Source organism: Dromiciops gliroides, chromosome 6 (assembly GCF_019393635.1).
Source record: "Dromiciops gliroides isolate mDroGli1 chromosome 6, mDroGli1.pri, whole genome shotgun sequence".
NCBI classification, from domain to species: domain Eukaryota; kingdom Metazoa; phylum Chordata; class Mammalia; order Microbiotheria; family Microbiotheriidae; genus Dromiciops; species Dromiciops gliroides.
The window spans coordinates 152,602,881-152,747,059 of record NC_057866.1 but is presented as its reverse complement, the minus strand read 5'-3'; the positions used below and the strand labels follow the sequence as shown (position 1 = coordinate 152,747,059).

The following is a 144,179-nucleotide window of genomic DNA, read 5'->3' as shown; positions in this document are numbered from 1 at the left end:
GAACCAGCTCACTGTAGTTTTAATAAACTATTTCACTCCCCATTCCTTATTTCATTTGTCAGGAACCCTACACCAGACTACTCCTCTCTTTTCAGTCCTCTCTTTTCTTAGTATTAGGAGACACCTTGTTTTCCAGAACTAAGGCCCAGCAAGCAAACTGTGCCCTGAGCTTGGCGTAAGAACAACCCTTTGCACTCACCCTCTGGATGAACTGTGCTGCTGCTACATCACAACATTGGCTGAAACCAGGCCCAGGTAGTCCCTAAGCTCGGACAAGCACCTGTAGGAACGATTTTGGTCATGAAACTCTGCTATGAATAGACTTCTGTCTCATTGTTGCTGTTATATCTTATTGCCAATTGTTTAATTGTTACATCTTATTGCTGTGGTTACACCTCACTGCTTGGTTCTTTGTCTAGCCACAACTAGGTGTATCAAGGCTTAGCTTTTCTGCCTTGGGTCTGCTCAGTGTGTCTAGTTGTTTCCCTCATCCAATGGAATAAAGAAGGCTTTTTGCCTATAACCTTTGTGAACTCTGGTTTTATTTTACTTTATTTTTCAGAGTTAATATTTGATGTATAACCTCTGTGGCTCTCAGGTAATTAATTTTATTTTTCAGAGTTAACAGTTGGCATACAATTTCTGTGAGCTTATTGGTATTTTCAGAGTTAACAGTTGGTGTATAACCTCTATATGGCTCTTTTCTTTTTTATCATAAAATTATTGTATTATTTTCTAGTTACATATAATGATAGTATTCAACATTTTTTTTTCTTTTTGTGGGTTAATAAGGGTAAAGGACTTGCTCAGGGTCACACAGCTAGTAAGTGTCAAGTGTCTGAGGCTGGATTTGAATTCAGGTCCTCCTGAATCCAGGACTGATGTTTTATCCACTGTGCCACCTAACTACCCCCTCAACATTTGTTTTTATAAGATTTCTAATTTCAAATTTTTCTCCCCACCCCCATCCCTCCCCAAGACAGCAAGAAATCTGATATAGGTTATATATGTACAATCACATTAAACATATCTCTGCATTAGTCATGCTGTGAAAAAAGAATCAGAACAAAAGGGAAAAAACTCAAAAAAGAAAAACAAAAAAAGTAGAAACAGTATGGTTCAATCTGCATCTAGATTCCACAGTTCTTTTTTCTGGATTTGGAGAGCATTTTCCATCATGAATCCTTTGGAGTTATCTTGGACCATTTTATTGCTGAGAAGAGTCAAGTCTATCACAGTTGATCAATACATAATGTTGTTGATACTGTGTGCAATGTTCTCCTGGTTCTGCTCATCTCACTCAGCATCAGTTCATATATAAGTCCTTCCAGGTTCCCCTGAAATCTGCCTGCTCATCATTTCTTATAGCACAATAGTATTCTGTTACATTCACATGCCACAACTTGTTCAGCCATTTCCCAATTGATGGACATCCCTTCAACTTCCAATTCCTTGCCACCACAAAAAGACCAGCTATAAATGTTTGTACATGTGGGTCCTTTCCCCCTTTTTTTTTTTTTAAAGTGAGGCAACTGGGGTTAAGTGACTTGCCCAGGGTCACACAGCTAGTAAGTGTTAAGTATCTGAGGCCAGATTTGAACTCAGGTCCTCCTGACTCCAGGGCCAGTGCTCTATCCACTGCGCCACCTAGCTGCCCCCTTTTCCCTTTTTTATGATCTCTTTGGGATACAGACCTAGTAGAGCCCCATAGCCCTTTGGGAATAGTTCCAAATTGCTCTCCAGAATGGTCGGATCAGGGGCAGCTAGGTGGTGAAGTGGATAGAGCACCAGCCCTGGAGTCAGGAGGACCTGAGTTCAAATCCAGCCTCAGACACTTAACACTGACTAGCTGTGTGACCCTGGGCAAGTCACTTGACCCCAAATGCCTCACCAAAAAAAACCCAAAACAGAATGGTTGGATCAGCTAGTGATTTATTTTCAAGGTTGACACATTTAATATACCTGGAGCACATTCATGCTACCTTCTTAATAAGCTGGCAATACATTATTTTCATGTTTTCAAGTAATTAAGTTGATGAAAAGGTACATATCTATTCACATATCTATTATTTATCATGTACCAGGTACATATGCGTATACACACATACAATATACATGTATGTTTCCACTCATACATATATGTATATATAAGGGTGTATGTATGTGTGTGTGTCTCTATCTATATATATTTTTAGTCCCTCTACAGATACATACACCCTCTAATTTGGTCCTCCTCTAGCCTCACAGTCCAGAGGAAGACCTCTTTTCAGGCAATATGGCATAATAAATAGAGTATTGGACTTGGAGCTGGGAAGATGTAGATTCAAACCTTGCCTTGTCACTTAGAAAATGTGTGATTATGGGCAAACCATGTAGCTATGTAGTGCTTGAAAGTTTGCAAAGAACTTTAAAAATATCATCACATTTGCTCTTCCCAACAACCTTGGGAGGCAATTGCTATTATTATCTTCATTTTACACATGAGGAAACTAAGGAAGACATGGACGACTTTCTCAGGATCACACAGCCAGTAATTGTCTGAAGCAGTCTTTGAACCAGGACCTTCCTAACTTCAGGTTCAATACTATAACCACTACCCCTCCTAGATGAGCCTCAGGCAACTTTTTTTTTTTTTTTTGCGGGGCAATTGGGGTTAAGTGACTTGCCCAGGGTCACACAGCTAGTAAGTGTCAAGTGTCTGAGGCCGGATTTGAACTCAGGTACTCCTGAATCCAGGGCCGGTGCTTTATCCACTGCGCCACCTAGCTGCCCCCCTTAGGCAACTTTTTAAAAAACTTTTTTCTAAATTGTCTATGGGTTGTGATCTGCATGAGTAGAAACAGTTTTCACTAATAAAATTATAGGTCCTTGTAATAAAGTATCAAACTAAAAAAAAAAATTTACCTGTCTCGGAAATGAGAGGATAGTTAAGTACCTTATTCAAAGTTATATGCCATTCTAGCTGAATAATAATTTATTGGGTTCGAATACATGTATATTTCACATTATAATTATGTTATTAATATATTACATATTATAATAAGTGATCAAATAATTAGGGGCTGAATGAAGCTCCCTCTAAAGCCATCACCAGCCCCACCCTGCCTCCATTGTCACTAAAAAAAGAAGGGAAAGGTTTAATCATGATGCATATGAATAGAAATCAAAGGCTGGGCCACATCAGGAATCAGGGTTTCTCAGGAATGACAAAATCCAATGGACTCAGGAGGACCTGAATTCAAATCCAGCCTCAGACACTTGACAGTCACTAGCTGTGTGACCCTAGGTAAGTCACTTAACCCTCATTGCCCCGCCAAAAAAAAAAAATCCAATGGACTCAGAAGGAAGTGGCAAAGTCAGGGGCCTGAGCAGAGCTGTCAAGCTAGGGAGGTTCTCAAAGGACCAGGAGCCAGGAGCCCTTTTATCAGGAGCGTCAGTGACACTTTGTCTCATACAATTTGCCTTCCCAAGGTCTCTGATGGCAGAAAATATTTACTGATCCTGCTAAGCAAGGAGATCAAATGTTTTCTGGCTAAGGTGATTTTAGATACTTGTGGTCTCCTTATTATGGCCACTGACATTAATGAAACTTTTATGAGACTTTTATAATCAGTGTTAATGTCCTTCTCGTTCTTCATTTCTCATTTTTGTCCTCAACATTTTATTTACATAAATCAGGTGGAAATTGCTTTAATTAATTAATCTAATTTATCTCAATTTTGTTCTTAGAGTTTAATATTATTTTAAGCATTTGTTCCAAAAAGTAATCTACTGTAAAAAATGATTCCTGGGGCAGCTAGATGGCGCAGTGGATAGAGCACTGGCCCTGGAGTCAGGAGTACCTGAGCTCAAATCCGGCCTCAGACACTTAACACTTACTAGCTGTGTGACCCTGGGCAAGTCACTTAACCCCAATTGCCTCACTAAAAAAAAAAAAAAATGATTCCTGCATCAGTAATGAACCATTTTCTCCCTATTATAATCAAAGCAATTTCATTTTTTGTGATGTTATTTGGCATCTACTATAGTCAGTGCTTCTTGATTCTTTCTTTCTTCATGTTGCAAGAAGCTTTTATAATCTACAATTCTCATTGCTTACTGCAGAATGATATTTTTCAACATTTTTTTCACCTCTGACCTCTATTAATTGAAATTACAAAGCACAAAGATATATGTTAATTTGATTTTGAGGGTTTTATTTAGCTCTTTTTTTAATTTTTAAATTTTTAAAATTTCTATTTATTTAGTTCTTTGTAGAATTTTTCTAAGGACGCAATGGGTCAAATGCTGGGCCTGATATCAGGAAGACTCATCTCCCTGAGTTCAAATCTAGCCTCAGACACTTTAAGTAGCTGTGTAACCCTAGGCAAGTCACTTAACCTTGTTTGCCTCAGTTTCCTCATCTGTAAAAGGAGTTGGAGAAGGAAATGGCAAAACACTCCAGGATCTTTGCCAAGAAAAACCCAATCAGAGTCATGAAGAGTTGGGTATGACTGAAAAGACTGAACAAGCATTTCTGTATCTCTTTAGCCTCTCTGACTAATGTCGGCATTAAAAAACTACCATTATTTTCATGATAGTCTTTTTGAAAATATTTATCACAGGGGCAGCTCGGTGGCTCAGTGGATTAAAGCACTGGCCCTGGATTCAGGAGTACCTGAGTTCAAATCCGGCCTCAGACACCTAACACTTACTAGCTGTGTGACCCTGGGCAAGTCACTTAACCCCCATTGCCCAGCAAAAAAAAAAAGAAAAAAAGAAAATATTTATCACAAACATTGTAAGATGAGTTGACTAAATGTCTCATAAGAATGTTTCTTATAGCCTTTGGATATATGATAAAATAACTGTACTAGCTCACTTATTAGAATCTCCAGGTTGATCCTGTTAATTGTCCTTTGATATAAAGGTAGCTTCATTTTGACTTTCGGTTTCATTTGTAACAAGAATGAGACTATTTGATAAAATTCACTTCTTCCAGGAGTATGTTTTGAGGGTCAATGGACATGTATATCACACTTAGCTTATTAATAGACAAACAGTGTTCATGAATGGTCTATAAATGTGTGATACTTAGCACTATCTGCCTTCTCCCCCCGCTACTCTGTAACTACTACTGCTGAAGTAGAAGGGAGACACACAAGATTGTCATTTTGTATTTTTCTTTGTTTTACGGGTTACCATGACCAAAGAATTCAATTGATTAATCAGCAAGCATTTATTAAATGCCTGCTTCATACCAGGCACTATGTTAGATGCTGGGGATATAAATACAAAGAACAAAATAATAATACATGCAAAGAACTACATTCTAACAGGGAAGGCAATAAGTCAACACATTAAGAATATTCGGGGGGGGGGGCGCAGCTAGATGGCACAGTGGTTAAAGCACCGACCCTGGATTCAGGAGTACCTGAGTTCAAATCCGACCTCAGACACTTGACATTTACTAGCTGTGTGACCCTGGGCAAGTCACTTAACAAAGACAAAGAACCACGAGGATAAAGACAAAGTTGTTAACCACACCGGGTACTTTGAGAGGGAGGAAGGCGGTATTTCAGAGGATCAGGTAAGGTTTCATGGTGCTTGAGATGCCTCTCAAAAGAAGAGAGGGTCCTGTGAGATGGCAGTGAGGAGGAAGTGCATTCCAGACATATAGAAGCTAGACAATTCAAAGGCATGGAGACAAGAGATGAAGTGTGCTGTGTAAGGAACAAAGGTCAGTTTTGCTTGGCTAGGGTGCCAGTGATGGTGATGAGTACATACGAGTATGGAAGATAGATTGTACCTAGGTTGGAAGGGGCTTTAGAAGCTGAACAGAGAAGTGTGTAGTTTATCCTAGAGGCAATGAGGAGCCTCTGGAACTTATTGAATAGGGAGGCAACAGGATCAGAATTAATCACCAATTGGCTAACTGATTTGTGATGAATTTCTCTGTACTTAGCAAAGCCGGTCTTTAGAGATGAGTAGGAATCTGTTCCTAGGAACACATTCAAAGCCTTTTCAACATGGTAGAAGCTGCTAGAATCTTAGTTCTGGAGGCATAGCTTCACACCCCAATCTCAACCTCATACTGCAATGAGTCCTCTGAGTAGGACTTTGTGGAGGTTTGGTTTATTTTTCAAAACACACATAATAGACAGGATATTGATGAATTGTTGATGTCTGGCGCACCCTGCTGGATCTGAAATTTTTATATCACAAACACAATGGGAACAGCTTCTTCTGACAATAATTCTGTACTATATAGTTACTAATAAAACATCAGTCTCACCAGAACAGTACAATGCCAATGAAATATTAATAGTGAGATGACCATAAATAACAGTGAGGATCATATTTTAATAACTTTTAGGAAATCTAGCTGAACACTATATGACTATTTTTTATTTAATAAGTTGAGAATTCTCAAAGAATTACACAGTTCCTCAAACATTTTAAAAATAAAATATAGGTTAAGTTCAGGTTTCAAGAGGTTGTAAACAACTGGTCTTTAGGAAAAAAAGCCAATATGCATCTGCATTCTTCCTTCCAAAATGAAATGGTGATGGCCAATGATTGCTAACTGTAGTGTACTGGGGAAGAGGAAGGAGATTGGGAATGCTATAAGAAGCAGCACCTGCTTTCTGATTTTAAGGGTTTTTTGATATTTTGGTGGTTCTACATTGAAGGTGCCTCCAATCAGAGTTCAGGGCTTATGGTAAATATACACAAACATATACAAATATACAGAAACACATAAACACATACACACATATAGGTATACACACATACATATATGTCCCATCTTTGCTCTAATTTGGAATCTTGACGTCATTAATAAACTCTTTGTTTGTTTGTTTTTGGTTTTTTGGTGAGGCAATTGGGATTAAGTGACTTGACCAGGGTCATACAGCCAGTAAGTGTCAAGTGTCTGAGGCTGGATTTGAACTGAGGTCCTCCTGAATCCAGGACTGATGCTCTATCCACTGTGCCACCTAGCTTCCCCCATTAATAAACTTTTAATGGAAATGGGCCTGGCAACTCTTGCTTTCATACGCTTATTGTAATAATCAAGCAAAGTAGGTGATAAAAGTAATATATTGATACTACCTGGTATTTACAGTTAGTTTACTAAGTGGAGTCTACATCTTTTTTTTTTCCCCCTTGGGGCAATGAGGGTTAAGTGACTTGCCCAGGGTCACACACCTAGTAAGTGTCTGAGGCTAGATTTGAATTCAGGTCCTCCTGAATCCAAGGCTGGTGTTTTATTTACTATGCCACCTAGCTGCCCCTGTGGAGTCTACATCTTATCAAGAATTTTAAAAAATAAATCTTTAGGGGCAGCTAGATGGTGCAGTGGATAAAGCACTGGCCCTTGATTCAGGAGTACCTGAGTTCAAATGTGACCTCAGACTCTTAACACTTACTAGCTGTGTGACCCTGGGCAAGTCACTTAACCCCAATTGCCTCACCAAAAAAAAAAAATCTTTAATTATGAATGAAGCATTTATTAAGCACTTGCTATGTGCCAGTGTGAGAAAATAGAACTCCAATAACTTCTGGAACTCAGCTTAGGTGATGTGTCAAAGGCTCATTTATTTTCATTCTTGCAAGAACAGGCTACCCCCTAGCAGAGCTAGCCCCAAGCTGGAGGCTGGAAGGCCTTTTATCCCTCTCCATTGGGTTACAATCTACATGTGGAGCTGGCTAATCAATCAAAGGCAGCATCTGCCCCTCCGCATTGATTTTTCTCCTGGGAACCCCCAATTGTGGATATTAGCATTAGAGTATCTGCTTCTATTCTAATCTACTCTCCCTGACAAGAAGATCTTTCAGTCTGAATCTGAAACCACTTCCCAGACATTAAATCAGCTATAATTATCTTCCCAGAGAGCTCCAATCAACTTGAGAGGAGTACACATTTTCCCACAGCCAGGCACTGTCCTAAGAGTTGGGTATACAAATACAAGCAGGAAGACAGTCCCTGCCCTCAAGAAGCTTACATTCTAACTGGGAAGACAGCACATAAAAGAATGATAAGAGGCAAGGGACATGGGTTGAAACAAAGGTACCCTGTGTGAGAGCATAGGAGATAAAGTCCAGGGTGCAATTCTATAACCTCAAGGGACAAATAGAAGATCCTCTTTGGAGCAGTTAAAACTTTTCACAATCTTTCCAGTAATATCACATATTATTTGCCGTCATTCATACTCTGGTTGTTAATTTGTCTAGCTCTATAAAGTATTCCTTTAGTAGTTTCACTGATACAGCACTAAATCTGTAAATTAATTTAGGTATCATCATTTTGATGATTTGGGCATTTTTGTCTTACTGTCAGTCCAAGTTTGGCTTTTTGGGGGGGGGGGCAATGAGGGTTAAGTGACTTGCCCAGGGTCACACAGCTACTAAATGTCAAGTGTTTGAGGGCAGATTGGAACTCAGGTCCTCCTGAATCCAGAGCTGGTGCTTTATTCACTGGGCCACCTAGCTGCCCCCAAGGTTAGCTTTTGATATTGTTGATAATCTTGAAGGAAGCTCACATTCTAATGGGAGAGATGGGGCAGCTAGGTGGCGTAGTGGATAAAGCACCAGCCCTGGATTCAGGAGGATCTGAGTTCAAATCCAGCCCATGGCACCTGATACCTATTAGCTGTGTGACTCTGGGCAAGTCACTTAACCCTCATTGTCACACACACACACACATAAATGGGAGAGACAACACATTGGGGAGGCTTCAGCTGAAATTCATATGGCAAAGTCTCGAGGTTCTTGAAGTGAAACCCAAAGCATATTGTAATGCCTCTTTTTTAATGTCATTTCCACTTATAAAATCATTTCCATTTCTGATATTGAATCATTGACAGGACCAAGGACTCTGGTGGTCATTCTGGGACTTCAGCACGTGCAGGAGCATTTGCCAGGCGGCATGTGCATAGGATTTGCTTCTCAGAGTGATGGCTGAAGGCACTGGGTGGAAAGCATTTCTATTTCCAAAGCTATTGAATTCAGGCAGTTGGATTGTCTCCAAGGGAAGATCATGGTCAAGGTGGTGGAGGGTGGGGAGGGATGCCCGTGCCTAGCACTTACTGCCTCTTATCTCTCCCTTAGGGTGCCTTGCTGTTTCAGCCAGGCTGACTTGTCTACCTCGTGTTTGGCAGTTGCAGGAAGGACTGCCTTCTTCACAGGAATTGTTTCCCCTGAGGATGGCTATGAGGATTAGGCTGGAAGAAGGGCTGGTGAATTATTATCAACCTCTAACCTAGAGAGAGTATGAAAAACAAAGAGTGCCATAATAATGACTGTAATTCACATTGGGTTTCAGGTTTAAAGGGAAGGCAAGACTAGGCAACAAACATTTATTAAGTGCTTACAATTTGCCAAGTGCTGTCTTAAGTGATGAGACACAAATATAAGTAAAAAGAGAGACAGACCCTGCCCTCGAGAAGCTAACAGTTTTTTTAAAGCATAAAAGTACTTTATTATTTTCCAGTTACATGTAAAGATAGTTTTCAACATTCGTTTTCATAAGATTTTTAGTTCCAAATTTTTCTCCCTCCCTTCCTTTCCCCCTCTTCTCCCCAAGACAGAAAGTGATCTGATATAGGTTATATATGTACAATCACATTAAACATATTTCTGCATTAGTCATGTTGTGAAAGAAGAATCAGAACAAAAGGGGAAAACCTCAAAAAAAGAAAAAAAAACAAAAGTAGAAATAGTATGGTTCAACCTGCATTCAGATTCCACAGTTCTTTTTTCGGGATGTGTAGAGCATTTTCCATCATGAGTCCTTTGGAATTGTCTTGGATCCTTGTATTGCTGAGAAGAGTTAAGTCAATCACAATTGATCATCACACAATGTTGCTGTTACTATGTACAATGTTCTCCTGGTTCTGCTCACTTCACTCAGCATCAGTCCACTTAAATATTTCCAGGTTTTTCTGAAATCTGCGTGCTCATCATTTCTTATAGCACAATAGTATACCACAACTTGTTCATCCATTCCCTAATTAATGGGCATTCCCTCTATTTTGAGAAGCTTACAGTCTAATGGAGAAAGAAAACACACAAAAGCAAAATGGGGGTGGAAAGCAGGGATTTGGATTGTGCCATTTGAAATATTGAGGGGAAGCTTAGCTGGCGTTTCTAATAATATATTGCTACTTATAAATTAGAGGCTATTGTACCAGTTTTGGCAGCAACCATTTATTATTTTTTTTGTTTTGTTTGGTGAGGCAATTGGGGTTAAGTGACTTGCCCAAGGTCACACAGCTAGTAAGTGTCCAGTGTCTGAGACCAGATATGAACTCAGGTCCTCCTGACTCCAGGGCCGGTGCTCTATCCACTGTGCCACCTAGCTGCCCCAACCATTTATTATTAATTTGACCACGTGTACACCCAGCATGGAATCCCAGGAAGGGGGTTTGGGGGGTGGGGGCGCTGGGGGGAGCCAGCCCTGGGGTAAGAAAAGCATTAAGTGAGTTTCACTGTGGTCTTTGGTACAACAAAGTCTCAATTATTCTTTTTGTTAAAGAAGCCAAAGTACAAATAATTACCACAGGAAGATCCAAAAATAATTTGTACTTAGTTTTAGAATGTCTTCTGATATTTATATTTAAAAAAGAATGTGCCTAATGGTCTGGAAACACTTCAAACTAAATAAAGTCAAACTGATAAGGAATAACTCAAGACAGAAAAGTAAAGTTTCCCATTTCTTACTCCATCAAGGGCACCACACTGATGCCAGACACCTACAGAAAGAAGGCACTTTTCTTTTCTTTCTTTTTTTTTTTTTGCGGGGCAATGGGGGTTAAGTGTCTTGCCCAGGGTCACACAGCTAGTAAGTGTCAAGTGTTGGAGGCCTGATCCGAACTCAGGTACTCCTGAATTCAGGGCCGGTGCTTTATCCATTGTGCCACCTAGCTGCCCCCAGCACTTTTCTTTTTTTTTTCTTTTTTTTTTTTTGTGAGGCAATTGGGGTTAAGTGACTTGCCCAGGGTCACACAGCTAGTGTTAAGTGTCTGAGGCCGGATTTGAACTCAGGTACTCCTGACTCCAGGGCCGGTGCTTTATCCACTGCGCCACCTAGCTGCCCCCCCAGCACTTTTCTTAATAGTGGCCCATAGTATAGTGGGGGAAGCACAGGACTTAAGGTTAGGAGAAAACTGAGTTCAAATCCTTTGGATGCTTATTAGCTGTGTGACTGGGGAAGTCGCCTAACTTCTCCAGTATTTGATAAGGAATTTCTTACAAGTCCTACACTTACGGAGTGAGATTTTGATCTTTCCCAATGCACATGCTAGCAGATTGATTCCCTAGGGTGCTGCTAATAGCATCTCCCCCTCAGGTTTCTAGGATTCTCAATGCACATTGAGAGGCAGTGGCAGAACTTCTCATCCATGTGGGCCCCAGAGAGGATGAAACTACCTGACACAGCCTCCTAGATACTGGAGAGATTTCCTGGATAAAGTCCTGGAATTTTCTTATCTCCAAGAGTTTGGAAGTGTCTAGGGATACCCCCCCACCCCATTCTTTCTCCAAAATGATGGGTGGATCTCCGAACTCTCCAGTAACTACTCCAGGAAAAGGATTAATTCTAGTAAGCTTGTTAAGTGCTTACAGGAATTTTATATAGCAATTATTACAACTTTATTTTTAATAAGATCCTGTGAATAGCCCATTGTATCTTGGTGCTTTGTTGTTCTTAAGATTATTTTTAATGGTTTCTTTTCTGTGATGATCTGATACTTTTCGGGGGGATGAAAGTCTAGGAATTTATCAATTGCAAATGAATTCGGGAGGTTAAAGAATATAGAACAAAATATTTTACAGACTCTTAGTCTTATACAGAATATTAGTCAGATATGAGTAAAGCTAAACTGCTGTATTTGTGTGACAGAGGCAGAGAAGCAGGTAACTATTATTTTATTCAATCTTTCCCTCTCACAAAAAACCATTGCAAGTCTGCTCAGACTTTTCTCAGAGGACTTAGGTTTATTTCTAAGAAGTCCAGATGCTCTTCAGTTTCTTGCAGAAGATTTGGTCAAGGTTGTTCCAGAGCCTGCCCCTTTGCCAGAGTTCATTTCGTTTCTTTTTTTCCTCTTTATTTTGTTGTTGCTGTTGTTGTTGTTGTTGTTGTTTGCAGGTCAATAAGGGTTAAGTGACTTGCCTAGGGTTACACAGCTACTAAGCGTCAAGAGTCTGAGGCTGGATTTGAACTCAGGTCCACCTGAATCCAGAGTCAGGGCTCTATCCACAGCGCCATCTAGCTGCCCCTACAATTATTACTTTCAATGCGATCCCAAACTGTATTTTGTAGGATACCATATGAAAAAAATTGGCAAAATTTGGAAGGGAACTTAGAGGCCATTTAATCTAACTCCCTCATTTTATACAGGGAGAAACTAAGGCACAAGGAAGGGAAAGGAGTTGCCTGAAGTCACAGAAGTAATAAGCAACAAAATCAGGACATGAATCCAGCAACTTTAATGTCACTACTTTTTCCACTACATACCAAGTGGCTTCCCTAGAAGCTGTTATTGTGAAAAGCTTAACTGTTGTTTTGTTTTGTGACAAAATAAAACCTCCCATTCAAGCCCTTTATTATACTTTGTATTTTGAAAGAGCTTGCAGGAGACCAGGTATAGTTTGAGCTCATTATTACTATTTTGAGTCAGTTGACATAATAAAACCCAAATTGATTGAAAGTATAATTTGGCCTTGAGTAGATTGTATGTCTAGAGAAATAGTATATAATCCCTTGTGAATGAATTTTATCCTCTCTAGCTACATGTGGATTATATAGCTTGTGAAGGTAACTGCAAAGTGTGTCTCTTCTGTATTGCTGTAATTCACAAGAAGGGTTTAATTGAGGGGTGTCCTAGAACCAGGTCCTAAAGGCTCAAGGAGAGTCAACTGTTAAATAAGATGATACAAATTTAAAAACTTGATTTATTGTTTTTTTGATTGTCTAGACATAAGAAAGTAACAGAGAAAACCATTTACTGGTACCTGTATTTATCCCTGTTTATATTTGTAAGTATAAAGTCTTCACCAATTATGAATTATTTGACATTGAGCTTTTGTCAGTTTGTGAAAGACTTTTTATTTAAATATCTTCTGCTGGGCACTGAGAGCATAAACCGAACCTGATGTCAATGTATTGTGGGATTGGGTTTTTGTTTTTGTTTTTGGTCATAAAATTGATTTAAAAAAACCCAAAGATCCAGCTTGCATTAGGAATTATTGCAAGTCCTTAGATTTTTAGTAGTAAAAGCAATGCCTCTTGCCTTAGAAATTCCTTCTAGGATAAGTGATTTACAGTTTAGTATTGCTGGAAAGAGCAGGTAGTTACTGCAGTGGATATAGATCTAGGTCTGGAGTCAGGAATTCAAATTCAATCTCAGACACTTAGCGATGTGATCCTGGGCAAATCCCTTCACCCTGTTTGCCTCTATTTCCTCATTTGTAAAATGAGCTGGAGAAGGAAATAGCAAAACCACTCCAGTATCTTTGCCAAGAAAACCCCTAACTGGGTCACCAAGAGTTGGACACGACTGAAAAACAAGTGGAGAATTAGGCATCTTTTGCTGTATTTATTGTAAAGTGCCTGTGTCAGAGTTTTCTCCTCACAATTCTTTAATTACTATTGCACTTTTTTTTTTTACTAGATTGCCTAGTCTTCTGCTATTGGATAAGTATTTAAGATCCTTCAGCCATTCTTAAAATAAAACCATGGAAAATGAAAAAGTCAAGGAACCTGTATGAACTGATAAAGAGCAAAGTGAGCAGAACCAGGAGAACAATGTACACCTGGGTTCTTAAACCTTTTTATGTCATAGACTTAGGTATATGCTGGTAAATGTCTAACAACCAGTACCACAGCATGGGGGGAAATGGACCCATGACACTTTTTTTTGGTGGGGCAATGAGGGTTAAGTGACTTGCCCAGGGTCACACAGCTAGTAAGTGTCAAGTGTCTGAGGCTGGATTTGAACTGAGGTCCTCCTGAATCCAGGGCCTGTGCTTTAACCACATATTGTTCTCCAAAATGTTTGAATCAGTCTAAAGTCCCTAGCCTATAGATTTTAAAAAAATGTTTTATTATTGCTTGCTCAATTTGGTGGCTGTGATTTCAACAAATTCTTGGTGATACATGTCTCCCTCTTCACTAAGGGATGAGGTAGTCAATGGAAAGAGCAAGCACTAACCTAGCAGTGAAAGAAATCTCTCCCCTTCCCCCCCTCCCTCTCTCTGTCTGTCAAAGCAACAATAAAACATTTTTTAAAAAGTTAGAGGGGGCAACTAGGTGGTGCAGTGTATAAAGCACCAGCCTTGGATTCAGAAGGACCTGAGTTCAAATCTGACCTCAGACACTTGACACTTACTAGCTGTGTGACCTTGGGCAAGTCACTTAACCCTCATTGCCCCACCAAAAACAAACAAAACCCCCCCAAAACCAAAAAGCTACAGGCTATGGACTTTAGACTGATTCAAACATTTTGGAGAACAATATGATAATATGAAAAAGAGCCAGAAACCCTTTGATTCAGTGATCCTGTTAGCACTCTATACCAAAAATCATTAAAGTAAGAAAAATGCAGCCTAGTAATACAAAAATATCCGAATTGCTTTATTTATGATAAAAATGGAAACAATCTGTGTCTCCAATAATTGGAGACAGGCAGAAAAAAATAATGGTATTTTGATATAATCAAATATTAAGAAAAAGATAAATATGAAACATACTAGGGAAAAAAAAAAAGACCCGTACAAGGTAATACTGAGTGAAATCAGCAGAACCAGAACTGTAGACACACTGATTCCTACTATTTTTTTTTTAAAGAAGAAAATAGGGGGGCAGCTAGGTGGCGCAGTGGATAGAGCACTGGCCCTAAATTCAGGAGGACCTGAGTTCAAATCCGGCCTCAGACACTTGACACTTACTAGCTGTGTGACCCTGGGCAAGTCACTTAACCCCAATTGCCTCACCAAAAAAAAGAAGGAAAATAGGGCTAAAGGTGGCATACTTACTTAGAAGGGGACAGAGAATGAAAGAAAACATTTTCTTCCCCCTTTTATTGTTTGTTTAAAAGCCAAATGTAAGATTTTGCCTTTTGTTTTTTACGTTTCTTTGTTTTGTTTTGTTTTTGTGGGTGATGATGATGATGGTGGTGATGATAATAAAACATGGTTTCACTTTCTGACTGAAATGATTAAAAGCTAGATCTTCAAACGTGATGGGAGTAAAAGTGAGTCTCGTTCTTAAAACAACAACAAAACCTTCCGATAACCCTTTCTAGAAGTTGGCAATACATCCTTTAGGTATAAAAAAGCCTTTGCAAAAGCTTATACATAAATTACTAACAATAATGGAGATAGAATTTTCCAATCATGTTCTTTGCCCTGGATCTTCTCTTTCTTTTTTCCCTCTTATGACTCACCATTTCCTTTATTTGTTCAAAATAGTAAATGATCATGCTGTGGCAGAGAAAAACTGTGGTTTAGTGTTTAAACAAGTACTTCTATCTTTTTAAAAAATTACCTTTTTGGGGGGAGGGGGGAAATGAGGGTTAAGTGACTTGCCCAGGGTCACACAGCTAGTAAGTGTCAAGTGTCTGAGATTAGATTTTAACTCGGGTCCTTCTGAATCCAGTGCCAGTGCTTTATCAAATACACCACCTAGCTGTCCCACAAGTACTTCTACCTTGAAGCATCTATTTTTGAAGATTTGGGACTGCTAGCTTTAGCCCCAGAATCTTTGGATTGGATGGTTTAGTAGGTTCAGTAGTCTTAAGGTTTGTGGGCTCAGCAGGCTTGGAATCACTGGGGTTTGTGACCTTAGAGTCAGACTTGGTAACCTTGACATCAGACTTGGTGACCTTGGTATCAGATTTGGTGGCCTCAGGATTAGACTTTGTTCTGTTGGAGACCTTGGTAACAGACCTGCTGGCTGAGGGTCTAGACTTGGTGACCTTGGGGACAGACTTGGTGATCTTGGGATCAATAGACTTGGTCTCTTTTGTGCCCGTAGGCTTGGCAAACTTCAAGCCAGTGGCCTCAGTAACCTTATGGTCAGTGGTTATGGCAACCTTAGAGTTGGGATTAGTGATCTTGGGATCTGGGCTTTTAGTACCAACTTTGGAGCCTCAAAACATTTGGCAGGAGTCTCGGGGCCAGTACCTCTGGTGTTGGCCTGTGGGCTTGGGGATTTGGGGCCTGAGGAGCTTGGGCTTAAGGACCTTGGTAAGGGCCTTTATATCCTCTGCTTATACACTGATGGCTTTTGGGGTGTATTTCTTTTGGTCCTTTCTTGTTGGACTTCTTGTCAAAGCATGCGTTTCTCAGAAACTTGGGGTCAACTACTTTCAGAGACTCATATCTCTGTGACCTAGGTTTCTTTTTTTTTTTTTTTTGCTGGGCAATGAGGGTTAAGTGACTTGCCCAGGGTCACACAGCTAGTAAGTGTCAAGTGTCTGAGGCTGGATTTGAACTCAAGTACTCCTGAATCCAGGGCCAGTGCTTTATCCACTGTGACACCTAGCTGCCCCTGACCTAGGTTTCTTGATGCCATTTCTGTGCCACTTACAGGATTAGTTGTGAGGGTATGGTTCTTAGACTTAGCCAGCTTTCTATGGCAGCTGCCTGGGCTACCAGGCATTCCTGGCTGTTCTCTTAACGTAATGAAGCTTCTGAAAGCAGAAAAAGTTTTGGTTTTGTAATGTATCCTCACTCACTCCCTAACCCTCCAACCTTCTCCACACACATGTTTACTGCAATGCCTGACACCTTAATAAATGTTTGCTGAATTACATTGATCCCCCAAATGCCAAGAAATATTTAATGAAACTGATGTTTAAGTATACTAACAAGTGATTCAATTTCAATTTTACTTTTACAAGTAAACCTTTTTTTTTTTTTTGTAGGGCAATAAGGGTTAAGTGACTTACCCAGGGTCACACAGCTAGTAAGTGTCAAGTGTCTGAGGCTGGATTTGAATTCAGGTCCTCCTGATTCCAGGGCCAGTGCTTTATCCACTGCACCACCTAGTTACCTCCTACTGGTAAACCTTTTTCTCCTTTTCTCTCCTCTTTTTAAAAAATATTTTTATGATAGTGAATTTGGTAGGGTGATTGCCATATGTTTAAAAAAATGTTTCAGGGGCAGCTAGGTGGTGCAGTGGATAAAGCACTGGCCTTGAATTGAGGAGCACCTGAGTTCAAATCCGACCTCAGACACCTGACACTTACTAGCTGTGTGACCCTGGGCAAGTCACTTAACCCTCATTGCCCTGCAAAAAAAAAAAAAAAAGTTTCAAGTCTCTTTGTGGTATACTTTGGAGTTGAAATTCCTCTTGTATGTAGAATTTATAGACATAAAACATACTCCCAACACTAAATATCCTTTTTTGGGGAGGCAATGACTATTTTTATTTTTTCCCAGTCTTAATAGTATTTTATTTTTTCCCAATTACATGTAAAGATAGTTTTCAACATTCGTTTTTATAAGATTGAGTTCCAAATTTTTTTCTCTCCCTCTCTTCTTTCCCTGCTCCCCAAGACAGCTAGCTAATCTAATATAGGTTATATATGTACAATCATGTTAAGCATATTTCCACATTATTCATGTTGTGAAAGAAGTGTAGAACAAAAGGGAAATACTTCAAGAAAGGAAAAACAAAACAAAACAACATAAAAAGTGAAAATAGCATGCTTTGATCTGCATTAAGCTTCCATAGTTCTTTTTCTGGATGTGGAGAGCATTTTCCATCATGAGTCTTTTGGAATTGTCTTAGATCATTGCATTGTTGAAAAGAGCTAAGTCTATCAGAGTTGATCATCACACATTGTTGCTGTTACTGTGTACAATGTTCTCCTCATTCTGCTCAATTTGTTCAGCATCAGTTCATTTAAGTCTTTCCAGGTTTTTCTGAAATCTCCCTGCTCATTATTTCTTACAGCACAATAGTATTCCATTATAATCATATACCACAACTTGTTCAGCCATTCTCCAATTGATGGGCATCCCCTCAATTTCCAATTTTTTGCCACCACAAAAAGAACTGCTATGAATATTTTTGTACATGTAGGTCCTTTTCCATTTTTTATGATCTCTTTGAGATACAGACTTAGTAGTGGTATTTCTGGGTATGCACAGTTTTATAGCCTTTTTGTCATAGTTCCAAATTCTCTCCAGACTGGATCAGTTCACAATTCTATCAATGATGCATTAGTGTTCCAATTTTCCCACATCTTCTCCAACATTTATCATTTTCCTTATCTGATAGGTGTGAGGTAGTATCTCAGAGTTGTTTTAATTTGCATTTCTCTAATCAATAGTGATTTAGAATATTTTTTCATATGACTATAGATAGCTTTAATTTCTTTGTCTGAAAACTGCCTGTTCATATCCTTTGACCATTTATCAATTGGGGAATGATTTGTATTCTTATAATTTTTCTTTCTTTCTTTTTTTTTTTGCGGGGCAATGAGGGTTAAGTGACTTGCCCAGGGTCACACAGTTAGCAAGTGTCAAGTGTCTGAGGCTGGATTTGAACTGAGGTCCTCCTGAATCCAGGGCCAGTGCTTTATCCACTGCGCCACCTAGCTGCCCTTTTTCTTATAAATTTGATTCAGTTCTCTATATATTTTAGAAATGAAGCATTTATCAAAAATATTCACTGTTAAATGGTTTCCCAACTTTCTGCTTTCCTTCTAATCTTGGCTCCATTGGTTTTGTTTGTACAAAACCCTTTTAATTTAATGAAATCAAAATAATCCATTTTGCATTTCCACTAATTAACCTTTTCAGCCATTAGGGCTTCTGTTGCCTGTTTCATCTTTGCTCTCCAATTCTAAAGTTTTTTACTTTGTATATGCCCCCTTTTATACTTCGGTAATTCTGATGATGGAAAGGAGCAAAATCAAAGAAACGTCAAACTTGGATACAAAACAAAACAAACCCCAAACACTATGAAAGCAACCCAAAGAGACAATACACTTAAACAAGGCTTTGTTTCCCATTTGCTCATTTGCATATAACCAATAGGAGAATTTAGTTAATAACACAACTGTTTTGTGATTATTGGATAATTGTACCTTTTATGGTTGGCTTAGCCTGCAGAAGTAAGGTGAATATACTGATTAATCTAGAATGAGTTGTTTTACTGAGGTAACCCAGCTCTAACTTGGGAAAGTTAATCTATGAAAATATCTTAGAGCCTAGGAGAAGAGAGGCTATACTTCTTTTTTTTTTTCTATGTATAAGGTATTTTATTTTTTCCGTTACATGCAAAGATAGTTCTCAACTTTTGTTTATACAAGCTTTACAATTTCAGATTTTTCTCCCTCCCTCCCCTCCCTCCCCCCTCCCCTAGACAGCAGGTAATCTGATATAGGTTATATCTATATATCTCTATACATATAGATATAGATATAGATATATACACACACATATATATATACACATAATAACATTAATCCTATTTCTGCATTAATCCTGTTACAAGAGAAAAAATCAGAGCAGTGATGCAAAACCTCAAAATAGAAAAAAAAAAAAACAGCACCCAAAACAAAAGAAATAATATGGTTCAATCAGCATCTATACTCCACAGTTCTTTCTTTCTTTTTTTTTTTCTTGGATTTGGAGATCCTCTTCTATCATGAGTTCCCTGGAACTCTTCTGTACCATTGCATTGGTGAGAAGAATATAGTCCATCACAGTAGGTCAACACTCAATGTTGATGATACTGTGTACAATGTTCTTCTGGTTCTGCTCATCTCACTCATCATCAGCTCACGTGAGACCCTCCAGGTTTCTCTGAACTCTTCCTGCTCATCATTTCTTACAGTATACTTCTTTACATTATCTGCTTCATGGGAAGTAGAAACTCCTCAGAGTCTAGGCAAGGCAGCAGAACTAGAGAATCTATGAATACCAGGTTAAGGATCTTTGCCCTTTCTGAAAGAGTCAAACATGTCCCCAGAAATGAAGGGTACCAGGTCAGCAGAGAAATGGCCTTCAAATTACCTTGTGGCAAAGAATTAGCCTGGTTAGGCAGAGGAATAGCAGTAGAACAACCAGCTGCAATACAGTTTGCTGAGGAGTAATATGGCCATCTGTCCAGTACCTCAGTGAACATTGTGAGGACTAGCTTTAAGAAAGAAAGGTTAAGGGGCAGCTAGGTGGCACAGTGGATAAAGCACCAGCAGTGGATTCAGGAGGACCTGAATTCAAATCCAGCCTCAGATACTTGACACTTACTAGCTGCGTGACCCTGGGCAAGTCACTTAACCCCAATTGCCTTACCAAAAAAAAGAAAAAGAAAAAAAAAAGAAAGGTTATCAAGGCCTGTTGAGACAAATAGAAAGCCCCAGAGACAGAGTTTCTGGGTAATTAACAATCAATTTATTAATTAGGCTAGCCATCAATCAAAAAATTGATGGCCAGTGGTTTCTCTTGGTAACCAAAGGTGCCAAAGGAGACCCTGAAATGCCTTAAATACCTTCTGAAAGGGAATTCCTCCCAACAAGTGAAAATCAGCCTTGATTGGTGGATATTTAATAAGGAGGTGGGCTAAAAGTCTTCAGCTCTTCCTGCTGAGAATGTGGTTTGATCATGAGACTCAGCCACCTCCAACAATCTGGGCAGAGGAAGTCCTTTCCATCTGGACTTCTCTAGCTGGTTTTCTCCTTCATGAGTTGGGTCACCCTAAACTCTAATGAAGGGGACCAAGGACCCAGGGTAAGGGCTCACCCAGACTGGATTCTATTTATACTCTAAACAAAAATTAGGTCTCCCTGTTGGATGGGGTCCCACCCAGAATGGACTAGCATATGTTCCTTGAAGGCTAGGAGCAATCTCATCAATCATCCATGTCCTTCAGAGACTGACTGACCTTAATAGGAGCTGGGCATTTACAGAAAATAGAAAAAAGGGGTGTATCACAATGAATAATTATTCATTAACATAATAGTATAATATTAATTTCTCTCACTGTAGTGCCAGAGTTGTGTTTCCCTGGCCACATATTATCTCTACTGCCATGGTACGTTGAGTACATGCCCACTTAACTTACCATGCACTGCACTGTGGTGCGATGTCTACACCTCAAACTCTGTATGTATTAATAGGAGAGTGTACCCCAGGTTTTTGAGTGGAATGTTGTATATTTAGGCTTGCTTTGGCTTTTGAGTAAATGTCTTTGTGGATGTAAAGGGTATGCCAGTAAATGTTTAAAAATTGGCTCTCTAGAGGGAAAAATGCATGCAGAATGCACTTTCTGGTTTTTTGTGAGGCAATCGGAGTTAAATGACTTACCCAGAGTCACATAGCTAGTAAGTCTCAAGTGTCTGAGACCAGATTTGAACCAAGCTCCTCCTGACTCCAGGGCCAGTACTCTATCTAGTTGCCCCCACAATGCACTTTTAAGCTTGATTTATATTATTAGCATTTTCCCATCCCTTTTTAAAGATCAATAAATACATCAAACACTGATTTGTAGCATTTTCCAATTCTTGAAGCGTAAATGCTCACACTGAAAATTTGACAATTAGTTCTCACAATCCGGGTTTAGCTGACTCCAGCACGTTCCTTGATGTAACCCGATTTCTGGGGCACAACAATTATAGGATGCACAACAAGGAATATCTGGGGTGGGGGGGGAGACTCCAGAGGTTATACATATAGTCATATAGTAAGTGACTAGTATTGATGGATGTAAAATTCTAGGAAGAAGTGAATAGAGAAGTGGTGGAGTTTGAAAGGAGTGGATAGAGTCTCCTGGAAAAAGAGGGACACGTACAGGCACTAGTTTACTCTCCAGTGCCTGTATCCAGAAGGACCGTGAGAACCAGCGACTGTAGAGATGCTGCTTGCTGTGGTATTGTGGACTGGATCAAGGTTGTGAGACCATTTTTCACTCCCCTTTCCCACCCCTGCTCCTGCCCAGTACTTGTGTTTGCCCCGGCTCCTATCTCAAACAGGAAGCTCTTCCTGCTGTGAAGATGAATCACTGGCTATCAGATTCTTGCCTTGTGGATCATTTCCTACCTCCATTGAATGTTCTGTTCCCTTTCCCTGCCCCACCCCCACTTTTTATGTTGGAGTTCATCCTCCTTGATGCAAAAGAACTTAAAAAAACTAAAAAAAAATTTTTCTCCAGCACATTCGTCTTAGCTATGTGGCCATTCAGGGAGCAGGGAGAAGGCAGAGTTTGTCTGGAATGAACTTAATAGATTCATTAAGTGCTTGGTTCTGAGCATAGCCAGTGGCTACAGTGGCCTGGAGGACAATAAACCATCGAATGGTAACACCAACATTTACTTTCTCTTAAGCTAGCCCAAGGTAATGACCCAGAGATAAAGATCAGAGAGAGAGAGAGAGAGAGAGTTATGTTTAAAGCAGCACTCACCTCCCTATGTGCAATGTGAATCTGACATCATAAACTGAAGAACGAAAATGACAGGGAAGCTAGGAGAGTTATTGCATGGTGTGGCTTTGCCCTGAATGCTTCTACCTCTGCTTTGTTGTTGTTGTTATTGTCTGACTCTTTGTGACCCCATCTGGGGTTTTGTTGGCTAAGATACGGGAGTGATTTGCCATTTCCTTCTTCAGCTCATTTTACAGATGAGGAAACTGAGGCAAGTAGTGTAAAGTGATTTGCCCAAGGTCACATAGCCAGTAAGTATCTGAGGCCAGATTTGAACTAAAAAAGATGAGTCTTCCTGACCCTGGGCCCAGCTTCACCACCTGCTTCTTTATCCTGTCTCTCCCCTCCCCCTACTTCTAAAGAGTATCACGGGAGCATTGAAGCTTTGTTACATGCACAGCACACTTAACATTGAGTTGAGTCAGCTAGCTGATTTGTTAATGGGAAGCACAGCAGTGGGGACCCAGGAAGCTTACAGTAGGAAAAGAAGTTATTCCTAGAATCCTGAGTAGTTGTAACAGGCACCCTTTCTGGTGAAGCCTAATCTGTAAACAGCATATGGATGCAGGCTTCGGGGAGTCAGGCCCACAAAGAGAGAGTTAAGAGAGGAAGTGGGTAAGGCCCTTGATACACTTGAGATATGCTGACAGAGTAATTTCTGGTATTATAAGGATCCCCTTCCCTCTTTTCACTATAATGTCCGTGATCTTTGGGTCTAGGAGCCTTGCTATAACATCCCCTGTATTAGATTAAACCTTGTTTCATTTGTTTGCTGTCCTTAGAAGCAAGATTCCTGCTAATAAGTTTAATATAAAAGTTCCTAGATTTGTTTCTTTTTGTTGTTGTTGTTGTGGGGTCACACAGTTAGCAAGTGTCAAGTGTTTGAGGTCAGATTTGAACTCAGGTCATCCTGAATCCAGGTCTGGTGCTTAATCCACTTTGACACCTAGCTGCTGCCTTCTTTTTGTTGTTCTTTTAATCCAGGGGGTCAGCTGGCAGGCCAAATCCATCCACTGCCTATGTTGGACTGAGGATGGCTTTTACAATTTTATAGAGTGTAAAAACCAGTCTTGGTTCATGAGCTGTCCCAAAACAGGGGAGGTCTGATTGGGCTTATGGGCTGTTAGTTTTCTGACCCTTGTAATATATCCATAAAGCTACATGACATTTTTTGTTCATTATCATAAACACAAGTGGGAATGTTTCTTTGGGCATCCCCATTAGCCCTAAGTTCTGGGAAAGTAACTTAACCTCTCTGATCTCTGATTCTATTTAATTCAGCAAGCATTTATTAAGCGCTTAATGGTATAGAGGATAAGAAGCTTTCTTCAAGTTGTACATGCGACAAAGTTTCTATGGGACGCTGGACAAGTTAACTGCTAGCTATATCAATGAATCACAGATTTAGTTCCTATCCCAATCCCTAGCTGCAAGGTAGTATAGGCCCCTGGAAAACAGAGACAGAGACAGAGACAGAAACAGAAACAGAGAGATAGAGAGTGAGATAGAGGGAGAGAGAGAGAGACAGAGGAAGAGAGAGAGAGAGACAAAAAAAAAGAGAGAGAGAGAGAGAGAGGGAGAGAGAAGGAAACAACAGTCTTAGCTTTTAATGAGTTTAACTTTTACTGAAGGGCAGAGTCATAGGGGCTGGGGGAGAAATGTATCCATTGTTAATGGACTCCTTGAATCCTTTATGCTGTCTATGAGCAATTAGGTGGTGCCAGGTCTGGAGTCAGAAAGACTCAACTTTCTGAGTTCAAATCTGGACTCAGATAGCTGTGTGACCCTGGGCAAGTCACTTAACCCAGTTTGCCTCAGTTCTTCATCTGTAAAAATGATCTGGAGAAGTAAATGGCAAACTACTCCAGTATCTTTGCCAAGAAAACCCCAAATGGGGTCATGAAGAATTGGACACAAGTGAAAAATGACTGAACAATAAATTCTGTTTATGGAGTAAAATAAAAAACCGACCTATTGCAATATTCATTGTTACCTTGAATGTTTGCAAATGAACTGGGGTCCTTTTATTCACACTGGCAGAAACCTAGACATGAACTGTATTCTGAGGTTTCTAGAATAAACTGTGTAAGAACAAAATGATCCAGAGAGAGAATTTTGAATAACTCTTTCCCTCCCCAGATTGAACCCAGTCCATGTAAGCCCAGAATGTTGGGTTTGGGGTTATGAATTACATATAAAATGATAGCAAATAGGTCCAATTTAGGGTACTCTGCCTCCAGTCCCCAAAGGAATAATTCCAGTGTTGTGGTTTTGCTGTGCTCAAGTATATAAAGAAAGGCAGAAATGAGGGTGTCCTTGACTGTCTTTGGGGAGAAGCACCAAGGAGGACTCTCTGCCACAATTCTTTCATTCACTAAGTCTTCTCCAAGAATGCTACTAATATGACACTTTTCTTATTATTCGCTCACAAGTCTGGCTGAAAAGGAGAATACCAGAAGGAAGATCAGTGTCTGTTCTCCTGAGCTTGGAGGAAAGAAGATAACTCAATATACCTATCAGTGACTGCATAATAACTTAAACAAATATTCTCTTTCAAGAGCCAAACTTTCCACTTCAATAGTAGTGTAACAAGATGGGAATCAGTCCTTATATTACCAAAAAGAAAACAAACATGGACTTTGAATAGAAAAAAATACTTCAGTCCTATGAATTGGTAGTTAACAAGAAAATGGAACATTTAGAAGAGAAAATGGAATCTTAATACAATATAGTGTTAGAACTGGAAAGAATCTAATCCAACTTCTTCATTTTACGAATGAAGAAAATGCAAAGAATCAGTGAATGTTAGACCTTAGAGGTCACCAAATCCTAACTTTACAGATGAAGAAATTGAGTTCTAGAGAAGTAAGATAATTTAAAACCCATTTAATTCCCAACATATTATTCCCAAGCTAATAAAACAGAAGCCTTCAGTTTTCACATTTTCCAAATTCACTTCACAATTTCTAACCTATAAACAAACTCAGTAGATTTAATAATACATGCCATGGAGACAATTCTTTAAGGTTTAGAAAGTGCTTGGCATATTTTTGGTCTTCATAAAAATTCCATGAAGTAGTTAACTACAGATCTTGTTATCTCCATTTTATAGATGAAGAAATGTCTAAGAATAAGAAGTTGGGCGGCCTGCTCCTTAGGACACAGCTAGTTAATGTCAAAGATTGGATCAGAACTCATCTCTTGAAAAATCATATAACAAAGATTTAGAGCTGGAGGAGACCCCAGAAGTCATCTAGTGCAATCTCATTTTGCAGAAGAAGAAAGTGACCCAAAGAAGCTAAAGGATAATGGATTTCATTCCCCCTTCCTAAAGGAATTCAAACAAAACACTGGATTACCATTTGCCCAGGGAGTTGTAGAGCAATAGTGTCAAACTCAAAAAGAAAGAGTGGGCCACTAAACTGAACATGAGGATCCCTGCAGTCACACATTGACAAAATCCCATATTAACATTATCTGTGTTTGATTGTATTTTTATTTATTTTGTTAAACATTTCCCAACTACATTTTGTTTTTTGCAGGGCAATGAGGGTTAAGTGACTTGCCCAGGGTCACACAGCTAGTAAGTGTCAAGTGTCTGAGGCCAGATTTGAACTCAGGTACTCCTGAATCCAGGGCCGGTGCTTTACCACTGCGCCATCTAGCTGCCCCCTCCCAACTACATTTTAATCTGGTTCCTCTGCACTTGGGAGTGTAGCTGGGGCCAGCTGTGTTTGACCCTCCTGGGAGAGTTTTTCTTGATCAAAACTGCAACCAAAATTATGTCAGAAATGTATAATCAAATGTTTTGTTCTTGTGTTAAAAAGTAGTTGGATTTCAGTGAAAAACATCTGTTTTGGGGATTTGGGAAATGTTACTGAGATTGGGCTGCTTTTACAGGAAGTTTCCTGGCTGCTTGGATTGTAAAACTGTTAAGTGTAAACAAAGGAAACAAGTACTTGAAATGTCCCTGTTGTGTGCTCACTTTCTAAATATAAGGGGAAAGTCTGAATTAGTATGGTATGTATAGTGACTCAAACAACCTTCCATTCTCAGGATCTACTAAGCAGAGAATCCTGGAACCTCAGAATTGGAAGGGCCCCCAGAGGGGCTATGGAAGCTAGGACAAAAGAATCAAAAAGGCCTCCAAAAGGTCTAGCCTGAATGATTAAAAGAATGATGGTACCGGGGCAGTTAGGTGGCACAGTGAATAGAGCACTGGCCCTGGAGTCAGAAGTACCTGAGTTCAAATCCAACCTCATACACTTGACACTAGCTGTGTGACCCTGGGCAAGTCACTTAACCCCAATTGCCTCACCAAAAAAAAAAAAAAAAGAAAGAATGATGGTACCAATAATTGGAATGGAGGGAAGAGAGGGATAAGGGAAGGTTGCACTGCAGCTAGTTACATTTTCAGTGTGAGCATTTATACCTTCAAAGTGTTTTGTTGGTTGTCAGGACTCAAGAATGTAATAGAAAAAATATAAAAATAATGCAGATTAAACTTTAAAAACTGAGCTATAAGCACAGTTTTTCCTGGAGAGCCAGTTGTTAAACATTTACCAGCACACTTCTGGATAAGTCTACTTTTGTTGGATGTGAGGTGACAGTGGGTACTGGCAGAATCACATACTCATAGAATATCAGGTTCAGAAGGGATGTCCCACTGAGGCCAACTCATACAGACAGCAAGTGCTATAAGAAGCTTCAACAGTAACAGAGGGGGCAGCTAGGTGTCTTAGTGGATAAAGAGCTGGCCCTGGAGTCAGGAGGACCTGAGTTCAAATTTGTCCTAGACATTCACTAGCCACGTGACCCTAGGCAAGTCTCCAAAAATAATCCCCAAACAACAACAATAATAATCGCTAATATTTATCCCTCTAAGGCTTGCAAAGTACTTTGTATGTATTATCTAATCTGAACTTCACAACTACTTTCGTGAAGAAGACCCTATTACTGTAATTTCAGTTTTATAGATGGTAGGGAAACAAATTGAAAAAAGGTTAAATGACTTGCCCGGACTCATGATTCTAGCAAATATCAGAGGGAGGATTCAAACCCAAGTCTTCCTGCCTCCAGGCCCAGTGCCTTATCTTCTATGCCATGCTGCCTCTCACAGGTTTACTGCCTTAAAACATCTAACCACTACTTCTACTTCTAGCCTCTGGGACTAAGTATATAGCTTTTCAAGTGTGTGTATGTGTGTGTGTTTAAATGTTTGAATACCTCATCTTAGCTGGTCCTTACAATAAACTGAGGGGAGGCCGGTAGTATAAGTATTGTTATCATTTTATAGTTGTAGAAACAGAGTCGGGTATGTTTACTCATTTGCTCAAGGTTATACAGCTAGTAAGTAAAATAATAATAATAATCCATATTTGTATAACATTAATTTGGTACTGGAACCTAGCTCTTCTGACTTTATCTAGCATTTTTTCTTTCTTTTTAAAAATCTTTAAAACATCTTAAAATATTTTATTATGAGCTTAACAAATATCACTAAACATGAACACTTTCCCTTCAAATATCTGAGAAGAGATATCACATCATCCTTAAGCCTTCTCTTCTAGACTAGACATTGTTACTTTCTTCAACCTAGCCTCATATGACATGTCATATGACAAGGGCCTTCACTTTCCTGCTCTTCCTCCTCTGGATGGAAGGCTCATTAACTTTTTTTTTTTTAGGTGAGGCAATAGGGGTTAAGTGACTTGCCCAGGGTCACACAGCTAGTAAGTGTTATGTGTCTGAGGCTGAATTTGAACTCAGGTTCTCCTGACTCCAGGGCTGGTGCTCTATCCACTGTGCCACCTAGCTGTCCCAGGCTTATTAACTTTTCACCTGCAATGCAGTATAGAGAACTGAATACAATATGGGTTGCAACCAGAATTTCCCTAATTCTTTCTCATATGCCCATCTTGATGTAGTCTAAGATTGCATAAGTACTTTTAGCTGCCATGTCACACTGATGATTCATATTGATTTTTTCACACCACTAAAAGCATCATTTTCATATGAACTACATATGTCTCTTCTAGCTTGTGCTTTTGAAGATGATTTTTTTTGAACTGGGGAGTAAAACTTTGTAATTACATCTACTAAACTGCATCTTATTAGATAGATTGTGCCTAACATCCTAGCCTTTTAAATCTTTTTGGAGCCTTGTTCTGTGTGTGTGTGTTCATGCGCGCGCGCATGTGTGTAGCAATGAGGGTTAAGTGACTTGCCCAGGGTCACACAGCTAGTGTCAAGTGTCTGAGGCTGGATTTGAACTCAGGTCCTCCTGAATCCAGGGCTGGTGCTTTATCCACTGTGCCACCTAGATGCCCCCTAGGATCCTTGTTCTTGTCTGATTCTTCCAAACGTTGTATCACATGCAAATCTGATAAGTACACCAGCTACGGATTTGTCCAAGTTATTGATAAAAAGGTCAAATGTCACAGGAGTAAGGACACTTCCTGGGACACTCTGCTAGAGGCTTTCTAAGCTTTTATCAAGCTATTAATGACTATTCTGCATTTGGCCATCTTCCTGACTTCTGTCATATCACACATCTCTTTCATCTTGTCTACAAGAATAGCATGACTTTGCCGAATGCTTTGCTAAACTCTAAGTCATTTACTCCATTCTCCTGATCTAAATCCTTTCAAAAAAGGAAATGAAATTACTGAGGGGAGGAGGGGGGTTGATAAAATTATGTGCTAATGATTCCAGGTGTTTAGTCTTTATATGCCAGCCTGAAATCCCAGAGCTCTTGAACTGTAATTTCAAAATAATAGCATCAATAATAATTATTAAAGTTAGCATTTATATAGCACTTAAAGTTATATATATATAATATATGCATATATTTATATATATACATATCTATAAAGATATATAAAAAGGTATGTGTATGTGTAAAATACTTTACAAATATCATCTCACTTACTCCTCCCAACAACTCTGGAAGGTAGCTGCTATTATTATTATTATTATTATTTTTTTTTTTTTTAGTGAGGCAGTTGGGGTTAAGTGACTTGCCCACGGTCACATAGCTAGTAAGTGTTAAGTGTCTGAGGTCGGATTTGAACTCAGGTCCTTCTGACTCCAGGGCCAGTGCTCTATCCACTGCGCCACCTAGTTACCCCCGTAGGTGCTATTATTATTATTCCTATTTTACACATGAAAAAACTGAGGCAAACAGAGTTTAAGTGATTTGCCCAAGATCACACAGCTAATATCTGAGGTTGCTTAATATCTGTCAGTTATAAAAGGCTTTTGTAAGAACAATATAGAACCTGTGTTAATTCTCATTTTTACTATTTAGTGTGATGCAAATGACAAAAAACTTGGAAAATTCCTCTGCATACATTTTTGGGGGACCAGTCCAAGGGAGGAAGAAAAAATGAGAATGTATCTCCTGGGATAGTTTGTAAAAGTAAAACTTGAAAGCAATATCATTTCCATACTCTAATTCAAAGAAACTAGATCTAGATGGATTAAGTTTTCTTTTTTGCCAAACTTGCCGCTGTCCTCAATTTTCCAGAGAATGTGTAGAGAAGAGCTTAGCTCTTCATGTTTCAGGAAGCTTGTGTGGAATGCATTGTTTTTCTGTCATAGAAAAAGATGGAAGACTGTCTTCTAATATAATTATCTTCAGTCAAATGACTAATTAAGGTTGTATTTAGAAAGTTTTTCCTGTGGGGTGAGAAAGCAATCATGGCTTGCACCAAAAAAAGAAAAAAGAAAAAAAGGCCAGAGAGATCGAAATCTATCTTGTAGGTAATAATATTACAATTCTCCCTTAATATTTTTAATGATTCATAAATATATTGTGTTGAGAGTAATAATGACGTCCCCTTTTCTAAGAATGTTCTAGATAATTTTCTTTCAGTGTTGAAGCTCTCATTTCTTGACTTCATCCCTAAAGTGATTTTAATTTGGTACAGTCACTTGGGTTTAGTAGGTGCTGAATAAATATCTGGTACGTGAATGAATACCTTTCTGACTATTTATATGAATTTGCCTCAGTACACATAACAAGGTATTATCTATTTGCATATCTATAGAGTTTACCCATTTGTTCAGCAGAGAGAACAACCAATCCTCCAGAATAGAAAAAGGGAACAATCTTAGGCCATTCTAGGTCTTTATTTCAATGAAGATTTATTGAGTGGAGGCAATTAAACTGGCACAATATAAACAAGAATGCTAGGGCAGCTAGGTGGTGCAATGGATAAAGCACCGGCTCTGGATTCAGGAGAACCTGAGTTCAAATCCAGCTTCAGACCCTTGACATTTACTAGCTGTGTGACTCTGGTTACGTCACTTAACCCTCATTGCCCCACAAAAAAACCAAACAAAAACAACAAGAATGCTACAGAGCTGTTCAGTCATTTTCATTTGTGTTTGATTCTTCATGACCCCCCAAAAGTGGGGTTTTCTTGGCAAAGATACTGGAGTGGTTTTGCCTTTTCCTTCTTCAGCTCATTTGACAGATAAGGAAACAGAGGCAAACGGGATTAAGTGACTTGCCCAGGGTCATAGAGTTTCTAAGTGTCTGAGGCTGGATTTGAACTCAGGTCTTCTTCATTGCAGGCCCAGCACTCTATGCAGAGCAAAGGGAATTAGATTGATGCAATATAAACAAGAATGCTATATTTAGCAATCAGCAAGTTTTCACCTTGTTTCTCAATATCAAGGTTAACAACTATAAAAATAAGTCTTATGGATATGCTTTAGGTACTGTGAGTAGCAGAGAAAATTAAAGTAATTCCATTTTGTATGGAGTTCCTCTATCTTGCCCCTATGCATTGCAGTCCCTGCCTTGTTTGCTACTTTCAGTACTGCTTCTGAAACAGCAAGAAAAATCCTATCTCTTAGGGCGGGGTTATAAGAAATAGCTAACCTAAAGAAGAGCCTTTCCTGTTACTAGCTCCAGCAGTAGGTCCTGTCCAAGTGAGGGATACAACATCCCTTATTCCTACTCTGCAAGCCCCCAGCAACACACCCTTTCCAATTCAGAGGTACCTCATTCCCAATTCACCTCAGGACTAAATTGAAACCTAGATGAGCTTTCTTCTTTTGTTCCTTCAGGGAATCTGCCAATGGAAAGGTGACCTTTCTTGCTGATGAACTCAATAAAGCCTCATTGCTTTCTAAACTTCTGGTTCTGGTTCTGGTTTGTTTCAGTACTGGCAATTGTGCCCACAACATATACACAGGACTTTCTAAATGACCCTTTTACCTGGATTAACCTCACAAATTCTGCAGGATTTAAAAACTTTATATTATCAGATCCCTTCTAGCTCAGAGGAATTCAGAACACATTCATAACCTCCTAATCTTTCAACTGGCTCTTCCTTTATGCACATTTTCCCTTAACTCTTCTGAGCTCTGGGTAATTCTCCCTGCCTGCTATTCTTTGTCTTAAAGACCCAATTCATGGGGCAGCTAGGTGGTGCAGTGGATAGAGCACCGGCCCTGGATTCAGGAGGACGTGAGTTCAAACCTGACCTCACACACTTAACAATTACTAGCTGTGTGACCCTAGGCAAGTCATTTAACCCCAATTGCCTCACCAAAAAAAAAAAAAAAGACAATTCACAAAAAGCAGAAAGATTTAGGTTTCTTTCCCCTAGGATGTACTCCAAATATGTTCATGCAGATTAAATATTTCTTTCTGGGTGAGTAAATCTCCCTGCCAACTTTCTGGGGGGACAGCTTCTTCATTGACAGGAAAGATCCCCTGAATCCCCATGCCTTTGGAGAGACCCTTCACTTGTGTACCAACCAGGCAGTACAGTTGTATGTGTGTGTGTTGTGTGTGTGTATTTGTAAATTCACACACACAACACATCAACAGAATAAAAATAAAGATAATAGGGGCAGCCAGGTGGTACAGTGGATAGAGCACCAGCCCTGGAATCAGGAGTACCTGAGTTCAAATCCGGCCTCAGACACTTAACACTTACTAGCTGTGTGACCTTGGGCAAATCACTTAACCCCAATTGCCTCACTAAAATTAAAAAGAAAAAAAAAGATAATAGCTAGCATCTATATAGTGCTTTAAGATTCGTAAAACACTACAAATATTCTCTTATTTTATTTTATCCTCACAACAACCCTAGAATGTAGATACTATTATTTTCAATTTACAAATGAGAAAATTGAGGCAGATAGAGGTTGAGTGACTTGCCCAGGGTCAGACAGGGTCATCTGGGGTTCAGGCCCCAGTTTGGGGCAGGATTTGAACTCAGGTCTCCCTGACTCTGGATGCAGATTTTTCTATCCACCTGCCTAGATGTTGATATCATATATAGATGTAATGGAAGCCATGCCATTTGGAACATGGGCTTTGGCCCAAATGGGGATAGGAAAGCACTTTTGGCTCCATACTAAAGGACATGTAGGACTGTGAGATTTAAAATCAGATATTAGATCATAAATCTCCTCTACTTAACCTTTCCCTATGTTACAGATAGTGTATGTTGGAACTATAGCATGTCTAGGAGGGCATCTAAGAGGTCCTTGATAAGGTCCCCATTGGCAATAGCCTTGCCCCTACATTCAAAAATCCTACAGGTTCATATTTGATTTTTTCTCTACTCCCACCAGTGATGTATAAACTGGGGAAAAAGTTTTAGCTTGGATAGGAGGGTGACCAAAAAGCATTTTGCCTTAAATTTCTTTTTCCACTTTTCTACTTCAGAATCGTCATAGGTTAGGTTGGAAAGAATATCCTCAGAAGGTGAAAGGTTAAATATATGTTCAGGAGCTTCTAATGCAGCAAGCTTGGCTGCAGAGTGGTCTCACAAAGCCTATCGTAAAATCTGCTTTCATTAGCCTCCTGAAATTCATAAGGAGAGGACCTATGTCCCTATTTCCCCACCCCATGACAGGTCACTGCATTAAAATGGATTGGACAGTAAGCCAGGAAGATGCACCTACTCAGTTGGTCTTAAGAGGAGGAACTAGGCCCTTGGGCACATGGTTCCTGTGTTCTGACTGTGGGGACTCTGAATTTTTCTCTGTCTTTCTCCCCTCAACTCTTGTAGTCATGGTGGCTGGCTACTCCAATAAGGAAACCAACACACCAGCTGCCCAGGTGAGGCAACTGTGGACTCCTGGCTGCCTCTTCTGCTTTGTATTTATTTACTTGAGCATAGATGACCTAACAGTGACTTGAAGAAGGACATTTCTAGCTTTTTAGACAACTTCAGGAGTTTGAAGGGTTGAGACCTCCTGGGTCCCTCAGCTGGAGCTGGAGAAGTTTTCTGCAACTATACCTTTCTTTAGAGATAATGACAGTTGCCATGCATACCATTGGAAGAAGATTTAGCGGATGAGGCAGCTACTGGGAAAATGCAAAGCTGAGATAAAAGTGAAATAGCTGTTTAGGAGTCTCACAAAAACATCTGTTTTTATGGTAGCCAATTCCTGGGAGTGTATGATAGAAGTTATGGGTTATTGTTTCATGTTTTAGTTTTTGAAAATATGTGCTTATGAGTCTAGTGTTTTTGTTATTTTTTGTTGTTGTTGAAGAAATAAATATCTGTCTCAAACTTGATCTTTTTTGTAAAATTAGAACCCTTCTTACTTTTTTTTTTTTCAAGTGAGGCAATTGGGGTTAAGTGACTCACCCAGGGTCACACAGCTAGTAAGTGTTAAGTGTCTGAGGCCGGACCTGAACTCAGGTCCTCCTGACTCCAGGGCTGGTGCTCTATCCACTGCGCAACCTACCAGCCCCTGACTTAGTACCCTTCTAATCCCTCTTGGATAGACCCTAGACATGTCCCAGGATATCCTACAGACTTGTCAAAATCATTTCCAAAATGCAGCTCATTATCTTTCTCCCCCAAAATGCTCCCTTCTGCTGAAATTCCCTAAAGGTCACCACTATTTTTCCCATCTCCAAGGTTCACAATTTCAACTTCTATCTTCTGATCTTTATCACTCCATATTTTCAGTCAGTTACCAAATCACCTTCACAAGATCTCTCACATCTGTTCCCTTCTCAGTGGCCCTCAGACTACTGTAGTAACCTCCTTTGGTCTCCCCAGACTCAAGATGCTCCTCACTTCAATGCATCCTCCATATAGCTGCTGAAGGGATTTTTCCTTAAGATCGGATCTGGGGCAGCTAGGTGGTGCAGTGGATAAAACAAAGGCCTTGGATTCAGGAGGACCTGAGTTCAAATTTGACCTCAGACACTTGACACTTACTAGCTGTGTGACCCTGGGCAAGTCACTAAATCACTTAACCCTCATTGCCCTGCAAAAAAAAAAAAAAAATCAGATCTGCACAGGTTATTCAATCAATTCCAGGGACTCCCTATTACCTTTAGGATAACATATAAACTCCTATTTGGCTTTTAAAACCCTCTTGCATCCTTGCCCCTCTATATCTTATCAGCCCTCCTATACATTATTTCCCTTTCTACAGCCTATGATCTAGACAAAATGGTCTCTTTTTTTCTGTTCTTCACACACAGCAGGTTCAGTCCTTGATGATCAAATCTGCTCTTCCATTGAGGCCATTCCAAGTTTCAGGCATATCTTTCAGGCATCTCTGTGCTGCTTACTACAAGGCCCCTCATCCCATACTAGCTTCTTTTCTAGTTCTGAACCTGTGCTCTAGTTCCACTCCCAGGTCCCATAAATAGCAGAGTTGAAGGAGAGACACACCCTATAAGCCAAAGAACAATAGAAGTCTTTTCTTGTTTCTAGCTACTGACTCCAGTCTCTAACTTATCTCAAGATCTCCTGAGTCATGGCAGGTCCAGCCTAGGGCCCTACTCCCCAGAAAGTGGATACATGTTTTTACAAATAGCAAAATGTATGGGCATATAGCAATATCAACCTATTCTCATCTCTCTCTTCCAATAATTCTTTACGTTCTAGGCCAGAGGATTTTAACTTGGCATCTGTGAACTTTAAAGAAAAAAAAAGTATTTTCATAACTATATTTTCATATAATTGGTTTCTATTGTATTTAATGCATTAAAAACATTATTCATAGAAGGAAAGGGTGCTTACCTGACTGCTAAAGGGGCCAATGTCACCAAAAAGGTTAAGAACCTCTGGACTAGGGATTCAATTGTCTGAAATTCAGCAATGTGAAAATTGTTCAAGATGATTGGTAAATATATTGGCTTTAATGGGAAGGATGGTCAAGGACAATTTATCTGTTTTCTCCTCATGCTGGGTGTAAGAGGCAGGCTTGATATCAGAACTCTGTTAGTTCAGGTTCAATGCTGGAACAAAATGAGGTACCCACAGTTCATTGAAGAAAGGTTTCCTTAGCTCTAACATAGCAAGGTTATTTAACTAGGTACTGCCCATGAAAATATGTCTGATCTGCCAGGCATGGTGTAGCCTAGGGATATCCACCAAATCTGAAAGGCACCAACCCTCCCTGGGTGAGCCCTTTTATGTCCTTTAGGTGACCAAGAAGTCACCTCATAACATCCACAGATTATGAGAAAGTGGGGTCAAAGTAGGCACAGCTTGAGCCTTGCCTTACCTCTCTTTCCTGGTCCCCCCCCCCCCCCAGCCCTGCATCAAGCCCTGGCTTTGTGAGTTTTAGGGAAGGTCTAGCTTAATCTATGTAGGGGCATGGAAGGGGACACCCTGATAGACATTGGTCCTATCACTGCTGAGTTTAGAGGGTCTGTCTGTATAAGATGAGGAACCATGGTGGTAGCCTGATTGCTTTGTGTCATACTTGATAGTGATATCTCTAGTTTGTGCTGGGGTGGGAAGTGAGGGAGATATTTCATCTCAGTCTGGGGAATCGTTCAACAACATTCATTTAAGAAGCATTTATTCAGTTTCTACTTTGTGCCAGGTGCTGGGGTTACAAAGACAAAGCTGAAAACAGTCACAGAAGCACAGATGAGATGGAAGGGACATTAGAGACCGACCCCTCATTTTACAGATAAAGAAAATGAGGCCCATGCTCACATGGACATGGATAAACTAAAGTTCTCTCCCCAAATCAGTAAACTTTCCACTATATTTTGCTAACAATTCCTGCCTCAAGGAGCTGATGTTCTACTCAGGAGATGGGGGACAGACAATAAATACACAGATCAGTTAATTCAAACTGCTTACAAACTTATTTGGTAACAACAGGGAAGGTTTGTAAAGGCTTCAAGTAGGAAGTAGAACTTGAGCTGAACCTTAGAGGAAGTTAGGGAGTGTAAATGGTAATAAGAGAAGGAAATACATTTCCAAGCCTGAGGGACAGTCTGTGCAAAGACTGAGACAGGAGATGGCCTGTCATGTACCGGGAAAAACAAACAGGACATTTCAAATGGAATGTAGGGTTCAGGAAGGGGAATGATGTGAAATCAAGAAAGGAGAAACCAGATTATGAAAGACTTTAAGTGCTGAAAAGATGTATCTTATCCCAGAAGAAATGAGAAAACATTGGCACTTTTTTGAGCAGGGGAATGATATAGGGAAACTAGTACTTTTAGTAATAATGTTTTGGCAGCTGAGCTCAGGATGGATTAGAGAAGGGGGTGGGGAGGACTGAACTAGAAGCCTGAAAACCAGTTCAGCTAGGTGGTGCAGTGGATAAAGCACCGCCCTTGGATTCAGGAGGACCTGAGTTCAAATTCGACCTCATACATTTGACATTTAACAGTTGTGTGACACTGGGTAAGTCATTCAGCCCTCACTGCCCCGAAAAAAACCAAACAGAAAAAGCAGGAGACTTTTGTGACAGTCTAGGTGATTGAGTATAAGGGACTTGATAGAATCCAAGTTCCTTGAGGGCAGGGACAATTCCATTTTTTACTTTGTATCTCCAAGATATAGTACATTACTTGAAACATAGTAGGCACTTAATAAATGCATCTTTAAAATTTTATTTATTTAAAAACACAAACTTTCCCCCTACAGTTCCAAATTCTCTCCCTCTACTTCCTACCTCATTCATACATTAAAAAGGCAAGAAAAGGGGCAGCTAGGTGGCACAATGGATAGAGCAATGGCCCTGGAGTCAGGAGGATGTGAGTTCAAATCTGGCTTCAGTCACTTGACACTTACTAGCTGTGTGACTCTGGGCAAGTCAACCCCAATTGCCTCACTAAAAAAAAAATTGATGTCAAAAAAAGGCAAGAAAAGTAACACTCATTATGAAGAATATGTATAGTCATACAAACCAATTTTTTGCATTACCCATGTTCTACTCCCACCCCCCCCCAAAAAAAAAAAGACAAGAAAAAGGAGAAAAAGTACTCCAATATGTACTCTGAGTTTACCAGTTCTCTGTCTGGAGGTAGATAGCATATTTTATTATGAGTCCTTTCAGGGAGCAGCTAGGTGGTGCAGTGGATAAAGCACTGATCCTGCATTCAGGAGGACCTGAGTTCAAATTTGGCCTCATATACCTAGTAGAGGTGTCTCTGAATGTATAGTTTAATGGTTTTTTGGTCATAGTACCATATTGCTTTCCAGAATAGTTGGACTAATTCAGAGTTTCATCAACAGTACATTAATGTATCTATTGTCCTAAGTCCTCTCCATCATTTGTCTTTTTTTTTTTTTTTTTGGTCATCTCACTCAATCTTGATAGGTGTGAGGTGGTACCTTGGAGTTGTTTTAATTAGCATTTATCTATTAGTGACTTAGAACATTTTTTTCATAAGGCTGGTTATAGCTTTGATTTCTTCTTCTGAAAATGGCCTATTTATATCCTTTCATCATTTATTTTTATTTTTTATTTTTTATTTTTTGCGGGGCAATGGGGGTTAAGTGACTTGCCCAGGGTCACACAGCTAGTAAGTGTTAAGTGTCTGAGGCCGGATCTGAACTCAGGTACTTCTGAATCCAGGGCCGGTGCTTTAACCACTGCGCCATCTAGCTGCTCCTCCCTTTCATCATTTATTAATTGGGGAATGGCTCATATTCTTATAAATTTTTTTTTTTTTTGGTGGGGCAATGGGGGTTAAGTGACTTGCCCAGGGTCACACAGCTAGTAAGTGTCAAGTGTCTGAGGCTGGATTTGAACTCAGGTACTCCTGAATCCAGGGCCGGTGCTCTATCCACTGTGCCACCTAGCCGCCCCTATATTCTTATAAATTTAACTCAATCCTCTATATGTTTTAGAAATGAGACCTCTAGGCGCAGCTAGGTGGCACATTGGATAAAGCACCAGCCATGGATTCAGGAGGACCTGAGTTCAAATCTGACCTCAGACACTTGACACTTACCAGCTGTGTGACCCTGGGCAAGTCACTTAACCCCAATTGCCTCACCAGCCCTCTCCAGTCAGAAAACTAATAAGCATTCCTTTACATGTCACAGATATGATTTTTGAAGATTTTTGCTTGTTAAAAGCTTCTAACTTTTTTTTGGAAAGTTCTTTTGTCTTGCCAATATATTCTGAATATACATTTTCAAGATGTACTATCAGTTTTTAAGGTTTTGGATTACTTATAGTTTATGCATTCCTACAGAGGTAACTTGAGTTCTAGCTAAAATCTTACCTTCTATAGGAAGTCTTTTCCTATCCCTTTTAATTCTAGTGTCTACCCTCTGTTATTTCCTATATATTCTGGATATAACTTGTTTATACATATTTTCATGTTGTCTCTTCCACTAGATTATGAGAGGGCCTGCCTTTTGTTTCTTTTTATCTGTAGTTAGTAGAATTCCTAGTACATCATAGGCACTTATTAATAGGCTTATTGAATGACAAAATAATCACAACTGTTGTTCCAATTCCAATAATAGTACCTGTGACTCCTAATAATAAATATAATGAATTACATATTTTGGATTTGGGACTTTTACTTTGTATTTCTATTTAAACTTTGGTTTTGCTTTTTTTTTTGCTTATACTAGTTCCAGTAATTTTTTCTTCAAATCAATTATATATTCTTCATAAAAGGATATTTTCACCTTTAAAACTAATTTAAATTTAAGACAATACAATTTTAATTGTTAAAAATAAAAGATTATTTATAACCATTTGCAAAATATTGCATTTTTATAGCGGTTTTTAAAGGGCTTATTATACTATACTTACCAAAGTGAATGATATCGAAAACAAAAACAGATATTATGGGACTTTAAATGTCCAAAGGTTGTCTTTTGAGTTTAATTCCTATTAAAATGAAACAGGCAGAGTGACAACACAACTCTATCATTAAGTGCAGTTTCAGTGACAAAATCATCCTGTTTCAAGATTGGACAAGGGCTGATTCAATCACACCTTTTTGCATTACACTAGATAAAATAATAGCTATTCTGCATTCACTGTCAGTTGGGGGAAAAGTCTCTTTTTAGTTTCATTTCTGTGGATTTTATCTGAATTTTGTTTTAACTGAAAAAAGTAGAATATACATATCATATGGGAGTTGTAATTGAAAATCTACAATAATTTTGGTTTTTGCCTCCTCCCCCTCACCTCCAGTTTGGAAAACTGTCTATTTAAGTTTTTCCCTATTTTTTACCCATTTGGCTCCTTGTAATGTCTTTCCTTTTCACCATTAGCCTTTCACCCAGAGACATCGAAAGACTTCTGGTGTTTTCAGGTGGCATCCTGTATTTTACAAAGCTGGGAAGGCTGACCACCAGGTGATCAAATTTTTCTTGGAGGAGGAAGCACTGTCAATTTATGAAGATTTACCATTAAAGAGAAAGTTTACAATGCTCAATGAAGGAGTATTCAGTTGAAATTATTTTTTTTTAAAGTACTGAAAATTACGTATTTACTAACATATTATCAAGAACAAAGTTCACCATCATCAGGCAGGAAGCAGCTTCCAGATGGAATGGGATGGAAGAGAGGTGAGTTTGGAGCAGATTTAAAAGAGGCCTCTCCTTTCAGAGGAGGTGCTAATTGTCCCATCCCCCAAACTTTGAGGTCTCCGATGGGGTTGGGGGAGTTGATGGAATTATAAAAGCTATCGTTTATATTGTTCTTTAAGTTTTGCAAAAACTTTAAGGTTTACATACATTATCTCTTTTGACAGAGCCAGCAGGGGTGAAGAGCAGCTATTATCTAGGTTCTGGGGCAGGGAAGAAAGAATTTGTCTTTATGATCCAGGTTGCAGAGGGACTAAGCCACTTTAGGAGACTGGTCAGTCAAGAAGGATTAAACTTGAGGATAACAGATATCTGTCCAAAGGGATAGGATAAACATTGCTGGGATTTTCCCATTTTTTCTCCCTTAAATATCCTTTATTAGTTTTGTCCCTGATTGGTTTGCATTTCTAAGCAAGTTTTGGCACTCAGGAAACATTTGAACTTTCTCAAATTATTTTTTTATTTTAATATTTTCTATTTTATCTTTAGCTTGCTGACTTGATTAATCATGAATGAGATATTTATTAGGTAGGTACACATTTAGTTTAGGTATTTTAGCTGAGAATTTAAAGTTCTGAGTAGAGTTCTAAAATCCTATTTCAGGGACACTCTTGTGTCTAAAGTACTACATTTCCAAGGCAGAGTAGATGGAGGGAAGCAAAGGGCATATTTGTAAAATGTTAGAATAAGGTGAACCTCAGTATATTGGTGCCAAGTTAGTAGCTCTAAAGGTTTTTAGTGCATTTTTGTTCCAGTCAGCATTGGCAATATTTTAACCGTCAATTTACCAAGTTTTTCTAAGTTGTCTATCTATCTATCTATCTATCTATCTATCTATCTATCTATCTATCTATCTATCTATCTATCTATCTATCTATCTATCTATCTATATTTGCAATTGGGGTTAAGTGACTTGCCCAAGGTCACACAGCTAGTGTTAAGTGTCTGAGGCCGGATTTGAACTCAGGGCCTGACTCCAGGGCCAATGCTCTATCCACTGCGCCACCTAGTTGCCCCTAGATTTTTTTTTTTTTTTGCAGGCAATGGGGGTTAAGTGACTTGCCCAGGGTCACACAGCTAGTAAGTGTCAAGTGTCTGAGTCCGGATTTGAAAGCAGGTACTCCTGAATCCAGGGCTGGTGCTTTAACCACTGCGCCATCTAGCTGCTCCTTAGATATTTTTAAAGAAGGCAATTTGATTAGATTCAATAAGCATTTATTAATTGCTTACCATGTGTCAGGGAACTGTGCTAGGTGGAAATAAAAGAAAAGAATGAGGGAATTTCAGCTTTAAAGAGCTTACAATAGGCCCACATGGGTTTAGCATCAGTGACAGGTTCTGAATGATTGCACGCAGCTATGTTTTCTGGTAGCAAACATGATGATGTGAACAAGACAATCAGAAGTACATCTTTGGTGACAGGATAAAATACATTTTATTTTTAAAAAAGGATGAAAATAGAACAGGGAAGGGAAATCAAGCTTCTGTTGTTTCACTGTTGCTAACACTTTTTCAACATGTATTTTTTTGGTTAAAGGACTAATTTGATAAATGAAGAGAAGACAGACACCAGTGAATTATCAGGCCTCAAGTTCATTAACTATAGTTACATCACTACTAGGTTAGATAAGACACACAAATAGGACTTTAGACCTCATAGGCTTATTTTCAGTCCAAAGTTGCTATCTTATTCGGATAGCACATGAAAAATACTCTTGCAGTGTGCTACAAGGAAAAAAAGCTTTCATTCATTTAATGGCACTTAAGACCAACCTCAAAGATAACAACTGGTCTTTGAAATATAAAAGTTGGCAATGGTTTTCAAGAGGAATGTCTCACTTTTATAACTGAAAGACAATTTGTTTCACAAATGTTTTTTCTCCATCACTGCCAAGTGCAATCTTTCTTTGTCTTAGTAGAATTGCTGAGGCTAAAAAATAATTATGATCTGGTGGCCATCTCTCAGAAGGGCTTTTCCACACTCAGGCAGCTTCTTTCTAGGCCTCTAGTAAGAAAACATTTTTTCCACTTACCAGACCTTGTGCTTTGTGGATAGAGCCTTGAAGAGCTCAGGGTTACCTCCATACAACAACATATAAAAAAATATTGCCGTCATGAAAAGGTCTGCTTTTTCAGAACTCTGATTATTGTTACAAATTCACTTCTTATAAAGGTTTATTTATTTTTTTCTTTTCCTTAAAGAACCTGTTGGGACTGGTTATTGGCTCCAATATTATTTTAACTCAGGGATTAAGAAAGTTTAGTCAGAATTGGGAGGGAAGATGAAATACAGGACTGAAGGGAATGCTTAAGTCTTATGCTGCTCTTGTAGTGCAATTGTGCAAGGCCCCAAAGTGGTAGATGTGCACCACTGAGGTGGGGGAAGGAGAGGCACTTCCGGGGGGAGAGGGGGGTCTGTCTAGCTCTGGAGACAATTTCTGTAATGGGAGTGGGAGTTTCATTCATTTTCGATTCCAGTTTGGGTTCTCTGGATCCTCAAGCTAATTTGCATGTGGTTTAAATACTTGTTACTTCATTTTACTTAATCCCACTTCAGAAGTTTGTCCTCTTCCCACCCCAAAGAAAAATATTCCAGATAAGGATATGCAAAATGAGAAAGCTCTCAGCTCCTCCCCCATTTTCTTCCAGAACTTCATTAAGATTTGCATTTAAAGGAGCTAGATTGCTCAGTTTTGAGACAACTTTTGACACCATGTGCAAATCAGCTCATCTCTCGAGGGTTTTTGTTCACTCCTGTGTTAGGTTAAATGAGATAAAAAATCAAGTAGAGTCAGTGTAATAGAGTAACCTGTTAGAGGAAACCTGGAGTCAGGAAACCTAGGTTTGAATTTTGACTAACAGTGAACTCGGGGATCTGGGGCAAGTCTCTTCACTTTGGTACCACGAAAAGAGCACCGAATCCGGGGGTCAGAGAACCCGGGCTCCGTCCTCTGAGATCATGGCCAAGCCCATTCAACTCTCTGGGCTTCAGCTCTAAATTTAGGAAGTCCATTCAGAGGACCTCAGAGCTGAAGGTGGGAAATCCCTTTGAGTTTAAGAAAAAAAACCAAAACAACTTAAGGTGAGGTACTATAATGAAGAGCTTGACCTAGATGACGTTTTGATGTCAAAATTCTTCTGAGCAGAAAATTATTTTTGGTTTAAATTTATATGCCACGGAAAACTGAGGGAGGGGAAGGCCCAAGGGTTTTTAAAAATAGTGGTTTAGGGGCACCTTCAGACTCTCTTAAACACTTCTTTTCCTAATAAGTTCGGAGAGCTGGGAGGCCTTCGATAGTGTTTTTTTCTTCTGAGACGGGGTGGGGGGTGGGGGGAATGGTACGACAGGTAGCACTATTACTACCACCACCACCACTACTACTAACAGTAGTATTGATAAAGTGCTTCCTATGCGCTAGGCACTGTGCCAAGTGTTTTAATAATCTGTTGTTCTGTTAGAGTTCTCTTCGACACCCCGAGTCCGTATCGCCCCAATATAGTCCGTGCAAAGCTAAAGTGGTTGCCATTTCCTTTACCAGTGGATTAAGGTAAACGGAGGTTAAGTGACTTGCCCCGGGGCACACAGTGTCGACTCCAGGCCCCTACAAGCTTTTAAAAGTACGTTGCTCTTTCACAACACATGACCAACGTTGGGTTCCCTGAGCATCCCTCGCAGACTCTTCTTTCCCAACAAAACGAGCCACCGCATGGCCAGGGCGGCTACGCCCCATTCCGCTCCGACAGCGCACCACCTCTTCCGCCCCGATTCTGCAGTTCACTAAACCGAACTTTTTTTCTATTTTGCAGGGCAATGATGGTTAAGTGACTTGCCCAGAGTCACACAGCAAGTAAGTTTCAAGTGTCTGAAGCTGGATTTTAACTCAGGTCCTCCTGAATCCAGGGCCAGTGCTTTATCCACTGCACCACCTAGCTGCCCCCTAAACAGAACTTTCTAATGCGGCTCCTCAGACGGTAGGGCCCAAAGCGCTTTCTTTTTAAGGGTCTGGAAGCGCCGCAGAGACGAGAGTCTTTCCATGAGAAACTTTGGGCAAACTCCGGCACGTCCCCACTGCGGAGTCGATCCTCAGCTCCAGTCACGGAGAAGGCGCAGCGCAGGAACCGGCCGGGCGTAGGCGAGCCGTGTGCGCGCCCGTCCCCCCCAGTCCTGCTGCAGTGTCCGGACCCGCGCGGGCCCGCTCCGAGGCGTCCAGAAGCGGCTGAGCGCCAGCGCCTAAACGGACGCGGGCGGCGGAAGCTGAACGCAAACTTTAACGGCCACGCCGCCGGGCGGTAGAGTCGGTTGTAATTTCTGGGAATGGGGCGGGGCCAGCGGGGCGGGCGAGGAGGTGACGCTATTAGGAGGGAGTGGAAGGAAGGAGCGGCGTGGGGACCGTCCGGGGGCGGGCTCACCGTGGCACGTCACCGGCCAGGGGGCGGGGGCGGGACAAGGCGGGGTTAACAGGCGCACTCCCCTCCGGGAGGGGCGGTGGCAGGGAGGGCGAGTGTAGCGCTGGGTGTTTTACCCCCTCCCCCCACCCATAACTGTCAAACTGCCCGAGTCTGGATCCATTCCTATGGAAGTCGATGGAAGGGATGATAATAATGGGCTGGGGGTGAGGGGATTCGAGTGTGGCGACCCGAAGGAGGCAGGGATGAAGGGGGTGGGTCTGGGTCCCCGGCGGCCAGCTGCGGTGCGCCTGGGCAGGTGCATGGACCAAGCCCCGCAGAGCCGTGCTGAGCCGAGAGGCCCGGGCGGCGGGTGAAGAGCGTGGCCCACGAGGGTTTGGGGCGTGCGAGGGAGGGGCCGTCTTGCCTGCGGGGTGGGGTGGCCAGGTGAAGCAGGCCACTTGGACCTGAAGTCCCGCGATCCCGTGGGCTGGCGGGAGCCCCGGCCTGTGGTGTCTTGGTGGGGGGGCGGGCAGGTGGGAAGTTTCGCGTGCAGGGGCGCGAGGTGGGCGCCCTAGATGGATGCGGGAACTTTAACTGGGGGGTGGGGAGAGTCGGGGATTCCACGCAGCAGCCGGTCCAGGTGTTGGACGGAGACCACAGCCGGGGGCCCGAGGGGTGGTGGGGGCGCCCGCGCGCCACTCCGGACGCGGGCCGTCGCCAGTCGGAGCCGAGCGCCTCCTGGGGCCGGCTGCGCTGCTCCCCCTCCCGCCGGGGATCTGCGAGTGTTGGGGGGGGGGGGGCGCGCGGACTCGTGTGTCCTGGTGGCGGCAGCAGGAGGCGGAGGGGGCGGAGCTGGGCGGGCTGGAGGGAGGGGGCCGGGCGCGGGGAGAGCTCGGCGGCGGCGGGTTGGGGGGACCATTCCTGCGTGCGCCGGGCTCAGTGTCGCCGCCGCCGCCGCCGCCGCCGTTGGTGGGGGTGGGGGGGCGGGAGGAGCTGTTGTAGAGCGGGCGGGCGGGGGAGCGGTTGTGAGAGAGGGAGTGTGTAGGGGAGGAGGCGCGGCGCTGTTTTGTCTCCTCCTCTCCCTGTGGAGCTGCTCTTGCTGCCGGGGAGGCCCCGGCCGGCTCCCTCCGGACTCTTGGCCCTCGGCGACGGCGGCGGCTGCCCCTCGGCCCAGCGGGGAGGGACCGAGGCGCGGCGGCCCTCGGCTGGGACTCGACTCGCAGGTAAGAGGGAGGAGCTGGAGGGGGGGCGAGGGAGAGAATGGGGGCTCACGCTCCACCCTCCCCCCGCCCCGCGTCCGCCAGTGTGCTTGGCTCCGCCGTGCTCCTGGAGCTGTGCCGCTGACACCGGTCGGCCGGGGCCTGAGGCAGGCGCGGGGCGAGTGGCCGGGGCCCCCCGGGCCCGGGCAGGAGGGGGATGGGCCGGGTGCGAGCTGCTCCCGATGTGTTTATGTCCCGCTTCTGCCGCCGCCGCCGCGAGTCCTTGGTCCTGGGGCAGGGCGGGGGTCAGGCTGCGGAGGAAACCAACTCGAGGAGAGTGCGTGAGTGTGCTCGAGCGTGAGTGTGTTGTGTGTACGAGTATGAGTGAGTGTGTGTGGGGGGGCGGAGGGGAGCCTGGCGGAGGGCGACGGGCAGCTCAGCTCGCTGGGCGGGACAGCCCAGCCGAGGCGACGGCCCGCTCCAGCCCGGCTCCCCGGCTTGCCGGCCCAGGCCCCCTCGGGCCCCCCGGGCAGCCCGGCAGGTTGTGCGCCGGCCCGTCCCTCTCCCCGCCTCCCGGGGCTCGGCTGACTCACAGCGAAATCTCGTTATCTTAAAACAAAACCAGACTCGGTGAGAGAAGTCTCGGAGGGCCCTTCCCGGGACCCCGGCGGCCGGTGACAGGGTGCTCCTCCACGCGAGCGCGGGGCTCCTCTCGCCTTCCTCGGACATCCAGGAATTGTCCTGAAAACTTCGGAGGCGGAGGAAGGCGTGGGGAGGGGGGTGGTTGCGGGGCTGGTCGAAGGAGCCAGCCTTAGAACTACTTTCCCGGGACCCTTTGGCCGGGAGGAGCCCATCGAGCCGTGTTTGCTCTTTTGGAGGGTCTTCCTTGGGTAATTAAAGAAAAGAGAGAAAAGATCTAATAGAGTCGCTGGCTTTGCACTCCTGCCGATCTCATGGACTAGCATCTTTGTGCTGCTTTTGCTAGTAGCTGAATACGAGGGTTAGGCAGGAACTTCTTTGAACCTGGCTGCTGCACTTTGTCACTGGAGTATGGGGTATTTCTTTGGAACTTTATTCAACGATCTGAATTTTGTTCTCATTTAATGTTACATATCAGCTATAGGTGTTAAATTGTAATCCGTTGATGGGCAGTAATCGTATTTATAATCAGATTTACTTTTCTTTATATGCACTTATTCATGTTCGCTGTCCCCAGAATCACTGAAGAAGTGTTTTAGTAACAGACATGGATATGTTAAGTTTTAGTTTTATTGGAAGTAGGTTAATTTAAAATAAAAAGTAGTAGTTTTGAAATGGAAACTGAGCAAGCAGTGAAACCAAATGCTAACATTTTAAGGAAATCAGAAAAATTACTGGTTGATCTGTCAAGAGGACAAACATAAAGCATAAAAATGACCAAAATATTAAAAATTCTGAGTGTCAGAAACAGGCTAGCATTTTTTCTGTAACTTATTTGCCCTCTCTATGAAATGGGTGACAGATTAATAAAGATGATAAATTTACATGTGTTGTTTACACATATCTTATATGGATATAATGTTATAAGGTTTACAAAACATTTTCTTCTGAAAAACCTTATACTGCAAGTATTAACTCTGTTTTACAGTCGGGGACACTGATTCAGATTAAGTGACTTGCCTATTATTACATAGCTGGTAAGTGTCAACTGCTAATCAACTCCTAGCACAGTGAAGAGTTCAAGATTTTTTTTTTTTTACTATAATGGGCTGCCAGAAAGATTGTTAAATGACCCCCAGATATTTCCACCTTGAGTATACAGGATGTGACTGCCCTTTTGGTTAGCAGTTAAGTGGGCATGCCATTATTTTATAGTTTCACCTCTTCACTGTATATGTAGGCTTCTCATCTTAACTCAAAAAACTCAGCATCATTTCCACTTATTACCTTCTGCATTGATTTTATTTGCTAGAGAGTCATCTCATCCATATCACTGAGGTGGTTTGTATATTCTGGGCTATTGTTCTTTTGGGCTCCTCTGGGTGGCAGAACAAAGTGGAAGTTTTCTAATGCTTTAAAAGGGGGTGTTGAAGCTACAAAACAAAACAAAAAACCTCTTTCCTTGCTGTGAAGAATCTATGACTTGTCCCCAAAGATTTCTTTGCAATGGCACCTGGAGATTCTGCCCAGTCCTAAGATCATGGGAGTTCTCTAGATGATTTAATTGCCTACTGTAGCTTCAGGGAACTCTGGGTTGAGGGGCAGAACTAATATTTATGCAAGGCTTCCTTCTGAGAAAAAGAATTCAAGTTCCCTCAGCTACTTAAGGGCTACTTCTGTAGTCATGATTTGTGGTGATGAAGGATCAAGGGCACAAAGACTTCAAATGCTTCCCTTGTCCTGCAGTAACTTTTCCAGTAGCCAAAGATTTAGAACTGGAAGGGAATTGAGAGATTATTTCATCATGCCATTTCATTTTACAAATGAGGAAACTGAGGCCTAGAAAGATCAAGTAACTTTCCCTTGATCACATAGGCAAGTAACTGGCCAGGTCCTCTGACTCCAGTGGCTATGTTTTTCATGAGACCACGCAGTACTGTATTAATTTGATATAGAAATATATATGTATATATAATAAATTATACCATCTCAAAATTTTTTTGTAAATAGTAATGTCATTTATATATTTATCATTTTAAGGCTTCATATAGCTATAAATACATAGAAAAATGAAAATGCAATTGAATGTCTTGTGTATTTGAAGTAAAATTTATATTTAAAAGATAGCATTTTGTTAATTCACTTGAAATAAAAGGCTTTGAGTTGTATGTACAGTTTATTCAGTGTTTCATGTTCATTCTGTGATACAGTTCATTCTGATACAATAGTACATTCACAAGAGAATACTAAATTTTGTAAGTTGAATACATACTTAATTCTCTAGGAAAATTAGTTTAATACAATGGCTGACAAAGTTATTTAATATTTGGTGATACTTAGGAGTAATCTATTTAATTGAAGTTGGAAGTATTGAGTTCTGAATTGCTTCAGAGGTCTTCAAGTAGACGTTAAATGACCACTTGTTGGGAGGGGGTGTTATAGAAGATTCTTGGCTCAAGTTTGGGTTGTATTTGATGTCTAAGTCTGGGATTCTGTTAAAAAATTCCACCACTTAGGCCATTCAACCAAGTCCTTTGAAATGATTGCACAGCCATACTCATACCATTCCTAGCTTCTATCCAGCATTTATGATAGGTTGTGAGTAGGGAGAAAAATAGAAAATAGAGTAATAATGTTTCATTAATTCATTCACATGAGGTCAGCATCACCATTAGAAGCTGTGCTAGATAAGTAGGATGGAAATAAATATAATCATTAACGTTTCATTAAATTTTAGCATAGACATTTCATAGGCTTTTTTCTAAAATGTTAATTTCCAGCTCAGTGTGAATAACAGGAATAGCCTTTTCTGGGTAGGAAAAATAACATCCATGTGTAGTTTCCTATAAATATGTTGAGGTCTACAAAGACTAAGATAGAAATCTTTCTTTCCCCTTCTATTTATTCCTTAAAATACTAGTCTCATAAATGCTAGATTATCTAGTACAGTATGATCAGAGTAGTAGATAAAAATCTTGTTGATACATCTTCTTTCTCAAACATGCTTTTACCCAAAATGTATCAGTCAGCATTTGTTTTAAAGTTAAAAATCAACAGATTGTAACGTTATTTTAAAAAGTGTCCTTCCCAGACATATTTGAGGTGAGACAATAAGAAAATGTTCTTCTTTTCTAATGGACTTTGGTAAAAAATTCCATAAATACATTTCATATCTTTTAGTATGAAATAGCCAGTATTAATTTTTACATTTTTCACTAAGTTGAACCTTGGTTCATAATAGAATCTGTTTCTCTAAAGGTTTGAACGAATCAGTTTCTTAAGTTGATTTGTATTCTAAAAGCACAGAAGAGTGAAAGGGAAACCTGTGGTGAATCTCTCTACAGTTATCCCTAATTAATATTTTTAAAAATGATGATAATGCTATGTTATATAAAATTTACAATACTTAATACTAGCTTATATTTGTATAGCACTTTATGAAATTTTTTTGGGGGGGGGCAAGGAGGGTTAAGTGACTTGCCCAGGGTCACACAGCTAGTAAGTGTCAAGTGTCTGAGGCCAGATTTGAACTCAGGTCCTCCCAAATCCAGGGCCAGTGCTCTATCCACTATGAAATATTTTTTGATAACTTAGTGATTTGTAGGTAATTCAGATATATTGTCATTACTAATTTACAGATGAGAAAATTGACAGATCTTACCACTAGTAAGTCTTAGGGCCGGAGTGTAAACCTAGGTTTTTCTGATTCCAAGTTCACTGCTTTTTCCTCTGCACCATAGTTGCCTCATATTCCTTAAATTGAAGTTTATTGAATATTTGGAGCATATTTTAAAAGAAATAAGATCGGGGGCAGCTAGATGGTGCAGTGGATAGAGAGCACCGGCCCTGGAGTCAGGAGTACCTGAGTTCAAATCCGGCCTCAGACACTTAACACTTACTAGCTGTGTGACCCTGGGCAAGTCACTTGACCCCAATTGCCCCACAAAAAAAAAAGAAAAAAAAAGAAATAAGATCTTTTAAAATTTTATAGGAAGCTGGATATCTTGGAACTTTCAATAGTATCTTAAAATAGATAACTGATTCTGGGATAGTTCAATACTAATACAAATTTATATATATCTGGCATTTCCTATTCTTTAGTCATTGTTGTCATTTAGTTGTTTCAGTCCTTTCTGACTCTTCATGTCCCCATTTGGTATTTTCTTTCTTTTTTTTTTTTGTGGGGCAATGGGGGTCAAGTGACTTGCCCAGGGTCACACAGCTAGTAAGTGTCAAGTGTGTGAGGCCAGATTTGAACTCAGGTACTCCTGAATCCAGGGCTGGTGCTTTATCCACTGTGCCACCTAGCTGCCCCTGGTACATACATTTAATGCGCAATAGAATATCTGGAAATCATTTGTTGTTCCAACCATGCAAATATGTTAAGAAAAATAATTGGACAGTTAACCTTTTTTCAGTTTATTTTCACCCACACTTACTAGTATTGTTTCTAACACTTGCTCTTTGATTCTAGCCTTATGACTGTGGTCATACACCCAGAGTTCATCCACTGACACAGATTTCTCTGTAAACAATTCACTTTTCTCCTAAATCTATAATCATGTACATTGTATCTTAAATTACACACTTGGGCATTTTTCCTCAACATCTAAAAGCATGCATCTTTGTTTTTCCAAAGATGAGAAAGCAGTGCATCAACTGTTCTTTGCTATTCATATTTTGGATAACTCTAAAGAACTTCTGCCTTAAAGTCCCTAAACTACACTTGTTCTTTCACTTTCTCCCTTTTTCCCTGCTCTGAAATAGAACAGGGAGCAAACTTGGGACAGGGGTGACTGAACAACAGTGGAGCCTGAACTTAAAATTCATTTTGGTTCGTTGCATGATGGCTTTAGTACCGTCACACGATTTGTTTAAAATGGGCCAATTTAGGCATTGGGTTAGTTACATTAATCTGAATTGTTGGATTCTAATTTTCACATTTTTTTTTTTATTTTATTTTTTTGCAGGGCAATGAGAGTTAAGTGACTTTCTCAGAGTCACACAGTTAGTAAGTGTCAAGTATCTGAGGCCGGATTTGAACTCAGGTCCTCCTGAATCCAGGGTTGGTGCTTTATCCATTGCGCCACCTAAATAGAAATTCTCATTTTAGGTCTGTAATAATCTAGTTAGTCATATATCTGGGGCTCTTGCTTTCCATTCATTCATACCTGGTCACTGAAAAGTAAGGAGATTTGGAAGGACATGCAAAGTGATTGCTACTCATCTCATTTATGCGCCAAGACATGGTCTTAAAATCTCATTTATAAATTGTGCTAAATGACAATTAAAAACTCTTAGGGAGTTAGCTACAGAGCTGATGTTGGAGCTCAAAATTTCTTGGACCTTTTTCTATGATAAATTTTGTTACTGACAATCTGATTTAAGAAATTTCACTTAATATAGCAATATGTGCATAAATGGAAAAATCAGGATGGTTTCCTTGAAAAAGACAAATCTATGCCATATGTACTATGACACTTTGAACCTGCTAATGATCAAAATGGGGCCTCCAGCATTAATTTTTAGGATATAATTAGTAATGGTACATAAATTTGATTTTTTTTTTTTAGTGAGGCAATTGGGTTTAAGTGACTTGCTCAGGGTCACACAGCTAGTAAGTGTTAAGTGTCTGAAGCCGGATTTGAACTCAGGTACTCCTGACTCCAGGGCCGGTGCTCTATCCACTGCACCACCTAACTGCCTCCATAAATTTGATTTTTAAAAACATTTTTGCCTTTTGTCATCAGTTGTTATGTGACATAGTTTTAAAATAAATCTTTAGTGTACTTGTCACCAACTTATAAATCAAATTAGTTTTCCATTCTATGCCTACTGCCTCAATAATTTCATTGTTAATTAATTTGAAAGTGGGAATCTTGTCCGTATATAAGTATGCATGTTTGTTATGTTTCATCTCACTACCCCAATAAATATTTATCCCTTTTATTGTAAGTAATCTAAATGTTAAATTGTTTCGTGTCTTTATGTAGTCAAGGTAGTCTTATTTGTGTAATGCCTGGCACTTATCCAAAATGTACCTCTGTATCATTAAGAAGGTACAAATAAAGTGTGTACATTACTGAATACACCAATATTTAGAGCATATCTGTTAGATGCCTGCTATATTAGGATTTTGGATGAAGGTTCTGGAGTAAACTTCAGTTATTTTCCCTATTAATAAGAAATACGTAAAGTCTTTTACAGGACTCAAGATTTTGATCAGATTTTTAAATTTAAATTTAATTTTTTTTTCTTTTTAGTGAGGCAATTGGGGTTAAGTGACTTGTCCAGGGTCACACAGTTAGTAAGTGTTAAGTGTCTGAGGCGCATTTGAACTCAGGTACTCCTGACTCTAGGGCCGGTGCTCTATCCACTGCGCCACCTAGCTGCCCTTGGTCAAATTTTAAAAACCTTTTGCATACAAATTTTGACATTTTTGACATTTTTCAAAGGGATTAAAAATAGCATCAGAATTTGGTTTTTATCTGGTACATGTCCAACATTTGAGAGGCAGTGTAGTACAGTGGATGCTGATAAAGAAGTCAGGAGGCTTCGGTTTGAATCTCTCTGGTCACTTAAATCTATCTGTTTTCTCTTCTGTATAATGGGGGTAATGATACTTGTACAGTCTCCTTCCCAGTGGTTGTTATTCGGACTATATTTAAAGCTAAAAGGATTAGGGATGTGTTATTTTCCATTATTTTAGGAGTTTAGGAAACAGCAAGTTCAATATCATTGTTGCAATTGGAATGTATATTTTTTCCTTCCTCTTCCATCATCCTCTTCTTCTTTGCTTTAAATTAAGAAAAAAGTTTTAAACTTAAAGCAGAACAAAAAAAGAGGATTGCACATACAGTTTTACATAGGCGTCACATACAGCTTTCTTCTCCCTCTAACTATACAACAAATTCAACATGCTATTTTCAAAACATTGCCTGCATTTCCCATTGACCTTCCTTATGGTCTCATCTGTACATTTAAAAACAGTGCTTTAATGAACTTTTTTGGTAAACCTATTGCCTCCCCCTCTCTTCTCATTCCTGGTAACAGTTTAAGAAAGAAAAATAACACCTTTTATCAACTATGTATAGTAAAGCAAAACAAATGTTCACACTAGCCAAATCCAAAAAATGTCTTATTCTGCACCTTGAGTTCATCACTTCACAATCAAAAGATAGGGTAGCATGTTTTCATTAGCAGTCTTGGAATTGCTGTTGGTCATTTCTTTGAGAGTTCTTAAAGTGTTTAAAGTTTTTTTTTTCATCCTTTACAGTAAAGTGTTATTGCAGAAATTGTTTGGGTTCTATTCCTTTTACTCTGTTTTAGTTCATACGAGTCTTTCCAGATTTGTATGAAATTACCCTGCCACCCCTTTTGTTATTTCTTAGGGTGTAATAATATTCTGTTATACTCATATAGATATTATTCAGCCAATTCTTATTTATGTCCTTGATCCCATGCCCTTCTGTTTCTTCCAGGTGCTTGTACCTTTGATCATCCCTTCTTAGTGCCAACCTCTTCTTTCCTTCTGGCTACAAAGCTGTGGTAGTTCTCCCCATCCTTAAGGAATCTTTGTTTGATCCTATCATCTGCTCAAGCTCTTATCCTATTTTCACAGCCAAGCTGTCTATGCTCTTGCTTTCCCTTTCTCATTTCCCCACTCACTTCTCAACCTCTTGTGGTCTGACATCCATCCCTGTCACTCTACTGAAACTTGTTTTCCAAACAAGGTCTCCAATGATGTCTTTATTGCTAAGTCCTGTGGTCCTTTCTCAGTTATCATCCTTCTTGACCTCTCTGTAGTATTTGACATTGTTGGCCACCTGTTAACTTTTGTATGCTCTTCTTCTTTGACTTTTGTGATATTGCTCTGTCATGTTTCTCTTCCTTTCATACATTACTTATATCTTATGCCATATGCATCTCTGTGCCCCAAAGTTCTGTCCCAAGTCCCCTCTTCTCTCTATGCTTTGTCTCATTTCACCAGCTTCCACTGAGTCAAATCATCATCTCTATGCAGATAACTCCTAAATATGTATCCAGCTATATATATCCAACATTAATTTCTCCTTAGTTCCAACTGCCATCTGGACATCTCCATGAACTCACCATGTTCTAAATGAAACTCAATTGTATTTTGCCTCAGCCTACCCCTTCCTGCTACTTTCCCCATTACATTAGAGTCATACTAAACTCATTCTCCTTCACCCTCATTTCAGTGACTTGATTCAGCAACCCCTTCCTGCTACTTTCCCCATTACATTAGAGTCATACTAAACTCATTCTCCTTCACCCTCATTTCAGTCACTTGATTCAGCATCTGACCCTGCATCCATTCTCTTCTCTCTACTCATGCTCTAACTGCCTTAGTACAGGCCCTACTCCCCTTTCTTCTTTTTTTTTTTTTGGGTGTGGGCAATGAGGGTTAAGTGACTTGCACAGGGTCACACAGCTAGTAAGTGTCAAGTGTCAGAGGCTGGATTTGAACTCAGGTCCTCCTGAATCCAGGGCCAGTGCTTTAATCCACTGAGCCACCTAGCTGCCCCCTTCCCCTTCCTTCTAGGCTATTGTAATAGTCTCTTTCTCTCTTTTTTTTTTTTTAGTGAGGCAATTGGGGTTAAGTGACTTGCCCAGAGTCACACAGCTAGTAAGTGTCAAGTGTCTGAGGTCGGATTTGAACTCAGGTACTCCTGACTCCAGGGTGGGTGCTCTATCCACTATGCCACCTAGCTGCCCCTGTAATAGTCTCTTAAGAGCTCTTTATATATTTACTCCCTTTATTCTATCACCAGTGTTATACTAGGGAAAGATCACTGCCTTGGGGAGCCATAGGGCGTGGGTTCAAATCCTTTCTCTGATCTTTACATGTGTGACATTGGGCAAATAAGACACTTCTTCTAAGATTCTTTAGCTCTAAAATGGAGGAGTTGGGTTCTATAATAAATAGCCTTTTGAAGGTCCCTTCTACCTAAAGAGCTGTGATCCTGTGATAACCTTAAAGCCAGATCTGTCCATGTCATTCCTGCTCAGGAAGCGTCAGGGGCTCCTCATTGTCTTTAGGATAAAATGCAAACATCTCTTATTGGCATTAAAAGCTTTTCCAAATCTGGCTCTGCCCTATCTTTCCAGAATGATTATATATTATTCACCCATATGCATTCTGGGCTATGACCAATTTGACCTATTTTCTATTTCCCATAGGTGACATTCTGTCTCCTGCTACTTATTTCTTTAAAATGGCTTGCCCTCATGGCTGGAATGCTCCTTTACTCAACTCTTGTCTCTTGGAACCCCTAGCCCTAGCCCTCATCAAGGTTTTGATCAGATGTTATTTCCAACAAGCTATGTTTCCTGATTCCCCCAATTAGTGCCCCTCTTAAAATCCCCATATATTTCTCTCATATATTTTGATTTTATGTATTTGTTAACATCACATCCCCTTAGTAGAAGGTAAGTTGTTTTGATAACGGGAACTAGAACATTTTTATCTTTGTATCACCAATACTTAGCCCAATGATTGGCACATAGTAGGCACTTAGTAAATGCTTATTGATAATAAGTGGATTCTAATAAAAGCACTGAGGTGAAGTTTATCTAATGTTAACCATAGCATCAGCATTAAGCTTAACATAGCTGCTGCCTGTCAACCCATGCAGTGCCTGTGAAACTAGGGTGTTGAGGATGGGGATATTGAAAGATGAAGGATATTTTTGAAGACAGTGATCTGCAGGGGAGCTCCTTAGAAAAGTTTGTTCAAAGATCCTAAAATGTAAACTCATACCACTTGTCTGAACTTGGTTCAGGATTCAGAAATACTTTTTAAAATTAGGACTCTTGTAAAATAGGATAAATAAATTGTATTGGTGAAACGACCACGATTCAACAAAAATGATTATCTATGTTTTGATTTTCAAATTCAATTAACTTATCTAGTCATAGACTGGTCAGAGAGGTTATGTTTTATTTTTTTAAAAACTTGTTAAAGAAAGGGTGACTATTGGGTTGTGTTAATAGCTGTATAATTATGAGGTAAGTAGATCTGGTCTGTAATGGATTTAAATCCTCTTTTGTGTCCCAAGGATTCCAATCCTATTTTTATATCAACATTAAATAACTAAAGAAAATTATCTGACTAGTACTGTTGTAGAAGTATTACCTGAACAGATTCCCCTCCCCCCCTTTTTTCTTGCTGATTTACATCTTCCTGTTTTCTCTCCTTCATTTGAATTTAGTGCTTAATAAAGATTAAAGTCCATCTTGGGAAAGGGAAAGTAATAATAACATTTATAGTATCTATCTTTAAGATTTGCAAAGTGTTTTACAAATTGTATCTTATTTTATCACAAAAACCCTGGGAGGTAGGTTCTGTTATGGAAATAATCATTGTGACAATCAGCAACTGGCTGGGAACTTTTTTTCTCCATTGAACAGCTGCTCCCTTAGTAACATAGGATCATAGCTTTAGATCTGGAAGGGATCATAGGTGCTATCTAGACCAGCTCCTTCATTATAGAATCTAAGATCCAGTGAGGTGTAAATCACACTCAGTATATCAGTGAAGAAGAGAATATTTGAATCTAGGTTGTGTGAGTCCAAATCTAGTACCTTTTCCCTATATCATGCTGTCCAATTCGTTTTTTATTCATTTATGATAGCTAGTGTTTACATAGTGCTTTAAGAAAACTTAAAACTTTACAAAGAGCTTTACATTTATTTATCTCATTTGATCTTCATAATAGCTATCCTAGGGGGGTACTATTATCATCCATATTTTATGTCAGTCTGAGGCAGGATTGGAACTCAGTTCTTGCTGACTCCAGGCCCAGCTCTCTAACCACCCTACTGTCTGCCTTTTGATGTAAGCTCAGTGCTTTGGCTATAGGGTTTTACATAACTGTGTCTTTTGAAAATTCCTATGATCCTTATAATTATAATTTGTCACATTATAGATGGGACTTAGTATAGTGGATAGAGAGTTGGCCTCAAAGCCAGTGAAGACCTGGATTCAAGTCCCACCTGTGACATACAATGACTTTGTGACCATGGGCAAGTCACTTAACATTTCAGGGCTCCAGGCAACTTACTAAGACTTGAAGAGAAGTGCAAATCTACATGGGTAGAGAGTTTCCTATACCAGTGAAACCACAGTTTAGTCTTTATTTCCCGTTATACTATTACATTATTTTGATATGCCATACATTAGCCATTCACCAACTATTGCATTTTTGTTTCTAGTACTTTGCAGTTGAAGTGATTTATTATTTTTGATTAGATCGTTTCCCTTTTTCTTTGTATAAGTATTTTAAAAGTATGTGTTAAATTGAACAGAATAGTAACAAAAATGTCTTATTTGGCTGTTTTCCCTTCTGAACTTCCATTTACTGGCCTGTGGAATTAAAAATTCTTATTATTGATTTCCTTTTTATTTTATTTTTATTTTTTGTGTGTTGCTACCCCACCAAAACATCCTTCCTTGAAACAAATTTAAGTATATTCAAGCAAAACGATTCCACACATTTACTGTGTTTGAAAATGTCTCATTCTGCATGAGACTATCCTCTGAATTCACAGTATTCATCAGAGTTGTGAAGTGTTTCAAAGTTGTTTTCTTTTACATTATTGTGGTTATTGTATATTTTTTTCATCTAGTTTTGTTCATTCTTCTTCACTTCTGTATCAGTTTGTTTATACAAGTTTTCTCAGCTTTTTCTGAATCTCATACTAGCTATTTCTTACAACACAATAATATTCTATTACATTTCACATATGCCATTAATTTTTTTTTTGCCATTCCCCATTTAATGGATACCTGCTTTGTTTCCAGTTTTTTGTTACAACAAAAAGTACTGTTATAAATATTTTTGTCCATAGAGGTCCCTTTCCTTTGTTTTGTTCTCTCTGGGGTAATTCACCTAGTAATGATACTGTGCTGGTTCAAAGGATATACAAAGTTATACAAAGTTTATTGATTTGGGGGAATTATAAGTACCTAATTGCTTTCGAGAATGGCTGGACCCATTCACAGGTCCACCATCCCAGTGGTGTACCTGTCCTCTGACAACCTCTTCCAATGATTACTATTTTTCTTTTTTTGACATCTTTGCCAATTTGATGTATCTCTCACCACTCCCGTCCCCCTTTTTTGAGGTAGGGAACAAAGAGAAGAGCAGAGTAAAAGAAAAAGGAGTGGTGGTTGTTAATCTAGGATTTTTATAACACAGATAGATACTTTGGATAACAAGAAGAAGCCATGACTAACCTAACCTCCTGTGAACTGTTTTCTCATTTCCTTTATGATAGGTCACATGCTTACTTGCCTCCTGTTTGTGTTCTCATGCCATTCTCGGTAACTTCCTTTGGGCACATTCCTAGAATTCAGTAGGCATCCCGGTTTAAAATACATTTTTTTCTTCCTCTTTCTAATTTGTAATTGTAAAGGTGAAATTAAATTCTTAAGGATTTATCTGAGCTTGTTGATAGATTCTTACTCAAATTGCTGTTCCAACTAGTTTTGAATTTCTAGAAATTAAGAATAAGTAGTCATTATTCTTTTTTTTTAAGATTAAAATTTTTTTTCATTATTTCTTTTGGATTGGCAAAGCGTAGCCTAGACAGTACTTAGTCGTTGGTCATTAATTTCCTAGTTAATTCAGTTTTTAGTAATTTTTATTTTGTGTGTCCATTAAATGCAGATTATTTTGTATTTAATTCCCATCCCCATAAATTTATTTACTGGGGGCTAATCTCTGGGGGCTAATCTTTGTTTTCTAAGGAGGAAAAACTCAAGCTTCTACTCAAGCTACTAGAATGAACTGTATTCCCAGCATATATTATTTAGGTAGCCCAACTAATGGTTGAAGGCACTGACTGGATTAGTTTCTCTGTTGAAAGATCCCTAAATGTGAAGAAGGAAAAATGTTGGGGTTAACATTTGGAAGTTGAAGTCAGTAAAGGGACTTTTTTTAAAAAAGGAATTTTAAACTGCAGGATATTATTTATTGCATTTATATGATACCTTTTCTGAAAAGGGGCCAATATTTTTACATTAATTTTTCTTTTAAAATTTCTTTTAAAAATTATGAAGTCCCCCCCTTCCCTTGCCCCTAAATAAACTACCACCTTATTCTAACTTAAAATAAAAATTATGAAGTTTAGGGGCAGCTAGGTGACTCAGTCCCTAGATTCAGGAGGACCTGAGTTCAAATTCGGCCTCAGACACTTGGCACTGACTAGCTGTGTGACCCTGGGCAAGTCACTTGACCCTCATTGCCCTGCAAAAAAAAAAATTATGAAGTTTAAACACTAAAAACACCACATGAAATGGGTTTACGTGAGTGTGTGTGTGTATAGTGCATGAAACTGAAAAAAAAATCTATATGCCAGCTTATTTTTCTTTTAAAATGTATAATAAAGTCAACCTGTAACTTTGAGAGCTGTCCTGTTTGTTACTGATTCTTTCTGGTTTTCCTTCTCTTTGAATTAAAAAAATGTTTCAATGGGGGCAGCTAGGTGGCGCAATGGATAGAGCACCAGCCCTGGAGTCAGGAGTACCTGAGTTCAAATGTGGCCTTAGACACTTAACACTTATTAGCTGTGTGACCCTGGGCAAGTCACTTAACCCCAATTGCCTCACTTAAAAAAAATTTTTTTTAAATGTTTCAAAGAACCTTTTTTCTCCTTCATTTATCCCTAGGCAACTTCCCCCTCCCCCAAAGGAAAAATATAAGTTAAACAAAAGAAATTCTTAGGTTGAAGCCAGAATTTTTTTAAAAAGGATTACTGTACCTCAGGTATTATGTTTTTAAATATCAAAAGTGTAGAGACTAGTAGATAGTGTTAGGGAATTGAGACACTAGATATGAAAAACCCCAGTATGGATAAGAGAAGTAAAGTGGGGAAAGGGCTGTGGCAAATTCATTGTTGTTGTTTAGTTTTTTCAGTCTTGCCTGACTCTTCATGACCCATTTGAGGTTTTCTTTGTGAAGATACTGGAATGATTTGCCATTTCCTTCTCCAACTCATTTTGCAGATGAGGAAACTGAGGCAAACAGGGTTAAGTGACTTGCCCAGGGTCACACAGCTAGTGTCTGAGGTCACATTTGAATTCAGGTCTTCCTGACTTTAGGCCTGGAAACTCTATCCACTGTGTTACCTAGCTGCCCCTAAATTCAAAGTTAAATAACTGTTGTTAAAATTGCAAATGCTATCTTACTGTGAGTTTTATGTCAGTGAAATCACAGATCTGGCGCCCCCCACCCCCCAATTCTAAGACAGTGTTTGCCTGTGTTTATATACTTGAGACAACTCCTTTAAGCCAATTAAGCTACCCCCAGTTTTCCACTGTATTTTTTCCTCATCATTCTCACCACTTCTGTCTCCCCTCCCCCCCTTTCCATTGTGTTCTCCCTGCTTATCAAAGCAGTGTTCTGAAGTTCTGGGCAGTGGCTTATACTAGGTATAATTCTAACACCCATGGGCCCCAATCAACTACTTCTTCTCCTTCTCCTTCTCCTTCTCCTCCTTCTCCTCCTCCTCCTCCTCCTCCTCCTCCTCCTCCTCCTCCTCCTCCTCCTCCTCCTCCTCCTCCTCCTCCCCCCCCCCCAGCTGTTTCATGTGCCTTTTCCTTGGTTTTTTTTTTTCCTCTTTGGATAACTTCTGTCCTTTTCAAGCTTGATTCTTGTTAACATTAGTAGTCTGTTGACTTCTTCATGTTTTGGACTTCCGCTAAAATTTGAAGAAGTAGAGTCCATACATTAAAATTGGGCTGGACCAAAAGGAGGAAATTAAAACTTGAGTTCATTTTATACATTATATAAATTCCTGAAAAGTTTTGCGAAAATCAACTATCTGTACATGGTTAATGTTCACTTCCATTTTAGGTTGAGAGATATATTCTGGAAATATTTTGCCTTCAACATGTAACAAAATATATACATTAAGATTCTAGCATTAAGAAATATTTTCTCCAGTGGATAGAGCACTGGCCCTGGAGTCAGGAGGACCTGAGTTCAAATCTGGCCTCAGACACTTTAGCACTTACTAGCTGTGTGACCCTGGGCAAGTCACTTAACCCCAATTGCCTCACTAAAAAATATATATATATATTTTCTCATATTTTACAGTCTTTACAAAATGGTGATAGTCAACCCTTCATAACCATAGAGTGGTAGCAGTAGGGAGAGATTTAAAAGGAAGAATAGGTGAATTCAAAATTACTGTTCTGAGTCAGCTTCAGGGGCTGAGACTGGCTTTTTTTCCTTTGCATTTTCAATATTTCCTTTTTTTCTATGGCTTTCCCCTTGTCTACCCTCACACCCAAGGTTCCATGTCCTTAAAAAAACTCTCACTATATCCTGCCATCCCTTCAAAGGGGACTTATTCCCAGAAATAGCTGTCTGTGTTCATTGCCTCTGCCTTTTCTGTTGGGATTCCTCACTTCAGCTATGATAGAATAATGTGGTTTCCAGCCTCAAACCCCACTGCAGCTGCTATCTCCAAGTTATCTGTAATCTCATAATTTCTAAATCCAGTGGCCTTTTCACAGTCCTATGCTTCTTGACATCACTCTAGCATTCACCTGTAGATCACCTGTTTTTGTGATACTTCCAGTTTTTCTCCTACTTTCTTGGCTGCTCCTTCACATCTTCCTTTACTAGCTCTTCATCCTTTACCTCGCCCCCCCCACCTGTGGATACACCTCCAGACTTTGTCTGGGGTACTCTTCATTTTTCTAGTCAAACTCTTGCTGATCTCATCAGCTCCTGTGGATTCTATTATCATCTCTATGCAAATGATTTCCAAATCTTTATAGTTAGCTTGATTCTCCCGAGCTTTTTGCCAATGCCTATTTAACATCTCAATCTGAATGACCTATTGGTATTTCAAAATTAGCATGTCTTAGACAGAATTGTTATCCCTTTCCACTACACCCCCTCCCCAAACCTACTCCCTCTTCCTAAATTCTCTATCTTGAGAGCACTACCTTTTTTTCAAATTCTTTCTCTGTCTGCACTAAAGTGATATTCTTCACAGCCCTGACCTTGTCTCCTGCTCCAAAAAGCTCCAAGGTACTTGCCAGCCTGACTCCAGCCTACCTTTCCAGATTATTTCATATTACCTTTCCAAACTCTCCATTCAAGTCAAACTATCCTATTTGTTTTCCATGCAGGGCATTTAATTTCCTCTCTCCCTGCCTTCCTAGAGACTGTTCACCAAGCCTGGAATGCACTTCCATGTCTTAGACTCCCTGGCCTCCTTCAAAGCTCAGCTTAAGCACCATCTCTTACATGAAGCATTTCCTGATTTCTTCCCCCCTCCCAGGTATTAGGTTTTCCTCTTCCCCATTATATTGACTTTTGAATATATTTATGTGGGGGGGGGGAACAGTATTCTATACCCCTTTCTCAATTTATGTAATTCTGGTAGCCCTAGTCATCAAATCAGTCAAAAGTGTAAACTAGGTGTGAGTAAATTCAAGACACTTTTAATCGACTCTACCAGTCAAAAGTATAATAATGAAGACACAAAGGAAATCTATTGAGATTTGTTGGTTAAGGGAATCAAATATATCTCTGGGCCTAAGAATATCATAGTTAAGCAAGTAAGCCCAGAATCAATGCTAGAGCATTTCTTAGATTGATTGATTGACCAGAAAGATGGCCTTGTGAATTTAAGACTTATTCTTACGGGGCAGTAGCAGTGGTTGAGAACTGAGTTTGTATTGAGTTGAGAGAGACTGGTAGGACATACTAGAAACAATTTAGGAAAAGCACTCACCCTTAGAACCCACCTGAGAGTTTCACCTAAGGGTAACTTCATGAATATTTCTTGAAGAGAGAAAAGGACATCTGTCTTTTTCATGGGGGCTATGAGTAACTGTTTTAATAGATGTGCTCTAAGTTTGAGCCTATTTTCCCCATGGAACCCGTGTATAATTGTGGGAGAGTATGTCCGAAACTCTTGGGGAGGATTATTTTTGTATCAACTTCCTGTGGCACCTGCTTAGTAAGTACCTCTTTCTAAAAGGTGGTTGTCTGGCTATCAGTAGGATGCATACCATTTGGGGACTTCTGAATGACTGTACTAGAAAATTCTCAACCCCTCTGGGCTACCCTTATAACTGAGGGGAAGCTGTAGTCATCTGCTCTCTGGGGACCCAGGCAGTAAATATTTGTGAAACCCAGAGGAGGAGGAGTACATTTATTATGGGTACATGACCATTCCCCTAATAGAAAGTAACAGTTCCTTGAAGTTAAGAACTGGTTTGTTTTTGTCATTGTACACCTTCTGTCCATCCCTCTCTTCTCCCTTGAAGTAAAATTTTAAAATTCGTTTAAAAATGCTTATTAATGGTACCAAGTCAAATGACTTGTTTAAAAAAATCTTTATCTTTTAAAATTTTAATCTGTGTAGACATTTTATAAATGCTTGTTGATTAATTGATCTATAGAATGTGGCATAGGAGTTCTATAAATGATGTAACATTTTTTGACTGTAAAAGAGTAAAATATGGCAAAGAGAAAATTGAAGTCTGTTTATATAGGTGAGTAAATATCATAAGTTTGTACCAAACTTCTTTAATGAGTTCAAGTATTCTTGCCCAGAAGGACCGTATCTAAGTGTATTAAAATAATTTGGGTAGTGATGACTATAATACAGTTGATAATCTTTAAGTCAGGAGTTCTCAAACTTTTTCCAGTTTCTAGTCCTAGTTCTTGCCTCAAGAGTCAAGAAGAACAAACCTAATCCCTAATCCACATAAATACCCTTGAAATATTTGACAATAGCTATCTTGTTTTAGTTATGAACAAAATAGTTAAGTTTAAAAACTTAAGTATTTTAAAAGCCAAACTATCTTTTTGAAAAATTTTCTTTAAACAAAGCCACTTTTGGAACCCATGCAGTACAATTGGGGGGGGGGAAGCAAACTTTTTTTTGTGTGGGGCAATGGGGTTTAAGTGACTTGCCCAGGGTCACACAGCTAGTAAGTGTCAAATGTCTGAGGCTGGATTTGAACTCAGGTACTCCTGAATCCAGGGCTGGTGCTTTATCCACTGCACCACCTAGCTGCCCCTCAAAGCTTACTATTTTTTAAAAATAACAGTATTTTATTATTTTCCAGTTACATGCAGAGATAGTCTTCTTTCTTTCGGGGCAATGGGGGTTAAGTGATTTGCCCAGGGTCACACAGCTAGTAAGTGTCAAGTGTCTGAGGCCAGATTTTTGAACTCAGGTACTCCTGAATCCAGGGCCGGTGCTTTATCCACTGTGCCACCTAGCCACCCTAGAGATAGTTTTCAACCTTTGTTTTTATAAGATTTCCAATTTCAAATTTTCTCCCTCTCCTCCTTCCCCAAGACAGCAGGTTATATCTATTTAATAATATTAAACATATTTATGCATTAGTCATGTTATATGAGAAGAATCAGAGCAAAAAGGAAAAACCTCAAAAAAGAAAAATAACAGCACCAAAACTGAAAGAAATAGTATGGTTCAATCAGCATCCATATTCCACAGTTCTTTTTTTTTTTTTTCCTGGATTTAGAGAGCCTTTTCCATGATGAGTCCTTTGGAACTTTCTCGTACCATTGTATTGGTGAGAAGAATCTGGTCTATGACAGTTGATTAACACATAATGTTGATGATACTGTGTATAATGTTCTTCTGGTTCTGCTCATTTCATTCATCATCAGTTCATGCAAGTCCTTCCAGGTTTCTCTGAACTCCACCTGCTCATCGTTTCTTGCAGCACAATAGAATTCCATTACATTCATATACTATAACTTGTTCAGCCATTCCCCAATTGATGGACAGCCCTATAATTTCCAATTCCTTGTCACCACAAAAAGAGCAGCTATAAATATTTTTGTACATGTGGGTCCTTTTCCCTTTTTTATGATCTCTTTGGGAAAAAGACCCAAGAGTGGTATTGCTGGGTCAAAGGGTATGCACAGCTTTCTAGCCCTTTGGGCATAATTCCAAATTGCCCTCCAGAATGGTTTGATGTTCACAAAAAGGTTACTATTAATGATACAAATCATATGACTTAAAAAAAATTTTACCTTTTAAAATCAGTTTTGTTCTGAATTTAACACTGTTACATCCTTAATGTGGATATGATTGTTTATTGTTAAGCTTTATTTATAACAGAGCAATTTTGGATGCTATTAGCTCAACTTCATGGAAATGTTTGTTACATTTTTGCTTGTATAATTAGAAAAGTTTGACATTAAAATTTACCATTTTGTTCATAAAACATGATAGCTATTGTCAAATATTTGAAGGGTAATTATATGGAATAGGGATTAGATTTATTCGGTTTGACTTTGAGGCAAGAACTTGGATCAGTGGGTTGAAGTTTCAGGGAGACAAATTGGGTTCACCCTAAGGAAGAAATTTGCAATAATTAGTGTTGTCTGAAATAGAATGAATTATCTTTTCAGATGGTGAGTTCCTTGTCATCCAAAATATTTAGGCAGAATATGGACACCACTTGTAAACTTGTGAGATACCCCAGGCCCGTAACTACTTTTTGTTTGGGATGCTGTATAGGGAACTTTTACATAGCATAAGGGATTGTAGTCGATAATTACTGAAATCTTGTGTGATTAATATTCTATAAATTTGATGAGATTTGGGGAGCGTAAGAGATGAATTAAAGAGGACTCTGAGGTTTTGAGTAGAGAGGTATGAAATTTAGAGAATTTTTTTTAAATTTTAAGATGATGGCAAGAAGCCTTAACTTTAATTGTTTTATAGATGGGAGACAAGATGAGGAGAGAGTCAGGGTTTGTAGATAAAGATTTGAGATTGGAATCTGCTTAGAAATGATAGTGGAAGTTGGAGGAGTATATGAGATTTTTTTAGGGAAGAGAAAAAACAAGAAAGGATTGAGAACTGAATCTCTGCTATTGCTTCTATTTAGGAGAGAAAAGAGCCACAAAAAGTTGTGGAGTGGTCAGAAAGAGGAGGAAAACTGACTTTGGTATTGAGAAAGCAGAGACTTTAGAAAAGGAAGTGGGAGAAAAGGATTCAGGCCATTCCTAGGGGGAGGAGTTTAGCCATATTTCCATCTACTGCTGTAATAATTAATTTTCCTTGGGCATTAATCTGGTCGTGTTCCTCTGCTGAAAAGTCTGCAGGAGCTCACTGTTGTCTAAAATTTAAGGCTATGTACAGTCTGGATTCACTTCCATTTTTGGATATATTTCATATTTTCTCCTCTCCATATGCTATACTTAGAAGTAGTAGTAATTCCCATATATGTAAGATTATTGATTCATAGATTTGAAGCTGGAATGGACATTAGATGCTCCTTAGTCTTGTCCTTTAATGTTTTTGTTTTTTGCAGGGCAATGAGGGTTAAGTGACTTGCCCAGGGTCACCCAGCTAGTTAAGTGTCAAGTGTCTGAGGCTGGATTTGAACTCAGGTCCTCCTGAATCCAAGGCCAGTGCTTTATCCACTGCGCCACCTAGCTGCCCTTTTCCTTTTCTTTAAAGATTATAAACTGAGGCCCAGAGAAGTTAAACCACTCACCCAGGTTCACACAGAAATTGAATGCCACATGCAGAATTTTAACTCGGGTCTTTTTGATTAAAAGTTCAGGGCTGTATCTGGTACATCATGCTTTCTCTCAAATTTTACTTTTAAGGTTTACAGAATGCTTTTCTGAACAACTGTAGGAGGTAAATAGATCTAGCATTATTATCCCCATTTGACCAAAGAGGAAACAGAAACAGCAAGTTTAATAGACTTGTGTCCATAATTATACAGTAACTACTAAGTATTGAATCAGGAATTAAGCCCAGATCTTCTGACTCCCAAGTATAGACCACTTTCTTTTATGCTTTGCTGTTCTAGCTAAAGTGGAATACTCCTCTCCTCCTCCCCCACCCCCCAAGCCAAACTACATATTTTTCAGCCTTCATCCCTTTCCTTACATTGTTTTCCATGCCTATAGTGTCTTTTCTTTCCTTCTTTGCCTGTTGAATTCTTCTCATCAACTAAAATCTAATTCAAATGCTGAGTTCTATAGGAAGGCTTCCTTGATCTGGTATTTTACATTTCTCCCTCAGAATTTAAATAGCATTTTTGTTTTTCAAATTTGTAAAAACAATATTTTATAAATGCATTATATAATGTATTTATTTCTCTTTCTTTCTTTTTTTGTGTGAGCAAAGAGGGTTAAGTGACTTGCCCAGGGTCACACAGTAAGTGGCTGAGGTGAGATTTGAACTCAGGTCCTCCGAACTTCAGGGCCAGTGCTCTATCTGCATGACCTAGCTGTCCCTATTCTACATTTTATCAATGACTTGAATGAAGCCATAGATGTTATACCTCCACTGCCCCCAGTGACTTTCAGTGCTGCATCTTGGGTCTGACCTCTCACTGTACTAGACTGCTCTAGAGTTGGGGAGACATGGTTTAGGGTCCAGGGTTTGATACTTGCTGAACTTAGGACCTTTCATAAATCACCCAATCCATTCTGAGCTTCATTTTCTACAACTATGGAATTAGGGATAAAGAATATACAATTTCTCTCATAACGTTGTGAGGAAAATTCTTTGTTAACCTGTGAGTGTCATATAAAAGTTCAGCAGCTTTGTATAGTAGTATATGAGGAACTGATCTTGAAGTTACTGAATACTGGCTTTATGTCTTTGGGCAATTCACAACTTCTCTGTCCTCTGGGAAGCTCTCTAAAAACAAAGGTGTTAAGAAAGTGCCACCCTGCTTTTAGTAGCTGAATTTTCCCCATGAAATCACTGTTCCTGTTGTATCTCATATGTATTGATATTATCCTCTCCCAGGCTCTAAGGTAGAAAGATTCCTCTTTTCATAGGGATCCATGAAGACAGAATTTTATTTTATTTTATTCCTCATTTCTCTAAAGAGTTCTAATACAAACCTTAGTATTTCTTTGATGATATTGATGGTGCTTCATGAAGGATTCATGATTTCATTTGTGTGGTTTATTTCTTCTATTGACACAGATCACAACCTTTAGGAGATTTATTTATTTTTTTTGGTTCACTATTAGAAGCTAACCTTATTTTATTTTATTTTTAGAAGTACTACTTGATGATAAACATTTTTATTTAAAGTTTTGAGTTCCAAATTCTATCCCTCTTCTCCCCTCCTTCCTCCCTAAGGTGGTAAGCAATCAGATATAGGTTATACATGTGCAATTATGTAATACCATATTAGTAATTTTGTATAAGGAAACTTGAATAAAAGAAAAAAATTAAAGAAAGTGGAAAATAGCATGCTTCAGTCTGTGTTCAATATTACTTTCTTTGGAGGTGGATAGTAGTTTTCATCATTAGTCCTCTAGGAGATTGTTTTATGAGCTGCTCTCACTTTAGAAAAAATCCATATGGTACTGAACCTTCTGCTTATGAGCCTCTCCCAACTTTGTTGTTTGATCCTTGTACAGGAGGAGCACACAAAGTCTTGTTAGTTTGTGAAGGTGTTTCAGATCTCAGGGTGTCATGACACTACATGATACTTATGGAGGAGGCCTTTAGGAGTGTTTTCTTGGAAATATTTAATATTTTATTAGCTCTGTGGTCGGTTAAAATATGTATACTTTTTGTTTTGACCCATTCGCATTCACAACACCATCTCCTATATTTCCAGAAGAAGCTAAAGTCACTTGATAGCATGGTTGTGACTGATAGTTCATGCTGCTTTCAACTTTTCTATTTGTTCTGTTCCATTTGTTAACAGAATGGCTGTGTGCTTTAACTTTAGGAATTTAAGCAACAATGTTATACATCATATTTTATTGCATTTCATATTTGTCTTCGTTTCCTTTGTTGATGTCATTGTGTATATTGTTCATTTTGGTTCTGCTATCTTCATTCTGTGATCTTAAGTGAGTCTTTCTAAGTTTCTCTGAGCTCTTCAGTCATTTTGTGATTTCATCATTGTGAGTACTCCCTCTACTGGTACACCTCACCATCCATTCCTGCTTTTTCATACTGTCCACTTTTTTATCCATGACTCTCCAGAAATCTTCCATAGAAAATTCACTCAGTGTGTTGGATCAATAGGTAGGCAACATGGAAGGAATCAGTGGAAAGGGAGAGAGTGAAAATTATAATGAAAAGAATGGGAGTGGGGGTGTTAGGTATTGGGGAATATGGAAATGGATAAGATCAAGGAGAATATACAACCCAACAAGAGGGTTGGCCTTGGCAAGCAGAAGGATCACCTCTTCATCAGATACTGGAGTAAAGGAGGAGAGAAAGGGTGATGATGTGAGCTCTGGTATGAACATGTATGAGCATAGAACATACTTTTTCTCCTAGTCCATTGATCAAGCAGAGAGACTTGAAGCATTAAATGAACTCAGGAGGTGGAGTGAAAGTTAGTATCCTTTTAAATTTCTCTTTTTCTCTGTATGCTAGAAAATGATAGAGGATTCTGTGTTTCACTGCAAGGGTTTAGTGGTCCTAGTATTCAATTTTAGAAAATCTTTAGCAGAATATAAATAAAAATATATTAGCTTTGTACAAGTGTTGCTTTTTAAATCCATGTTTGCTACAAATTATTATTTTTAGGGTAGCAACTTTTCTTCCCCATGGAAATGTAGCTCTGAAGTAAGAATATATATATGTGGGAAACTAAAGTGTTTTTTTAAAATTACCTTTATGTATGCCTTTTGTTTTTACATCACATTTTTTATTAAATAATTTTTATTGATATGTCTTGCTTTTTCAGCCCCTAAGTTTCCCTCATATGTCTCTTCCTATCCCTCTCTAAGAACATCCTTAATTTAATTTTATCTCTTCCATCCAATTCTCCCACTAAAAAAAAAAGAAAAAAAAGAAAGTCCTCAGTAGAAAGAGAATATAGTCTTACAAGACAAATTCTAGCATTGGCCACACCCAGAGAGATTGTATATCTTTTATTGCATTATTCAATTCATCATTTTTCTGAATTTTGTTCTATTCTTAATAGAATTTTTCATTTTCATTATTTTGGACTTATGGGTTTTCATTTTCCTTAATCATAGATTTAAATTCTTTGGGAGCTATTTTTCTGTATGTTAGCAATGTATTGTATACATCGTTTTCCTAGGTCTGCTCATTTCATTCTGAATCGGTTTATAGAGGTCTTCCCAGGTTTTTATGAAACTGTCCATTTCTTAATTTCTTATGGAGCAATACTATGCTGTTACATTCATACTACATACATACAACACATTACAGTTTGTTTATCCACTCTTTAATAGGAAGATACCCCCTTAGTTTCTAGTTTTTGGCTACTATGAAAAGAACTGCAATGAATTTTTTTAATGTATGTATAGATCCTTTTCCTCTTTGATTTCTTTTTTTGGGGGGTGTGGATAGAGGGTCAGACTTAGTAGTGTGGTATTAGCTGGGTTGGGTTAGAGGGTATGCACAGTTTAATAACTTTTGGGGGCATAGTTCCAAATTGATTTCCAGAATGGCTGGACTGTTCATAGTTCCACAGTAGCAGTTTACCCCTTTTCCCACAGTCTTTTACAACATATGTAATTTTCTTCTCGTGTCCATTTTGCCGATCTGAAGGGATAGAGTGTAACCTCAAAGTTGCTTTAATTTGAGTTTTTCTAATTACTAGTCATGTAGAACATTTAAAAAATGTGTGATTATTGATAACTTGTGTTTCTTCCTTTGAAAACTTCCACATTATCCTTTGACTATGGGAAATTAAATTTTAAAAATCATTCCACCTAAAATTTTTTTAAGACTGGGATTTTGTATAAATCAAGGTTCATCTAATTGCTTTTATGGATGCAATGAGGAGAAAGTTTGAGTTAAATTAGTTTGAAATAATTTTGAAACAAAAGAGCAAAAACATTTGATGGAGACAATGGTCTGATAATTCAGAAGATATCACAGGTATTTTAAATTAAAATTGTTTCCAATGACAACTTGAAAGTATACTATGGAAGCAGCTTAAATCAGTTCATTTTCTAGTAAATTATAGTTTATGGCATGCCTATTTAACCATGAGACTGTATCACGAGCTACCCACACAATTTTATCTTACCACTTTATAGTCACATTTTGTACATTACTTTTGATTCTTTTAAAGAGAATAAAAGGAATGGTGTAGAAAATTAAAAAATAGTCTTTGTCATACTGTACTATGTAGGTACATATTTTCAGTAGTGGTTTACCAAAGACAGATCATTCCCAGACTAGGATAGTTGTCAGTTTTCATTGTATAAGAGCATGATGAATATACCACTTGAATACTTTTTGAAGGAAAATATAACTTCTATAAGGGGATATAGGTTTTATTTCTTAATCTTTATATATGTCATCGCCTTTATGGATGGTATATTCCTAAATATGAATTTGCTCATTAGCGCCCTCTTTTGACATAGGGATGTTGTAAACTTAGCACCTTTTTGTAGCTGAAAAATGTAAAAACTGAAACAGCATTTCAAAATATTTAAGTACTACGTTAAAAGGTTTTTTGAATTTTGTTTATAACTGTTTCTTAATTTTTCCAATTTTTTTAGAGTCCTTGGTTAACCATCTTCAGAAGAGTGGATTTCTGATGTACCAAACTCCATGTCTCTCATTGAAATTAAAATTTGATATCACAGATAAACAGCATTGACAACTATCTGTGAAACTTTGTATATCTTAATCTCAGCCCTCGAAGCTTCCCCAGGGAACCCATAATGACATCTGCAGTGGTTGACAATGGGGGTTCTGTTTTGGAGCTTTCCAGCAATGGAATAGAAAATCAAGAGGTTTGGAATTCACTGTGTTCCATTTAAATTGTATTTATCTTTTATTATGTAGAAATTCATGGGTAATTCTTATTTAAATAATCAGAACAGATTGTATAATTTTTCTCATGCAGAATGTCCTATACATGAGATGTGATATTTCCTCATATTGTGGACAATAAAAGTACAATGAAACAGTATAATAATGCCTTATGCTCATATGGTGCTTGATAGTTTTCAAAGCACTGTTCATATACATTATCTCATTTGATTTTATCCTCAGGTGTTAATGATCCCTATTTTATATTTGAGGAACCTGAGGTTCAGAAAGGTTAGTGACTGACCCAATGTTAGACAGCTAATAAGGGGATGAACCAGTACTTGAATTGAACTCGAGTCTAAATATTTTAAGGCTATGTTCTTTTTACTGTAATATACTGTATCTCTTTAATGGTGTCATGGGGCATCATAGCACTTTTGTTGTAGGATAGTATATGTGGAATTAAGAATTGAGATGCAAGAAGCAAGTGTGAAATATGATAAACCCTTAAGTTAATCATTTTAAACCGATGCCGGTTTGGGCTTTCATAGGACAATTTTAAAGACATAAAAAAATTTTAAAATTGAGTCATTAACCATCATATCATAAATATATATTATTTTAGAATTAATTTTCATTGAGATTTAGATATGTAATAGTATGATGTATAAATTTTAGTTCATAAAGGGAATAAGCATTTACATAGTGCATACTCCGTGCCAGGCATTGTGCTAAGCACTTTTTACAAATATTATCTCATTAGGTCCTCACAACAACCCTGTGAGGTAGGTGCTGTTATTATTCCCATTTTACAATTAAGGAAACCGAGGCAAACAGGTTAAGTCACTTGCCAAGGGTCATGTGTCTGATATGTATCTGAGCCTGAGTTTGAATTCAGGTCTTTCTGACTCCAGTAATGGTGCCACCAGCAGCCTCATAAGATATACTTATCTAGACTGATGTCAAGCTAGATTTTTCTGTTACTTTGTTCTTCTCTATCCTTCAAATTTCTAATTTAGTAATAGTCATTAATATAGTCATCAGTACAGTGTGTGGAAAATTTAATTATAAATGTAATCAGTGAATAAGGAAAAAAATTCAGTTGGTATTCTCCAAGAGAATCAACTTACAGGTATTTTGAATCATGGGTAGTTTGGTTTATTTCATGTTTCTATCTCCTGTTCTTCTGGATTTTAGGGGAAAAATAAATATAAAGAGGGACATAGCCAAATCATAGAGGTGGAAAGGACTTTAGAGATCATACAACTCAACTCATCCTCTCCACACACATACTTGCAAATTGAGACTCATAGGTTAAGTGATTTGACGAAGGTCTCACAAGTAGTCACAGACATTTTTAATGTGTCCTTGAATTCGAGTTATACCATAACTTATCCTTCCATGATGTATATTACGTACCAAAAGATAGTCAATTTTTCCTGTATAAAAATTAAAAATTTTACATACTTGATGAATCCATGAATTTTTTCAGTCTGGGTACTCCCTCCACTGACACAGATCACAACCCCAATAGACGGTCTTCCAAAAGTTGCTGTGACTGAAAAATTCACATTGTGGTGGATGTGATATAACTTATCTTCTTTTCTTTCTTTCTTTCTTTCTTTTTTTTTTTTTTGCGGGGCAATGAGGGTTAAAGTGACTTGCCCAGGGTCACACAGCTAGTAAGTGTCAAGTGTCTGAGGCCGGATTTGAACTCAGGTCCTCCTGAATCCAGGGCTGGTGCTTTATCCACTGCGCCACCTAGCTGCCCCCTGTGATATCACTGGTCTTTGGGTGCAGATGGAAGGTCAATTACCAATCCTTCTTGCTTTAACATTTTGTCAGTCTTGTAACTGCTAATGAGTTATATGAATCAATTCCAATCATTTCCCTTCTCCCATACTGCTTTTTGTTTGTTTGTTTTGGGGAGCAGTGAGGGTTAAGTGACTTGCCCAGGGTCACACAGCTAGTAAGTGCCAAGTGGCTGAGGCTGGACCTGAACTCAGGCATTCCTGAATGCAGGACTGGTGCTTCATCCACTGCGCCACCTAGCTGCCCCTTCCCACATGGCTTTTTATCAATTGCTTTAGCAACTGACCTGGGCAGTGAGGCCCTCCTATGACCGGAGGATTTTAGAATTGGAAAGCCATCATCCAGTCCAGCCTCCTCATTTTACAGATAAGGGAAACAGAGGTCCAGAGATGTGAAATGACTTCCAAAGCCAGGGTCCATTTAGTCTCTGGTCTTCTGCTGTTTCTAAATCCAGTCAGTGTTCTTCCCACCACACCATGCCATGATTCAGCTGCTAGTCTCACCCAGCATTTGCAAAGGTCTTTTAAAGTTTATAAAGCTGATTTATATTCTTCTCACCCTGTAGAAACTCACAAAAGTGTTTTTTGGTTGTTGCTGATGATCGCTATCAGTATGTAGATTCTTAAGGACCTCATCTTCTGAATTGTTTTTGATTTCTAATCTCAGTCCTAAATAAAACCTTTCCCACCCACTTGTGAGACATAAAAATCACATGATCCAGTTTAATTGCTTATTTAAAAAAAAATTCATATTCAGTGGATACAAAATAGTACAGATTGAATACATAGGAATTTGTGATTGAATTCAGGGTTTGTGGATAATAAGTTTGATTTAGAAAAAAAATTTGCTCTTTTAGGAAGGTGAACAAGTTTCCAAATATCCAGCAGTGATTGTGGAGCCAGTTCCAAGTGCCAGATTAGACCAGGGCTATGCAGCCCAGGTTCTAGTCTATGATGATGAGACTTACATGATCCAAGATGTGGCAGAAGAGCAAGAAGTTGAAACTGAGACTGTGGAATCAGGTAGATTTTAAAAAAATATTTATTTTTTATAGTCTTTTTGTGGTATTCACTATTATTCTTATGTAAATTGTATACTGGGATTCCTTCTAGTTTGGAATGAACTGAAAGGTTTACCTTGTAATTTGGTAAAGGAGTTTTATTTCTAAAAGCACAGGAAAGCTTTATGTAATTCTTCTGCTTTTTTAGGACACTGCTTGGTGTCATGGACCCCAAGACAAAAGTTATTTTCTCCTTTCACTTCTTAAGTGCTGTTTCATGTGTGCATCCTGTTTTCCCTTCTTGATGCCCTTTTCTTTCCTGCATACAGCAATAACAAAATAATAGGTTCAGAGCTGGAAAAGACTTCAGAGGTCATCTAATCTATCCTCTCCTTTTATAGGTGAGGAAGCTGTGGTTCAGAGGGGCTTAGTAACTTGCCCAGGGTGATGGAGTTTGAGAGGCAAGGCCAGGACTCAAACCCAGCCCCTCTGACTACAGATCCAAACGAGTGTTCCTTGCCACTCAGTTCTTAGAGTCTAAAAGGAAAAGTAGCACCAAGTCCAATACATTGGCACCTAATAGAGGCTGTCTCATTTATCATTAGAATTAAAATAGGATTCTTTGAAAAAAGGAGAGCTTTGGAGAAAAGAATGGGCATCTGTCTATAGCATTTTTATGTCAGGGATAAAAAAACAACTAATGGATTTGTCTTTTCAGGGATCACTAGAAGCTTTCCCTCATGAATGGGAAAAGTACCCCCTAGCATTTATTTAGTATTAATGGTTTATTAAACAATTGCTAGTAGTTTTAAAATGCAAATAGAAAGAGTATTTCACATAGCCAGAACATTTTTATGCCATATATTTTTTGCTGTAGAATTTTACTTGAAGTTTTTGGTGGGGGTCATAAAAGCAGAATTGTTTGAACCATCTTGCTATCATTGCTTACCCTATTACCCTAAAAGTTACCTTCTGAAAAAATGATTTTAAAAAATATGGCAAAAATAACAAGTAGAAATTCTTATATAAATTTATTTTGATATTTGCTAAATTTAAACTAATAGATATTTGTGGAATAGAATTAATTATGCTCCACAAAATGTTTTATTTAAAGAACTTCAGTATAATAGACTTAATAGTGGACATAGTTATTTGCTAACAATTGAAAAATGGAGTAGGGTTTACTCATTCTCACTAATAGAACGGACCAAAGGTATTTTACAACCCCCAAATAATTTGTATTTATCCTTAGAAATACTTTTTAAAAAAATTGACATAGGTATTTATCAGATAATCTGGGAATGAAATCATATGGTAAAGAAGAATTTGTAAGACAGTAGTTTTTTTATTTAGACTTCCTATGTAACTCTAACAACCCATTTTATTCTGGTAATAATAGATCACCCTTTTAGACTATTTCATTTTCTAAATCTTACTTATTCAAGAGAATGTGGTTGAGTATTGGCTTTCAAAGCGTTTTCTCTAAGGCTGAGTAAATAGTGAGAGTTGAGATATCAACACTATTGAATCACAGAATTGCACAGAAAGTTTATTCTAAATAAACCACAACATGAATTTTCTGATAATCATAGTCAACTGAATTATATAAATCTGAAAATACAAATAGTAGTAATAATAGTAATGGACTGATTATGACACTTGTTCTTCCCCAGTATTTTTTGCTGGTTTGCTATGAGTTTTTTGAGGGCCTCAAGTTATTTTACCATGTAGAGGAAATGATTGTGATGGTATTTTTCTTTTTCTTTTTTTTATTTGTTTATTTGGATGGTGTTTTTCTTATTATCCTGGTGATCATGATCAGTTGTCACCTTGTTCTCATCTTTGCAGTTTAGATAGAAATGGCCCTGGCAAAAGTTGCTCTTCTGCTATTTTTCTTTTATATTTAACGTTTTTTGAAAAATTATTTAAAAAATATTTTATTTATTTAATATTTAATTGTTGTACAGGTGGATGAAATAACTGCTGTTTTTAATTCAATACCTGTTATCATTATGGATGTTTGCATAAATATTAGAGTGGAGAATTTGCACTTATATAGTTTATTTTATTATAATCAAGCACATTTAGTGTTTCATAGAGAGGCTTTGAATACAGAACTGGTACAAGTACAATGGAAGGCTATATGACTTTTCTGTTCATTTTTAGGAATTTATTCAAAATGATGAGAAGCTAGGGATCTTTTCAATTTGTTTTTGGTAAGATAAAGTTACTAGTATGACAGATGAACTCCCCTTTATTTTTCATGTGAAATGATTAGCTGAAGAGTTTAAATATGTGAAGTTTTTTAAAAAAATAAGTATATGAAGTTATTTTAGTGTACACTGGAAATTTTAACCATGTGAACTTTATTTAAGATAATAAACATAGTGATAAGCAAAGAAAATAAAATAGGAGGTATAATGGACCCAGGTGAAATCTGCATGGAAAAGGTATGAGGTTAAGATAGGGAAATTTTGCATAAAGCCTTTCTACTCCCAAAAAGAGAAGCAATCAAGTTGAATGAAACAGACAAAAATTTTTACTTTGGAAGAAATTGTGGTCAAATGAAAAGAAGATAATTTCAGTAACATAATGTTTGAAACTTTAAAGAAAAACAAAAACTGGATGTATTGGTGAAATTTGTGAAACTGAGGGCACTCTGTATATTCTGATCTTAGATTCACATATGTGAACAAATCACAATGGCTACCATATTCATATTATTAGAATTGCCTTGCTAAGCTTAATTTGTTCCCAAGATTATTATTATTTTAATGTAGCTAAGAAAAAAATAATTTCTTAGTAGAAAATGTGATTTATATAATCAATTTGAGTATCATTCAGGGATCAGTTTATTTTCAGTCTCTTTCTTGCCAGAGCTCAGTAAAATTCAAAGCATTTTTTTCAGGCAAGATAGCAAAGTCAGCTTAACAAAATATATTGTTACTTCAGGCATAATTTTTTAAAAAAGAATTAATAATCTCTTTAGGTTTATTATATTTGAATAGAAAAATAAAATGCTTTTGGCATATGATTAACCATGTGTCCTCCTGTATAAAATGATTTAACAAGTTAATCTTATTTAGATTCTGGCTCAAAAGCAAATGAGAGCTAATATTTGTAAAAAGTGCTTAGCACAGTATATGGCACACAGTAGGTACTATATAAATGCTTATTCTCTTCTTTCCTTCCCCTGAAGTACTCCAATGTAACTTTATAAGGATATTCAACTGGCATAGATCAGTTTCAAGGTCATTTATTCTGGGCCTTAATTCATTTCTATTTAAAGAATCAAATGTTTCTGTCAAGTGAGATGGAGATCGAATATAACTTCATCATTTCATCACTTAGAAAATAGAAGTTATTCTTTGTATCAAGGTTCATTCTTATATCTGCTTGATTTTTCTATATTAATTAGACAGCATCTGATCAATTTTTGTGAACTAAATTTGTAATTTAGATTCTAAAAACTTGCATAGTAAGTTGATGGGAAATTTAATTTAAGAGAAGGGAATATTATATTTGATATTAACAATATTAAAATTAATTTTCTTTTCAAAGTCATGAGGAGGGAAGGGAATGTTTTTCTGATGGATTAAATATTTTTAGTGGGTTGAGATTCAAATAAAACAAGGTAGTTTAAAGACCAAATTTTTTTTCTTGTACATCCAGGAAACTAATGCAATTTTCATTCTATATATCACAATATGGATTGTCTTATTCTATGCATTAATACTAAAAATAGAATCATTTAAGTTCTTATACTCATGCTATTTAAACATTTTTATACTAAATTATTTAGGTTGTCCATCTACCTGGCTCAAATACCCCAATTAGATTCCAGCTTTTCATTTAGTTTTGTTTTATGTAGACTTGTCATATAGGAAGTGTTTAAACAGGAACTATTTTCCTGATTGCTGCTAGAAGCAGGATATAAGATGCTTTAATGATTTTAATTCCCATTCAGTATTTTCAAGTAATTTGAATGCAAAACACCTTTGGCTTTGAAATATACTGACAGAATCCATAAATAACAATTCCATAGTTCAGACTGCAGATTACCCAAGGTGGGCAGGTACATTGTTATTAACCAGGGCCCGAGCTTTGTTGATAGAGTGTGGGCAGAAATGAAAGTAAATCACAAAGTCAGTGTGAAGGCAGTTAACCTCTTTTTTGGGGAAGTGATGGGAAGAGTGGTTTAGTGTGGAGTGGAGTGAGGGTGGGTATGGTTTCTTCTGTAGATTTCTGTAGTGGTGGATTTTTTTCAGTGTCTCTTCAGTATCTTTTTTGGGGGCTATGTCATCCTCCTGAATTTAGTGTGGGAGTTAAAACTGAGCCTGGGAAAAAAGAGAAGCCAGAGGCCTGGTGGAGCCTTGATAGGGTTGGAGGCCATCACTGAATTAGGAGGATGGGTAGCCTCTTCTAGATGGTACATTTGGATAGAAATGTTATTGTACAGCTCCTATTAATATCATGTAGAACACCAGGGTTCTATGGAGCACTTTTTAGAACTGCTGATCTGATCATTTTTTATTCATCTAAATATAGTATCTCAACATTTGATTAGTAGTTGTAATTATAGGTTATTCTGTTTCAGCATTTTCCAGGCTCTGTAAAACTTCTCAACAATATTAAGTTATACAGTGACAGACTGTATTTCTTTTGGGACTATAGCAATAGGTGTCTACATTTAGATGGTTCTTTGATAGTGATTATAGGTTGGGGGGTTAATAGTGACAGTGGAATATTATTACTGTGAATAGAGAAGTTAGAGATGATCTCATCTAATGTTTTCATTTTTCAGTTCAAAAAACAGGTTCATTGAGGTTAGGTGACTTGTTCAAGATAACACAGAAGAAGAAGCTGAGCTGGGATTCAAACCCAGCTAGACAGTGCTTTCTGCTTTGCCAGTGCTCTTTTTTGCATATGTACCAGGTTATTTTTCTTAGTTATTATAGAGTGCCCTCATGCTGGGTATCTTATTGTGGATTTTTTTTAGGTGAAAGTCTGCCAGAAACATTTTTTATTAATTTAACATTTATTCTACACTATCAAATTTTTTTTTTTGGCAGGGCAATTGCGGTTAAGTGACTTGCCCAGGATCACACAGCTAGTAAGTGTTAAGTGTCTGAGGCCGGATTTGAACTCAGGTCCTCCTGACTCCAGGGCCGGTGCTCTATCCACTGCGCCACCTAGCTGCCCTTAACATTTATTCTAAATCCAAGCATTTCTAGTTTAGGGAAATGTCCAAACTGACATTTGTTCCTCTTTCCTCCCTGCAATACTCTATTCCCCCTGCTATCCCTCTCCCCCCCGACTTTTACTGTAAGACTTCTCTATACTACAAAATAATTTGAAGTTAAATTTATAAGGGAACCTGAACAAAAACCAATATTTTAAATACAGTGTGGGGTTAACATTCTATATCATCTGTCTGATAGAACAATAGTCACTTAATCTTCTCCTTAAACTACTCAATCCCTTCTTTGACCACTCTCCAATTCTTTTTTTTCTTTTTTGGTGAGGCAGTTGGGGTTAAGTGACTTGCCCAGGGTCACACAGCTAGTAAGTGTCAAGTGTCTGAGGCCGGATTTGAACTCAGGTCCTCCTGAATCCAGGGCTAGTGCTCTATCCATTGTACCACCTAGCTGCCCCTGCCAATTCTTTTTGAAAGCAAAAAGAGCGTTGCCCTTAGGTGGTCATAAAGCCAATCCTTTCTGGGAATGGGTAGTGCTTTGAGTTTACTGGGGAGATACTGAAGGCATCTTTTGATTTAAATTTGGTTACTATCTTTAATATGTTCCCCCCAGGCCTTTGTTTTTATTCTTCTTGACCGGAGAAAACTTTCCTGAACTGTAAAGCCTGGTAATAATTCTAGACTTGAGAAAAATTTATTTCTTAGTATTTCTAGTTGAACTGAAAAGGAGCTCTTTGCTATTCTTCCACATTTCCCCTCCTTTTGTCCCGAGCACAATTGTTTGAAACATAGTCTCATTTTTGAACCTGCTACTAAGTAGTAAGATATATTACTCTAGTTGTCCCAAAATAATGGAGTTCTCTGTGTTTTGACTTAATATAGTGAATACAGCAAAACGGTAAGATGATAAAAACTATTCTTGTTGCTATGTTAATATGTGAAGTGGTATAATAGGGTTGAGGGCATTGTTATGAATTTGTGTACAGAAAAGTAATGAATGCAATGAGTTTAGAGTAAGACCCACTGTTCAAACACATTCGAGTTTCCAGTAACAATTTAATATCCTGAACAGTAGCCAGAAAGCTCTGTACATTAACAAAGTTCTCCATCATATTGCATTGACCATTGGATCAAATGAGGGGAAGAGCAGCTGATTACAAATGAATTTCGTTTCATATAAAGGATGACTACTAATTTTAAAAATGATAAGATTTTAGGGACAGCTAGGTGGCGCAGTGGATAGAGCACCGGCCCTGGAGTCAGGAGTACCTGAGTTCAAATCTGGCCTCAGACACTTGACACTTACTAGCTGTGTGACTTGCTGGGCAAGTCACTTAACCCCAATTGCCTCACTAAAAAAAAAAAAAAAAGATTTGGTTTTATGTCACCCATATTTCCCAATTTATCCCTAATATGAAAGAGGAAAAAAAAAAGAAAAAGGAAAAAAAAAAGCCCAGTTCCACAAAATTAACCAATATATCACTCAAGTCCAACATTATTTGTAGTGTTCCACACCTCCAATACTCCTACCTCTGTAAAGCAGGAAGGAGAGTGCATACTGATATGCCTTCTTTGGAACTAAGCTGGTTAAGCTGGTAGTCAGGGAGACCTGAATCCAAATCCTGTGGAAAACCCCAGCTGTATAACCTTGGGAAAGGAATTTGATCTGTCTCAGGTTCCTCTTTTGCAAAAATGGGAATAATAATAGCAGCAGCCTTCCAGGGTAGTTGTGGATCATATGAGAAATATTTTTAAAGTGTTGTGCAAATCTTAAAATGGTCTATTATTATTTTTACAGCTTTCCATTTGGATTGTTTTGTTCTTTCTGTTTACATTGTTATTGTCATTGTGAATATTGTTTTCCTGGTTCTATTTCATTTTGCATCAGTTTATGTAAATCTTGACACGCTCTGTACTTATCATATTGTTTCTTGTTACAGTAATATCTGTTACATTTATATACCATGGTTTGTTTAGCTGTCCCCTCAAGCAATGGACGTCAGTTAGTTTCCCTTTCTTTGCTGTTACAAAAAGTGCTGCTATAAACTTTTTGATGGATATCAGGCCTTTCTTTTTATTGTTGACTCCTTTGAGGTATTTGCTTAGCACCAGGCTCTCTGGGTTAAATGGTATGGATATTTCAGTCACTTCAAGCTGCTTTCCACTGTGGTTAGACCAGTTCACAGCTCTACCATGTAGTATATTAGTGTCTGTCTGCTACTAGCTCCTAACATCTACTATCTCTCCCTTTTTCCATTTTGTTGGTTATGAGGCGAAATCTCCTAGGGCTTTTGATTTGCATTTCTTTTACCATCAGTGATTCTGAGCATTCTTTCATGTGGTTGTTAATAGTTTGCAAAGCTTCTTTTGAGAACTGCTTATTCATACCTACTGGGGAATCATACTACCTTGTTAAGGTATACTTTTTAATCTTTTATTTTAAACAATATGCAAAACTTTAAAGACTTGTAGCTAGGTTATTGAATATTACCTTTAAAATCTAATATTCAGTCATTTTTCAGTTGTGTCCTACTCTTTGTGACCCTCATTAGGGGTTTTCTTGGCAAAGATACTAGAGTGGTTTGCCATTTCTTTCACTCATTTTACAGATGAGTAAACTGAGGCAAACTGGGTTAAGTGACTTGCCCAGGGTCACACAGCTAAGTGTCTCAGGAACATGTCTTCCTAACTCCAGGCTCAGGATTCTATCCACTGTGCCACCTTGCTGCCCCAAAATGTAATAAAATTGCACAAATAGAGGTCTCAGAAGATGTATTTTGACGTGGCTCTTTTGAAGACTTTACCTATCTTTACCTTACTTTAGCATATCTTGTTTCCCTAAAATCTGGGAGAATGTTGTCTTTCTAGGGCATGAGGCTAGCAGGATTCTTGTGCAGCTTGAACTAGATTAAAATATCAAGGGGAAAAGTTTAACAAAATAAATAAAAATACAGTACAACATGGGCCTGAGACTGGAGCTTGAGAGAGAGGATAGGTTAAATATATAGATCTGGGGGTGATAGAAATGATACATAGAGATGATAATTGATCTGACAGAAGATGATCAATCAAACAACAATCAATCATTTGCTAAGTGCCAGCCACTGTGTTGGGCATTTCAGATACAAATACAACACAAGTATACAAATACAATAAATGAAACAGTTTTGACTTGGAAGAACAAGTATATAGAAGTAGCCATGATAAATATAAAGAGAATGCATACAAATAAATGCAGAATGGTTTAATACAAATAAGTTTGGGAGCAAGCACTAGCAGTTGGAACCAGGAAAGGCTTCATGTGGAAGGTGGTACTTGATCTGCTGCTACTGCTTTTTTTTGCAGGGCAATGAGGGTTAAATGACTTGCCCAGGGTCACACAGCTAGTTAAGCGTCAAGTGTCTGAGGCTGGATTTGAACTCAGGTACTCCTGAATCCAGGGCTGGTGCTTTATCCACTGCGCCACCTAGTTGCCCACTTGATCTGCTTCTTAAAGGTAGAATTGAGGAGAGAGGACATTAGAGGCAAGGCAGAGGTGTGTGTGCAAAGGTACAGGGGTAGGAAACAATGCCATGATGAGAATAACAGAGACCAATTTGGCTGGATTCTAGTGAGGCTGGAAAGATTGGGACTAGGCTGCAAAGGGCTTTTTAAGCAGCACAGAGGAGTGTGTAGGAAGCCGCTGAAATTGATTGAGTAGGAGATTGACACAGCCCAATCTTCATCTAAAGAAACTTACTGTAGCAGTACTGTGTAGGATGGACTAGAATGTGAGAACCTTGAGGAAAGGAGACCAATCAGGCTGTTGAACTATATCAAGGTAAAAGTTGATGAGGGCCTGATTTTAGGTAGTAGTTTTGTGAACAGAGAGAAGGGATGGGATTTGAGAGATATTCTGGAGGTAAATATGTCCAGGTTTGACAACTGATTGTATGTATGAGGTAAAGGAGGAAGAGGGAGCATAATTCTTAGATTATAAACCTGGGAAACTAGAAGCAATGTGTGGCACCTTTGACAAAAATGGTGACATTTTTTGGAGGGGAGGTTTTTTGGGGAAAGATAGATAATTGGTTTGATTTTTGGACATGTTGGGTTTGAGATGTTTCAAGGACATGCAGTTTGAAATGCCAAATATGTAATTTGGGGGGATGGAGAACTGAAGCTAATGGTTACTGAGAGGTGTACAGAAAGAAAGGAGGGCCCAGGAAACAACCTTCTCTTATCTTCTATTACAAGTCTTGTTGGTATCACACATTTAGGCACCTTAAATTTTTTTTTTTGCCTGCCTTTTTCAGTGATAATCATAAGCTTCATGCATATAGGGGCCATATATTTTTGTATTTCCATGAACACTTTTGCCCAGTTCCAGATACAAAGTAGATGCCATGTTGAACTGAATTTATAGTTTACTAATATTTTGAAGAGCTATATATAAAACTGTATATCTTCTAGTTTTATGTGCATGTTTTATTTTGAATACTTCATGTTAATTTTAAAAATGAAAGCAACCGGGGGCAGCTAGATGGCGCAGTGGTAAAGCACTGGCCCTGGATTCAGGAGTACCTGAGTTCAAATCCGACCTCAGACACTTGACACTTACTAGCTGTGTGACCCTGGGCAAGTCACTTAACCCTCATTGCCCTGCAAAAAAAAAAAAACCCAAAAAACAAAAATGAAAGCAACCATTCAACAATCTAGTTTTTCTCTTATACCAAAAACCATACTTTCTTCAAAGTACTTATGTTATTTCTGCCTTAGAAGTATTATTAGGTATTTCACCTGTGACAGAAGCCTTCAGCACTATTATAGCTAGATTGATGAACAAGGTTTGACTCTGAGTGGTTGTGTAGGTTTTGGTAGGTTCTTCTCACAGCATTGGTTTTTAGTGATTTTTAGCTAGTTTGGTGGACATGAAGAAACTGTTCTCCTGGCAGAGCATGGAGAAAAAGGTTTTTTTTCCTTTGGATGTTTTAAATTTCATTCTCATGCTTTTTGATGGTTGTCAACTATTCTACTCCAAATTTAAAAAATATTGATTTTTCACCTCTTTTTTCCCCTTTTCCTTCTTCTTTTCTTCCCCCCTCCTCCCTGTTTTTTCCAGGGATAAAGGGATGTGTGTGGGGGTGGGGTGTGGGAAGCAAGGGTACAAGTTATAGGTAGAGCTCTCTATTACTGGTCTGCAATGTAGTTTGGGTTGGAAAACACTGGTATAAAGGATCCTCATTCCCATTCTTTTCCCTTTAAAAAGTTTTAACCATGTCAGAATTGCATATATCAAATTTACAAATGTACTCCTAGTTTTATTACTAACTTTTTTTTTTAAGTGAGGCAATTGGGGTTAAGTGACTTGCCCAGGGTCACACAGCTAGCAAGTGTTAAGTGTCTGAGGCCGGATTTGAACTCAGGTACTCCTGACTCCAGTGACGGTGCTCTATCCACTGTGCCACCTAGCTGCCCCCTGTACTGCTAGTTTTAAAAGGTTGAAAATCATTGATTTATAATTATATCACTTAAGTACTAGTTTGACTTTGGTGCTAGTGTGACTAGTTTTGCTGGTTGATTTCGCCATTGGAACCAGGTGGCTTGTCCACATTTTGTTGCCACAGGTTGCACTAGATGAGACTAGGCAGTGGAGGGTAGATGGGTGAGTTTGGATCTTTTGATGACTGCTAGGAAACAGCTCATAGCTCCTTGATAATGGTAAGTATTAACTTAAATTAAAGATAGCATGTTACTGGTGGCTGATGGTGAGGGTAGGGGTGTAAGTGGGAGTGAGGGTGTCCCCAGAGCTGGATTAGCCAGGGAGCTGTTTCAGATATCAATTCAGCTGAAAATCATATTGACAGCTTGCATACAGAAATACCTATTTCCTAATTCTACTAAGTTCGTATCCTTGAGATATCCTATAGTTGTCTCAATGGGAACATATTTCCTATTCAAGCCACTCTGTAAGTTTTGTATGTGAGTAAAGGGTGGGAGATAGAGTAAATTATTTCTAGGTCCTAGAGAAGGAATCTAAAAGGATGTTGGACAGAAGATTTTGGGAGTTGGTGTGAAATACACTATCAAGGCTATTAATTTTTTTATACTTTTTTTTTTTTGGCGGGACAATGAGGGTTAAGTGACTTGCCCAAGGTCACACAGCTAGTAAGTGCCAAGTATCTGAGGCCAGACCTAAACTCAGGTTCTCCTGAATCCACGGCCAGTGCCTTATCCACTGTGCCACCTATATGTTATTTTAAAAACTCTTAGTATACTACAAAGAGATCAGAATAGAATGATGAATGAAAATAAAAGTTGAAATAACCAGGATCTCTTATTTTTGGGGGTATATGTGTATGTGTGGAAGAAAAAATACCAAATGGGCTTTAAAAAAATTCTATCATGAACATCTTGATATGCTACATTTTATATTAAAAATGCTGCTAAATCCTCTCTTTAAAATATTAGAAGTTTTTGGTAGAAATATGTATCAAATTAATATTAGTGGTTCTAAAAAACAAAGTTTTACTGGTCCTAGAGATCTGTCGAGGCTAGGTTTTTTCTTTTCTATAATTTAGCTGTCAATAAAATTATGCTCAAGGGATCATAGATTAGAGCTGAAAAGAACTTGATAGGACATCTGGTCCAACTCTCTCATTTTACAGACGAGGAAAATGGGACTAAGTATTAAGCAGTGCTTGATGGAGATTTGAAACAACCTACTCTGGTTACAAAAGACAGCAAAGTGGCACAGTTGAGATAGAACACCAGATCTGGAGTCAGGAAGACCCGAGTCTAATCTCTGCCCTCAGCACTTACTAGCTGTGAGATCCTGGGCAAGTCACTTAACCTGTTTGCCTCAGTTTCCTCTTCTGAAAAATGAGCTGGAGAAAAAAATGGCAAACCACTCCAGTATCTTTGCCAGAAAATCCCAAATGGGGTCACAAAGTATTGGAAATGACTGAAAAACAACACAACTCTAGCTTCGAAACCTGCATACTTCCCACTTTGCCACTATATGAGTTTAGAAATTTGTTAAATAATATAATACATTTTGAAAGATCTGGTAAGAAAGCAGTTCCTTTTTGTTAGTTAAGTATTTAGCTTGTTAGAAGAGGTTTTCCCCGCACTGAACATAAGGATTTCCCAAGAAGTCAAATTTATTTTTTGTAGAGATTCAAGACTTATTTGACTTCATGGTGAACTGTTTTGGTATAACTTTTTGCCTTTGTTATCATCAGAAATCCTCCCTGTGGCACAAAAAGGACTGTTTTAATTAGAAAATATTGTTGCCACAGGGAGGTAGAAGATCTTCATGAAAAATTGGGGATCTGAAAAGGAGCCCCTTACCCCAGGATAACCTGAAGGTGAAACTTGAGTGAGCCAGAAAGAAGACAGTACTGGTATGTTTGTTTATAAATTATTTAGATCGCTTAAAACTTAACTTTCAATTAAAATCTTGAAAATAAATTAGCTATGCGCCTATATTTGTTTAAATGGGGATGATACTACCTTTTAAAGGTAGGCAAAAGCAAATAGTAATATAGCAATGTTATGAATTAAATGTTTACAAAAAACCCTGAAACTTTTCCTCTTAAACAGTTTGATGTCTTAAGTTATCTCCCTTGTTCCTAATCTTTATTTCTTTTTATAGATAAAACTCCAGTATATTTCTTGACTGTACTGCATGGGAGCTACTTACTTCTGAGCATCTTGACCTTTTTTTTTCATCTCCACTATTTCTGCTTCTAGACTTCTTGTTTATTAACTTGAAATTGTTTTCTTTTTACTCTGTCACCTTTCAGAATTGAGCCTACTTGGAAAATTCCTTCTAATGAACTGTAATGTCTGGAATTTTTACTTTTAAGTACTCATTAAGTTCATTTGCTTCAGACTTTAGAAATGTTAGAATTATAACTATATAGCAAAATTATTTTGTTCTTTTCATCTATCAGAAAACATTCTTGGAGGATTTACTTATTCTCCTGATAAAGTTGTCATTTTGTATCTTATCAGTAGAATTGATTTATCTCTAGGAAAATCTGAATTATTGGCCACACAGAATTATTAAGATCAGGGTTTGGTAAAATAATGTGTTCTAGTTGTGGAAGGTGCTGTGTGTTAAGTAACGTGTCTAAATGTTGACAGTATTTTAAAATAAATTTTCTGAAAAGTACATTTTTTGGTCAGTATTTAATTTTACAAAAATTATTTACAGTGTTCAAAAAACTAGGATTTGAAAAGTGTATACAATTTGGGAGAAAACCATGTCTTCTAACATAGCACATTTATTTAAATTAATAAATGATATATTTTTTCTTAATTTTGTGTTATCTTTTAAATTGAATTTTGGAATTTACAGGCTTTGAGGTTAAAAAAAGTAATATAAATTTAAGTTAGTATATTGCTTTTGGGGGGTGGGGTGGGACAATGAGGGTTAAGTGACTTGCCCAGAGTCACACAGCTAGTAAGTGTCAAGTGTCTTAGGTCGGATTTGAACTTGAGTCCTCCTGAATCCAGGGCTGGTGCTTTATCCATTGTGCCACCTAGCTGCCCTATTGCTATTTTTAAAAATAAAAGTATTTTTATTATTTTCCAGTTAGATGTAGAGATAGTTTTCAACATTTGTTTTTATAAGATTTAAAATTTCAAATTTTTCTTCCTCGGCCCCTCCCCCCCAACAGCAGGTAATCTGATATAGGTTTATATATATATATATCTATATCTATATATATATATATATCTTATTGCTATATTTTAAGAAGGTACAAAATGTAAGGGGTTTGTTTGTTTGTTTGTTTTGGTGGGGCAGTGAGGGTTGACTTGTCCAGAGTCATACAGCTAGTAAGTGTCAAGTGTCTGAGGTCATATTTGAACTCAGGTCCTCCTGAATCCAGGGCTGGTGCTTCATCCACTTCGCCATCTAGCTGCCCTGTGTAGTTTTTGTTATGTTGCATGCTATGTTATATTATTTTGGCCATTTTCCTTATTAGAAATTATTGTGACTAGGAAACTTTATTATGTTTTAGGGTGCAAATTTATAAAAGAGCCGAATTTGGTGACTATTTATATTTTAAAATGATTCTTGTAAAAGTGACTATTCCATGTAATTAATTGCTTAAATAAACTGTTAATTACAGAGAAGTTTTAACCAAGAGATTTAAAGATAAAAGTGTTAGGAATTACTTCCAAATGAAGATTGAGCAGAAATGAAAACAAAACATTTATGATATTACCCAGTGGGACCATTAGATTTACCAAAATGTAATTCACATATTTTTCAGGAAACATTTTTTATATTAAGTGAAGGTATACCTAGAAAATGAGCCATTAAAAGATGTTCAGGTTTTTTTTTTTTTTAAATTTTGGCCTGGTCCCAGTGCATGTTTATTTCTTTCAGAGAATTTTGACCCTATCCAACTTCCTCTTTTCATGTTAGGTGGTATGTACCTAACAATGTTATTAACTCATGCTAGTTGAGGATGGTTTAATACAAACTACATTTTTAAAATAGTTTTATCAATTTGAAGTACATGAATAGCTCAATTTTAGGTTTGCAAATTATTACCAAATAGAAATCCCTTAAGAATCTTCTTTAATGAATAATAGCATGCTTTTTAGTTAGCTTATCAGTTGGATGTATATGAATGATTTTAAAGTGCTTTTTAAAGAGTTTTTTCCTAAGCTTAAGAATTCTTCTTTCAGTATTTTTATGATATTAATTTGCTTAGCAAATCATTTTCTCCTTGGAAGTCTGAACTAATGATATTTTTATTCTTTAATGAAGGATCATAGTGACTAGCCAGATAATTCAGCCCTCCCCAATACCAATTTTTTTGGGGGAGGGGTGAGGCAGTTGGGGTTAAATGACTTGCCCAGGGTCACACAGCTAGTAAGTGTCAAGGGTCTGAGGCTGGATTTGAACTCAGGTCCTCCTGAATCCAGGGCTGGTGCTCTATCTACTGCGCCACCTAGCTGCCCCCCCCATACCCTTTTAAAGGTATCATCATTGTGTCTTAATCATAAATTTTGATCTCTTATCCAAATAATTGATTCAAGTCTCAGTTTTGATTGGTATACTCAGATATAATCCCTTTGTTAATATAACTACCTAGGATTTTTCATGAGAATAAAATGGAAAGCAAAAACGTTTTGAGATAGGGCTTTATTTTAGGGCCTAGGTCTAACAGCACACGGTGTTTTTCCTCCTTTCTTTTGTACCATCTCAAATGAGAATTAATATAGATTAATGTAGAATTGTACAGGTTTGATGTCAGTTACCATTTTATTTCACCATCTTTTATTTTTCCATGAAAATAATGATTCCTAGGGGCAGCTAGGTGGCGCAGTGGATAAAGCATTGGCCCTGGAGTCAGGAGGACCTGAGTTCAAATGTGGCCTCAGACACTTAACACTTACTAGCTGTGTGATCCTAGGCAAGTCACTTAACCCCAATTGCCTCACAAAAAAAAGAAAAGAAAAAAAAGGGAATGCAGCTAAGAAAATAATGATTTCTTTGAAAGACAGTGAATTATGATTCTCCTCAGGGAAAGGGGAGAATAAAGTAATCTATGCTGGGAGAGAAAAATCCTTTTTTTCCCCAATGCTAATTGCTATTTTTCCTATTCTGTGGAGAATTAGCATAACTGCCAGCTATAGCTGTTAAAGTTTCCTATTATGATCTAGAACTGACTTAGGAAATATGATGGGGTGGTATTTAGTAAGAGTGGGAAAGGTGTGGTAGTAATAGTTCCACATACAGAAGAATTCAGAGTAAATGTACTTTGTTTTCCATGGCTACATTTCATTTTGGTGATAAAGCAGTTTTAGAACAGTGACCTTCCCTTTGCCATGTGGAAGCTTACAGAAGGAAGTCTCTTACAAGGATGTGATCTGTTCATGTAGGTGGATATAGTGGATATAATGCTGATCTTAGATTTAGGAAGACCTGAATTAAAATCTTGCTTCAGACACTTACTAGATGTGTGACCCTGGGCAAGTAAGTCACTGTGCCTCAGTTTCCTTTATCTGTAAAATGGGGCTAATAAGAGTATCTGCCATACAATGTTGTGAGAATCAAAGGAGATTTTATATTTACACACACAGACACACACAGACACACACACACCCCAAATTTTATAAATGTCAGCTATCCATGGTTCCATGTTGTTGTTTTGAATTTATTAAGTAGTTTTCTCTTTCCTTCACACCACTGACTATGAACAAATATTGTTTTTAGCCAGTTGTTTACCTTGCTTGATTCAAAAGAGACTTTGGTTTAAGTCTTGCCTGTGGTAATTACTAGCTTTGTGATGATGGGTTTAACCACTCTGAATTTCAGTTTCCTGACCTATAAAATGGAGATAATAATTCAATTTAATTAAATAAACATGTATCAGGCAGTGTATTAAGCACCGGGGATACAGATAAGAAAAAGAGAGTCTCTTCTCCTGGAGCTCAGTGGGGACTGACAGTACACCAAAAGGAAGATGGGTGCCCAAAGTGGGGTGCTCACTGTTTGATGTAGTGAAAGCCCTTGAGAAAAGAATAAAATAATAGTAACTGTGCCACCTTCCCTAATGACTTATTGTGAGGATTGAGGAAGATAATTTGCATTAAAGTGTTTAGTAAATCTTAAATGTCAGCTGTTACTACTTTACTACTGTTTTTCAGTCATTGATATAGTAGGGAAATTGCTCTTTGATATAATTTTGACAAAATGGAGTGAGAAGGAATAGTTTGGTGATGCTATCATTTAAGTAAGCAAAGCACTAGATTGTTTGATGATATCACTGAGTTGGATAACTGAGATAAAACAATGATTATTTCAGCTTAAGTGTTTTGTGTGCTACATAAACAACTTATTGTTCAACAAATTATATTCTAACTTTGTTATAATTTGTACTAGGCTAGCATATGTAATACTTTAAGGGTTACAAAGCACTTTACATATTACCTTATTTGATCCTCATAACAACTGTGAGATAAAGTGCTATCATTATCCCAATTTTACAGATGAGACAGCTGAGATTGAAAGAGCTTCTGCTGTTTCCTCAGGGTCATACAGCTAGTAAAGGTCTGAAGCAAGATTTGAACTAAGGTCAACCTGAATCTAAGTCTAGTACTTTATGCAGTGTGCCACCATGTTGCCTTGAATCAGACAAACTTCCTAAGTAAACAATTGATATATTGGGATTAGTCTAGAGCATAGTGTTGGTGAGCTCAGGGTTATCAATCCAGTCTGTCATCTTTGCTTTGTTTCATGGACACGGTCTGGGCCCCTTAACATTCTGAGTCAGCTGTCTTGCAATGTATGCCCTTACAAGAGAATGTAGATGAATCAGCATAATCCATCATCACGATTTTTGAATAGGTTGAGGGCAGAAGTAAGAGTATACTGTTGATGGTCGGTCAGTAGCTTCTTCAAGGGACAATAGTATGTAATTCACTAAATAAGTCATGAATCTTGGCTTGAGAGCAGGAAGAGCTTTGACTTCTCCATTGTGGATTCATATGATTGATAATAGGTAAATTACTCAGCATTTCTGTGTGGCAGTTTGGTTTGACTGATATTTGTAATAGGCACATAAAAATTCCTAATGTGATAATCCAGTGCCTCATTGTGATAGGGAGGATGCCCCTGAATGTTCAAAGGCTGTGCCAACCAAGTGTGAGCTCTGGCTTCTAAGGCAGAGATATTTAAGCCTTTTTGTGTATGCCTCATGATGGGCTATATACTTATGATCTGAGGCCCAGCCTAGCTAACATCAGACTGACTGAAGCCGACTGTAGTGTCTTGATTTTTCCTACTATAACGGTTTTCTTTTTGGCGGGGCAATGGGGGTTGAGTGACTTGCCCAGAGTCACACAGCTAGTAAATCTCAGATGGCTGAGGCTGGATTTGAACTCAGGTCCTCCTGAAACCAGGGCAGGTGCTTTATCCACTGTGCCACCTAGCTGCCCCTCCTACTATAACTCTTTTTTTTTTTTTTAATTTATTTTCTTTTTAGTGAGGCAATTGGGGTTAAGTGACTTGCCCAGGGTCACACAGCCAGTAAGTGTCAAGTGTCCGAGGCCGGATTTGAACTCAGGTACTCCTGACTCCAGGGCCCGTGTTCTATCCACTGCACCACCTAGCTGCCCCTTACTATAACTCTTAAAGATTGTTCACTGAGTGATAGAGGGGTTTCATTCTGCATCAGTGGAATAAAGTACTCATACTGATGAAATCACAGATCCTTGATATATTGAAGTTTAAATTAAAAATTTCTCAATACTAGTGTGACATTATATTCCAGAGATAAAATTTTTCCTTTAGTGGACTGTATGATTCTCTCTCAGTCATTTCTTGAAGCCTGCAACCTTTCAATTATTGCTGCTATGCTTAAAGCTAATGGGCTTTTCATTCTTTAATCTCATGTTATAGGTTTTAAACAATGACACTTCCATATTATAGAGAATGATTAGGCTGTGTGTGTGTGTGTGTGTGTGTGTGTGAGAAATCTCAATCTTGAGTTCTGGAGTAAGCTGGATTTCAGTTCTTTGACAGTGATCAGAAATCTTATTTTTTGGTAATAGAAACAGTTTATGAATTTAAATGTTTATGAATTTTAAAATTCATATGATACTTTCTTTTTAAAAAAACACCAATAAAACCCTCAAATTATACCAACATTACATGTGGTAATGCCCTTTCTGTGCCTATATATTTTGGTCTCTGCCCAGTGTTGATAAACTTAGGTTTAAGTAAATATTTGCTAAAAAAGCCAGTCTCTGCATGAATATCTTAATTATACTAACATTGTTTTGGTTCAAAATTTAATCCTAAATACACTTATATAAAATGTATCTGATATTAATTTACTCTTAATCCTTGCTTAAATTAATATTTTCGTATTAATTATCTAATTTATGTAAATGAAACTATTTTTTAAAAGTTAAAACCTTTGGGGGAAAACAGTATTTTATGCTTTGTGGTAGTCAGGATAATTAGGATATGAATTTCCTCTGGAGGATGCAGCCATTTAATAATAATATGAGCAATTTTGGCAGTATGTGATACTTAGAAGTTCTAAATATTTCGGTAAAAATTCAAAAAAGATAATGGCAGAATAATGTGGGGCAATGAGGGTTAAGTGACTTGCCCAGGGCCACACAGCTAGTAAGTGTCAAGTGTCTTAGGCTGGATTTGAACTCAGGTCCTCCTGAATTCAAGGCTGGTGCTTTATTCACTGTGCCACCTAGCTGCCCCCCAGAATAATGTTTTATTTTGTGTTTTTCTTTCCTAGCAGAAGTTACTACTTTGCCTTCTTATCCTATCTCTGTACCAGAGCTGCTTGGACAGCTCTGGATCCTGAAGCAGGAAGTACACTCCTATGTTTGTTTCTTCTCTCCCTCTCATCCACCTGCCTACATTTATTGAGTATATCTGTTCTATTGTTGAACATTCTGTACAATTTTTTAAAGGAGCTAGTTCTTTGTTCTTTTCTTTTCCCCTCTTTATTGGTTTCTACTGTTTAGCAATGTTAATCTGGACATTTGGGTCATGTGTTCAAATTTTGGTGATTGCTGCCTTGGACCTTTGTTGTCTTATAAATAAGAGGTGGTGTTGGACTATATGGCTTCATAGGTCTCTTTCAACTCAAAATCTATGACCTAAAGAGCTCCAGCAACCTAAAGCCAGATGGAAGAGGGTATTAACCACATTTCCCTCTTAATTCTACTTATTATTTTCAGAGCTCCTTTACATCTCATAGACGCTTTGGAATTGTCTGGTATTTTCTTCATCATTTGTTCCTTCACAATGAGACATATATCTGCCTCATGTAAATTTTAAAAATTCTTTTTGGCATTTAAATAGAATTCTTCATCATCATTCAGTGTCAGAACTAACTGACACTTTCTTGGTTGGGAATTAACACTTAGGAAAAGGGTTTTATAATTATAGAAAATGTGTTACTATATGGTTTGTAAGGTCATGGAACTAGACCTCAGAGGTACCCGAGAAGCTATTGAGACCAGATTCCTTCTTTTATAGATGAGGAACCTGAGGCCTGGGGAGGAACTGAGACATAGGGACCTGCTGATCATCTCTAGGAATTTACTAGTATCTGTAATGAACTGTCCTCTACATGGTTTACTTTGATGTCTTATCATGCATGGTGTGAGAGCTGACTAGTTTTTTAGAATCAATCAATAGAGCATGAGTTTGGCCAAACCTTACCAAGTCTGGTGATTGGTTATCTGTCGTTTGAGGATTAGCTTAGCTTATTTTGGAGAGAGAAACAATCAGTGTGGCTGTAAAATATTTTTGGCTTGGCAGATTTTGAAGACAATCTCTACTAAAACTAAAGTGGTTGTGATCTGTGTCAGTGGAGGGACTATGAGACTCCTAACTGATGAAAATAGAAGTCTTTGAAATATTTAATCAAGTAAGCTTAAACTCTAAAAAAATAAACACTTGCCAGGAGTTAGTCTTCCTATCAGCCATTGTGATTTTTGCTGTTTTGTAAAGAACTGATAATTTGTAGTTTTATCACTATAGGTAAGTAGGTAATAACATTTTTTGCATAAGCTATTTGTCTGGCATTTAACAAGTCTATATTTACTTTCCACTGAAGACCTTCTCCAGAATTGTGGTTTGGAATTTACTTTGGGTTCTTTAAAGCTTTTTATTCTAGCTAAGTACAAATATTAGGAGGTTCTACCAGGCTGGAAAGGCTTTGAGTTTTGGCCACTGATGTACCATTGGGAACATTCATTCATTTGACAAATACTAAGTGCAGAGGACTATATGCATAGTACCTATGGAAAGGCATATGGAAAAAATGGTGTATTTCAAAATTTGGTACTTTGATCAGGTCCTTTTATCTTTTTTTCCTCACGGCATAAGGGATATAGAAAAGTTACTTTGTTTTGTGATTAACTTTTTATTTTAAAAAAGGGTTCATGTGATCAAATCCTGCTTTTCCAGCATATTTTTTGCTGAGTACTATATTTCAAATGAATCTTTATGTGTAATAAAAGATTAGGGGGAGGAGATTAGCTGTAATATATCTACATAGTATATCCAGCAGATATAGAACACACATGCACATACATGTATACACACATTTATGCATACACATATATGCTATATGTATGCTGGGTATATCATGTAGACATATATGCTATACCTAATTCACCTAGTTAACCATTGTGAGTAGGAATAGGGGAGTTAGCACTAAAGGGGGAGATGCATATATAATTGCGCATATATACATACACATTCTTGGTTTGTTTTTTAAAATATGCTTTCAAAGTTTTAACTCATGATTTTTCTGTAGAAATTCAATGTATATACATAAATATCACATAATTCCCACTCACAATGGTGAACTAGGGCCCCAGAAGGGCCAAGGATACCAGGAAAGGCAAAGGACAGTCCCTATTTTCTCTCTCTCTCTCTCTCTCTCTCTCTCTCTCTCTCTCTCTCTCTCTCTCTCTCTCTCTTTTTTGGTGAGGTAATTGGGGTTAAGTGACTTGCCCAGGGTCACACAACTAGTAAAGTGTCAAGTGTCTGACTGAAGTCGGATTTGAACTCAGGTCCTCCTGAATCCAGAGCTGGTGCTTTATCTACTTCGCCACCTAGCTGCCCCCAACAGTCCCTATTTTCAAGGAGTTCATAGTTTAATGTGGGAGACAATATGAAAATCCTCCATTAGACTGTGAGCTCCTTAAGAATAAGAGCTATCTCCAGCAAAAACAATTACATATAAACAAGATGTATGTGTGTGAGAGAGAGAACTTTCTAGTTTCTAGAAGTGCTACCACTGATTATAAGCCAGACTCTTTTTTTTTTCCACTTAATTTTTTAAAAGGTTATTTACTAATCAGATAGAGCAAAGGCAATTCCTTCAAGCCTCAGATAAACTGTCTTCTTGCATATATAGACTTACTGAGGAGAGTGAACTCAAACTTGTAGTACAATGATTAATAGGGAACACATGTAGGGAATCTGTGTGGCAACTGTTTTCTATGTTTATGGAGTCCTTATTAAATTTTCCTTAGGCATAGCTCTCTTCTGGGCTTCAATTTTTGGTCTTGTAGAATCCTGAAGCTGTCTTTCCTTGATGTGTCCTTGATATGAGCTCCTGATGCAGATTATGCTAATCACTGCTTCTTTGGAGACACTGCCACCAATGGATGGGAATTCCATATCTTCTGAACTTTTGAAGTTTACCAGATTGTCCTCTGGTCAATGAAGGATGAGGAAACTGCCCTTGTTCTTCTTATAACCATACCTCCCTTCCCACTCCCAGTTCCCTTTTAGGAATCCTTTAGTGCTGGTTTTGATAACTACTTAACTGACTGCCACCAAATTAACTTGCTGTTTTTATAGTAGCCCCATGGAATACGATTAATTCTCTCCAAAGCCCTTATCATCTTTTCAAATTGATTAAACACTTATTCACACCTAGTTTACTTTTGATTCAGTTGAGATATCTGGGCCTTCTGGGCTTGATTAGGGTAGAGGTAAGTGATTTCTTGTATTAGAGCTTTTCTTGTTAATGGAGAAAGCTTTATGAATATTGAACAATGTAGGAAAAACAACTTAGGTGAATATTTTTTATCATCATTGAATTCCTACAAATAAATCAAGAGTTAAACTGAAAGCACAATATTTTAAAAACAAACCAAGGGAGAGGAGGAGGAGAGAAAGTGAGAAAAAGAGAGAGAGAGAGAGAGAGAGAGAGTGAGTGGGGGGTGGGTGGGTGTGGGTGTGTATGGGTGTGATGGGACTCTATCTGAAACTTTGGGGAGACCAGGGAAGGCTAGGGAAGCCAAGAGACATGGATGTGGAAGGAGAGAATTCCAGGTTTGGGGGACAGCCAGTGAAAATGCCAAGAATCAGGAGAATGGAGTATTTTCCACAAGGAATAGCCAAAGCTGCTACTGCATAGACTTCAGAGAATCTGGAAGGAAGGAAGGTTTAAGATGACTTGCAAAGGTAGGAGGGGGAAAGGACTTTCTTCAGAATTCAGAGAATTTTCTATTTGACCCTGGACCAAATAGCCACAGGATTGTGTTGAATGGGGAGTGCTTGGACTATTGCAGTAACCTGTTGTTTGGTCTTCCTGACTCCAGTCTCCATTCCAGTCCAATCTCCACTCAGCTGTCAAATGAATCTTCCTAAAACTCAGGTCTGGCCGTGACACCTTCTGTTCCCTAAACTTCAGTCATTTTCCTATGATCCCTAGGATCAAATGTAAAATCTTCTCTTTGGTGTTCAAAGCCTTTCACAACCTGGCGCCCTTTTACCTTTCCTAGTCTTCTTCTTTACTCCCAACATGTTTTTTGTGATCAAGTAACTCTGTCTTCCTTGTTCCTCATACAAGGCATTCCATTTTCAGACAGTGGCCATTTTCACTGGCTGTCCCCTCATGCCTGGAATGCTCTCTCCTCACCTTTTCCTCCAGGTTTCCTTCAAATGCCAGCTAAAATACCAACTAATATGAGAAGCCTTTCCATATTCCCCTTAATACCAGTGCCTACTTTCAAATAATTAATTCTAATTTAGCATTTACATGTGTGTATATCATATATGTATCATGTAGATATATGCGACAAATTAGAGATTTTATACGATGTTAGAGACAGTTGAAAGAAGGCACTTGTGTTAATCTATGTGTGTGTATATAATTATATGTATATTATATACACACAAATAAATACCTATACCATACCCCCTCCCCCACACACACCTTGTTTATATGTTAAAATTTTTGGGGGGAGTGAGGCAGTTGGGGTTAAGTGACTTGCCCAGGGTCACACAGCCAGTAAGTGTCAAGTGTCTGAGGCCGGATTTGAACTCAGGTCCTCCTGAATCCAGGGCCAGTGTTCTATCCACTGTGCCACCTAGCTGTTCCCTCTATATAATTGTTTTTTGCTGGAGATAGCCCTTTTTTTTTTAATTTTTAATTTTTAAAAAAACAAAAGTATTTTATTATTTTCCAGTTACATATAGAAATAGTTTTCAACATTTGTTTATATAAGATTTCCAATTTCAAATTTTTTTCCCTCCCTACCCTCCCACCCCCTTTCCCCTAGACAGCAGGCAATCTGATATAGGTTATATATACATAATAACTTTAAACATATTTCTGCATTAGTCATATTATACGAGAAGAATCAGAGCACAGAGGGAAAACCTCAAATCAGAAAACCAACACCACCAAAAACAAAAGAAATAGTATGGTCCAATCAGCATCCATATTCCACAGTTTTTTTTTTTTCTCCTGGATTTGGAGAGCCTTTTCCATCATGAGTCCTTTGGAACTTTCTTGTTCTGTTGGATTGGTAAGAAGAATCTAGTCTATCACAGTTGATCCACACATAATGTTGATGATACTGTGTATAATGTTCTTCTGGTTCTGCTCATCTCACTCATCATCAGTTCATGCAAGTCCTTCCAGGTTTCTCTGAACTCCACCTGCTCATCGTTTCTTGCAGCACAATAGAATTCCATTACATTCATAAACCACAACTTGTTCAGCCATTCCCCAGTTGATGGACAGCCCCTCAATTTCCAATTCCTTGTCACCACAAAAAGAGCAGCTATAAATATTTTTGTACATGTGGGTCCTTTTCCCTTTTTTATGATCTCTTTGGGAAAAAGACCCAAGAGTGGTATTGCTGGGTCAAAGGGTATGCACAGGATAGCTCTTATTCTCTCTCTCTCTCTCTCTCTCTCTTTTTTTTTTTTTTTTGCGAGGGGCAATGGGGGTTAAGTGACTTGCCCAGGGTCACCCAGCTAGTTAAGTGTCAAGTGTCTGAGGCTGGATTTGAACTCAGGTCCTCCTGACTCCAGGTCCAGTGCTCTATCTACTGCGCCACCTAGCTGCCCCAATAGCTCTTATTCTTAAGGAGCTCACAGTCTGATGGAAGATTTTCATGTTGTCTCCCACATTAAACTGAAGTCCTTGAAAATAGGGACTGTCCTTTGCTTTTCCTGCTATCCTTGGCCCTTAGCACAGTGGCTGGCATGTAGTAGGCACTTTATGAATGCTTATTGAATAGCTGTAGTGTTCAGGACTAAAAGCCATAAGCACTGATAGAGCATTGGTGTTAAAAAGATGGGTCTTTGGTGTGGGAGAAGTTTGGGGTTAAGTGACTTGCCCAGGGTCACACAGCTAGTAAGTGTCAAGTGTCTGAGGCTAGATTTGAAATCAGGTACTCCTGACTCCAGGGCTGGTGCTTTATCCACTGCGCCACCTAGCTGCCCCATTGATACACAGATAAATAAGCTTACTGTTGGGGCGGCTAGGTGGCGCAGTGGATAGTGGATAGAGCATCAGCCCTGGAGTCAGGAGTACCTGAGTTCAAATCCGGCCTCAGACACTTAACACTTACTAGCCTTGTGACACTGGGCAAGTCACTTAACCCCAAATGCCTCACTAAAAACAAAACAAAACAAAAACAAACAAAAAACCCAAAAAAAACCCAAGATACACGTACACATGCTCATGAATACACACACAATGTTAAATGTTGTTCATCCATTTGGATATTTAGCTCTAATACTAGTGTTACTAGGAGAGGCTCATTGCGAGGTTAGTCACCAGTACTTCTGTTTTTGTTTTTTTTTTTTGTTTTTTGGTAAGGCAATTGGGGTTAAGTGACTTGCCCAGGGTCACACAGCTAGTAAGTGTTAAGTGTCTGAGGCTGGATTTGAACTCAGGTCCTCCTGAATCCAGGGCCTGTGCTTTATCCACTGCGCCACCTAGCTGCCCCAAGTCACCAGTACTTCTGAAGGCTGTCTGGTGTGACCTTCAGGGCCTGCTCACAGCATGAAATCATTGATCCTTGAAATATAAAAATAATTGATATGTCTTCCAATTTGTTAATTCCTTCTTTCAAGGTGCTAAAAGAAATTAGGTATAATTTTTCTCTCTTAGACCAAAGTTATTTTAGCCTGGGAACAGAACTAGTATGCTTTCTCTGTGTATGAAAATCATAGCACCAAAAGGTTAAATGACTCAAAATTACAGAAAAATCAGGGGGCAAAGTAGGGGAAAGAACACATCTCCCTTTCACTGCCAGATTTCATTAAGGTAGTGTTTTTTTGTCATAGGATCCAATTAACTTCTTGCTATTTTTGTAGAATTCCCATGTTGACTGGGCGGAAAATCAGGATGTGCTTTCTTTTAATTTCTTAAATAAACAAAACCATGGTGCTTAAGAAGTATTAGTGTAATAATTATATGTATTCATAGAATAAAACACAAGCTTTTCATGAATACTGAGTACTTAGTGGTAGCATATGCAATATATAATCTGTTCCACAAAATTTTCATTGATAGGATATATTCTTTTTTTGCAGGGTAATGAGGGTTAAGTAACTTGCCCAGGGTCACACAGCTAGTAAGTGTTAAGTGTCTGAGGCCGGATTTGAACTCAGGTCCTCCTGAATCCAGGGCTGCTGCTTTATCCACTGTGCCATCTAGCCTCCCCAGGATATACTCTTAAGATAAATTTGTGCTATTCAGAGTTTATAAAAGCTCACTGAAAAATTTAATCTCTGTAAGAAAAAGTGTCTGATGCAATTATGGAAAAATATTTTTATGTCAACTTTCTGAATTCAAATTCTTGTCATTGTTTTAATTATCTTAACTTTAAAGCCATGTCTTAAGAAATGAAATGGGAAAAAATTAGATTGAAAAGATGATTAGGAATGAAGAGGTATGTACTTCTCTGAATTATCTAGATTATCTGGGTAGTTGACTTATGATTAAGTGGTGGTGTTCAGTTATTTCATCATATCTGACTCTTCAAAACCCCTTTTGGGGTTTTCTTGACAAAGACACTGGAATTTTTTGCTATTTCTGTTTGCAGCTCATTTTTATAGATGAGGAAGGCAAAGTGACTTGCCCAGGTGTCACCCAGTTAGTAATTTAAGGCCAAATTTGAACTCACGTCTTCCTGAGTTCAGGCCTGGTGCTCTACCCACTATGCCCCCTAGCTATCCCTATGATCAGGTATACAAATCCAAAAAACAACAACCCCAAAACAAATCTAGACATCAAATGCAGCTAACATTGTCTTCCATGTAGTAGGTGCTTAATACATTTTTATGGAATTTAACCCTTTTTGTCCTTATAATTAAACAATTAAATAATATATTTTTACATAGTTGTAGTTGATGTATATACCGTATATATTCTATTTTATTCTTTTGTTGGGCCCTTATGTACATAACACATACGTATGACACACATGCACAATGTTTCACACACATACATAATGTTTCACATATATGTTTGTTGCATGTGTTTTCTCTCTTTGTAATCTTATGAGCTCCCATTGGTTCAGTGATATTTATATACAGATGATTTCCAGTTCTATATAAATAGCTCTAATCTTTCTCCCAAATTCCATTCTGGAATCTTCTCCTGAAATATCTTTGTAGGCATCTTAATCTCAATGTGTTCAAAATAAGAACTTCTTATCTTTCTCCCAAACTCACTCATCTTACAAACTTCTCTGTTTCTATTGAGGACACACACATTTTTTCAGTTTACCTAGATTTGTAACCTTAGAGTTATCCTCGATTCTTCAGTCTCCTCTCCCATTCTCATATTCAGTTATTTGTTAAGTCTTTTACATCTCTCTTATCTGTCCCCTTCACTCAAATGGCCACAACCCTAGTTCAGGCCTCTCTTTACCTGTCACTGAACTATTACATTAGCCTTCTGATTGGTCCCTCTTCTTTCTTGTTTCTCTCTTATCCAGTTCATCTTCTAAAATAATGGTCATAAAACAAAGATCTCACTATGACTCTTTGGAGGTTCCTTCTGGCCTTAGGATAATATGTAACTCTTCATGGCTTTTGAAGTTTTGCACAGTCTGATTCCAGTCTACCCTCCAAGAGTTATTTTACTTTATTCCTCTTCATCCACTCTGCATTCTGTCCAACTAACAAACTTGGCATGCCGTCTCCCATGTCTTTCTCTTTTCTAGGCTATATCTCATGCATGGAATGTATTCTTTTATCCTTGTCTCTTAGATTCCTTCTTTTACTTCAAGGCTTAACTCAAGGGTCATTTCCTTTTGGAAGCCTTTCCTGAACCCCTGGTTGTTGGTGTTTCTTCCTTCTCCTGTTAGTTTGCACTTCAATTTCTGTGGAAATAATGTATGTTCCTTGAGGGCAGGGAGTTTTTTTTTTATATCTTTGTATCTCCAAAGGTCTTAATCTAGAACAGTACTTAATAAATGTTTACTGAATTGTTATTTTGGATTATGGATTTCATAGAATGTAGTGGTCATTTGTTATGGCAGTATAATACTCAATTTCATTAATGTACCATGGTCTACTTCCTTGTACAAGTCATTTATATTTATATATATATATATATATATATATATTCTATTTGGATTCTTTAAATTATCTCCTTTGATGGTACCAATGGCATTATTAAATTGGTAGTTTGATGAGGAATCTGAAGGCTTAGGGCAATATGGATAGAGAAGATGGTTCAAGAAATATTTGATTTTGGTAATTTCATTTTGCTCCATAAAGTTTGGTTTTGTTTTACCTGTGCATCTTTTCCTTTTCTCTAAAGAGCCAACAGGAAATGTGGTTAGCATTTTAATTGAATCAAATTCAGCAAACACTTGTGCTTTAGCACATAGTGCTTAGAATTGTGGTCAACAGTAGGTGACCTTAAAAGTTTAAGAAAGATAGTATATATCCTCCTGGAGCTTACATATTACTCTAGTAGGGAAATGAACTACATTCACAGATAACAACAGATACTGTAGGGGCAGCTAGGTGGTGCAGTGGATAAAGCACCAGCCCTGGATTCAGGAGGACCTGAGTTCAAATTTGGGCTCAGACACTTGACACTATCTTTGTTACCCCGGGCAAGTCACTTAACCCTCATTCACCCCCCCCCCCCCCCCCCCCGCCAAAGTTACTATATGTTAAGTGCATAAGAAAAGATATGAACAAATATCTGAGGGAAGAAAGGTCATTCTAGATTAGGGTCATGAAGTATCCTGGAGATTGTGGAATTTGAATTTGGTCTTAAAGGATGGGTAGGATTCCAATAGATGGCAGACGTTTCAAACATAGGGAACAGTATGAATAAAGGCTTAAGCTGAGAAGAATGCAGAATGCATATGTTGTCCAGTCATTCAGTCATGTCTAACTCTTCATGATGCTACTGTCCATGGGATTTAGATTAAGGCAAATAGGGTGAAATGAATTGTCAGGGTTACACTAGTTAGCAAGTGTCTTAGGCCGGATTTGAACTCAGGTCTTCATCATTCCAGGGTTAGTGCTCAAGACATTGAGCTATCTAGCTTTTCACACATACCCCTCCCCCATTGTATGTGGAAGATGGTAAATAGTTTCGTTTGGCTTAAACATTGCATGGGTGAAGGAGAGTAGCATGGGATTAATATATGCTTCAGGTTGGGAAAAGAAGATAGGATGGTGCCAGCTTTTAGAGAGCCTTTAGTTCTAGGCAATGGATTTTCCTTGATAATAGGCAACAGGTTGACACTGAAAGGTATGGAACATCTAGCATTTGATTGGAGATCAAAATTCTCATCTTAAATAACTCATGGGATAAGACAAGGCATAGTAGTAACAGTTGTATTTCCACTTCCATTGTTTAACATTATTACTACCCTTGTTTATTCTTTCAGCCCTGCGGTTCATCGGAACATTTCCAAATTTTTTCCTCACTGGTAGATAAACTACCAAGAAAAAGGCTTTTAAAGACAACATGTGTAATTGGTTTTGCCCCAAGAAAAGGTGTTGATAACACAGGCTTCAAATATAAAACAAAATAGGGCAGCTCATCTCTAGGAAGTGATGCTGTCTATCCCCTAATCATTGTTAATGAAGAGGGCTCAATCAGCTGTGAAAGATGGAAAAGCTATAAGCTCTCTCCGGTCAGGACTTCCTTTTGCAGCATCATTATTTTTCTTGGAAGCACTGTGGATTCCCAGAAAATGATGCAAATTCATATATGTAAATACAGAAATACATTACAAATTTAAATGTAAACCATGTAAAAAATATTTGTTACGAAGTCCCCAAGTCCCCAAGCATTTATTAAATGCTACTGTTTTCCTGGCAGTGTGCAAAGCACTAGTGGTACAAAACAATGGCCAAAAACAGTCCCTGCCCTCAAGGAGCTCTCTGTCCAACCGAGAAACAACATAGGAACCGTGTCTATACAGGACAAATGGGAATGGTCCCAGAGGGAAGGAGGACTGGAGAAGGCTCCATGCAGAAGGTAGGGTTTTAGCTGAGACTTAAGGAAGCTAAGAGGCAGCACTGAGGAGAGAGGATTTCAGACATGGAGAAACAGGAAGATGGCATGTCTTATGTGATCGATAGTAAGGAGGCTGTGATCACTGGGTCAGAGTACGGGGAGGAAGGAGGTAATGGAGGATTTGTTCACATACTTTCTGAACTCACTACTATGAAAGACCAGTTAAGTGATGTCAGCCATTAATAGCAACAAAACTTTTTGATATCTTGACATAGGTAGAATGTCAAAATTTAAGTATCAATCAAATCCAAAAGAAACTTTAATTATGATGTTTTCCTCTTATAGTTTGATAAGACTGTCTTCTATTTCCAGGTCTGGATACTTTATAGAACATTTGAAAATATTTATTTTAATTCTAAATGTGGTTTGTAATATGCTTCAACCACCAGGCATTCATTTGAAGCTCCTTTTAAGAACATAGTTCTTTCTAAGGTTAGAGATGGGAGAAGGAATCTTTTGAGAATATTTGGAAGGTGAGCTAGTAAGCATTTTTCACTTTGAATATATAAAAGCTTTAATAAGTTGATGGTAATTTATATTTAATATTGGTGATAGATTTCTAACTCTAGGAAAAAAATCTCTAAGTTGATTTATTTTTTAAGTTGATAATAGTAAGGGGGAAAGCTAGTCCTTTTTCCCAATTAAATTTGACAAATTAAATTAGTGGTAAAAACCCTTTATTAGTAAACATTTCTAAGCCCAGACAACAATCTGTATACTGGAATATAATAAAATTCCACTACAGTGGAAGAATAATATTCCCTGGGATTTCACTGATTTGGATTTGAAACCTTTATTATAAAAGGTAGAGCCTCTCAAGCAACTAATCCACATATTACTTATTGAAAAACTTGAAAGAAATGGAGAAAATAAGATATTTACTGTATTTAAGATATGACTTGAGTGATGTAGTCTAAGCATCTTAGGACAATAACAGTGATAGAATAACTCAGGTCTTTGAATTTGTGTTTACATACAGCCTTTGAATATCATGTAGCAACTAACGTGGGTGCTAGGTGGCACAGCGGATAGAGCATTGGCCCTGAAGTCAAGAGGACCTGAGTTCAAATCTCATCACAGCCACCTACTAGCTGTGTGACCTGGGGCAAGTCACTTAACCTCTGCTGTCTTAAACATCCAGGGGCCATCTCCCGTCATTCTGATGTATATCTTGCCACTGGACCCAGATGGAGGAGAGAGTGATGTCTTGGTCCTTTTCGAGAATGAAGGACAAACAGCTTATAACCCAACTTAAGCAACCAATGTAGACAGATTATTTTAGTTAGTTTCGGTAGTATACTTTACATATATATGCACTTAGTAGTAACAAATTCTATTTGAAAATAATTCTGAGGACTAAAATCTCTTAGACAAAAACAATAATAACTGATGTAACAATATGCCATGAATGGTTGCTAAAAATGGTAGCATAAATATTTCGATCTACTAAAAATCAGAAAAAAGAAACATGCTCAAGAACAACTTGGCCTACAGATGGAGAAATCTTCCAGATTTCTGCCCTGTGAGGCAGAAGAAACCAAATTAAACAATATTCTAAAATGATATTCATAGGACTCTCATAATAGGGCTCAGGGCCTTGGAACATTTTAGGTGAAACTGTTTTATTGTAATATCCTTTTGATACTTAATTAAATTTTCTTGGGTTGTAGTCCAGTTACTGGTTATCATCCATTCAACAACCAACCTTTATTGAGAACCTGTTTATATTTAAGATGTCAAAAAGGAAGCAATTTTGCCTTCAGTACCTTAAAAACTTTTTAAAGGGAAAACAAATTTTTTGTCTTTTTTTTTAACAAGAGTAATTTCCTTTTAATTTATTTCCACTAAATCTTTCCTTGTAAAAACAAAAAGAAATATTAAGTAATGGCAACTGACACAGCAACCTTTTCTGACAATGTACTACATTTCACACCTAGTTTTCATATCCATAATTTCTCCTTCTGCATAGGAGGAACATTCTATAAATGTTTCATATCATTTCTACATGACAAAAATTGTTCATTATAGTTCTTTAAACTTCAAATACTTTTTTTGTTATCTTTTACAATGCTGTAGTCATGAGTATTTTCTTTTTTCTTTTTCTTTTTTTTTTTTTGTGGGGCAATGAGGGTTAGGTGACTTGCCCACACAGCTAGTGTCAAGTGTCTGAGGCTGGATTTGAACTCAGGTCCTCCTGAATCCAGGGCCAGTGCTTTATCCACTGTGACACCTAGCTGTCCCATGAATATTTTCTTCATCTTTCTTTAGACTGAATAATTCATACAACTCCTTTAAAAAATCTTCATATTTGTTGTTGATTAAAACACAGTAATATCACAGTACATTTATATACCAGTTTGTTCAGACATTCCCCAGTTGATATACATTCATTTTATTAAGAGCTTATATCATATTGGGATAAGACAACATTGCTCACAGATTGAAAGATGAAACAAGCCGAAGGGCAATTTCTGGTTGATAGGAAAACAACAGCTACAAAATCTCTGAAGAATTTAGGCCTTCTTTTTTGCTCAGCAAACATTCAAGTTTTTAGGAAGAGTTGACAAGTTACAGGGACAGAGACTTGAGAAAGAAAGCATTATTAATAATCTGATTCATTCTAACAGATCAACAAGGTACTGTTACTATGGATTATTTTCTGGCACATGAAAATAGCTTTGTGGAAAACTTCACTGCAAGTGTATTAGCACAAATGGAAGTTTACCTGAATATAGTAATTAAAAATGAAATTAAAGCACTGAGGAAACTCAAGTATTACCAGTACAATTAACCTTGTTTTTGTGTGTAGAATCATAACATTTTGGAGCTAGGATTGTAAAAATAATCTGATAATTTCAACCACTCTTCTCAGCATCACTCTCTAAAAGTTGTTACTGAGCATGTAGAAATTTTACATAGGCTTTAAATGTACAAATTAAAAAATCATTTCCAATTCATTTTTCCAGTCACTTCTCTCTGACAGTCCTAACAAGTGAAGATTGAGTAGATTATCTTTAAACCTTTATTAAGGGCATAATTTCCCTTAGGGCTGTGCTAAGCACTATGAAGGAGTGATTAAGGCCCAGCCCCCCAGCTACCCTAAAATACAGGGACTGACTCATTCCATTGTTTGTACATTCTGTACATTTATATAGCAAGAAACAAATTACATAAATTATATGTGTTGTGGACCAATCTCAAACTGACATTTTCCCACATAAACAGGAGGTTTCTATTTGAGCTTGCTTAACTCAGTTGACCTGCCAGTCTGAGAACAAATGTAGGGCTGACTAGCATCAAAATTTTCACTTAAAAACAAACTACGTGAAAGGGTACCAGTCTTTGAGTAGTAATTGTAAATTATCTAAAACCAAAAAGTATTGTTGGTATTTGTCCTTCCCTCCCCGTTCCAGTTTAAACTGATATAATTACCAAATTGCTATCTTTGTCAATCAGCTCTTTTTAATGTTGATGGAACAGAAGTGAAAACAGCAGAGTTTTTGTTCCAGATTTCAGAGATGTACCTGGAACAAGCAGAATCAGATTTAGGGTATATCTGTAGCAAACATTTTAGATCTATAAGTGTGTGTTGAAAGGAATAAGGGACGGAAATGCTAAATCCAATCTAACCTGCGTTGACTCGTGCATCTAAAAGCGTTTGAGATCCTCATGATACAGTGAAATTTATCATAATTGGCATTGCAGTAGGTAAACAGCTGAACTTAAATTTGTGTAGTCTGCGTGGAGTCAGATAATTCAAGTTTTAAAAAAAACACCTCAGCGAAGAGTTGAGCCAAATTCTTTATTAAAAAACAATGTTTTCTTTTACATATTGATTATATTAAACTGATAATTAATTGCCAGGTCTCTAATGTGTGGTCAGGCATTTCCCCCCTTTCATTTTCTTAAGAGGGTTTTGTAAGGAAAAAACTTTGTAAACCTTAAAGGCTTTTATGTCGGTTAGAATGTCACCCTTTCAGAGCCTCTGCTATCGAAGAACGTTGTAACTAGCGAGCAATTAATATTTTTCTGCTAAATTGTTTTGGTTTCCTGAGTTTGTACATAAATTTAGTAGCCACGAATTGTGTGCTTATATAGTATTGATGTTAGTATTTCTAGGAGTCTTTTATCCGTAATCAGAGAATGTCGAGTCCGAGTGCGTCATCATTCACAGGTTTGTTTAAGCCAGTTATTAATTAGAAGGGTCATAACATTTTGACAGATTTGCGAATGGTTTCATGCGTGACAGATTGGTCAGTCTGGTTTAACTCTATTAAGTTCTTAACATTTTTTTAAGAGGAAAGGAGTTGTTATGAAAATAGCAGCACTTTTTCCTTCCCGGAAAAGTTATGGGAACATAATTTTCTATACATGACCATTATGGGTTACTATTTCAAACTGCTACCTCCATCACCTGAAGGGAAGGACAGAAACGTTGCCAGCGAGCGCGGCGACGGCCAAACCAAGGTAAAATAGGCATGGCTATTGCCAGGCTGCAGACCCAGCACGAGAATCTCTTCCGAGAGCGAATGTGCTCCCTGCCTCTCCTGTAGCCCGGGCAGTTAGAGTCAGTTCTCCGTGCCTTCCCCCGTCCGGGGCAGCCCCTTAACTGTCCCAGGCCCGGGAGAGATTCCTTAGCCTCAGGTGTCAGAGTCTCCTCCCCCGGCTGCGGGTGGCGGAGCGGCCGTGCGCGAATGTCGGGGACTTCCTGTCTGGGCTGCAGGGCGGAAGGATCGCGTTGCTCGTCGAGCCGCCGCTGCAGCCCCTACCGTTAGGTGCTGGGCTTTCTCGCCGGGCGGACGCCTGGGAGCTGGGCCGGTTCCGCGGCTTCCTGTCGGGAGGACGCGCAAGGATTCCTCTGTGTGTGTGTGTGTGTGTATGTGTGTGAGTGTGTGTGTGTGTGTGTATGTGCAAGTGTGTGTGCGTGTGCGCCTCTGACTGCTGGTTCCGCCTCCTCCCCCGCCGCCGCCGCTGCTCCCAGCGTTAAGTCAATGTGAAGCAGCAGCAGCAGCTCCAGCCCCGGGATAAACATGGCGACTTCTCTGCATGAGGGGCCCACCAACCAGCTGGATCTGCTCATCCGGGCCGGTAAGGACCGGGCAAGTTGTGTTACTGTGCACGGGTGCAGGCGGCGGCGGCGTGTGAAAGGGGCGGGAGGCGGCTCTCCCGCGGCAGCGGCCACCGGTGCAGGGAGCAGCGGGAGGCGCTGGGAGGTCGGGCTGGAGGGGGAGCAGTGAATGAAGTAATGGAGGCGACGAATCAGGAAGTGATCACCTTGGTGAATAACCTGCCCAGTCCTCAGTGCCGGGGCTCCGTGGCTGTCTCCGGCAGCGGCGGCGCTGCCTCCCGGGCCCGGCGCCGGCAGCCGGTGCAAGAGAACGTGCGCCGCGCTCAAGTTGGCGACTCCCGGGCGGGAGAGTTTGCGCTTCGCCCCAGTTGCTGAGGAACCAGGAAGTGGGCGAGCGAACGAGGGAGCGAGCGCGGCTGTTGTCTCCCGTGCACTGCCACGCTGTCTGGCCGGAGAGGCCGCGGCGGCCCCGGGGGAGGGGGCGCTGGGGTTCGACCCCCTCCCTCCCTAGGACTCCTGGAGAGAAGAAACGGAGCGGCCGAGGGTACCCGCCAAAACAGCTCCCCGCCCCCTCGCACCTGGTGCACTTTCAGGAGTAACGGTCCCGCAAAGGGTCACGGTGGTAGGGAGTCAACTGAACGGGCTGCCCCTACCCAGGCCCGTGACTCTGAACCCAGCCCTGCTAGTTGAAGGACAGGAGGAAACCCAACGCAGCCCCCTCCCCTCGCGGGGAGTGGGGGGCGCTATTTACGGGGTGGGATGTCTTGAGCAGTGGGGCGGGTATACATATAAAGGCACAATTTGCCTTATTTTTCATGTGAGTAGCCGGAAGAGTGGGCACCGGTAGGGTTGGCGGGCAGGCAGGAGGTAGGCTCTGGCCCTGGGGAAGTCTCAGCACGGTGTCGCCCCCTTTCCCCTCCCCCCCCAAACCTCCCACCATAGCGGAAGCGCAGCGGAGAGGACAGAATCGTCGAGATTGACAAGGCTTCCGTTCCAATCCTCTCTCTGGGATGTTCCAAATAAGAACGTTGATTTCTGGGGGCGGGTCTTCTGGCTTGCGCTGAGCCAATGGAGATTGGGCGGGAGTAAAGCTGACAATGTACGCATGGAATTGGAGGGAAGAGGAGTGTAAACACGGAAGTGGCCGCAAGGGTGGGGGATGTGCTGCACCGCTGCTGCAGCGGAAGGGCACGGACTTCAGTTACATAGAAAGAGCTTTAATAACGCCCACACCACCCTTTTGGGCTTCGTGTTAGTCTAGCAGAACCTATATGCATTTCATATTTTGTACCTGCACCGCTAGGACTATAAAGGCATTAATCTCTTCTTCTCAATCCTATTAAGTATCTCAATTGATTATAATAGCAAGATTAGAAATTTAGACACGACATTGCTATCTTGCCCCTGGTTTCTTCTTGGTATTAATGGTCAAAGGAAATAAAATTTAGTACTTAAATTAAGCACATAACTAAGTTCTTTATGTCTCTATAGATTCATGACTACATGTAAATTTGTGAAATTTAACCTTAGCCTGAAGAAAATACACCACATACATCTAAAATTGACAGTGCAGTGGAAAATACTGGTTTGGAGGCACAGGACTTGGGGTCCACTCCCATGCTCAAACCTGTGACCTTGAGCGTGTCAATTTCACTTACCTTTGCCTCGGTTTCTTCGGAAAGACTTAGAAGTTGGGCAGAATAACCTAAGGTTCCTTAAAGTATCAAATCTGATCCTCTGAAATAAAATGCTAGTAAGATTTATGACACTTTTCAAAGGGCTTGGAAGAATAAATGTTAACGTTTACTCACTTGTCCAGATTTGTTTTGTTAAAAACCTATGAGCAGTGATATATAACCTTTGAGGTAGGCTTAGTAAAATTAACATTTTAGGGAAAATTTTTTTTTCTAACTTCACAGGGGAAGTGTCCAGGTCTTAGTAAATGTTAAGATACATCTTTTCTCCTTAGTCTGCCAGCCACATGGTTTTTAATCTTCAGTGTGGTAGTTTGTGTGTGTTTTAACTTTATGTTCCTGGTGCTAGTGTAATATTTATTTTAAACTTTGGCAGGAGGCTATGTTATATCTATTCTTGTTTGTGAAAACTTTTTAATTTCAGTTATACTTTCTTGCAGTTAAGTTGCATTGTAGTCACTTGAGAAACTAGTATAAATGGCAAAGGTAAGAAGAAAAGGTTGTCATAAACAACTTCGTTTCTTAAGCCAGTAAAAAGTTTAAGTTCATAAGCTTTGGGGAATGAAACAGATGGCTAAATCTGGCGTGTATCTATTTTGTTTGGAATGGGAGGGGTGGTGGAAAATGCTGAGCATTAGGTCTAAGAAGTTTGAAAACAAAAGAGAGTTTTCTAGTAGGAGGTGAAAGTTGTTTTCCAGCTCTGTTGTATTTGACTAGTGTATTAAGAAATACCATTATAATTATAATTGCTTTTCAAGATTGTAACATTTTACAAAGAAAAAGATTATGTGAAATTATTTTTCAAGTTATTTCCTTAATGATTGCTCCTTGTAATCTGAGTGAGTTAGGTTACTTTATGCTTCCTATTTTAGGAGGAAACTTGAGACAGGTTTACTAATTTGCTCAAGGTTAATGACATAAATTTAGTAAATTAAAATTTGGAAAGGCAGGGGTGGCCCAGCTGAGATTCATGACTATAATTCTAAATTCTTGTTTTAATCATTAATTTATCTTGTGATCCCAAGAATCACTTTGCTTTAATTTTGTTTGCTTGTCAAATAGGAGAGAAGAGAAACAGAAGGTTCTGACCTGTATTCACAGAGGGAGTTTCCTCACTTAGATTACCTATACCAATGAAATCACAGGTCCAGTCCCTATTGCTATTCCCTAGAAAATTGGAAAAATATTTTTTTAAGAAAAGGAATCCTTTATTCCATGAAAAGAGAGTCAACAGGTATCAGTCTTGCACTTGAGAATTTTAGCAGTAAAAAAGAGAGGTGAACTTACACAAGATTTTTAAAAGCTGTTCAGGCAAATATAGTAATTGCCAGAGTGTATTAGGGGTTTGGATGGAGAAAGAATTGTATGGGTGTTGATTAGGGAAGCTTCCTGGAGGAGAACCAAAATACCACCACTGCATGTCAGGCACCTGTAGCCTTTTGATTATAACAAATATTTTAATTTGGAGTATTTGAATTTAGAACAGGAACATCTAAACTCTTATAGTACTGGGCTGTTCATCTAGCTAGACCTTTTTTTAATAAAGATGTATTACTAATTTAATAATTAGCACATATCTAGCACTTTAATATCAAAGCACATTCCTCAAAGCAACCTCCAGAAGTAGGTGGTTTGAGTTTTACCTCAGTTTTACAGATGAAGAAACTGAGGCTCAGGTTAAGTGTCTTTCCATGGTCATATAGCTAGCAAATGCCTTCAGTGGGAATCAAATCTTAGTTTTCTTAACTCTGTCTTGTCCTCCTGTATTGTAAATGATGCTTTACATTCATGTCTAGACTGTTACCAGTGTGGTCTGGTGGAGAGAGTAGACTTAGGTTGAAAAAGTTAAAAAATTAGACAAATCTGTAAGAAATGGTTAAAAAAAATGTTGGTGTAAAACAGGAGAAGAAATAGCATTGATATTTTAAAATTAATTTATGGGTGTATTTCATCATTTGCCCTTCAGTTAGGCTTGTATCTATTGAAGTAAAAAGAAAAATAGTAATAATGTAACTTGGCTTAAAGTAGGTTAGTAATCAGGCTAGCTTGCATTAAAATCTTTTTTTTCCCCTTAGTAGTAAGTTTTTTTTTTTTGGGTGGGGGGTGGGGAGAAGTGTCTAAATTAACTGGATAATTAAATTCCACTTAGCCTATGTTATATACAATTCAAATATTGGGAAAGATGCAAATGGATATTTATGGGAAAATTTGTATCTTGTTGCAAAATTTTGTTTCTTTTTTGAAAATTGGATACTGTAATTCCTTTTAGAGAGGCAGTGTATCAAACTGGATAGATAGCTGGCCTCAGAGTCAGGAAGATGAGGGTTCAAGTTCTGTCAGTGAAAATTATCAGCTTTCTGATTTAACCTCTCGTTGCCCCCCAGGCTACTCGAAAACTTAAAAAACAACAACAACAACAAAAAACAAACAAAAAGCTGGTAGAAGCTTTGGAAGAGAAAATTCTTCACTTGGAGTTATCTGAAATCTGTGATAAAATCACAGGTCTGGTTTAAGAGAAAGCACCAAAAAACTCCTCCCAGGATTGAGAATAAAAAGGTGCCTCAGTGATAAGCATTTTCCTGAGGCTTCACCCAAGAGGTTAAAGGCCTTGCTTAAGTCACACTTGCCCTCGGTAGTAAGTAAGCAGCTGAGTGGTGATGTAGAGTCCTTTGGTCTCTCTCACACCCTTGTCATTTGGATTCTTCCATACGGAATTTTAATTGTTACTCTGATTCAGCCATAGTAATCATAATCTTGAAATGGGTTTAAAATATCATAAGGGAAAAAGTACTCAATTTTTTCACTGAGCAAAAGCTGATTTTGAAGATGAAAATTACTATAGTATTTAATAATTTTTTCACTATAATATTACGACGATAGTTGCTACAGGGCATTAAAGGATAAGCTATTGTAAATAAGGGACTGCCATTGAGTGATGACCTTGTAATGTTAGTTTATCCTCTTGCTGGTTAGAGGCACAGTAATTAATGAAATGTCTTTTTCACTCTTTCCATTGCCCTCTAAATAAAAATATGCTACTAACTTGGAGTTTTGCTCTAAGGACATTGTTATGAACTAGATTATTGCTGGGATTCTCTTCCCCAAAGTTGAGGTATGTATGCCTCTTGTCAGACTGAATGACCAAGTTTGGTGTTTTCTGACAGCTGTTGAGTGAGAGAGAGCTTGGAATAATCTACCATACAACACTGTCAGAGTAGAAAGAAACAGAATAAGGCATGCACTAGAGAGTCCATAGGGACACAAGCAAATTTTTTTTTCTTACTAAAACTTTCCCTTTTCTGAATCTTTTCCCTCAAACCAGTTCCATGTTCTGTCCCTGTTGTGTCTGTCCTTTGGAGTACTGGCAGTAGCAGCACCAACCAGGGGAGACTGAAAAAGCATGCCACCAGCATTCCAGCCCTTACCTTGAGCTCTGAGCAGGAGCCAATCTGTATTGGGAGATGGAATTTCTCAGTTGGATGTTTCCTGTGCCAGGGAAATTAGAGGGTTTTAGGGGGAGAGTTTTAAATTTTTCCCTTCTGTATATTTCAGACACACCCTTCGAGGATAGTAACCAATAAATTGGGTTTTAAGAAGCAAGATAAAATGTGACTTTTTTTTCCTGGACTCTAGTATTTTGTAAAAAATATAGCACAAGGGGTGGCTAGGTGGCGCAGTTGGATAAAACACCAGCCCTGAATTCAGGAGTACCTGAGTTCAAATCTGGCCTCAGACACTTGACATTTACTAGCTGTGTGACCCTGGACAAGTCACTTAACTCTCATTGCCCCACAAAAAAAAATATAGCACATCATTAAGATCAAAGTTGTAAGTTCAAACTTAATCAGTGATGATAACATTTATTTTCTATTTTATTGAACTATTGATTTGGATAAAACACCATGGTTGATAAATATCAGAAAGTAATTCTTATTATTAGAGACATTAAATTTTTCTTTCTTTGGCCATTGATCAGGTATATCTAGATATCCAATTTGGCTAGGTTAATTCCCCCCCCCCCCCACCCTCTCCTTTCCTTATGCATAGAACCATCCCTTTTAACAAAGATTAAAAAGCCATTTAAAAATCACAGACTATGGGGGCAGCTAGGTGGAGCAGTGGATAGAGCACCAGCCCTGGATTCAGGAAGACCTGAGTTCAAATTTGGCCTCAGACACTTGACACTTACTAGCTGTGTGACCCTGGGCGAGTCACTTAACCCCAATTGCCCAGAAAAAAACCAAAAAACCAAAAATCACAGACTATTTCCAAAAGCAAAGCATATTTTTTTTTAGATACAAGTGACAAAGGTCCTTTGACCCAAGATTCTGGCTCTTCCACTTATTCTGTATGACTTAAGCTAATTCACTTAATGTCTCTGGGCTTCAGGTTTCTTAGTTGTAAAATGAAGGGAGTTAGACTAAATAAACTCTTGAGTTGTCTTCCAACACTAAATTTATGATTCTAAACTTGAGGTGGGGAGATTTTGAAGTAGTTATTAAACATTTAATATTTTTGTTGGTGTGGGTTGGATTCCTTCTACTATTCCAAATGTCAACTTTCCCCTTCTTGTCCAATATGATTCTCATCTATGTCTTTCTATAAGTCATCCATAAAGGATGTTCTCTGGATCTTGTAATATTTTGTAGATACCAGTATATTCTTCCAGCTCCTCATTGTTTTATTCTTCATTTTCAATATAATGTTGGCTCTCTCCTTTTCCCTTCATCATTTTAATGTGTTTCCTAGCTACTTCTTACACACATGTTGACTTGGGCTTTGTAGTATAGTCTTCTTATGCAATTATCCTTTGACTTTAAAACATGTTTGTTGTCCACAAAGGAGTATTTGAAGTTTGTCATTTCATTGTGATTATTCTGAGTTGATATTGTGGAGTGCTGATAGGAGACATAGATAAATGGTTGTGCAGTTAGTCTCTGATTTTATGAAGAGCCATATTTCTGGATACTGCCTTGAAATAGATGAGTGTGTCCCTTGCATCCTCTGTTTGATTGTTGGCATAAACTGTTGATGTAGGAATGAATGTGATTGAAGGCAGCCCCAAATCAACTTAAGGTGTCTATTAATTAAAGTGCTGAATGTAGGGAACAGGAAAAAGCAGGGACAACTTGTATGTCAAAATGCATGGCTGGAGGTTTGCATTCATGGATTCTTTACCTTTTTTTCCCCCCCAGAATTCTCATTTGGTTTCAGGATTGTTTAAGAAGTCAAGATTTTAATTATGTGAATTTTATGTTTTTGAGAGTGTATACTTTTTTTATTCAACAAAAGTATTTAAGAACTGGAATTATTCACATAACTAGTTGCATTATGCATTAAAAATTATGGGTGCTACAAATTTCAACTTCTAAATGTTGGCCATTTGCTTATGTTGTTTGCATTTATACACATTTTTATTTGCCTATTTCAAGTTTTGAATACAACCTGCTTACTTGTTTTAATGATTTAATCACAGTGGAATGAAAAATGAATGCCTTAATATATAAACTTTAACATTTCCTATCTATATAATGTTTATGTATTCAAGTGCCAGTCAAATTCACTTTTTAAAAATTGGTTTGGTTTTTTTTTTTGATTGGGGATGATATTGATCTTGAGAATAAAACCTTTATTTGGATAATATGCAGTCTGGTTGTTGCAACAAAGTTTTCTGTTAGGTCTGCTTTTGCCTGCCTGCTTTTTAGGAGTTTCTCTGTGAGGAGTAGAAAAAGTTTTAAAGGAATATTCCAGGGTTTTAATGAACTTGTGAGGTTAAGTAAACTTTGGATTTTTTGCACGTTAACCTTGATCTAAGTAAGAATCAAGGGCACTATAATAAGTTGTTTGGGAGGCATACTTAAATCAGTATCCTCCCTTTTTAACTTTATAAAATAGGATTCATTTGTAATTAAAAAAAAATTACTAGAATTTTGTCTCTAGATTTTTTTTTTGATGAATGTTTTAGGTTCTCATTTCAAAATGTATATTTTGCGCATGTTAGGATATGTCCTAATAAAACAGTTGCATTAGGAATTTACTCTTATCACTACCTTTTTTTTAAACAAACAGTATAAAATTGCTAGAATGAGTATATATCATATTTAAATATGTAAAAATTACATTTTGATAAAAATACTACTCCTTTCCTTAGATCAAGTTCAGCTTGTTTGTAGTAGTTAATCTAGAATTTAGAATTTTCCCTCCTTCTAAATCTCATAAAAATGTGATATTGTCTATGATTTTATTCTTTTAGGTGACCTCTGGCCTAAAGATTTTATTTTATTTGTGAGTAGGCTTTTCAGAGTTCAGATAGAAGTACTAATTGAATCCTCTTTAATTTAGTGAAGCCGAAGACAGAGTAAGCAGGGTCACCTAAAGATAGATTTACTCAGATGTTGGCTGCCTCTCTGGAACGATTGAGCTTTGAGCAGATTTCCATAAATGGAAAGAGCAACTGCAGAGGCACAGCTACCTTGGTGAGAGTGTAGATGATGTGCAACAGGTGGTTATGGGGTCACTGAATTTAAAAATGTTGTTCAAAAAACTGGAGGCTGGTGAGAAGGTAGTGGGGTTGGTTAGAAGCATTTAAAATCCTAGTTGAACTAAGGTTTTTTTGTTTTATCTCAAAAATTGGATAGAAATTGTTTTTATAATACAAAGACACATATTTTTAGCACTTTGGGACCTCTTCCCCTCACCCCCAATGTAAATTTGTAAAACTGGGTAGTAGTTGGTAAAAAGTAAATTTCCTGGATCTGGTAACAAACATATCCTAGTAAACTATTCTTACTGTATTAATTGAAAATTGTATTTAATTACATTTATGATTTAAGGACTTGTCAGTTTATGAAAAGTTTTATCTTAATGTAAATTATGAAGCTGTTATTCATCTGTTTTCCCATAAAGCAAATGGGATGTCTTTGTGAGAATAAAGGAAATTGCTCTTTGAGGAGCCCAGAAGGGTCCCTTAGGAGGAAGGGAAAGGTTACTGTAGATGAAATGGCAATGATTTTCCCTATTGGAGTTCAACGTTTCTAATCCTAGGGTTGATTTTTCCATCATCAGTGGAGTGCTTCTTGTCAGGATGCCTCTAAACCAGGAGTGAATCAACCCTTCTTGTAAACAGTAGAATTGTTTGTCATTCCTGTGTGCCCAGAAGGGTGTATAATTGGCACCATCACATATAGCCAGGTAAATTTGGGTTCATTCTATTGGTTAATAGAACAACTTCATTATTTTGAATGAGATTAGAATTAGGGACGTGCTTGGGACCCATGGCTTTAGTAGACATCATATTGGATAGCATATTTTTTTGTTTTTGTTTTTGTTTTTGTGAGGCAATTAGGGTTAAGTGACTTGCCCAGGGTCACACAGCTGGTATTAAGTGTCTGAGGCTGTATTTGAACTCAGGTCCTCCTGACTCTAGGGCCGGTGCTCTACCCACTGCGCCACCTAGCTGCCCTTGGATAGCATATTGATAGAAGTGCTTTTCACCTCATAGAATTGGTCATCTGTAACCGGTTATTTTTCCTTAGCTAGTTTTGGCTTAAAATTGACATGAGTTCAAATTTCAAGGTTTCAGAGTTCAATTTCAAATTTCAATTTGTTTTTCTTTGGGTAGTTCTCAGAAAAATCTGTTTGCGTGTGTGTGTTTAAATTAACATATATTTTAGGAAGCTACTACTTTGAAACTTCTAGACTAATTAATCAAGATTAATCCATGTATACTAGTCATTTTAAAGATGTTTAGAATTTTCCATCTGGAGTGGATTTCTTTTACTTTAAAATAAATATGTCCATAAAATGCCATTTTTAATAGTGTCCTTGTTTTTTCCCCTAGTTGAAGCATCAGTTCATGGTAGTAATGCACACTGCACAGATAAGACAATTGAAGCTGCTGAAGCCTTGCTTCATATGGAATCTCCAACCTGCTTGAGGGATGCAACAAGTCCTGGTATGTGAACTGCCACTGAGATGAGTACTGGGTTAAATGCATTCTAGCAGTTGTTTCTATTTTCTTTTCTTTTCTTTTTTTTTTGGCGGGGCTTTTTTTTTTTTGTCTGAGTGTCAAGTGTCTGAAGCTGGATTTGAACTCAGGTCCTCCTGAATCCAGGGCCAGTGCTTTATCCCCTGCACCACCTAGCTACTCCCAGTTGTTTCCATTTTCAAGAAAATGGATTTTAAAAAGAAAAGGTGTGAATGGGTTATTATAGTCACTAATCACACGCATGATTAGTTGGCCAAAAATATTGACTGATGTTCATCTATAGGGGCACATATATTTATGCTAACTCTCTGAATGTTTATTTAGTGTTTCATCCTAATCAGTGAGATATAGAAAACCCTTAAATTAAAAAAAAATTATAGAATTAAAAAATATGCCAAATGCATGTGTTTTAGAATTACTGTTTATATTACAGTCTGCTTTTGTTTAGATCATTCATAAACCAATAGCAGATAGGGGGTAGAGCTCCCCAGAATATGGTGACTGGGGACTTAATCCTCTCTTTTTTCTCTCTAGCCATTAGATAGGCAGTGAGTCAGTCAGAGGGGTGACCAATAGGGAGAAGGCAGTAGCATCAGAAACTGGTGCTTTAAAAAAACCAACCAACCACATAATTTTAGTTTATAGTTGTCCTTCAGTTGTATCCAGCTCTTCATGACCCCAAGAGTTATATTTCTTAGGTTAGAGAAACAGTAAATACAAAGTCTCACTGACAGTGAGATTATGCCTACCATTCCACAATTGTTGTATTTTACTTCAGGACTTTTTAAAGTGAGAACCATGGATAAGTTATGGGAATGAAAGGTGGCCTGGTCTTTTATATCTTAAGGCTCATTAAGTTTACTGCCCACTTGAATCCTAATTAATACCTCTTCTGAATTTTCAACTTTTTTTTTAGTGGAAGTCTTTGTTCCCCCTTGTGTATCTACCCCAGAGTTTATTCATGCTGCTATGAGACCAGATGTCATCACAGAGACTGTGGTTGAAGTGTCAACGGAGGAGTCTGAGCCTATGGAATCCTCTCCTGTTCCAACCTCACCAGAAATCCATGAGCCAATGAAAAAGAAGAAAGGTAAAGCAGACTTTTGTTGAAGGTGCCTAAGAAAGCAGATTAATACTTTCTTACAGCTTATTTTTTTCTTCAGGAAAAAGAATTTGAAACTATAAAAAATGAGTATGTTGTAGTCTTAACAGTAAGTGTTGGGCATCTAGGTAGCCCAGTGGATAAAGCACTGGCCCTTGATTCAGGAGGACCTGAATTCAAATGTGATCCTCAGACACGACACTTACTAGCTGTGTGACCCTGGGCAAGTCACTTAACCCTCATTGCCACACAAAAAACAAACAAAAAACCCCAAACAAAACCAAACAACAGCAACAACAAGAAGTGTTATCCTAAACGGCTTCTTTATAAGTATACTGTTTTGATTGATGGGATAGGTAGTAGTGATCCCTGGTTCAAACTAAAATTTTACTTTGGTTTTTAAACTAGACACTTCATTACATTTGCATTATTTTTAAACTGACAACATGTTTTCAAAGATGCCGGACAAATAATAAAAAGAAAAGGACCTCCCCACCCCCAACCCCGTCCACATTTTATGTTGTCTTTTGTTTCTTGTATTTACCAATTTTCATTAATGAATTTTTGTAGAGTATTTTATCCCTTTCATATTTAGAGAACCTCTCCTTTCTTAGTTTGAAATAAGTTACATTAAGTGGAAAGATTTGTTATTATAAATGATTATATACTTTAAACCCTTTAATAGTTTAATACTTTGTTCTAATAACAGCAAGATTTGGAAGTTGTTTATTCAAAACAAATCTAATAGTTTTTAAAATGTGCACTTGACAGCTAGGTGTACATGTGTTTATGTTTCAGAGTCATTCTCTATCTTTTGGTTTGTTTTATGGAACCGAATCTGTCAATCCTGAACCGATGACTTGGGGCAGTCTGGTGTTTGGGGACCTAATTGTATGTCTTCCTCTCTGAAAGTGTTGTTGTATGGTTTTTGACTTTGGTAGCCAGTGGGAAAGGCAGTGTGGTGTTGTAGCTAGAATGTTAGACGTGGAAATAGGAAGACTTGGGTTCAAATCTGCCTTCTGATATTCTGACCATTGCTAAGTCACTTAACCACCCTGAGCTGCAGGTAGCTCCAAGACTAAATTGTGGATGGATTGTGATCAGTGTTAATGGAAAGAGTTCCCATATTAATCTAATCACAAGTCTGTGACTAAAGTGCATTTAAAGTTAAATTAATCAAATGTATTGTACGGCATGATAAAATCTAGGACCTTCTAAAGAATGAATGAGACATAGATGCTGTCACTTTTTTTGGTGTAATTTGTTTTCCTTTTTCTAATAAGAGTTTTCAGTTTTGTGGGTAGGCTGTAAAATTCAGAAATTACTGTGTTATAAAGACAAAAGGCATTAATTCTTCTTTTAAAAAATTAGTAAATGTAAAAAGTGAAAATACATTCACATAGGCAGCATCTAATTTGCACTTATTTATTTATTTTGCAAGGCAGTGGGGGTTAAGTGATTTGCCCAGGGTCACACAGCTAGTAAGTGTCAAGTGTCTGAGGCCAGATTTGAACTCAGGTGCTCCTGAATACAGGGCCGATGCTTTATCCACTGTGCCACCTAGCTGCCCCCTTGCACTTATCTTTATGAATATAGATTCTATAGGACCTTGCCTATTGATTTTATCCTACCTTTCCCCATTACTGGAACCCTTGTTATCATTGTGAAAATACTTGGAGCTTTGGGGCACTTAGGTGGCTCGGTGGATAGAATACCAGCCCTGGAGTCAGGAGGACCTGAGTTCAAATTTGGCCTCTTGACACTCACTAGCTGTTTGACCTTGGGCAAGTCACTTAACCCCAATTGCCTCACCAAAAAAAGAAAGAAGGAAAGAAAGAGAAGGAAAATACTCAGAGCTTTTAGAGAATCGGGGTTGAGGATTAAATGAAGAGGTGGTCAGTGAAAGATTGAGGAGACAAATTTAGTGATTTTTTTTTTTCCCCATTTGCTTGTGAGCAAACTGTTAGGGAAAAGTATTCTCTGCTTGAATTCAACAGACTAGAAATTCCCATTTTTAAGAAGCTAATCTTGTTAATTGCAAGAATAATACAAACATGTTGTTTAAATGAGTTAGAAATTGGGGCAGCTAGGTGGCACAGTGTATAGAGCACTGGCCCTGGAGTCAGGAGGACCTGAGTTCAAATCCAGCCTCAGACACTTAACACTTACTAGCTGTGTGACCCTGGGCAAGTCACTTAACCCCAATTGCCTCACTTAAAAAAAAAAAAAGAAATCAATGGACTTTTCCCAAATAATTTGAAGGAACATCTTTTTATGGTTTGAATATTTGAAAGTATACCAGGTTACCTATTGAATGCTTAATTAGAATTGTTTCATTACAGAGGTGGACTCTAGAAAAAAGTCATTAATGGGGTTACAAAAACACATTATTAATGTATCTTTTGCTATTGAAGGGGAGCCCTGGATTGAGGAAACAAAAATGACACATGTATTGAAGAGACAAACGAGCATGATTTTGAAGAAAGTTCTGACTCTGGAGTCAGAAGATCTTATTCCTTAGGTGACCTTGGGAAAGTAAACTTCCCTGGGCCTCAGTTTCCTCATTTTTAAAATGAGATGCTTGGCCTCTCCTAGATGGCTTCAGGTCCCATTCCCTGCTATGATTACGATACTAAGAAATAATTAAGGTTGTGTTTGGTTTTGCAGTATGGCTCCATTCTTATATTTAAATATGGGTTTATCAGATCTTGGAAGTCAAAGCATTCTTCTGACAAAACAATTAAAGTCTGCTATGACAATGACCTTGGCCCAGGAAGTAACCTTTCACCCTACTTACAAGCTCAGCTGCTCTCTGGCCCCTTGGTCTGTGCTGCAGCTAGACAGGACTACCTGTCAGGCACAAATTAAGAAGCTTGTTGACTTTCAGACTTAAACTTTTTTCTGGGATAGAGATAGAGACCAGAGCAGGGATTTGATGGGTACAGGCAACTCCTGGGTGAGGAGCGCCCTCTACCAGTGCAGGGCAGCAGACCTCTAAACCGTAGAAGTTTGAAGCAACTTAGCCCAGGGTCATACAAGCCAGGATGTGTAAGCCCAAGTCTTCTGGGCTTTGAGGCCAGCTGTCTACTAGGCCCCACTGTCTATGCCTTCAGCAAAATTAGTTTAATGAATGAGACCTTCATTCCTTTCAGATTATATGGTAGAATAAACAAAGATAACACTAATATCAGCAGAAGGGTTAAATAAGCAGAGTAGGGGAGAATGTCAGCGAGAAGTTGAAAGATTCGACCCCCATATAATCTGTCATACAAGTTTGCCAGTGAGTTACCTAATTAATTGTAACATTGCTTTAATTATGATCTTTGGGATCTTTACTTCTTGGACTAAAATATTTTTGCACACAGCTTTAGGTCAAATCTAGTGATAATTAACTACACAGAAGTTCTATATTGTTCTTTTGAGACAGGATTTTGTTGTAGTGAAAAAAAATTATTGAAAATCACATTTCTTATTTGCAGAGATGAAGTAGATACAGTGAACAGTCCAATAACTGTAACTATTCCATTATAATAAAAGATGTATATTCTGTGGAGTTCATTGTAATTTAATTTTACTTCAGTTGTTACCAGAATGGGGTACCAGAGAAAGCATAGAATTTGGAGTTGGAAAAAACCATAGAAACTTGCAAAGTCCAGTCACTACTCATTTTGTAGATGGAGGATGCTGTAGCTCAGAGTAGCTGGGATCTGAATCCAGGTCTTCATATTCTAAGTAGAGTGCCTCTTGATATTTATTACAGGTATCCCCTCTGTAGAACATAACTATCTCCAGAAGCTGTTGTGATAAAAGGACTTTATAAGCCTAAACCACTTTGTATGTGCAAGTTATTGTCCCTGACAATGGTTGTGCAGCTTTTGCCTGTATACCACTAGTATTAAGAAGATCATTGCCTTACCTATTCCATTGTCCTACAGGATTTTAGGGGGTTAAATAATTCCTTGTAACCACTTTAAACAAAACTCCAGTTCTCTAGATACATAAACTTTACCGTATTATTAAAAATCCTTTATTAAAGTTGTATTGCCTATAATAGGATTTAACTACCTCAGTGTACCTGTAGTGACTTTACTATATATACATTTAGGGAGGTTTCGGTCATGCTTTCTTAGTAAATGGCTGAGCAGAATTGAAGGAATCCAGCCCATTTATACAACCGTTAACTTTAAAAGAGTCCGCTATCATGTGGAAGATGAAGAGCATTAAGAGGAGATTTAGAGTCAAGATGCGGGTTCAGATCTTATCCCTGTTCCTTTACAGACCTTTGTAACCCCAGGCAAATCACTTGACTTATCTGGGGCTCTCAGTGTCCTCATCTGCAAAAGAAGGGAGTAGGAAATGTTCTTGAAGGTCCCTTTCAACTTTAAATTGATGGCTTTATGAAATATGAAATGGGAAAATTCATTTCTGTAATTAATAATTGGCTCAAAAATAGGGTTTGCTTTTCATGTCAAAAGAGAAATTAATTGTAGAAGTTTAGCATTTAAAAATTTTCAAAGTGACAGTCTCTTCTCATTTCACTTTGAGCTTTTCATTAGATCATATCTTCTTAGATGGGTAGGTAAAGACAGATTTATACAAACCTATATAACAGAAAACAGAAAGGTTTGCAATTAAATCTTTTTTGAATTGTAGTTGGATTCTTGTGCATTGCTTTTCTTTTTTCTTTTTTTTTTTTAGTGAGGCAATTAGGGTTAAGTGACTTGCCCAGGGTCACACAGCTAGTAAGTATCAAGTGTCTGAGGCCAGATTTGAACTCAGGTCCTCCTGAATCCAGGGCTGGTACTCTATCCACTGTGACACCTGGCTGCCCCTTGTGCATTGCTTTTCTTTTCTTTTTTTTTTTTAGTGAGGCAATTAGGGTTAAGTGACTTGCCCAGGGTCACACAGCTAGTAAGTATCAAGTGTCTCAGGCCAGATTTGAACTCAGGTCCTCCTGAATCCAGGGCTGGTACTCTATCCACTGTGACACCTGGCTGCCCCTTGTGCATTGCTTTTCAAATGGAAAAATTAGTAAAAGAGACTCTCTCACTGTAGCAATAATTGTCTAATAAGAGTGATTATTGCCAAATTGTGCTAATCTATAATTGCTTTAAAAATATAATGTAAAACCCCCCCAAATTCTTTACTAACATGTAGATTGCATTAATCAGCAAATTAATGTCATTCTTCAATGAAAAAATGTGTTAAAAGGAAGTCTAGTAACTATGTATCCACTGGCTATAATTCCCTATTTTCACTGTATAATTTTATTTAAAAATTTCATTTTTTACAGTTGGCCGTAAACCAAAGACCCAACAACCAGCTCTTTCCAATGGGTCGCCTGAATTAGGCATCAAGAAAAAACCCAGAGAAGGCAAAGGTAACACTGTGTGTATGTGTGTAGAAATTTTATTTGACTGCAGACATTTACATTGCTTCTAAAAAAGTATGCTTTATATATTGATGCACATGACAGTAATGAATATATTTTTCTTTGCAGTTATTTGTAGACTCTATTGTAGCTACTGTTGTTAAAGAAAGTAGTATGTTACCTAATGGCTCGTTTTTCTCTGTAGGTAAAATTTTACTTAGTGAGAGAATTTTATTTGGGCCAATTTAGATTTTCCAGGAGATATTTCAGTTAAAAAGTACCCTGAGATAGTGCTGACCTTACTATGTATTTTAGCTTTAGAAATAATGTCTTCACAATTTAAATAAAGAAAAAACAATTATCAATATATTTTTCTTGTCTGGAAAAGTCTCTTCGAGGTCAGAGTAAAGCGTTTGGCAGAGTACTGAATATTAAGCACCATTGCTTTCCCCACATGAACGATTCAGAGATTTCCTCACGCTGATTTGTAGTCTTATTGGTGCAGATTGCAGCCTGCCCATTGCAGGTGATTTTTGTTCCTCATGTTCCCTAGATGCGTCTGTGTAGTATTCATCCAGGGTGGTCCCCCCCCAATCTCTCAACGTTCCCTAGAGTCCACTTAAACTCTCTGTCCTTCCTCTTACACACAATTCATTGATGTCCTTGACAACATTTTTGCACACGCAAGTCATCATCAAAAAAACAAACTCGTGATAAAAACAAAAACTAAAGTATGATTTAAAAATTGTCAGTGTCACCATTTTTAGAATGCTAGTAAATAGGTGTAATTGTTGGATTCATATTCTTGTCATTTGGGAAGGCAATATTTGCTTTCTAGTTTACTGAAACAACACTTTTTTTAATCCTTAAAATCAGCAAGTTATTTGTAAAGGATATTGTATTTTTTAAAATTAATTTGAAAATATTTGAATGGAAATTAGATGAAATATGTAATCATTTTGAGAAATTGGGCATTTAGCTAAATAAATTTTTTAGAAACCAACAATCCAGATTGAGGCTCATCTAGGGAGTTTTAATTTTTCTTTTATTTCCTTGCCTTCCTGAAGTAATTTCAGCATCCCAAAATCAGCACCATGGATAATTGAAGCTATTTTATTTTATATATTATTATTGGGAAGATTCTCATAACAGAGGGAAAACATTTTTGGAGGGGAGACTGGTTCTCCCAGGCTACACTTATGCCCCTGATCCTCTTGTTAATTGGTATGAGAATTTTAACCTGTTCCATTCCTGATCTGGGCCCATTCACCCCCTTCTAGAGTAGCCTGGTGGCCCCCTGTTCTCAGGGTTCAACATATTGGTGCTGAACTTAGATTGGATACCTACTTGGCTTTTTGCAATATAGCTTAGAACTGCTGATCTTCAAGCAGTCTACCATCCTTCCCAGCAGTAGGGGTTACTAGCAGGGAAAAAACTTGAAATTAAAACTTTGCCTTTTTGAGAGTTATGGATAGTTCTGTTTGCAGATTGGTAGTTGCAGCTTGATTCCCGAGCTTTAAAATAGTTGAACCTTGAGTTAAAATTCAGTGTCGATTTAATAATGAAATGTATTTTTAAATGCCATCTAGTTGAAAGACAAAATTATATAGACTTTTAAATCTCAATTGTTTTTAAAACTGAAGTTTAACTTCATTATTTGTATTGAAGCTTCCCACACTAAATTTCTCTGCCCTTGGAAGGCTCCCGCCCACCAACTTCAGGTGGACTGGCTCTACCTTATAAGTGGACCTGTTTGCATATAGGCCTTGATGTATGAGGTAACTCCCTTTGAAATGCTCAGTAGGCATAACCAAATGTTTTAATTTGGATATTGCTAGATTAGAATTGCACTTGGCTTTCTAATGTCAGTTGATAAGCTCATCTTTGAATTATTTATATTATGCTCAAAACAGGTAACTTGTACGGATTATAACCATTTATAGTTAATGTACTCTGGTGCATACAGGTCAAATCCCATTACAGCACACTCCAGTATAACAAGAAGGGGTCTAAAATGTAACCGTTTCAAGCAAAATGAAAGAATTCTAGTGCAAACAACAAATATGGACTTCCTGGGAGTCAGAACAAAATCCATTTTGCATGAGTCCATCGCAGCCTGAAGGACTACAAATTGCTGTCAAGTTATAGAAAGGAATCAGAGATCAACAGCAAACAGTTACTTTTTTACACTTGTAACAAATTAAAATGAATTATTTGTCATTCTGCTTTTCTATCTTCTGCCACTGACAGCTTGAATATCTTTGTCCTTCTGATATTTTATGCAGCATTTATGTAACATTTTCTGTAAACATAATTATTTATGTTCCACATGTTTGTTATTTCCCCTCTTGTATTTCTAACTTCTTGGGGTAAGGGAGCTGCCTCTCATATTTCTTATTATGGCCTGTAGCACTTAAGCATTGCACATAATAATCACGTACTATGTGGATGAATGAGAATGACTCGCAACTTACTGAATATTTGTTGGTCTCATTATTTTTTTCTGCAATTTAAAAAATAGTAGCAAACTAGTGCAGACTTTGAGATTAAAATTAGTTGAATGCTTTTTAACATTTCCATATTATTTCTTAGTATTTCTGATTCCTCCTTGTAAAGTTCTAGAATTTTAAGTCCAACCACCCCATCTCATAGAAGAAGAAATGAAGGGTATGACAGTGAAGGGTGTAAGAAGCAGAATGATACAATTCCACAAATGGTTTTAAGTGCCCATAATGTACAAGGTTCTGAATATACAAAGCACTGTTGGGGAGAGCCAGGAGTGCTGGCTTTTAGTCAACCCATTACTTGCTGGGTGTGTGACCTGAGACAGATCCCTGCCCCTTTTAGCTTATCCATCCTCTAAGTGACAGGGCTTAGATGAGGGAATCTTTGCCTTATCCAAGTTCTTACAATTCCATGAAATATTGTAATTTGGCTTGTGCTCCGTGAAAGAATTTGTAGCTACCATCTGCTTTTCCTCCCAGTACTACAGTAATTGAATGGTTTGCATACCGTGGTAGCTTTCAGGAGCTGTGTAGCCCCACTCTCCTGGAGGATTTCCAGCACACTTTGAAGCCGCTTTTGGACTGGCAGCTGCTTGTCTAGAAGACTTTTCCCTGGCCACCTTCTTTTTTTTTTTTTTTTCCCCCTGGCCTTCTTTGCATTGGTGGGTAGAGGGAATTGATAATTGATAGAGAGTATTGCTCCACACAAGAGGTAGGTCTTCTCTTATTCATGTATGGGCATTAAAAGTATGTATCCAATACTTTAAGAGTGAGCTGGAACTTCTCTAATTTTGTTAACATGCTTGCTTATCTCTGCAAAATTGAAGGCTGGCAGAAGTGAACGTAAGTGTGGATGAGAATAATTTGGACTTTGGCTTCCATAGGACCATGGACTTTAGAGCTCTATTGGACTAGCTGTCCAGTCCAGTCTCATTCTACAGATGAGGAAACTAAATCCCTGACAGTTTAAGTAACTTGCCCAAGGTCATACTGGAAGTAAGCAGAACCAAGATTTGAACCCAGGTCACCTGACTCCAGATGCTGCAGGATTTTTTCCTACTGTCATGCTACTTGAGCCCCACATTTAAATAAGCCATTATAGACACTTCCATTGTGTTGAGAGTTGTGGTAAGTCTCCCTTTGTATAGTGAATGGACTTGACTATGTACAGTATTGAATTCTAGAGGCACCATGGTGAAATGGATGGCAGGGCCCGTCTTGAGGTAAAAAAGACCTGGATTGAAGTCCTTCCTCTAACATATAATACTGTGGCTACAAGGGCCCAGACTATCAGATGCTTATCTGCATTACAAAAGAAGTTTTCCTAGATTGATAAAAGTATAGATTTGAGACAAATATAGAATTTAAGACTTTTAACTAATTAAATTGCTGATATCAGGAAGTAAATATAAACCAGTGTGCAGTGATGGGCTTCATAATGGAATTTTGCTGTATGTTCATTCTTTTGTTGCTTCAATACAAAAATTAAGTAATAATGTTGCATAGTATTTGACCCAGTGAGTCATCATTTTGACATTCAAAGCGAATACATGCCTCAAATGCTTTTGTGTTTGTTTTTAAAGGTAACACAACATATTTGTGGGAGTTCCTTTTAGATCTCCTTCAGGACAAAAATACCTGTCCTCGATATATTAAGTGGACACAGAGAGAAAAGGGGATATTCAAGCTTGTGGATTCCAAAGCTGTATCCAAGCTCTGGGGAAAGCACAAGAACAAACCGGACATGAACTATGAAACTATGGGAAGGGCCCTGAGGTAAAAACAACCATACAGACATACAAACAAAAACCATACAAACCCTCTGAATTGCTGGACAGAAATGAAAAGAGAAGCAGTGTTCCCTTTGTTCAGTAGCTATAGAATAAAACACTTGTTAAAAAAAGGAAATCTCAGTGATTGGAGAGTTTAAGTCAACAATATCAAACAAATGTTAACTCACTTTGGAAAGCATGCTCACTTTTCAATGCAAGTGTCTCCTTTTAACATCAGTAATATTACATTATCGTACGTGTTTTTTTGGTGAACCTAAGAAGAGAGGATGTAACATTAACAGGAATTTTTAAGCAGTGGGAAAACAGGCAATGATAGTGGTAGGGTGTTTGCATTGATGTAACTTGATTTGTTCACAAAATTGTTTTCCATTTTAAAATGCTTATCTCAGAGAAGAGTGACATACTTGAATTTCTAATTGAATTTACTTTTTTTTTTTAACTACAAAATAATTTATTTGAATTTACTTTTAAAGACTTTCTGGACATTTTGTCCAGAAACTTTAAGTATTTGGAAATGTCCATTTCATTTGAAAATCATGTTTTTGTTTTGTTTTTTGAGAATATTTTTTTGAAGTATAGAAATGTTTCCTTCCATATACTTATCAGCTGGTCTAATCATTTTGCAGGGGTCCAGGTTGGGATAAGGAGGGTGACACCAGGGAGAATAGAAATATTGCTAAGCTGTTAGTTTACACATGAGCAGGAAGGTTGTGTGTATATGCCATAGCTGTCGGTCTTAGACATGGTCCTCTGAGTTCAGTTGAAACAGGGCCTAGCCCTGTGTGCTAGATTTCACTGCCAAGGGGTTGAGTAGATGATTTGTTAGAATAGTAGGAATCTAATGCATAAAGTTTGTGAAAATATGCGGCCAGCTAGCGAGTTTATTCTTATTGTAAACACTTGACATCTTCTTTTGTGGATCTCAGTCACAGGGCTCAAAGGAGTCAAGTACCAAGTTCTTTCTGACTCTTAAGACCTTTAGATTTGTTCTTATTCTTCTCTGTCCTGAGCTTTTTGAGCAAGCAGGGCAATAAGCTCCTTGTTTCTGATCTCTACAGGAATTAATGAATGCTACTGCCAGTATCCACTCCACTCCACTCCCAGTCCTTTGAGGCCTAGGCAGGAGGACAGGAACCTACCCACCACCTGCTAGATCCAAAGTCAACACAGGCCACAAGCAAAGAAGGCAGTGAACCCTTCTTTCTCTTGTGAAAATGGCAGCATCCCTGGAGGCAGAAGTTCATCTTGCTTTTGCAATTTGGGAGTTGTACTGTACTGCTTTTCCTCATTATATAGGAGTTGGAACAACTGGACACTGTAGATAACTTTTTAATGAAAAGCTTGCTATTTGAGTACTTCAAAAGTATGCAATTGCATATTTTTAAAGTAATTTGGGGGAAGTAAAGGCCAGGTTAATACATGGACACCTTATCTGAAAAAATTTATTTGTAATTTCTATAAATCAAATAATGTACAACCATACATTTTTTAGTTTTCCCAATTATGGGGAAAAATTGTGGAGTGGGGAGTCCAAAGAGTGACACCTCCTTACTCCCTCCCCTCAACCCTCCTTTTTATTTTCCTGGGCCTTTTACACCTATTCAAGGTGATATGTAGAGATGGAGGGAGGGGGAACCATCCAGACACATGGTGCTCAGGCTGAAACAGTGGAGTTTGAAAGGACCCCAAAATGAAACCCATTACTGTCTTGGTATAGGAGTGCTTCTGAACAGAACCAGTTTGATAGTGTAATTAATCCCAGTGTATAATAAATCCTCTATGTATTAAAGAGCATGAAATATAAACATAGTTGTATATATCTATATGTGTGTGTATTAGCACAAAAGTGTTATATGAAATATATAATAAAATCATCTCATCTGGTGTTTTATTTTTCCAGATACTACTACCAAAGGGGGATTCTTGCAAAGGTAGAAGGTCAGAGGCTTGTGTATCAATTCAAGGAGATGCCAAAAAATATAGTTGTCATAGATGATGACAAAAGTGACACTTGTAATGAAGACTTAACAGCAACCACTGATGAAAAGTCATTGGAACGAGTTTCGTTAACTGCCGAAAACCTCCTGAAAGCAGCAGCTTCTGTGCGGGGAAAGAACTCATCTCCTTTAAACTGTAGCAGAGCTGAGAAAGCTGTAGCCCGAGTTGTGAACATCGCCTCCCCTGGGCATGAAGCTTCTTCGAGATCTCCTTCCAGCACCACCTCTGTTTCAGCAACAACTGCCCCAAGGTAAGTGCTGTCCCCATTTTCTCTCTCTTGTCACTCTCTTACCTTGAGAATACCCATCGCACAAATTTGGGTTTACTTTTTAAAAAAACTTAAATTAAAGGAGCAGCTAGGTGGCGCAGTGGATAGAGCACCAGCCCTGGAGTCAGGAGTACCTGAGTTCAAATCTGGCCTCAGACACTTAACACTTACTAGCTGTGTGACCCTGGGCAAGTCACTTAACCCCCATTGCCTCACTAAAAAAAAAAAAGAAAGAAAGAAAGAGAAAAAAAATTAAAAATTTTTTTTGGTTTTACTTTTAACAGATGTTTCTTAGCTAATGAATTGGTTTATATATTTAACTATTATTTTAGCCTCTTTTTTGTTTCTCATGTTTGATATTTAGTAAGAAAGTGGGCTGAAATTTAGGTGGCTTCTTTACAGTTACAGTGTTCACAAGGTAAAGTAAGAGAGAAACCAGTTATTTTATTTCAGATTGTAGGAATTATCAGAAAATAAACTTAGGGGATTTGAGGGCAGGTTTTTTTTCTCTTAACATAAGTACTTATTTTTGCCAGTCTGCTCCCACCCCCTGCCTTTTTGAGACATGTTAGTAAGTTTTCTCTCTCTCTCTCTTTTTTTTTTTTGATTCAACAGGACAGTTCGTGTGGCAATGCAAGTGCCTGTTGTTATGACCTCTTTGGGACAGAAAATTTCAACAGTGGCAGTTCAGTCAGTCAATGCAGGCTCATCATTAATAACCAGCACCAGCCCCACAACAGCAACCACTCCAAAGGTTGTAATTCAGACAATCCCTACAGTGATGCCAGCATCTACCGAAAATGGAGACAAAATCACAATGCAGCCTGCCAAAATCATCACTATCCCAGCTACACAACTCACACAATGTCAGTTGCAGACAAAATCAAGTCTAACTGGGTCAGGAAGCATTAATATAGTTGGGACCCCGCTGGCTGTGAGAGCACTCACCCCAGTGTCCATAGCCCATGGGACACCTGTAATGAGACTCTCAGTGCCTGCACAGCAGGCGTCAGGCCACACGCCCCCTCGAGTCATCAGTGCAGTGATAAAAGGGCCAGAGGTTAAGTCAGATGCGGTGGTTGTAAAGCAGGAGCCTGAAGTGAAGACTTTGCAGCTGGTACAGGAAGAGAAGCCAGCAGATGGAAGCAAGGCTGTGACCCATGTGGTGGTGGTCAGTGCTCCCTCTACCATTGCTCTTCCACTAACAGTGAGACCAGAAGGCACGGTGACGTGTGAGAAGTGAGGCAGCTCCAGACTGCCTGGCTGATGAAACACAGACGGGGTCGGGACATCATCAAGAACATTTATGGAGACTGTACAACTTTTTTAATGCATATAAGAAAGCAATCAGAGACTTACTGGAAATAAATTACCTTTATCCCATGTTTAAGTGGGAAATGAACTACACATTGAGATGCTGACAGAAAACTGCCTCTTACAATAAGAAAATGTTAACATGGATATGAAAAAGGATTGAAAAAGGGACCAAGCAGTTCACTACATTATGAAGTTACACTAAGACTTGGAACACTAAAATAATTCTGTAAGAGGTGATCTCTTAGGTTAGGGGAGGGGGGATAGGGAAGGATGGTCTCATTGTTACAAATAGCAAATTTCTGATGCATTTTTTATGCATACCAGCAATTATTACTGTGCAAACACAGTACTCACTTAACTGGTGCTATGTGAAGACTCTGCTAATATAGGTATTTTAGAATGTGAATTGAAGAATGGATCCAAAAGCTTCTGAAAGAGGACAACAGAGAAAAGAGAGACCTAGTGGAATTTTTGTATCATATAGCTTACGCTGATTTAAAACAAAAGCCTTAGACTGATTTTCAGTTTTTCTTTCTTGAAATAAGCTAATGGCTTGTTTGTGTAAAGCTTTTTTTATTAAAAGAAAAATTTTAAAAATCTTGTACCTAGCACAGTATTGTTATAGAATTTACATGTAACATATTTTGTATGGTAGTTTTAAGTCTGTCGCTTTCTTAATTGTGGACATAGTAGCAGCTGGCTTTGGCCTTTGCTGACACATGCCTGTGCCGCTCACCCAGCCTTGGCATCTGTGCATACATTTCAGTCTCAGCTCTACTCTTTCACTAGAAAGTTCACGCTCAGCATGAATTTTTGTCAGGTAGTTTTAAACCTGTATTTCTTTCTTTTCTTCTCTTTTCTTTCTTTCTTTCTTTTTTTTTTGTTAGTTCAACTTAAAGGAGGGAAAGTACCAGTGTTCAGAATTGAACTATAATAGTTTGTATATTCAACATTTGAAGTATACTATATTTTGTTGTACTCTTGTTTCAAAGTGTATTCACGTAGGTTTTACTGAAATATAGAAATGAAATTTATTTTGTGCTTTGTTTGGTCTCTGGCGATATTTTTGATGTTTAGAGGTAATTATGGTTACTGTGGCATCTGCTCTATGATGTACATTGTTACAAAACTCTGCCTGGCAGATAATAGAAACTGGTTTTTAAAAAAAGTTAATTCTTTGCCATCTGCAATAGAAACTCTTGGTCTTACCTAGAGATTTTGCCTCCATTTCTATTAGCTATGAATTCAGCAGGTATTAGCTATGCTTTTGCCATTCCATTTCTTTATGATCTTAATGTTAATGAAGTTTGAATTCCAGTGTTTTAAAAATGACAACACATCATATTAAAGGTGGGATTAAGTTTTTAAAAAATCAGTAAATGTGACTAGTTCTGAATCTAAAAGTGGTTGTATATGCTGATAGAGATGTTTTTAATCTTTCCTAATTACGCATTTGCTCAAAAACTACTTCATCAAGGTAGAACGAGTCAAACTAAAAATCTACCCGCCTTTACAATGTGTTGTCGTTTAAGCAAGGATAGCAGTGATGTGACTGTCAAAAGATACAAAGACACTTGGTTCTGTTTTAATTCCATTTTGGGAGTTAAGTGAGGGAAGGAAGAATTCACAGGTTTAATAAGCTGTTGATAGCGCTATTTCTTTGTATAAATATCTTACACATGTGTGGTGCTCTCCAGTGTATAGCATGGTTTCTACAGACATTATCTTATTTGATCTTCACAATAACCAAGTGAGATAGGCAGGATAGGTATTGTTATCCACAGTTGTTAGGCTTTAAAAGTTTAAGAAACACAGCATTATAATTTGAGCTTCTGATTTCTATTCCAGTGTTTTAAAAAAAGACTAATAATATTAGAGCATGACTTCAGCATTAAGATGCCATATTGGCATAAGAAATAAAAAATGAAGTACTGAACCTTCTAGGAGGCTGGGAACCAGAGGCTCACAATGTCCTTCCTGTAAGTGATCACTTTGCAAAATGGAATTTCAACTTGGAAAAAGCCGATTTGACATAGATCTATCTAGAGAAAGAGAGAGCTATAGGGAAGTAAAATTCATAGTGTTTCTGAAGAAGTAGGAAAGGCACTAAGCAGGCATCGGTATTCCTCTAGAGTTAGTTACTACTATCTTGGCTCTGTTTTCTTCTCTCCTTAACATTGTCTCCAATGGGTTACTTATGTATAAAACAAGACTAAAGATTGGCATACTAAGGGGAGGACATCTAGGCCAACGTGAGATTTCTAACCCTATCATTTAGAAAACAATTCAGCAGAACCACTGTCATTGTATTCTCAACACAAACAGCATTTTGCAAACAGGAATTTTTAGTACTTAGGAAGGGTAAATGTTAGGATTAGGTGAGATGTAAGTCATTCTAACTGGAACCAAGGAAACGACAGAATCAAAATAAGGAGTCACTAGTATCCTAACCTGAATAAAATCCTTGTCAGATACGGTTATCAACATAGCAGTATTTCAGTGCCTACCGTATGCCTGTGGTGGGGCATGTAAGTGTCAGAATATTTCTTGTCCTCAAGAAGCTTACCGTATACTTTGGGAAATATGACTAACAACTGAAATTGTGCGAGATAGATTATAAATGCCATAAAAGTCTGGAGAAGGGAAGAATTGTAATCTCGATAAGGGAAGTGAGGTCAGTTAAACTTAAACATTACTAAGTATCTCCTGTCTATATAGACTACTGCTCTGCTAGTACTGAGTGAGATAACACTTGAAGGTACAGGGGCTATGACACACGACATCAGATAAAATAAGACAGAGGTCCAGTGCTAGGTCAAAAGGAGGAAAAGCCGTTACTGATTTCACAAGGCAGGTTTCTTAGAGGAAGTATAACTTAAGCTGTACCTTAGAGGATGGGTAGAAATTCCTTGGGGGTGGGGGGGCAGCAGGGAGAAAGGAGGGACAGTAGAACTTTACCAAAGGCAGTCAACAGAAAAGAGAGAATCACAGAGGCAGGAATTAGCATAATGTGTTCCAAGCACCAGGAGCTCAGCCGACTGTGGAGGAGTAGGAAATACACTTTAGGATGGTTAGGGTGAGCCCAGACTGGTAAATGCTGTTAGGTAGTGCCAAAAAACATTGGAGATAGGCCTAGAATCAAATCACTTAGAAGCTGTGTGACTTTAGGCAAAGTTTAGCCTCCCTGAATCTGTTTTCTCACAGAGTGGTTGTAGATCAAATGTGACTATATTAAAGGAATTTTGTAACTATGAAGCATTGTGTACGTGTAAATTTTAATTTTTATTGCATAAGGTATTTGGTTATTCAGTTGATTAGGCAGGGTAAGAAATGACTTATTCAAGGTTCTCTGAGTGGTCAATGATGTGATATGTTTTAAGAAGATTAATCTGTCTCACTTAGATGGATGGGGTATGGGGTATGGGGGGAAATAAGAGTAACTGGGTGTGGGGATAATCCAACTGTGATGTAATGGCTAAGAATGGAAAAAAGTGAAACTGAACCAGACATGGTAACTGACCTGTTGTGGGAGAGGAAGTAGAAAGGAAAATTACTTTCTGGGTTTCAAGCCTCAGTTATAGGCAAGTTGGGAATAGAAACTGATTTCAAAAAATACACATTTGATTTGGTTTTAGGTGTTTTGTGAGATGAAAATGAGACCAAAGTAGACATGCTTACCATAGGCTCTTGGGTATTTGGGACAAATAGTTTTAATGAGAGAGTAGTCATAGAGATGGGGGGAAGTCACCCACATTGAGGCCCTGAACAATGGACAGGCTCTACAGAAGTTTAGGTAGAAGGAAAAAAGCAATGGCTGACTTGAGTCTTTGTGAATATCTTTAGCATGGAGTGGAAGAAGGAAGAGAGGGTGGGTAGCAGCACATTGGAAGTAGAACCACCAGGGGAAAACAATTGCACAGAAAGCATGGAAGGAGTGTGCCAAGAATCACAATAAGAATTGGAAGAGGGACCTCAGATCATCTAATCCAATTCATAAGTAAATAGAGGTCCCTGCTACATTTCCAACAAACTTGAAAAACTTACCACCAATTTCTAGGAAGTTCCCCCTCAGTTGACATCTTTGTCTTTGCACCTCCTCTACTTTTCCTAGTCCTGTTTTCTGTAGTCAAAGAGAACAATCCTATGCCCCCTTAATATTAGTCTTTGTGTTACTTGAAACAGGTGTGTCATCTGGGGGAGGGAGGGAGGAGAGTCCCTTCAATTGATAATGGTTTCCAGTTCTCTTAATTTTGAATGTCAAATTAGCTTCTGTTTGCCAAAGTCCCCAAAATGCCACCCACCCAGAACCGAAGACACTTTATTTATTATTATTGGGTTTTTGTTTTGTTTTGTTTTGTTTTGCGAGGGGCAATGAGGGTTAAGTGACTTGCCCAGGGTCATATAACTAGGTAAGTGTCGAGTGTCTGAGGCTGGATTTGAACTCAGGTTCTCCTGAATCCAGGGCCAATGCTCTATCCACTGTGCCACCTAGCCGTCCCCACAAAGACACAACTTTAGATATACTGTGACCAGGATTATCACCTCCATTGCTTTTGATACTATGCCTCTCAGATCTGTTAATCACTAAATACAATGAATGGCCTCTTTTCTGAGTTTCTACTCTGTCTGAACTGCAATTAACCACCCAACTTTCCAACTCCTTTCTTGGCTTCAGCCTTAACACTAACTGGCTCTTCTATCTGACTCTTCCTCTTGTATTAGTGGCTCTTATTTCTTAGCTATCTTTATGCCTTTCCATGCTAGCTTTTTTTCACTTCCATATTTCCCCCCCTAAAGCCCAAAGTTTTTATATTCGCCCCAGACCTCTTTCCTGATCCTTATAATAGCACATTTCCAATCATTTGCTAAACATTTTCACTTAAATCTCCTCTTGGCACCTTAAGCTCAAAATATCCGAGACTGAATTACCAACATAGTGATCGACTGCAGAAGAGGGATGGAGAAAATGAGGATGGATTTGGATTTTCCAGGTCTAGGGAAGAAAGCCAGATTCCATGGGATTTTACATACAGTGGGTTATCCTAGTTAATAGTTCTTTGATAAGTAAAAGCAGCTTAAATATCCAGCCATCAATTATAGGTACACAGAGATCCTAAGTTGCAGCCAACAGTATATATTGTTTGCTGAAATTTATCTTTATTTGAACTTTGCTCTACTGAACCTGTTAAATCAAAGCTACTGAGTTTATGCTGGAACCACAGCATTATTAATGCTACCTATAATGTTTTAGAGAGGGGTGTATTTCCTTAAGCCCAGACAAATCAATTATAGAGGCTTCCTAACCTTAGATATATCCCTAGCTCTGCCACTGCATATGACCTTCAAGTCACCTCAAACCCTAAGGGTTCCGTGAAATGAAGGTGTTGGTGTACAAACCACTCCCATACCACTTTTCATGATCTATGGTTCAGGGATAGCAGAGTAGATATGGCTGAACTTCTTAGACACTTATTACTTATTGAACCTGGGTGAAGTTACATAAACTATGTGTCTCCAACAATTCCTTTGGACTTCTTCAGTAAGGCTATTGATTGCCTGCATGGAAAAAAGTTTTACACATGAGTAATTCTGCATGCTAACAAAAATCACTGCTCCTTCACATGGGGTCTTGTGAGGTGTTTTTCCCCTTTTCAGTATTTTAACATTGAAAGTAAAGTTATACCAAAATATACTACTTGTACAGAAACTGGAGCCCTATTCTATGAATTACAACAATAGATACCAGAAAGAATATGCAGAAAATAATGCAAAATCCAACTGATGCCCAAACCAGAACTGAATAATTAGCCTCAACTCAAATTTGGATAAGATCCTAGGACAGAGACAAACCTCTGCTTGGAGTTCATTTTCTATTATCCATTCTAGCATCTTTATTTAATCGTTATCAACTGGCTTTTCTTACATGGAACTCTTTCCTGCAGAAGATGGCTGTGACTTCATTTTTGTATAATCATAGTTTGCCAGTCATACCAAGAGCCTAGCACATTTCCCCTAATACTAAGGAAGGTGCCAAGGTTACTTATTTAACTGAATTGGAGGGAAAGAATCTACATATTTGAGGGGTAGATTCTTAGAGCTGGAAGAGCACTACCCAAACTTGAGCAGAAATATTCTCCACAACATCCACAGTAAGTGATTATCCAGGTCTGCTTGAAGACCTTCACTTATGGGGAAATCATGATCTCTTGTGGTATCCTTCCATTTTGGGGGCAATCACAAGTGTGTGAAATCTATCTTTTCTAAAATTTGGTTCCCTAAAAAAACAAAAAACAAAAAAAAGGGCAGCTAGGTGGCGCAGTGGATAGAGCACCAGCCCTGGAGTCAGGAGGACCTGAGTTCAAATCTGGCCTCAGACACTTAATACTTACTAGCTGTGTGACCCTGGGCAAGTCACTTAACCCCAATTGCCTCACTTAAAAAAAAAAAATTGGTTCCACAAACATTTATTAGATGCCTATTATGTGCTGGTAACAAAAGTGATGAAATAAGAGGTCATTTATGAGAGATACCTCAAATAGAATCAGAATTTAGGAGAAGGAACATCTAAACCAAAATAGTTTAAAAAAAATATGCTAGAACTTATAACAGACAAATGAATGTCATCCCAAAGTAGTCCATAGGAAGCTATACTTACTCCATTATTCCTAAAATTCTTACAAATAATAATTAGTAACCTTGTTCCACATCAGTTGTGGCATCCACAAATGATGTGGAATAATTTTAAGAGCTTGGGACACATTCTTTTGAATATCTTTGCCAAATTTTAACTTTGAATAACATTGTGAAATTCCATTTTATTTTTAGTTCTAAATTTATCTCGCTCCATCTTTCCCCTCTCTCACCTATTAAGAAAGCAAGAAAAAACTAAAAACCTGTTATGTCTTAAATAATAACTTTTGACTTCCCCATGCCCTCAAAAAAAAAAATTCATAAAAGACAAAGCCTGAAGTAATAGTCTCATTCACTTCCAGCATTGCATTGAAAGGAGCACCGGCATGATGGTACAAAGAGCTTTGGGTTGGGAGTCAGAGATCTGGATTCCAATCAAACCTGATACTGTGTGATGATAGGCAAGTCATTCAACCCCTCTGGGCCTCATTTCTTCATCTATAAAAATTAGAATAATCATACCTATAAGTTACCTACTTGACAAGGTTGGCTGTTAGGATCCAATGAGATAAAATTTGGGTTTTGTCACACATGCCTGAAACTCTCTCCTTGCCTTTGAATCATGGAATCCCTGGCACCACAACTCCACCCGTTAGGTGGGCTTCATTTTGATTGCATAGCATCCCCTCCCAGAAATGGCTTTGTATTTACTCTGTATAATTCGTGTTTATGATGTACAGTATATGCTATTTTTTCCCCAGGAGAATGTAAGCTCTTCGAAGGGACTGTGTCCCTTTTTGTCTTTGTTACCCCAGCACCTTGTATAGTACCTAGTACATAGTAGGTGCTTAATAAATGCTTATTGAATAAAGTGAGTGAGTGAGCTTGGTATTGTTGTTTGAGGTCAAATGGTCATTGAAGGTAGGTCCAAGGGATATTAAAATTTTGTTGTTTTTTTTTTAAATGGCAACTGTCTTTGGAACAAGTATTCAGTCTCCCAAGGTGACGACTTTGACAATTTAGAGCTGGAAAAGCCATAGAGATCACCTACTCCAGGGTTCTTAACCTGGAATCCATGGATATATTGCAGGGAAGGGGCAGGGGTCCTTTGAACTTAAATGTAAAAAAGTTATGTCTTTTTCACTTATCTTTGGTTTCCTTTGTAATCCTATGCATTTTATTTTGTACATTTTTTGGAGAGGGGATCCATAGGTTTCACAAGGGGTCTGTGACACAAAAGAAGGTTAAGAATCCCTGCACTCCTGTCTAAATCAATTCCTCATTTTAAGGATTAAGAGCTTGTCTTAATGCTTTCTCTTAGTTACACCTGCTTTCCTTTCTAAATGCCTACAAGTGACCTAAATTGAGATCTTTGCTAGAGATTAACATTATATTTACTTGATGTTAAAAAAAAAAAAAGGTTTATCTATAGTTTCCAGGATTTGTTTTCCTTTGGAAGGTCAGACAGTTGTCTTCTTTCCATTTTTCAGATCTCTCTCCCATTTTCCAAAAGATGACTAATAGTCTCTTCAATCATATCTGCCAGGTCTCCCAGAGCCTAGGGATTTAATTTGTCCCAGTCTAAGGACTTTAAGTCCTTAATGAGCACAGAAGCACCATCTACATCTAGTTAAAATTACACTACTGGGTCTATCTAGTGCCCTCCCCTTCCCCCCACTTTTTAATTTATATAGTTAATAAGAGCCCTTTTGGTCCCCTTCATCTTTTTGCTAACCTCAGTTCAATCTGGCATTTAACCTGCCTGACCCCATTCTTAGACCCCTGCCCCCCACGGCTCCTTTCAGTTTTTGTACATTTTATACAAATGTCCTTTGCACATTTCAACTATGGAATCTCTGTGCAAGCCCTGCTGCCTTCTTTTGCCTGAATGTCTATGCAATTGTAACTGGTCCAAACAAAGAAAAAGTCTGGGTTATATGCCTAAGCCCAGTTGCCCCTCACTCAAATTTCACAAACTCCAAAATGACAACTATTTTTAGGTCCCTTTTTATTTTGACCATTGTCAACTAGTTTTTGTTTTTCCTACTGGTCAAAATAGCAGTTCCTCTCCTTACTTTCTCTGCCTTCTTAAACTACCATGAAATTTAGGAGGTCAGATGCTCAATCAGTGTTTCATAGTGGAATGATTTCCAGCAGACATTCTCCCTACAACTGCCCCATCTCATCAATTTTCTAATCTCTTTCCATCTAGAAAGTGTCATACATATCTCTCCCACAATAGCACTTAATTCTCTCTTCTTTGCTTCTTGTGATTATTGGTAATCTCTGCTACCAAGTAGAATGCTTTAATGTTGTGTGAATAGTGATAAAGCAGGAGAGAAAATATTGATGATCTCCATATTGACTTATTCCTAAGACCCGTGGGAATGGCAGAGGAACAATGACACATGAGACAACCAAGGTAAGAGGCACACAAGATAGAAAGAGGAAAAAGGACCAGTAATGAGCCTGCGGTACTTGGCAGCTGGATAATTCATACTTCTATCAATCAAAGTTGTTCAAGGAGAGTTCAAGTTGGCCCCATATTTGTATAGGCACAGTTTCCACACTGCTTTTGTATAAATCTTATTTCATCTAAAAGCAGTTCCCAAGGTAATGCTTTGGACTGGGTAGAACTGATTTGAATTTTATAATTATCCCTTAGAGTGTGCCACACTAGTGCTTTAGGCTGGGTTATTTCTCCAGTTGAACAAGAAGATGGCTACTGAACCTTAACATGAACCACACATTTCAGTGGTAAGCGCATGAGATTCTAATTGCAAAGATTCTAGCTCTTACAACAAGAATAAACATTTACATAGCACTTCACATATTATCTCTTGAACAACCCTGTGAAGTGTTACCGTTAAACTCCATTCTATAGATGAGTAAACTGACATCAACATTTTA

General features: G+C 38.4%; 1 protein-coding gene across 8 annotated transcripts; it reads left to right on the top strand.

Moving 5' to 3' along the window:
• The first annotated feature begins 43,250 nt into the window (after window positions 1-43,250).
• ELF2 (E74 like ETS transcription factor 2) lies at window positions 43,251-135,675 on the top strand. 8 transcript variants are annotated; one of them, XM_043970415.1, is made up of 10 exons: window positions 43,251-43,297; window positions 44,023-44,063; window positions 71,966-72,202; window positions 74,890-75,055; window positions 120,140-120,253; window positions 121,203-121,376; window positions 126,682-126,768; window positions 130,847-131,039; window positions 132,957-133,304; window positions 133,938-135,675. In XM_043970415.1, the coding sequence occupies exons 3-10, from the start codon at window positions 72,131-72,133 to the stop codon at window positions 134,563-134,565; spliced, it is 1,782 nt and encodes a 593-aa protein (XP_043826350.1). In that variant the 5' UTR covers window positions 43,251-43,297; window positions 44,023-44,063; window positions 71,966-72,130; the 3' UTR covers window positions 134,566-135,675. The 8 variants fall into 8 exon arrangements, with proteins under 8 accessions (XP_043826350.1, XP_043826352.1, XP_043826349.1 ...); XM_043970417.1 differs by lacking the exons at window positions 43,251-43,297; window positions 44,023-44,063 and adding an exon at window positions 45,644-45,827 and having other exon boundaries at window positions 121,239-121,376; XM_043970414.1 differs by lacking the exons at window positions 43,251-43,297; window positions 44,023-44,063 and adding an exon at window positions 45,644-45,827.
• The last annotated feature ends 8,504 nt before the right edge of the window (window positions 135,676-144,179 follow it).

What these genes read in the sequence shown, in the direction of transcription:
- ELF2 (XM_043970415.1), top strand. Translation starts at nt 72,131, where the DNA reads ATGACATCTGCAGTGGTTGACAATGGGGGTTCTGTTTTGGAGCTTTCC. An exon ending in GAGGGATGCAACAAGTCCTG is followed by an intron (nt 120,254 to 121,202) that starts GTATGTGAACTG and finishes CTTTTTTTTTAG; the next exon opens with TGGAAGTCTTTGTTCCCCCT. An exon ending in AAAACCCAGAGAAGGCAAAG is followed by an intron (nt 126,769 to 130,846) that starts GTAACACTGTGT and finishes TTGTTTTTAAAG; the next exon opens with GTAACACAACATATTTGTGG.